The sequence below is a fragment of the Planococcus citri genome, chromosome 3 (assembly GCF_950023065.1).
Source record: "Planococcus citri chromosome 3, ihPlaCitr1.1, whole genome shotgun sequence".
NCBI lineage: Eukaryota > Metazoa > Arthropoda > Insecta > Hemiptera > Pseudococcidae > Planococcus > Planococcus citri.
Window position 1 is genome coordinate 77191188 of NC_088679.1, and position 144179 is coordinate 77335366.

The following is a 144179-nucleotide window of genomic DNA, read 5'->3' on the forward strand; positions in this document are numbered from 1 at the left end:
TTTCCTATTTCATTTCAACTAAATACCCCTATTCAATATTTCATTTCATTCCAGATCAGAATTTGTACTTCATTCCACATACTTTTTCAATTTATGTAACATGATAATGTGTTTTGTACTTTACAGTAAACGCACCCTCAGTTTTCAGTGAATTTGCAACGCAAATATTTGGCTGAAAATACAAAACTTTTCGTTTAGACTCGGTACCTTCTTTTGGTGAACAGACTATAGAAAAAATGTAATTTGAAGTATTCCTTTTGCCCGGGGTGTTCTTCTTGCCCGGGCTTCCCCTAGGCAGGAAACACTTTTCAATTTTTCATCAGTGTCAATATCCCAAAATTTCCTGGAAAGTATTGGGCCACATACATAGAATGGATTGACAAAGAGGTGGAGGGTTCACATCAAAATCAACACTTCGACAGCATAAATTCAATCTCGTGTAAACCGATGACTATTCGATGTTACTCATTGTTCAAAAAACTCCCAGGTAAGGTACTTTAAATATAATTTTAAAATTCATCATTTTTAGTGTTGGGCAAATTCGCGAATATTCTTTTTTTGCTTGCGCATGCGCAAGAATATGCGCATATTCCGCAGATTCTTTTCAAAAAATTAGAACATTTTGCTTAGTTTAGAGATAATTGGAAACTTTCCATGAAAAGGTTTCAAATTATCAAGGAAAATTGGAAATTTATAAAGAAAAGTAGTGGTAAAACTTGTAAATTGTGGAAAATTGTAGAAAAATCTTTAAATTTTTTGAAAAAAGTCATCATTTTTATTTTTTTGAGAGAACATTCTCCAAGCATTTGAGCATATTCGCGAATATTCGCGAATATTCTCAGATTATGCGCATTGAGAATATTCTCAGGCCAACACTAATCATTTTCCCCTCAAGCTCATCTGTTTACCATCTCTGACATATCAAGTTGACCGAGTTGACATGTATGAGGCAATTTCTATAAAATATTTAGGGGAAAAAAACAAAAAACACTCACCGACGATCGTTGAATTTGTCTTAAAATTTACCTTGTACTAAGTTGTAATTCTATCAAATGAGCAGGTAATTGGCAAATTATTAGATTTCACAGCTTTCTAATTACTTGTAAGAGGTTCTTCAAAATGTTGAATTCATACGTTCAGATCTCAGAGTCGAAATAATTCTTTATTGCTATACGATGCGAACCTATAAAACGAAATATTTTATTTAGGTACCTACTTTATGTGTATTTACCGAATATTAAAAATGCATTATATTCAACACGCATATTATTATGTACAAAAATGTAAGTATAGTTTACCTTGATTGGTATCTTGAGATTTTCAATAGCGTGATATGTGTTGGAATTTTCCCGGAGTAATTCTCAGTTTGAGGATGTGAGTCGTCAGTAGGTGGGAAACAGCTCCTAAAAAATAACACGTTATTACTATGTATGTTAAAATATTTTCGATTTTAATTATCAACTTTCCATTTTATTCTAAATACGTAATAAAAATCTCTTGAGAAGTGCAAAGCATTTTTATAAATTAATTAAGGGAATTTTTCTTGCTGCCAAAAGACGAGAAGTCCAGAAAAAAAAACTACAACGAATGGAAACCAATTCTCAACTCCATACTTTCCCATTCTCTTTTTTTCCTCCAAGTCAAGTCCAGCGCAACATTTTATTGAGCCCAAAATTTGGTAAGATGGAGCCGGAGGTCTTTCAGTCAGATATGTACTAATTTCATGTAATTGATCTACTTCATACATCCTAATCTACTTAATTATATTAGCCTAATGAGCCATCGAGGCTGTGGTGCTCAGGAACACAACCCCCAAGCAGCAATGACAACAAATCATACCCAGAGTTCAACATGTCACCGCAAGCAAACGCAACAAAGCATTGGAGCAACGAGAGCCCACTCTGCCGTCCAACCATCAGGAAAATTTTAACCATCATCAGGAAAATTTTAACCCATCACAGGAAAATTTTAACCCTCAGGAAAATCTTTTCCCAACCGCGACAGGGAGCCAGGAGACCCGAAAGACCCTCGCCACCACAAATTTCCACCACGCCCACCAACAATGGCACATCTACCTCCAAGTAATCTCGGCTGAAATCACCACCAGGAAGCGTGTAACCGGCATCGCAGACTTTACTTCCATTTTTATCACACTGACCTTTGACCTGTGTTGACTTGACTGAGCTGACCAAGACTGGGCTGACTTTACGGGTGGGTGGACAAGTAAGTCGGCAACTGAGCGTATATACAGAGAACCACCAGTCGATGGAGACTGAGCAACCGGACTGACTAACACCAGAAACTTTGGATTTGTGAGACTCAAGACTCATGAAGGGACTCTCAGAGGAGCTCATTGCAGAAATGAAAATAAAAAACTAGCCAGACAAAAAACCACTATAAAGTCCTGATGAACATGTGTTCAAAAGTGATTTTTTTAACTTGAGTAGTTCGTGTTACTCTCAGAAAAAGTTTTAAAATGAGCTCCTCATTGTGAAACTCGAACTCGTGAGACTCGGACTCAATTTTAATAAATCTCTTCATCTCTGGTGCAGCGAGACAAGGACGACAGACCCTCCGCTGCACAGACATGTCCGTGCAGCAGATCCGACCAGAAAATTCTCAACACTGCAGCCCCGAATGCAGAGAGTCGAGAGAACACCCTAGGAAAGCTTACAGACCCGGTCAGACTCAGCCAGATATACAGGTTGTCTTTTTGACATTACCTATGCCAGATTTTATTAAACTTGAAAGAAAATCTATCAAAAGATACTAACTTTTGAAAACAGGAAAAAATTTTCTCGACTTCCTGACATAATGTCAGATTCTAAAACAACTTGGAAAGAAGATCAATCAAAAACAGTGTGAGGTTGACTTTTGAAAACTTGGGAAAGAACCTGTTGACTTATTGGAAATGTGAAGAACCAATTCAGGCCATCTTCCAAAAATCGCATCAATTTTTCGCAGGCTCACTTCATCAAAAAACTTCAAACTTCTACATATTTTGAATGGAGATTGGAAAATTCAGTTCCCCTATTGAAATTTTAAAATACTGCCGGTGTAATGAAATGATCTTGAAAAGTATGGCCTCATAAAACTGATCTGCCATTTAGAAGATAGTGTGGCAAGGGGGCATCAAAATCGATTCGTACCTATTTAACTTATGGTATATTAGCTTATAATATAAGGCACTTTTTCATCAATTTCCAAAATGTACTCTGTAAAATCTAGGTAAGTACATATATTACATCCAGTTCTAGAAAATTTTGTTTCATTTTTAAATGGTGCCTTGATTTGAAAAATAATAAATTCAATTCTTGGATAGAATTTTTCAAAAAGTTTGAATCAGTAAAAAAATACTTTCAAAAAGTCAGAACATTTGGCAAATGGTAAAGGGTGTTAATTTTGCTTACAAATTACGAAAAGAAAGCACATACCTTCGCAAGTCCAAGTAGGCATATATAAAAATTGAAAAAAAATCACTTACCAATGAATGTTGAATTTTTTTCAAAATAATTCTCGTAATTTTACCAATTAAAAGCAGGTACTTCCAATAACTTTCTAATCACTCGTACTTCCAAATGTATGAAATTTGTATGTTCAAGTAGACAGTATCCGATTTCGAAATAGTTCTTCATTGTAAAGTTGGGACTCCGTACAATACAAACCTATAAAAGGGACAAAGGGAACATTTCATTAAGGTAGGTAGCAGGTGCTTTATTTATTAAATAAGTACTTGAAAATACAAATACAATATATCATATGTATTCACACATTTATTCGAATAGGTGGTATGGGTAGGTATCAACAATTGTTTACCTTGACTAGTAATATCTTGAGATTTTCAATAGTGTACGAATATGATAGGTAAGTGTTTGAAATTTCCAGCAGTCCAATAATAATCAGGAATTCAGCGAGAGAACGTCAGTGGTTGGGAAACTGCACATAAAATATGATATATTACTTTAAAATATGTATTTTACAATTTAATCATCAGTTTTCTGTGTTATTCTAAATAATAATATGCTCTTAAAAAGTGATGAGCATTTTATTGAAATAAATTACGTAATTCAAGGTAATTTTTCTTGCTGCTAAAAGATGAGAATGTCAAGAAAAAAAATATAACGAATGGAAACCAATTCTCAACTCTATTCTTTCCCGGAGGAGAATTTTTTAAAAGGCAGTAGATGAAAACACCTAGACACTTTGTATGGAAACAGCCGAGGGCCCGCCTTACTTATATGTACCAAGCTGTGCCCAATCCTGTGAAGAGGCAATTTGGCGAGCCACCTTCCAAAAATGCCACCAAATGTTTGCAGACTCACTTCATCAAAAAACTTCAAACTTCTACAAATTTTGAATGAGAATTGAAAAATTCAATTCCTCTTGTGGAATTTTAAGATGCTTGAAATTTTTTTGAAAACTATTGCCTCATAAAACTGATTTGCCATTTAGAACGAATATACAGGAACTGGAAGCTCAACTAAACTTTTTCATCTATAGATAATTGAATATAATTATATGTACATACCTCAAAACGTTACGTTTGGTGCAAATCGCAGGTTTCTAGCTTTTCAGACGTTCCCAAAATAGATCAAAATTACTTACAAAAAATTGAAAAATTTGATTTTTTTTGAGTACCAGCGCAAAATTTTATTGAGCCCAAAATTTGGTATGATGGAGGTCTTTCAGATACTAATTTGATGTAATTAATCTACTTGATACATCCTAATCTACTTAATTATATGTATTAGCCAAACGAGCGATCAAGGCTGCGGTGCACAGAAACACAACCCCCAAGCAGCAATGACAACAAATCATACCCAGAGTTCAACATGTCACCGCAAGCAAACGCAACAAAGCATTGCAGCAACGAGAGCCCACTCTGCCGTCCAACCATCAAGAAAATTTTAACCATCATCAGGAAAATTTTAACCCATCACAGGAAAATTTCAACCCTCAGGAAAATCTTTTCCCAACTGCGACAGGGAGCCTGGAGACCCGAAAGACCCTCGCCACCACAAATTTCCACCACGCTCACCAACAATGGCACATCTACCTCCAAGTAATCTCGGCTGAAATTACCACCAGGAAGCGTGTAACCGGCACCACAGACTTTACTTCCATTTTTAGCACACTGACCTGTGTTGTCTTGACTGAGCAGACCGAGACTGGGCTGACTTTAAACGGGTGGGTGGACAAGTAAGTCGGCAACTGAGCGTATATACAGAGAATCACCAGTCGGATGAGACTGAGCAACCGGACTGACTACACCAGAAACTTTGGACCTTGTGAGACTCGGACTCGCGTAAAACGTCGTTTTCTCCAAATTCAAAACTCTGGAGCTTTGGAGACTCATGAAGGATGAGCTCGTCATTGCGCGACTCGAACTCGAGAGACTCGGACTCAATTTTAATAAATCTCTTCATCTCTGGTGCAGCGAGACAAGGACGACAGACCCTCCGCTGCACAGACATGTCCGTGCAGCAGGCCCGACCAGAAAATTCTCAACACTGCAGCCCCGAATGCAGAGAGTCGAGAGAACACCCTAGGAAAGCTTACAGACCCGGGCAAACTCAGTCAGACATACAGGTTGTCTTTTTGACATTATGCCAGATTTTGTAAAAACTCGAAAGAAAATCTATCAAAAGATACTAACTTTTGAAAACAGGAAAAAATTTTCTCGACTTCCTGACATAATGTCAGATTCTAAAACAACTTGGAAAGAAGATCAATCAAAAACAGTGTGAAGTTGATATTTGAAAACGCGGGAAAGAACCTGTTGACTTATTGAAAATGTGAACAAGCAATTCAAGTCATTTTCCAAAAATCGCACCAATTTTTCGCAGGCTCACTTCATCAAAAAACTTCAAACTTCTACAAATTTTGAATGAAAATTGCTAAATTCAATTCCCCTCTTGGAATTTTGAAATACTGTCGGGGGTACTGAAATTGTCTTGAAAATTATGGCCTCATAAAACTGATCTGCCATTTAGAAGATAGTGTGGGTGGGGGGAGGGCATCAAAATCAATTCGTACCTATTTAACTTATGGTATATTAGTTTAAAATATAACGCATCTTTTTCGTCAATGCCAATGTGCTCTGTAAAACGTAGGTATATATATCTACAGTTCTAGAAAATTTTGCTTCATTTTTAAAAGGTGCCTTGATTTGAAAAAAAATAAATTCGATTCTTGAATGAAATTTTTAAAAAAAACTTTGAATCAGTAAATTTTTTTTTTTCCAAAAAGTCGCAACATTTTGCAATGGGTAAAGGGTGTTAATTTTGCTTACAAATTACGAAAAGAAAGCACATACCTTTGTAAATCCGAGTACAACAATTGAAAAAAAATCACTCACCAATGAACGTTGCATTTTTCTTAAAATAATTCTCATAATTTTACCAATTATAAGCAGGTACTTCCAATACTTCTAAATGTGTGGAATTTGTATGTTTAAGTAGACAGTATCCAATTTCGAAATAAATTCTTCATCATAAAATTGGAACTCGGTGCAATACAAACCTATAAAAGGGACACCGAGAACATTTCATTAAGGTAGGTAGCAGGTGCTTTATTTATTAAATACCTTGAATTGAAAATACAAAATGTATTAGCTTATGGCGTGAGGATGTATAATGTATCGGTGGGGTAAGATCGAAATTTTTCCAACTTTTTTCGTCAAATTTTCTCAACTTGGTGTAAATCTTTTGAGAAAAAGATCACACCACATATTTTTGTCGTGAACTTTTCGGGGAAACGAACCATTGTGCTTTGGATTCTGAGAATTTGTGTTCAGCGATCTTGAAAACATAATAGATTTTCGATCTATCATACGATTTTCAGCGACTTTTCAAAATTTTATCCCAAAAAGTTCATATTCGGGTTGAGCTGGCGACCTTAAAAACATACCATTCGATCTATCACTCGACTTATTTTTCACGATTTTTCATAATTTTGGCCCCTTTTTGGGACACAAAGAGACATTGAGGGGTTGGATCCAAAAAATAAGCTCATTTTCGTACTCAGCGACCTCAAAAAACGTACCATTCAATATATCACTCGACTTTATCGTGATTTTTCGAAATTTTGGCCCCTTTTTTGGGCGCTGCGGGACATAGAGGGGTTGGAAATAGAAAATAAGCTCATATTCGTACTCAGCGACCTCAAAAACGTACCATTCAATATATCACTCGACTTTTTCGTGATTTTTCGAAATTTGGGCCAAGTTTTTGGGGCACAGTGGGACATTGAGGGGCTGGACCCAGAAAATAAGTTCATATTCGTACTCAGCAACCCCGAAAACATACCATTCGATATATCACTCGACTTTTTCGTTATTTTTCGAAATTTTGGCCCCCTTTTTGAAGCACAGAGGGGCTTTGAGAGGCTGGACCCAGAAAATATGGTTCATATTCGCATTCAGCGACTTCGAAAACATACCATCCGATATATCACTCGACTTTTTCGTGATTTTTCGAAATTTTGGGCCCTTTTTGGAGCGCTGCGAGACATTGAGGGGTTGGAAATAGAAAATAAGCTCATTTTCGTACTTAGCGACCTCAAAAACGTACCATTCAATATATCACTCGACTTTTTCGTGATTTTTCGAAATTTGGGCCCCGTTTTTGGGGCACAGTGGGACATTGAGGGGCTGGACCCAGAAAATAAGTTCATATTCGTACACAGCAACCCCGAAAACATACCGTTCGATATATCACTCGACTTTTTCGCTATTTTTCGAAATTTTGCCCCCTTTTTGGGACGCTGCGGGACATTGAGGGGTTGGAAATAGAAAATAAGCTCATATTCGTACTCAGTGACCTCAAAAATGTACCATTCGATATATCACTCGACTTTTCACGATTTTTCAAAATTTTGGCCCTCCTTTTTGGGGCACAGTGGGACATTGAGGGGCTGGACCCAGAAAATAAGTTTATATTCGTACTCAGCGACCTCAAAAACGTACCATTCGATATATCACTCGACTTTTCACGATTTTTAAAAATTTTGATCCCCTTTTTTGGGACACAGAGGGGCTTTGAGGGGCGGGCTGGACCTAGAAAATAAGATTCGTATTCAGAGACCTCAAAAACATACTAAGTATTCGATATATCGCACGTTCAGATTCGTTTTTCAAATACATGATTCAGTTGTGTGTTACTTGAAAAATCAAGCACCCCCCCACGAACCCCTGAGGATGGTTGAAGACGAATCAATAGTGGTTCGATTAGTAGTTGGGTGAGTAGTTTGTAAAAAAAATTTGAGCGAAAACGAATAATATTAAGTAGTAACTTTGATTAGTTTATTGGACTGACCTTTTTTGAAACACCTACTCTTTCCACCCCTTTTTTTAGACACCCCCTTTGAGGGATGGGTATTGAGCGTAGTATCAATTTGTCGAAAATTTGACGGGGAACATTTTTTGTCATGGTAGTTTTTCTCGTAAATATATTATATGCGGAGTAAATCGCAAAAAAAAGTTCTCCACAGTCATCTAGAATTTCTAAAAGCAAAAATTCAATGTAAAATAGTTTTTAAAACTGTTACTTATGATTAGATGCGTTTTAAAATATTTTAAACCAAATTATTAAAAAGTTTAAGCAGAATAATGAATAATTAAAACATAAATTTTGAAGTTGAATTCAAAAATTTTTAATTCTCAAAAAAATCACTGCAAGCAGTCACTTGAATTTCAACCCTCCCCCAACTCCCAAACAAAAGAAACAAAATTTCAATTTCAATAATAATTTTTAATGAAAAAAATTTCAACCAATAGGCTGATCTTAAAACAAAAAAAAAATGAAAATAAACTACTAAAAAGTCGACCTCGAAGTTTCAAAAAATTTCAATTTTTTATTTTTTATTTAAATATTTAATTTTATGTTTATACTTAATTACAAGATTATTACACCCGTAAAATGCAGGTTTTTAGATTTAGTTTGTGAGGTTGATGTTTTTTATTAGGGAGATGAATTTTTGTATTTCGGAGTGTTCGTCAGGGATAATAGGGCGGTTTTCTCTTATCTTTAGTGAGAGTCTGTTTTGTTTTAGTTGAGGACAGTTGAATAGTATAATGTGGATTTCGAAAATATTGACACTTTGGTATCACTAAAACTGTTTCATAATTTCATTTTAAAAATTAAAAAAAAAAGTAAGTGAATAACTGTTGAGAAAAACGTATTTTTATTCATTATTTTATTCCAACACGATGATTATTATTATTTTGTTTAAAAAATAAATTAAAATCATTTAAAAACGGTTAAAATTGCATCAGTCGCATATTTTTTTTAACCAATTAGTTGCGTATTTTAAAAATATATTTTCAATTGTATTTGAAAAAAAATAATACAAAATAATTTTCAAAATTCTGAATGGGCTATCAAAAAATTTTACAATGAAATTCTGATGGATCAAAAATATTAGCAAAAAAATAAACAATAAGTATAGGTAACAAGTACCAAGGTACCTGATTAAGTTTTGGATACATTTTTTTAAAATGCCAGTGAACCAATTTTTTTTTTTTGGTGTTTTCAATTTCTAGATCAAATATTACATTCTTCGTAAGGAAGTTTGAGAGTTTGCTAGGAGCTAGGTTATGTTTCTTCATCGAGCCTCGAGGTAATGAATTTTTCTGTTGCGGGGCGGTTGTCAGAAATGAAGGGACAGCTTTCGTCTATTATAATTTAAATGAATTTTTTTATAACAAGAAACACGAGTAATTTTTTTTTGACTCGAATGTGGGCAACCAGATTATTACACTCGCGGAGAAAGATTTATATTTAAAAATTTTTATGCAAAAAATTTATACGCAAGAAAAACAGAAGCAGTTGAAAAATAAAACTATGTTGCCCATGCCATTGATTTCAAAACAATTGAAAAATATAATTACGAACTCGCGTGTATAGGGGAGGAAATTTATTACCAAAAATGGTTTCAAACCAAAAACGAAATTATGAACCAAGGATGATGCCAGGACACTCAAATGCAGTTCAGAATTAAAAATTAAGTTCGATCAAACTCAAAAATGAAGTTCAGGACCAAAAATGGAGTTTTTCTTATTCAGAAATGGAACATTAAATACCAAAAAAAGTTGAAAAATGAACAAATTTTGAAAATAAAAACGACGTTTGGAACTAAAAATGAAACTTAATCCCAAAAATAATATTTAAAAACAAATATAACAACGTGGTTTAGAGCCAAAAATGAAATTAATATTCAAAAATATAAAGTTCGAAACGAAATAGAAGTTTGAACTCAAAATTGAAGTTGAAACCCAAAAACATAATTATTTTGAACCAAAAAACGACGTTCGAGAATAAAAATCGAGTTTGAAATCAAAAATGAAGTTTTAAAATTCCAAAATCAAAAATTAACATTCTTAAATTCATCAAAGAAATCAATCTTTTCAACCAAAAATAAATATCTAGACTAACCCTTCGAAACTGGGCGTAAAAATCCTGGCAATTATACACCCTCAGTATAAAAAAATGTTTTTAAAAAAAAATTCGTTTTTTTTTCATAAAAATTGGAAATTTTGTTGCTTTTTAGTTAAAGATTTAGGTTAAGTAATTGTTAAACTTCTCAATCTCAATCACTCTAGTTTCATAATTAGGTACCAATTTACCAGGCACGATGATCTCAAATTTCACTTCCACAAAACCCTCCTCCCTCATCATCAAGCTAAAGAAAAATAATTCGGTGGTAGTTCAATAGGTACTTAGATATTATTCAAGAAAAATAATTCTTCGTTAAAAATCACGTGAAATAAGTTGCCTACCAATTTGCCGTAAATATATGTACAAATTGTTCAAAAAAAGATGTGAAATAAATTGCATATTCAGTTTGCCGTAAATGGATACCGGACTATGATGGTGTGAAAGGAGGGGTGTAACGTATCCCAAAGGAAACTAACAATTATCGCGAAACTTCGCCGTCGAATATACATATGTATCTATACTTAATGTATTACTGGTGAAAATATCAATGTGAAAAATAAACCACACGAAATAATGTGAAAAGGTCAAGTAACATAAAATCCAATAAAATATGTAAGCAAACGAGACACGAGACGTCAAATTATAGTTAACATGAAACAGAAGCCAGAATCGTCAGATGCCAAACGATTCGCGAGAAAATTACACTAACGAAACAGAAAATTACGTACGTAGATAGTTACCTACGCCAATTTTCAATTACTTGAGAAACGACTCGAGATTTAGGAAAAAAAACACGAGAGAAAATGAATAAAATTTACTCAAGTAGGAGTAACATGAACGTAGCCTACGGTATCGTCATCGAACGCACCGGAATTCAAATCGACTCGCGAAGAAATCACATTTATACCTGCTTAAACCCGAGCAAGAAAATCACACACAGAACATACGTAAACGCGAATTACGTAAATTTTGAATAAAAAATAACACGAAATAACGAACAAAACTTTGAAATTTGGTAATAGCTCAATGAACGAGAGGACACGAAGAAAGTTCACTCGAGTAGAAATAACGTACAATTTCACCGTCAGACACACCGGAACACCGAACGAATCGTTAAAAAAAAGCACATAAACGATCAGATGAATTATGCAGATATAGATTCTGGTACTGGAACGCGAATATTAATAATTTTACGTAAATAAAGAATCAAGAAACGATACGAGATCACAAAACACAGCTAATTGTAGAATTTGATCGAAAATGAGAAAAGGAAACTCGAAGAAAATTTACTCGAGTAGGAACGTCGTGTGTGATTTCGTCGTTGAAACACACTATACCTACGTTAGAAATACAGAATAAAAAACGAACAACACGAACGAAATTCAAACACTGAAATACCATAGACGGATATTCAAAACACATTTGAGTAATAATTGATCAAGTACTCACCGATTAACCGAAGAAAATCTGGAAATAATTATGAAACAGCTTTCAACCGGTAGACCACAGGGTGCCGGAAAAAACACGTAGAGACGGATCGAATACCACAAGATCACCGTAAGAACGCCATCAAAAACAACCGGAAACTAGAAAACGCGAAAATTATACGTAGGTTACCCCGATTTAAAACAAATCATCACAAATCACTTTCCTAGCATACCTAGAAGATCCGATGAAATTTACGAGAAAAAATTCGCGAGCGATTAACCGTCGCAGTCGCAGTTACGAATACGCACTTTCTTCAATCAAAAACACCGGCAAAGAGAAAAAAATCGAACCTCATATACTTTAGTTCACTTCGAGGCACCGAACTGCACAAAATTACTCAAAAATATCAATAAAATTACGCGAATAATTCGAATTAATAACGAAAAACTCGGAGACGTACTTGCAAGGTTCAGACTTGAAAAGCTAACTGTCAAAATGATCGTCAACGGCTCGGTCATAGGATCAAAAAAACATAGTTCCGCAAAAAACAACACGTTCGCGAAGAAATTACCGAATAATCGAACGTAATAATATTTAAAATCGAATTAATGAAACATTTTAGTAAATATAAATGCTAAATATCGTATTAATTAATAAAATTTAAGTACATATTGAGCGCAACGTAAGAAAGCTTTTCAGCGACTGAAACAATGGCGGAGTAATACAAAACGGCAAACGCGTTACTGCGTTGAGCCGCGGGTGCGCGCGACGTGGAGAGTTTGATAAAGTAAACAGAAAATCAAAGCGTACGGAAACTTTGGTTTTTCCCGTTTTTCATCGTTTTTCAGTTAGAAATGGAAAATTGATCGCAATAAATGAATTTAGAATTATTCGTAGAAGTGGGAAATGTATTGTCAGCTTTTGAGTCATGAAAATAATAGTTTTTGAGGCGGTTTGAGGAATACAATTCTTGTATTTTCGTTATCAGTACGTACTGCAGAAGTGCAGATTCCGTAGAATAAACTTGAAATAGACCTATAGAATGAATGTGTAAGCATTAAATTATTGCTGTCGTTCGTAATCCAACGTTTTAATATTCAGTATGAACAAATTAAAATTCACATCATCGAGTAGATAAGTACCTAACAAAATGGAAATGTTGATTTTCACGAAAAGATACCTACGACATTCCTGTAGGTACTTTCAAATTCGAATAGTAATAGGTACATATCTACTCTACAGATGCAATCATCAATGATCATCGTCTTGAATTGAATCGGAAAATTATCTTTATAGATGAATACAAATCGTTATCTCTGCGCAGATGAGGGAGTTTCGGATGCACGAGAATAAATAGTTAACGATCAAGACGAAGAGAAAATCTGCTCATGTTTCACATTTCGAAATCTGAATTCGTTTTTTGAAACAATCATGGTGATAACTACTTTGAGAAAAGCAGAAGAAATTAGGAACATGTCACAAATTTTGATTTTCCAATTCTTTTAGAGAACGTAGTCTTATTGGAAGAAAATGCTTTCATTGCTTTCCTGCCTTTCGGCTTTCATATTTAATTCAAAACAGATACTTTAAATAATGTATAGTAAAAGATGATGAAAGCTTGAGCTCAACTAATCTAATCCAACATTCGAATTCTAATTTCCGAATGCTTCGTCGAACTCGAAATATATCACTTGATTTTGATTCTTTGTAAACTTTCGTAAGTCCTAGTATTGGAGCTTTTAGACTTTCACACAAAGATTGAATAATGACGCCATAATTTTACGAAGGGATGGGCCATGGGAGTTCGTAAGGCACGGAGAGCGAATGGGTTCACATTTCTACTTCTACTTTCCAGTCATTTCAGTCTTTAACGAGCTATTAAGCTCGAAAAACCAAGATTTATTAAATATTTATACGTTCAAGCCTTCGAGGTTCAATTCAATTAACGAATATCTACAAATGTCATCGTAAACAAAAGGTAAAAATATGTCATTTTGAAGAACTTGAAAGTTTTAAATTTTAGCAAACAAACTAAGAAAACTTACCGAAGATCAACACTTATTCAAGCGACGTAGGCCTATTAGAATCGAGTAAACAGTGCAATAAACATGTCAACAGCATCGTTGAAAATTTTTATATTTTTTCAAAATTTCATAGAAAGATTACAAATAAGGTTCTGGAAATTCAAAGGTCACTTCGCGTCCAGTAAGTTTTCTGTAAACCGATGCAAACGTTTCCACCTAAAACAGACAAATACTCAATTACTATTCTGTAAACTAATACAAATGATAACTCATTAGTCATTTCCACATTACACGATAAACGTGTCATTGTGTCTCACAATTTCGAGCCTACAATGAAGTTAACACTGAAGCTTTATCGCGAGAACTTCACTATACGCCTCGTTAGACACCTTGGACGTTATTAATAATCGAACAGGCAACACAGAGGCGAGTCTAGTTAATTTAATATAAATCGAGAGTGATGTACACTTCATATGGACCATCAGAGAGACGTACTCAAACATGGAACGATAAAGTGATTGATTTAGCACCAGGATAGACCCTCAACAGCAAAGAATTTAGCAGTCGAGTGCGTTTAAGTGCCTCAGTATTATGGAATATGAACTGGGTATCACTCAGTCATAAGAAAATTCGAAACAGGTACAGTTGCATAATTCGTAAAAACCACCGAACAGAAGCACACGATGAGACGATAGAACTGTCCATCAGAGACTAATATAGGCTCTCAACCATTACAAATTAAACATTCAAGTTCCAAGTATCAATAAATTAATGCAATATGTTCGAATGATTGTTTTACAAACGCCAACTCAAATAACGTCCATTTAACACAATCAATTACTATAGCACTCGTTCGGCCGTTGGTACAGTAAGAAACAACTACATCAACGAATTTGTGAGTGCTGGGCTTACATTTGATAACTCGAGGCTAAATATTACCTTATGTTCAATATTGGTTTGTTGTGTTTTATCCAAATGAACTTTGATAATTTGTTTTCCATCTAATTTAACACGGATACGTTTTCCAACGATTTCAGCAGGGTAAACTAAATCTTCTAAAATAGCGTCGTAAACAGATGTAAGAGTACGGCTGTAAACAGACAACATGAATAATTACCATCGGAAACAACATCGAAAAAAATGGAGGTAATAACACGAATACCTTCTGGGTCTCTTTTGCTTGTTCTTCATTCTAGTTTTTCTGGTAGGTTTCGGTAAGATTTTCCTGTCACCGATAAACACGACGTGTTTTCCGCTGAATTTCTTCTCGAGTTCTCGAACTAATCTAGTTTGAATTTTCTGAAACTGGCCTCTTTGTGGCATCGGTACATAGATAATAATCGACTGAAAACAAACACCGGTGAATTAACACCAACAAAATAAACAAGAGCGGAGTAAACTAAAGATGCGTACTTTTTTGCCAAACAGATCGACTTCTTTAGCTTTCGTAATATGTAATTCCCTAAGCTGAGCTTTCAAATCGCTGTTAACTTCCAGTTCCAAAAGAGCTTGGGCGATGGAAGTTTCGAACTGGTCAGGATTTCCATCCTTCTTGATTATCTTCGGATGAACCATCCTGTAAATAGTTACAAACACATTAGCACCGATGATGACGATAAAAACACCAAATTTATCACGATAAATGAACACATTTGTGTTGAATACGAGAAGCCATGATTGACACGCGTTTCATATTTTGAAGATCAAATTGGATTAGATATCTGTTACTTACCTTAGTTCATCAATCGGAATATGATTACTGTTCCACTAATAACTCGTTTTTAATGAAAAATATACTGGAAATATGCATAAGTAATTAATTATAACGAAAATTTCGAGTTGCCAGAGGTGATAATGGTGCTGAATTTCCACGAGGGTACTATCAACGTCACGAGTTGACCGGCTACCTTAGCTATTTCTTCAAGACAGGAAACATATGTACCAAGAATTTGATTTTTCAATTCGGCATTTTTTGAACTGAAATTTGAAAAAAATTGAAAACCAAGATCATACGTAATAGAAAGAGATATTCTGAACAAAAATTTGTCATCATTTTCTGCTCATTTGCAAAGGTATAGGCACTATTTGAAAAATAATCCGAAAAGTGTACGAGATAAAAGTACACTCTTTTCCTCATTTTTCTTTTCAAGCAAGTTGAACTCCTCAAATTTTGAAAATATCAAAAGATAATTTAGATAATAAACCATTTTTTAGGAAATTTAATTTCTTACAAAAAAGAACTTTAGAACAATTCCTTTATCTTCAAAATTGAAGACAATATTTGAATTTTTGAAGAAAAAAACTGAAAAGAGAGTGCAAGGTGATAGACTTTCCACAACACAAACTCAAAAAAAAATTTGATAAAAAAAAGAAAAACACACATGATAACACATCGATGCGGTGGAAAATTGGAAATTGAGAAATTTTTCTGTTTTACAAGTTTACAACTAAAAGTTTTCAGTTAAAAATTAGTAATTATCTGCTTGTATTTAGTTTTATCAAGATAGACACATTCTACATTCTTCTACTTAAATCTAGGTAAGCTCTGCTTCACGTCAAAGTTGTAAATTGAATCGAGTACTCTGCACTCGGATCGTCAATATCCAACTCTGCTCTACATTATTTTCAAACTGATTAAATTCTCAAATTATACCCTTTGAATTCACTTCAAGCCACTGACGATATCGAAATTCACCACTTCATCACTCGTCCATCTGTACTCCGTGCTTGGTCGTTCAATTTTTCTCAATCAAATCTGTATTTCTGTATATTTTTCAGATTCCAATCATGCCACTGTCATGTCGATTTTATTCCGATCGCTATCCCGAAATAGATGATGTTGTCATGGTCAATGTACGAAGCATCGAAGAAATGGGTGCCTACGTCCATCTACTGGAGTATAACAACATAGAAGGCATGATATTACTTTCTGAATTGTCTCGAAGACGTATACGTTCGATAAATAAGTTGATTCGTATTGGCAAAACCGAACCAGTAGTTGTTATCAGAGTTGATAAAGAAAAAGGTACCATCATTTCGCTTTGAAATACTTCAAACGATCCTTTTTCATAATGCAAGCTCTGTTACAGGTTACATAGATTTAAGTAAACGACGTGTATCTCCGGAAGATGTTGAAAAATGCACCGATCGTTTTTCAAGAGCTAAAGCAGTTAATTCTATTCTCAGGCATGTGGCCGAATTATTGAAATTCGAAAACGATGCTCAACTTGAAAAACTCTACCAGCAGACTGCCTGGTTACATGAAGATAAAACTAAAAAGAAGTCTTCCGCTTATGATTTTTTTAAGCAAGCTGTTCAGTAAGTAATATGATTCTGAGTTTACGAGTGTCAATTTTTGATACAAAATATATTAAAGAAGGATGTTTTCAGTGATCCGAGCATTTTAGACGAATGTGGATTAACCGAAGAAATGAAAGAATTACTCATTAGTAACATCAGGCAGAAATTAACCTCGCAAGCTGTAAAAATTAGAGCTGATATCGAAGTCGCGTGTTACGGTTATGAAGGTATCGATGCTGTCAAAGCTGCTTTGAAATGCGGGTTGTTGTGTTCTACCGACGATATACCTATCAAAATTAATCTTATTGCTCCTCCAATTTACGGTGACTATTTTCAAAACTTTCTTTAACATGTTAATGGAGTAAGAAAAGCATGTAATTTGATTTTTCTTTATAATTTCAGTTATGACCACGGCTACGCCGGAAAAAGCTGAGGGTTTGAAAGCTTTGCAGACCGCTTGCGATGAAATTCAAAAAGCCATTCAACAGTACAACGGAGTTTTTCAGATTAAAATGGCGGTATGTTCTATATCGTAGCTCTTGGTAATACGTAAGTCGAAGTTCGTTAGATCTACTCAAGTTCTGTATATTTTATTTTAGCCGAAAGTCGTTACCGCTACCGATGAGGCTGATCTTGCTAGACAAATGGAGAAAGCCGAAGCTGAAAATGCCGAAGTTGCTGGTGACGATGATGAAGAAGATGAAGAAGAAGAGGATGATGATGATGACGATCAAGATGAAGATGATGAAAATATGGAAAATGGAAATGCATCGGATGAAAATTGAGATTATTATTAACACAATTTATTATAATTTATTTGTGATAAAAGTTTTTATTGGATCTGATCGTTTCTTTTACTATTTACTATGGATGTTATTAGTGTATGAGAGAAATGTAAAATTTTCGAACTATTCGCAATCGCAACTGCAAGGATTTTCATTTTCAAAGTTCAATCAAACTAGTTCGGTGTTTAGTTCGGTGTTCGCCGTTCGGTAACCGTTTGGTTTTGTAAGTTGTATTTTTGTTTTGTCGATATTTCAGTTCAGATAAAAAATTTGGAATTACATCTAGAATCTGGTATAACATTTTGAAAAAATAGTAAATGCAAATGCTGCCAAAAAATTTCAGTCATTTGCAAAATTTTCGAATTCAAAATTTCAAATTTCAAAATTCGAAAAAAATTAAAAATTGAATTGATGACGTCATCGCATAGGAAAAAAATAATCTTCTTCTTTCACAACAATCCTCTACTGAACCCAAACAAAACTTGGAGTGTTGTTAAAATAGAACGATTCTTCTAAATTTCGTCAGATTTTTTTTCCGTCGGTAACTTTTTGTTTTTGTGTTTTGTTTGATAAAAGAAGTACTTTCAAAATTCCTCTCGATATAATCGTTAATTTCGTTATAATTTCCGTGAATTTGTGATGGCATACTAGTTCCACATTTGTGCTCTGCTTTCATTGTATGTAATCGTTCAATTCAACTTGACGTTCCAGTGTAGTAATAATGTTCTCACAAGGAAACTTGGGTTCTACATCATTCACTAGTGGAACCACCACTACAACAGTGAATCCGATGAAAGATTTCGAAGTATCATCTCCACCGGAAGATTCCATATCTGCTTTAGCCTTCAGTCCTGAAACTATTCCATCTAATTTACTCGTAGCTGGCAGTTGGGATAATTGTGTAAGTATCCAAGATCCAAAAACATCGCATGTTGATCAACGTATATTTCATTATATTGTGTAATATTCTATAGGTCCGATGCTGGGAAGTAGAACAAACTGGTAAAACGATTCCCAAGTCGATGCAGAATGTTCAAGCTCCTGTATTGGATGTAGCTTGGTTTGACGTAAGTTTTGATATTCTCATCTACCTACAATATTGATAAACTGTAGTCTCTAACAAACTGAAATATTACAGGATGGAACTAAAGTTTTCATAGCATCCTGTGATAAAGCTGCGAGATGCTGGGATTTAGCTAGTAATCAAGTTATACAAGTAGCCGGTCATGATGCCCCTATTAAAACTTGTCATTGGATTAAAGCTCAGAATTATGCTTGTTTAATGACTGGTTCTTGGGATAAAACGTTGAAAGTGAGTGTCGTAATTCCGAATGTTTGTTATCGAATCTCAATTTTAAATGCTTACATTATATTCTGTGATTTAGTTTTGGGATTTAAGATCGCCAACTCCTATGATGACCATTCCACTTCCCGAAAGATGTTACTGTGCTGATGTGGTAAGTTGATAAATCTAACCCGAATCTATGAAGTGTTACGGTCATAGATCTAATACACGTGTATTTTTTTTTCAGGATTATCCCATGGCAGTTGTCGGTACTGCTAATCGTGGATTGATAATTTATCAGTTGGATAACCAACCTAGAGAATTTAAACGAGTCGATTCACCGCTGAAATATCAACACCGTTGCATAGCTATATTTAGAGATAAAAAGAAACAGCCAACAGGTGAGAGATGATGAAATCTTCAAGTTCAAAAGGTGTTCGAAGCTTCAACTTTTGTTTTTTCTAGGATTTGCTTTGGGAAGTGTCGAAGGTAGAGTTGCTATACAGTACGTAAATCCTCAAAATCCCAAAGATAATTTCACTTTCAAGTGTCATCGTTCTAATGCACCTCCCACTGGATATCAAGATATTTACGCTGTATGTGATCATGTGATAAATTTCATTAACATTCGAGTCGAACGTAAAACTTGTAATTTTCTATTTCGATTCCGTTTGCAGGTCAACGATATTGCTTTTCATCCGGTTCATGGTACTTTGGCTACTGTTGGTTCCGATGGCACCTTTAGTTTCTGGGATAAAGACGCTCGTACCAAACTTAAACCCTCTGAACCTATGGAACAATCTATTACCAGAAGTTGCTTCAATCATAACGGACAAATTTTCGCTTATGCTGTCAGTTACGATTGGTCTAAGGTTCGTTTTACTACGTATTTTTCCATCGTTTTTGATGAAATATCCATCGACAACGAACTCGTGTTTATTAAATTCGTTTGTTCAACTTACAGGGCCACGAATATAATACTATAAAGAAGAATCACATATTTTTAAGGTCATGTTTCGACGAACTGAAGCCTAGAACGCAATCATGATTGGATTTTTCGTGGTTTAAGTAAGATTTTCCCTAAAAAAAATCGATCTACAATATGGCTACCTGAAAATGGAACCAACATCCGTGTTTTTTTCTAATTATTAATTCGATTTAATTAAATTTTTGTATTTGAACGGTAACGTAATGCGATATTTCTGATCATTCTGCTTTAATAAATGTAAGAGATGAGAAGAGTTATGAATTATGATTTTATTATTTATCAAGTAATAAAAACAATGAAATTGAACAACCATTTCCAAATATTTATTTGTACTATTTCCAATTACATAAATATACCATAGCTTTAGATAGTATAATGCAGTCATATACGATAATAGATATTTGAAAGATATTTTTATCTCGTATAATTTCTTTAAACGGAGTTCAGACACTTCATTGAATTAGAATTGATATTAGCTTTCAAAATTTTGACAATTATCTTCGCGATGTTAACAACTAAAATCAGCTACGTCATTCGTCACAACGAAATTCCATTTCCACCCGAACGTATTCGATTTGATCTCGAACTTGGGTGAGAAATATACACATTCCACTTAGCATCGGCCAAATATTTATAAATGAAAAGAGTTGAAAATCAATATATTCTTGACGGTGACGTTCACGTCTCGTTTTTTCTGCATTTGATTAAATGGCTAGCTATGGCGACCGCTCCTCCTGGAATCACTCGAACGATATTATCACCAACCAAAGGTCCCATAGCGTATAATCCTTTGGGTGAATTAACTACTTCGTGAGTCGAAGGCTTCACAGCAATAGGATTCTTATTACTGTCGATAGGTTGACTTTTGTAACACTGCGAAAAAAGTAAACAAAGTAGCGATAAAAAACGCTGGTAATTAGTGTACTAAACGAAAGAAGTTGGAAGTAAACATACCCCTAAGGTTCTTCCATTATCGAATTCAGGAGGTAAAAAATTCAATTCCGGTCGATACCCTACCATTACAGCCATTAAAGAGACTTTATACCACGATGATAGTCCATCTGGAGCCATGATCCGGACACGTTTTCCTTTTATGGAACGACAAATGTTTAATACTATGTGTTGAGCTAATGCTGTATAACTTTCCGGCCGGTTTTCGTTTTTCATCATTTTATAAACCAGATGGTATTCGGGATACATATGTTTAGGGAATTTATTCTCGTTCAAAGATGTATGACTATTGAATACGTGGATTACAGGGATACCTCGTCGAACAGCGGCTAAAACAGCGTCAGCGGCGCTTAATCCCGAACCGATGACGAGAACTGGGACTAAATGAGCTGTAAACAAATACCAGATGAGTAAATTCATCGCGAGATGAAACTTGTACTGTATCTATCGAAATATCAAGAACGTACCTTTGCATTGATTACTCTCGGTTAAATTAGCCATAGCTGATTCGAAAGGTTTCAAGTCGTGGAATACCCAATCTGGATTACTTAGTTCGCCGGGAACGTTTAGAGTATTATGAATATCACTGGTACCGGTTGCTAGCACCACATATCGACAAATATACTTGAAGCAAGTGTTCTTAACACCGTCGTAACCTTCGACTTCCCAATTCATGTTCTCCAAGTTGATATTATCGCGTAACATATTTTTGTACTGGAAGAAAAGAAAAAATGAAATAGATAGGTATACTTGGACTTTCATGGTGTTGGAATCTTCAAAAATAATCAGATTCTTTGAATTGTACAGTTATAGTACTTACACAACTCTTGCTTTTGATCCTTTTCAACGATGTGATGAAAGAAAAATTCCTAAAATTCTTCGACAGTCTCATGTGTTCAACGTAGTCGTTGTAATACTGAGCGACGTGCTTGATTTTCACTCGTTTAGGCATTCGGTAATTATTACAATTGCATTTGATATCATTCTGTTGCATTGATTCCCATTCATAGAATGGTAATTTTGGTAACTCCATCCACGAGCTAATACTAATTGTAGTCGTTTCTCCATCTAGAGCCTGAGTATAAGAAATAAATACCAATAATAATTAAACAGTAGAAAGATGATTTGCGAATGCCTAATATGTAGTAAGATGAAAGACTGGTTATATAGTCATTCAGAAAACGATACTCACTTGCCAAGATCCACCTGGTTTCCCTTTACCAATAATCACATGATCGATACAAGACGAATTATGTTTCCATTCAATCAGGCATCTGTCATTGTTTGTTAGATCTTGATCGTCAAAAGGATGATTCAGATTATCGACCAGGACAGACACAGGATTACGTGAACGTCCTTCTAATCCCTTTGAAACGTTACAAAAACACAATTAATTGGTGAATTTGAAAGGGTGTACTTGAGTAATAATGCTGAGCAATGATTTCTTACCTGAGATAGCATATCTAAGTCTTGTTCCAATAGAGATTTATCTTGTGGCATATACTGTAATCTGGCTGTGAGCATTTCATCAGGATGCTTTCCTCCATTATAATACGGCCAATTACCGGATAATATGTACGATAATATGATTCCAGAGGGACCGTTACCTAATTATGACAATGAAACAATACAAAGAAGAAATTAGAATTATGTAATAAAATGGAAAATATAAGAATAATCCTGTTTCAAAAAAAAATCTCAATCGTCAATCTTATCAGGGTTTGTGTACATTTTCAAATTCCCGCCGCTTTGGAAAAATAAACAGAAAAAATCCACCCCCACCCAAATGCTCCGAGTTCGTTGGACTTTTTTTTGTGATTTTTTGCCAGTGTTTGTGGAATCGTTGAGGTGATCGGAAGGTCACGTCGCGTTGGTGTCTTTCTTTTACGTCTGATCGTGAAAAATTTGGATTATTTAATTAATTTTATGGAACGATTATACAAAGGAAAGTAATCCAATTGATTTCCGGTTACGATGTTTAGTGAAGTGTTAGTGTCTTTACTCCATGTTTGTTATTTCGGAGTGCTCGAACTGCTCGAAGACACCCCCGGCAACCGATTGCCGGTGGAATTGTCAAAACGTGCTTTCAAGTTTCGTCTTTTGTTTTATTATGCTTCGAAATTCAAATTTCGGGAACCTTTGTGCGGATTTGTTTTTTATTGTTTAATTAGTGTAAAGATTGGAGATTGGAGAATAATCGTTGAAGTTGAAATTTATTCGAAGTTGGTGTTATTGAAATGAGCGTAAGGTTGCATTTCGGAAGCGGAATTCAGGAATATCAGGTACGTTGAACTTCGTTGCTTTGATTTTATTCTGGGGAATGGGAATATATTTCATATCATATCAGTTTTGATACTTATTCAAGTTAATTGATTGAAGAAATGCATAATGCATAACTCATCGTCCATCGAAGCATCTTCACTCTGATGACTAATTCAATTCAATTGAAATAGATTGTGTCGTAGTTCGGCGACCAGTGTTAGCAAGATAAGATTGTTATTGTTGATGATTCATTGATTTGAGATGCACCAAAATGCAAAATTTGACATGAAATGGACGATAATGAAATGAATGAATCAGAACTCGTATTTGCGAAGAATCTATTCTATTTTTTCACGTCGAACAAATTCGATGAAGTACTTATGATTGGAATTCGGCTGGTGTTGGTTTTTCGATTTTGATGAAATGTGTGAGGTTAATATTCTTCTTCAAGATGGAAGATCATTCAAATCAAACAGTTGGATGTTGATAATGCATTTGAAGAGTATTCACTCTTAATAAAAAAATTTAAGTTAAATGCTTTTGTGGGTTTTGTGATCTTGGTGAGCTTTTTAGTGATCGTGGTTCATTTCAAATTTCAACTGAACAGTGAGCTCCGGTCATGTTATAACATAACCAGGTTGAAAACTTGAAACTATTTGAAGCATACGTTTCCAAAACGCACTAAGTCCATTTTCAAAGATTCTGAGGTTGCAAGGCCATCTAGCATAAAGTTGGGGCCCGAAATTGCTGATTTTTTGATATAGGTATTGTGCCCAAGGGTCTTGGCTACGCCGTATCAAAAAATCAGCCAATTTGGGCCATTTCTACGTTTCCAAATTGTACTACGTACCATGAATATCTTATCAATTTTTTTTTGGACTGAGTGCGTTTTGGAAACAGGAAACGTATGCTTCTCATTTGAATTTGAATTGGTGGTGAACTGGTGATGATGGTGGTTTTCTCGACCTTTGAAAATACTTGAGTAATAAGTGGTTCCAGGTTCTGGTTCCCAAAAGGTTTTCAAATGTAGTTTTTTTGGTTTCAAAAGATATCTTTCAGTTTATGGTTCCAAAGAACAAACTGTTTTAGTATACATAGTTCTGGTGTAAGGAACGTTCTCTAGTTCTGGTTATTCTATCTATTTCGCTTTTGGTGTTCTGCTGGCGATTCTACCAATCAAAAAAAAAAAAAACTGTCCTCATGGTCGAATTTTACTGCCCAAATTTATTTTATCGATTTTTCCTGACGAATTTTTGAAAATTCATAATTGACCAATTTCAGCGATTTATGAGTCTTTTTCTTTGAAAAATACCTACTTACATAACGGTTAAAATGATAATAATTGATCTAGAAACTTAGAAAGTAGTACGAGTATAAGCTCCCTCGATTCAAATTTCACCATTTTCAGTCATTTTGGAGCCTCCAGTGCGCCTTTGGATTTTTCCAGATTCCAGAATTCAAAAATTTTTCTAAGAAATGAAATAAATTTGGGTACCTAGCTTAAAATCGAGTTGTGCCTTATTCTCGAGACTTATTCAACGCGTTAATTCGCATTTGGCTCAATTTCCATGCGAACACCTCGTGGGTTTTTTGACGAGAACGTTTAAGAGGGAAAATTGAAAAAATCATCAACTTTCTGTTTATGGGAGAGCTTTTAAAATATGCAGGAATGGCTGTGTCTCCCAAAACCATCCATCTGAATCCGAATTCATGCATTTTGATACATTCTGGAGCCTCCAGTGTTATTTTGGATTTTTCCACAATGTCTCTAAAAGGGATGGAAATTAATTGAGGCGACTAAACATCGAGTTGTGGCTTTTTTTCAACCTATTTAACGAGTTTATTTGTATTTTGCTCAATTTCTAATCGGACACACCTCAAGTAGGTTTGTTCAAAAAAAATTGTGGGAAAATTTTCAAAATTTGGACGAATAACCGTCTCTTGTCCAAAACCAGCTCCCCGAATCCGAATTTTACCATTTCCATTTCGATCCATTCTGGAGCCTCCAGCGCAATTATTTATTTATTTATTTATTTTTTTTTTTTGGGTGTTTGTAATTACTTGATTATTACTTACACCCGTCGTATGAGATTTAAATCGAGTTGGTGAGGTCAAGTTTTTTAATTGGGTCTAAGAATTTTTTAATTTCGGAAGGGTCGTCTGGTATGAATAGGGATCTTTCATCTATTTGTAGGGACAATCTGTGCTGATGTAAGGAGGGACAGTGAAATAGTAAGTGTTGGACAGATATAAGTTCTGACAGGCAGAACTGACATGTGGGTTTTGGGGCCTTTTCATAGAGGTGATTGTGAGTGATTTTTGTGTGGCCAATTCTCAGTCTGGTTATAATGATTTCTTCAAGTCTGTTTAAGTGGGAGAGGTTTTTCCAAGGATGGACTAATTTTTTATGTTGAAAGAGTTTGTTTGTGGTTTGGAGAGACCAAAAGTTTTGCCATTTCTTAAGTGTGCTTTGGGTGAAGATAGATTTGAGGTCGTCAGCTGTGATAAATATAAGGGGAGAAAGGGTGGTGGCAGATTTTGCATTAATATCTACAATTTCATTTCCTAAGATTCCAACGTGGCTGGGTACATACATAAACTGTATGAAGAAGTTTGAATTTTGTAAGTCAAATAGAGTTTTATGAATATTTTGAATTAGAAGGTGATCGGAAAAAAGATTTTGGATAGCAGTTAGTGAGCTGAGGGAATCACTTTGAATTAAGAAGGACTTATTTTCTGATTCATAAGTGAGTATATCACAGAGAGACAGTGGAAAATAGCTGCGAGTTCGGCAGTGTAGATTGAAGAACAGTTATGGATTTTAAAATTTGGAATTCTATCATTTATAGAGTATGCATATTCTGTGTGAAGTGTTGGTATTTTTGATCCATCTGTAAAGCAAAGATTGAATTTTTTGTATTCTGATAAGAGTTCAAGATAGTTCTGTTTTATTACTAATGGAGAGTGGCTATTTTTTGGGTAGTTAATAAGCTGTAGGTTGACTTGAGGAAGTTTTAGAAGCCAAGGGGGGTATAATATTGGTTTTTGGATGAGAGTTTTAGGATTGATTTGAAGATCATTCAACATTGTGATGAAATTAGAAATGGGTCCTTCTATATGATCAAAATGTGATTTCCACAGATTTTAAAAATTCTTTCAGAAAATGTGGAAATTACTCGTAATTTCTGGTAATTGTTTCAAACAGGTTGCGGATAAACGACAACTCGATTTTTAGCTGCCCAAATTATGTCTACGCCTTCTGGAGAAATTTTAAAATTCTGCGGAAAAATCGAAAATCGCGCTGGAGGCTCCAGAATTACCGGATTCGATTCAAGAGAGTTGATGCAAGTTTCAGGACCCATTTTCATCGGCTGTAGGTGAGTTGATTCCCGTTTGATTTTTTTTGAAATGAAGGTGTCCGAATTGATTCCCATCTTTTCTTTTGACATGTACGAATTGATTCCCACCTTTTCTTTTCACATGTACGAGTTGATTCCCACCTTTTTTTTCACATGTACGAATTGATTCCCACATTTTATTTTCGAGTGTACGAATTAATTCCCATGTACTTTTTTATTGCGCATGAATGAATTGATTACATTTCAGGTCAGGGTTTGTGCTGAAGTAGCCATATAGGTATTTACCTATTTATCTGCTGTGCAATTGCACTTTATTACATGAACAAATATGTACCTATCGACAATGTATGAATCAATTTCAAACTACAGATAACTCTTATCTCTGAATAGCGCAGCAATGCTTTTATTTAGTTTTCTCATTCACTGCCCTTTCTTAATTTCATTGAAGAAACCATGAATCAATACAGCAAGAAGGAGATCACGTCATTGGAGTTCGTTTCTCAGTTATGTTTCAAGTTTCTGCCCACAAGCGTTTAGTTAATTAATTTCATTACATAGATTTATAACCATCCTTCTCATGATCCTTTTTTTTTTCTAAAAGCTTTATAGCAACATACTTTTTGGGAGACAACCCAGCCAACCTCCTTAGTCCTTATGGTGTCTCCTGGGTAACGCTAATAGGCTGAAAACAATTCGTACACTCGAAAATAAAATGTGGGAATCAATTCGTACATGTGAAAAGAAAAGGTGGGAATCAATTCGGACATGTCAAAAGAAAAGGTGGGAATCAATTCGGACATGTCAAAAGAAAAGGTGGGAATCAATTCGGACAGTTTTTTCATTTTGGGAATCAACTCACCAACTCCCTTTTCATCATTCAAACTGAATGTTAAAAAAAAATCAATTCAAGAAGCTAAAATTTTGCTTAATGGGGGTTTTAGACAATGCAGTTTCCAAAAATCACGATCTCAAGAGGTTGGAAAAAATAAAGCTTTTACGGTCTAACCATGATTCCTGGTGGTTGGGGGGGGGGGGACTCACAAAATCCGTGTTAGGGTTCAATCGGTTTTTTTTTTACCTAATCATAAGGTTATTTTAGCCGAAAGCATTTCAACAAAATTCGCTAAAATTTGGTGCGTTTTTTGGATTTTGGTTTGTCGTTGGATCGAAGAGCGTTAAGAACGGATGAATATTTGATTCAAAATTCGCGGATGTCAAAATTTTTAAAAAGGCTTAAAAGTGGATGCGAAAGATCAAAAAAGTCAAATTAAAAACCATTCCAACAAAAAAAGTGAATTTTTGCCTATTTTGCATTGCTTGTAATGAGAGGGAGTCGCGAAAGGTCGAGCTGCCAAAATGGGGAAAAGAATGGTCCTTTATTTCCTCATTTCACCAATCAAAAATTGGTTTATCGAAAAGAACTGACAAGTGAGACATTTTAGTGGGAAATCCCTCCATGTGATATATCTGATGTGTACTACGTAGGTAATAGGTATAATATCCAAACTCTAATGAACTCTTTAATTTAATAATATTATAGGTGTTTACAACAATAGTCAATAATAATGATCTCAACATTTGTGCTTACTTACGTACACACGGTAATTTAATCGAGAGTTTATTCAAGTGAGATGAAAATTTTCCACCAGAATGATTTAATTAAATAATTAAAAGCGTTAATAACCGAATCGAAATCTAATTCTGATAAATGGGTTTGAGAGATTGAGTAAGCTGGTCGGCATTGACAACATAGAAATACATCAACGCCGCCGCCGCCGACGGCTTGTCTCATGTATTCTCACTCACATTGGTCGTTCAGTTATTCAAAGTACGAAATTATATAGAGTATGAAAATTCAATTCGAAAAATCACTCGATGTGGAAGGGCTAATAACTAATCAGTAGATAGACATTAGACATACTATTTAATCAGGTCAGGTAAAGTAATTTTTTAATTGCCTATACTCGGTCGTAGTATGTGTTGATTTAAGATCATGAAAATGATATACCAGTTACCTACACAGTACACACATAGGTACCTACCTATTCAAAATGTTACATTTTTCGCAAAATATATAACGTCGGTCATATTATTTTTAGTTTGGATATTCGGTTCGTTAACGTCGATACGCCTACGACGTTAAAGATGGACAAAATCAACACTTTCTAGTATAGCAATTAGTACTGTATGTGTAAAGAAGTCTTTTCAAAGGCCAATAACTTTTGATTGAATGGAAATACTGAACTCATTGTAACTGTATCAGATTTCTAATGAGAAACGTTGTCCAATATCGATTACTAAAATTTCATCCTTATTGACTACAGGGTGTTTGAAATTTGTTCTCTTCGTTTTGCTGAAAATTTACAAAGGGCTTTCTAAAAAGGTACTGTGTGTAGGGAATGTAATTTTGAAAATGTTTGATGATGTCCTATTAATAAAATGGTCTCTGAAATACATAATTAAATTCAAATTTATAGAGTTCCTTTTGTTATTCGGTCTCCATGTTTTTCAGGTGTCTGTCATAGAATTTAAAACGATTTTTGTATGTTTTTTGGACTTAATGTCCAAAAATCTACTGCTGTTTCGGAATTGATATAATTTTACAACATGCAGAATAGTCGAAGCATGATAAGTTCCTTATTACCGTAGGTTCTCTTACGACTCTTTATGAGTAATGCAGCGATTATACGTGCAGAGCTGTTGTAATAATCATGATGGTTGATAGTCATTTCGGAAAAAACTACACCGTGAAAAATTCCTACGTGAGATATTTTCTAAAATGAAATGTTGCAGTTCTGTAATCTTTTTTGAGTAAAACTTTATCGGTTTAGAGTTCTTTAAATTCTGCTTTCACAATTTTTTTTTTCAATACCATATGAAAATTGTAAGCTATGTATATACAAAAGTCTACAATTTTTCTCACCTTTTTTTTCTTCATAAATATGGGGCATCAGGCACCAGAAATCATTTTCCAATAGTGATTTTTGCGTTTTCATTGAAATAAAATGAATTACTCGTATTGTAACTTGGATGATTAGGTGTAAAAACTTTTTAAAATTTGGATCTCTATCAGCCTCCCCCCTCCCCTTCTGAGACAGAAGAAAAAAGTATCTAATTTTAAATTTGAATTTTTTGAAATTATTGAGCTCAGAGTGTGACATAATGTTGTCTTCAATAGACCTGTTTGGGGAAAGGTTTTGTGCTTACAAATTTTTAAAAGCAGTATATTTCGTCATAAAGCCAACTTTGGAGTGTGATCGCTCGAGATTGCTGAAATTTGAAGAAAATCTACTTGCGGTGTTTCAAGATGTAGATAATTGAGACTGGTTTCAAAAATATTCGTCAAAAACTTCAAAAGTTCAATTTGAGCTTTTTTTGAAAGCTTAATGTTCAAAAGCTTGTCAATTTTGACGCTTTAATTTGAAAATTTGAAGAGAAAAAATCCAGAAAGCAAAAATTTTTCTGAAATTTTCAAAACCATGGGGATAAGAAGCCCCGAAATTTTGGCCAAAATGTTTAAAAAGTCAGAAATCGTGTGACTTATTGGTTTATGAGTTTTAGAAAACTCCTAATCAAATTTTCAGAGAAGTTACCCCTTTCCAGGTCCCCTCCCCCCAGGTCTTATTTCATGAATTCATGATCCTGAAATGATTCTGCGTTGACCCATTAAGCAATTTGGTATTAAAATCCAAGACCACTGTCAGGGTTCTACTCAGCAATTAAAAATTTGCTAATCGCTTATTTTCGGACAAATTCATCGTGAACTTGCCATAACTAGATCGAAAGAGCATGCAAAAATTTACAACCAGCCCAAATTTCAAGTCCTAAGATGTATTTTTCGATTTTTGATGAATTTTTAAAAATCAAATTCAGGGTAAAAATGAGAAAAAAAATCAAAATTTTACCAAATTGACCAAGAAAGCTGAAATTTGGGATATTCCCTATTTTCGACTCGCCAAATCGATTGGAAACTGTTTCAACCCGTTTTGAGCAGATCTGGAGCCTCCAGCAGATTTTTGAAACTCGAAATGCCCACAAAATTTCATCAAATGGAGTTGGAAAGCCGAATTTCATTCTGCGAACTAATTTCAATACGCTACGAAGTCAACTGCAAGTGGATTTTAAGTCGTTTTGGAGCCTCCAGCGACTGTTTGAAAATTACTGGAGCCTCCAGTAGATTTTTGAAACTTGAAATTTCCCAAAATTTCATTAAATATGTGGATGGAAAGCCGAAATTCATTCCGAAAACTAATTTCAGTACGCTGTGAAGTCGACTGTGAGTGGATTTCAAGTCGTTTTGGAGCCTCCAGCCACTTCTCGGAAATTACTGGAGGCTCCAGTAGTTTTTTCAATCCTCGAAATGTCCATGAAATTTTACCAAACAAAGTTGGAAATCCAAAATTCACTCTTATCAAATCGAGTGCAGCTGCAGCTGGTTTTAGGTGATTTTGGAGCCTTCAGCGACTTTTTGAAAATTCTGAGAGCATCTAACAGATTTTTGAAACTTGAATTGTCCACAAAATGTCATGAAATGTGAAGTCGACTGCAGGTGGATGTAAAGGCGTTGTGAAGCTTCCAGCTACTTTTTGTACTTCCATACAGTTCGTGCTAAAGTTAATTCGAACAGATTTTTTTGGAATTTTTTGAGAAACAAAAGTTTCTAAAAATTCCCTGGAAGCTCCAAAACAGACTGACAAGGGAACCTCTTGAGGTGTCCGCCTCCGATTTGAACGGGACCACGATTTTTGGAAAGAGCATGTTCTAAAACCCCAAAATCCAAATTTTCAGCTGCCCAAATTCATTTTTCGAATTTTGGCGAATTTTTGAAAATTCAAAATTTACTGTTTTTGGCGATTTATGTTTTTTTTTAAAAAAAGTACGTACTTGATCAATAAAAATGGTCAAAATAAGTCCCAAAACTAATATTAATTACCAAAATCCAAATTTCACCATTTCCAGCCATTCTGGAGGCTCCAGCGCGATTTTTAAATTTCTCCAGAATTTTGAATTTGCTCCAGAAGGGGTGAATATAAAGTTGTGCAATTAAAAATCGAGTTGTGTGTCGATCTGTTTAACGAGTTTATCCACATTTGAGTCGGTTTTGGGAGGGACATCTCAAGAGTGGTTTTTTGACCAGTTTTTTTCAAATAAAAAATCAAAAAAAAGCAAAAAGAATCCCGTTTGCGAGGAAATTTTTGAAATTTGCGCGAATCGCTGTATTTCGTCCACAACAAACCCCCCAAGGTCGAGTTCCTCCATTTCGAGCCATTCTAGAGCCTCCAGCGCTATTTTTAAATTTCTCCAGAATTTTGAATTTGCTCCAGAAGGCGTGAATATGAAATTGGGCAGCTAAAAATTGAGTTGAATCAGCTCAAATGTGGATAAACTTATTAAACAGGTTGAGTATGATGCACAACTCGATTTTTAGTTGCACAACTTTATATTCACGCCTTCTGGAGCAAATTCAAAATTCTGGAGAAATTTAAAAATCGCGCTGGAGGCTCCAGAATGGCTGGAAATGGTGAAATTTGGATTTGGGTAATTAATATTAGTTTTGGGACTTATTTTGACCAGTTTTATTGATCAAGTACGTACTTTTTAAAAAAAAGCATAAATCGCCAAAAACAGTAAATTTTGAATTTTCAAAAATTCGCCAAAATTCGAAAAATGAATTAGTGCAGCTGAAAATTTGGATTTGGGGGTTTTAGAATATGATCGTTCCAAAAATCGCGGTCCCGTTCAAATCGGAGGCGGACTCCTCAAGAGGTTCCCTGTTAAAATTTCTGTTCATTGAGAGCTCTGTATTCTTGTTAACCCTTAAACACCCAGGCTAATCCTGAGATGTTGTGTGAAAATGCTTTCAATTTCCTGAATTAGATCATCACAAGCATCACATTAACCCACAGTTTGCCCCCCAGCCCCTTAAAGCCGTCTCGTAAAAGCCGTACCGAATTATTCAATTTTCATTGAAAACCGAGAAAGCAAAAACCCCAATGAGGTCAATCATGGAACTGAATGATATAGTATCATTAGGTGTACTGAATGAGTGAAAGCATATCCCCAAAGAACACCCCACCCCTTTTTGGGGGGCAAATTTTCAAAAAAGTTGGGATAAAAAAATTGGACCCATGCTCCATTTTTGGATAAACATATTGATGGTAGACCCTTCACAAAATGAAATCATGAAAGGTGTGAAAATGGTGGACCAGAGCGATTTTTAAAAAATTTGATATGCTTGTCTCAATAAAAACCCGAAAAAACAGAGCATGGATACGCAGAGTACATAATATGGGAAATATTATCAAGTAGGCTTGAAATGTCAGAAACAAGAATTGAAAGGAACACAGATGCTTTTAACAGCACATAAGTTCAGATAATCTACAATCCACCCATCAAATCTGTTTATCACTCCGTGGATATTCTTTCTCGATATTTTTCACCACAATAGTTACATCCTACAAAGGTTAGCAGTACAATTGTTTTTCTGCAGAAATATCGAAATAGGTTTATCTACCACTTTGAAAAGCTTTACACAGTCAAATTGCAGCACTCCCCGGCATTTCATAATGTTCAAGCATTCATGAAGAAGTCACTATCCCTCCTCGATCATAGATAATGTAGTTCTACATCATGAAAATTGCATGAGCAGAAGTCATCGTTTACACTCATGAGATTGTGCCTAGCTTATGACTACAGGATTCAGGGGATTTGAGATTCAGTAAAAAGCTTTCAACTGTTGTTCAACCACAACTCTGAACTTTTGAATGTTTTGAGAAATTCCTGCTGAAGTTGATATTTTTTCTCGATATTTGTCAACAAATAGTTACATCCTGCAAAAGGTTAGTGGTACGGCTGTTTTTCTGCAAAAGGATCGAAATAGGCTTATCTACCACTTTGAAAAGCTTTACGCTGTCAAATTACAGTTGTCTCTGGCATTTCATAATGTTAAAGCATTCATGAAGAGGTCGCTATCCCTCCTCGATCATAGATAGTGAAGTTCTACATCATGAAAATTGCTTGAGCAGAATTCGTTGTTTCCAATCATGATATTTCATGATGTTGAACTACACTATCAATGATCGAGGAGGGATAGTGACTTCTTCATGAATGCTTGAATATTATGAAATGCCAGGGAGTGCTGCAATTTGACTGTGTAAAGCTTGTCAAAGTGGTAGATAAATCTATTTCGATATTTCTGCAGAAAAACAATCATACCACTAACCTTTTGCGGGATTTAACTATTTGTTGACAAATATCGAGAAAGAATATCAACTTCAGCAGGAATTTCTCAAAACATTCAAAAGTTCAGAGTTGTGGTTGAACAACAGTTGAAAGCTTTTTACTGAATCTCAAATCCCCTGAATCCTGTAGTCATAAGCTAGGCACAATTTCATGAGTGTAAACGATGACTTCTGCTCGTGCAATTTTCATGATGTAGAACTACATTATCTATGATCGAGGAGGGATAGTGACTTCTTCATGAATGCTTGAACATTATGAAATGCCGGGGAGTGCTGCAATTTGACTGTGTAAAGCTTTTCAAAGTGGTAGATAAACCTATTTCGATATTTCTGCAGAAAAACAATTGTACTGCTAACCTTTGTAGGATGTAACTATTTGGTGAAAAATATCGAGAAAGAATATCCACGGAGTGATAAACAGATTTGATGGGTGGATTGTAGATTATCTGAACTTATGTGCTGTTAAAAGCATCTGTGTTCCTTTCAATTCTTGTTTCTGACATTTCAAGCCTACACTTTTTTGAAAATTTGCCCCCCAAAAAGGGGTGGGGTGTTCTTTGGGGATATGCTTTCACTCATTCAGTACACCTAATGATACTATATCATTCAGTTCCATGATTGACCTCATTGGGGTTTTTGCTTTCTCGGTTTTCAATGAAAATTGAATAATTCGGTACGGCTTTTACGAGACGGCTTTAAGGGGCTGGGGGGCAAACTGTGGGTTAATGTGATGCTTGTGATGATCTAATTCAGGAAATTGAAAGCATTTTCACACAACATCTCAGGATTAGCCTGGGTGTTTAAGGGTTAATGATTGGTTAATGTACGTTCAATTTAAAAATGTTTTCAGAATGAATCATTAACGTTTCTCAGTAGGTAGGTTCTTTCCTCAAAATTGCAAACGAGTTTTCCTTATAAAAATGATGTTTGCGAAAAAAAATGACTGCTCTATATAGCTAAAAAAATGAACTAAGTACAATGTACCTATACTTAATTGTATAATTCGTAGAAATTGATTAGTAATAATTACCTATAACGACAACTTCCTTGTAAATGACATCTTCCGTATTTACCGTGAGCACGTTATTACAACAGTCTCGCATACTAGACGCACGATTCAAATGGAAGCTTCAACTCGACTGGAATGAGGCGCGAGGCAACGATACCTGCGAAAAAAATACAAGTACATATAAGTGAAAAATGACAACTGCAACTCGCATTGAAGAATAAGTACCTTCGTACATTTTCAATGGTCTAATTTTTTTCTGCCTAATACAAATATAATATAAACAATATAATAATTTATATTCTATTGAAATCTTCAAGGTTTCGTGTTATAGATATAAAATGACCTTATTTGAAAACTAGACGTACGTACAAAACGTACATAGGTATTTTTTATATGTATTACCATGCAGTAGGTATAGGTTTAGGTATAATATAGGTAACCAAAACAGGTAATTTAACGATGACGTCGTTATTGTGCTGGTAATTCTGTTTTCCATACCGGCATCACCTTGGCGTTAACCTATCCTATTTATCGGTAGTTTTTCATCGCACCCGTCATTTGTTCGATTTCGATTCGTCTGTATAATTCATTATGTATGAATTTGAATACCTAAGTGTTACCAGCAAAAATGTCTTCGCTTAAAGGTAGTTAGGTATAGTAGGGTACTATAGCAACAGGTAGGTAGGTGAGCATGGCGACCAAGTTTACACCACGCGCCCGTGAATTAGAAATCGTGTGAGCTTATGTGTGTGTGTTTTTTTTTCTATATAGATGTGTGTCGTCAAGGATGTACATACAACAGTGTGTGTGTGGAATAAAAATAATGAGCAGGATGGGGAGTCAGGGACTGTGTATTGATCCGAGTGCAATTATCGTAGCCGACGACATTTTAACACTATTGAAAATTTTACTTTTGTTATTGGTTTAGAGTGTACTGTACTATTTTTAGGCATTATTTTTTTCCTCATTCGTGTCGTGTTTTTGTTTTTGATGCCTTTGCCTTTCTTTATACGCTACTGCCACTCGCAGGTATATCCGATTCTATACGCGGTCACGTGTTGTATTTTATGACGACATTGGTATCGATGGTTCTTTTTTTCTTTTCTAGCACGTCATTGTTTTATTATTTCTATACTTAATCTAATACGTCGTTATGTACGTATATAGGTTTAGGTAGGTATAGGTGTATTTGGTTACACTCTGTGTGGGGAAATACGTGAATAAGTATTCTGGTTTCTCGTATTGAGGATTGAATTTCTATAGTGAATTTTACAATGTCGAAGAAATATCTGGAGAAAGGAGATCGTGATTTTGAAATCTGGATGTCAACCGAGAAAGTATAAATGAATGTCTGAGGCAAGTTTAATACATACCTCGAGTGTGACTTTTTTTCAAAAAAAATTCGTTTTTATTTTTGAAAAAAAAAGGTCACATACCTAAGAGGTATCAATCTTTCTTTTCCAATATTATTGGGCTCCTTAATTTAGATTCACTTTCACTTATTTTTAAAAAATTTAAATTTTTCGAAATGAACCCAATCATTGGTTAATTTTTCGAAAATTTGAGATTATCGTCGTTATTGTCGACGAATTGATCAATTTTCAAACGAATCATTCGTGAATAAATCCAGCAACAATCGACCAAATCATACTTGAAAATAGGATGAATAAATTACAAAATGTTTCATCAGATTTCAGGCATCTCCTCCGGCTAAAATATTTTTGAACCGGACGAAAAAAATCAGCAGAACGTCAAATTTGGCTCATTTTTCACTGAATAAAATTGAAATTGGATAAAATGAAGGTGGAGAGCAGAAATTTGGATTATGCTGTACTTATTTTCTGTTTTCCTCTCTTCCCTTCCCCCTCCTACCCATCATCGGTAGTTTCGACCCCATCAAGAGCCTTCAGTGCATGTTTTGAATTTCCAGGTCGGGAAAAACCATCATAAAATTGGTCATAATGAAATTCAGCCTTCAGAAACTCGGATCAACTAAAAAATTCACTATCTTTGTGATCTTTCTGGCTGATTTAAAATCCATTTGCACTCATTCGAATTCGAAATTTTTTTTCAGCGTTATTGAAATTTCGAAAATGTGATTTGTCACGAGAAAACTAACCTAGTGTCCAAAACGTAAATTTTACAGGAAGGGGGAAGGGCATTTGAAGTTTTGAGTCAATGTATCAGGCGATCTAAAATTTGTAGGTCGTGATACTTGCACCACTTTTGGCCCCCATGAGTGCCAACATAACCCGATATTTTTTTTTTCAGAATCGCATTCAAGGTTACCAAGTCCAATCATCGAAATTTCCCAAAATCAATTTTTTCGATTTTTCTGAATTTTTTGCCAAAAATGTTACAAAAACTACCCGAGTATGAATTATTAATGAAGAATAAGTTATTATTACATTAAATTGATCACGTTTCTTAACAAATTTGTTCAAGGTGAAAAGAGTTGATTTTTCCAGCTTAAAGCCTTACTTAAATTTCAAAATAAGTATGGCACAAATCCTCCAAATGTGGGCCGATTGTTGCAAAAATTTGCATTTCGACTCCCCATAAGATACCTTTCAAGAAAATAAAATTTTTTTTTTTTCAATTTTTACTGTAGTTGCTCTATTTTTTTGACCTCAGATTTAGGGTCAAGAGAATCGTTCGCGAACGTTTCAACTCCCACAGTCGGATTCAGCACCCTAAGTACTACTACTAATATCCACCATAAAAAAGATATCGATTTTTTGGACACTAAGCTGGTTTTCTCGTGACAGATCACAAATTTGTGTCAAGATTGGTTGGCAAGATTACACTAATCAGTCAGCATTTTTTAGTGCTGGATTTCATTTTGGATCATTTTATGACGATTTTCCTGACTTTGGAAAATTTAAAAATCCGTTAGAGACTCCAGAACCGATTGATAAACCACCACCAATGAATTTGTGAGATTGAAAATGAAGTATAGGTAACTCCAATTTTAGCTTTCTACCTCGAGTCTAATAAATTTTGATTTTTGTAAATCGAAAATTGATCAAATTCTAAATTTTGAAAATTGACCATGAAACAGAAAAATGAAATTTAACACTTGAAATTTGTAATAATTTTCATCAAAAAAGCAAGATTTTCCCAATTTTCCAACTTTTTGAAAATTTTTGGCAAAAGACGTCTGTTTTGGTGATTTTAGGGGAAAAAATGTAAACTTTTTGGAATTTTTCGGGTTTCCCAAAAAAGTGACAATATTTTGCTACTTTGGCAGAGCTGTGTTTGTTTTCACAACATCTCGTGGTACTCAAGTTGCAAGTTGAGAAGCAAGGAGGGATGGAGAGTGGTCGAATTGATAGATTTTTGAAAATTTCACGAAAATATAGTGAAATAGTAGTGATTTTTCAGGAAATATCCCAACTTGCTGAGAAATTTTCCAACCGGACGAAGCTGAATGGAAAAAGCATGCCAAAATTCATCACTATAGCCAAATTTCAGACCACGAAGTGCATTTTTCGATTTTTGGTGAATTTTTAAAAATCAAATTTTGGTCAAAAAAATGGAGAAAAACTTGTATTTTACCAAATTGAACTTCACAAAGCTGAAATTTTGTGTATACCTTATTTTCGATCTTCTCAATCGATTAGAACCCGATTTAAACCGTTTCGAGCAATTCTGAAGTCTCCAGCAGAATTCTGAATGTTGAAATTTCCACAGGTCAGCAATTTTTTGAATAACCCAGTTTTCGAGAAAATGCATCAAACTCTGCCCTGTTCAATATTTTAGGACATATTAGTAAACCCGAATTTTTTGACCATTTTTTTTTCAACTATGAAATCTTTTGAGAAATTATACAGTCAAATTGGACAGATTTTGAGAGGGTTTTTCAAAAACTTGAATTTCGAAAATATAGCTGCTGCAGGCTCCAAAATAACTTGAAGAAAAAACAACTCCGATCAACTCAGGGTGTTGAAATTATGGTTAGAATAAATTTTTTCTTTTCAACTTCGTGGGGAAAAATTTTGTGGGATTTCAATTTTTAAAAATCTGCTGAAGACCTCAGAACTGCTCAAAACTGTTGGAAACCGTTTCGAATTAATTTGGTCAGAGAAGGAGGGTCGAATGTAGGGTACAAATCAATTTCCGATTCTTTTAGAATTTTTTGGATAAAATTCAACTTTTGAAAAATTTACCGAAAATTTTAAAAAATGCACTTTAGAACCTGAAATTTTGCCTTTATGCCTTTTGATATATTTTTACATGCTCTTTGTCTGGTTCAAAAATTTTTCTGCGAGTTGACTCGCCTCAATTGTGAGAAAAAGAGTGGTAATTTCGATTAACAATTGTCTTTAAAAATCATTTTTTATTTCTTTGCAGAATTTGAAATGGAAAAACACACTATTTCTTTCAATCAACCTCTACACCCGCCCCCCCCCCCACCTAAAAAAAGAAGAAAAATTGAACACAAATCTAAAATGTATTTTAAAATTAAAATACGAGTGTTTGAGAATTTTTTTCATTTTGAAACATCAAACAATTTTTTTTTTTTTGGGTGTTTATAATTACAAGATTATTACACCCGTAAGGGAGGGGGGGGGGGTTAGATTTGGTTTGTGAGGTTGATGTTTTTTATTAGGGAGATGAATTTTTGAATTTCTGAGGGTTCGTCAGGGATAGTAGGTGGGTTTTCTTTTATCTGTAGTGTAAGTCTGTTTTGTTTTAGTTGGGAACAGTTGAAAAGTATGTGTTGGATGGATGTGGGTTCGTTTTTGCAAAATTGGCATGAGGGTTTTGGTTCTTTTTGGTATATGTGGTTATGAGTAATTTTTGTGTGGTCTATTCTTAGTCTAGTAATCAGGATTTCTTCTTTTCTGTTCAGGTGGCCTAGATTTTTCCAGGGGAGAGTGTTTTTTTTTTATGTTGGAAGAGTTTGTTTGAAGTTTGTTGTGACCAAAAGTTCTGCCAGTTAGTAAATGTGTTGTGAGTGATTAGAGATTTAATTTCATCAGGAGTGAGAGTGGTAAGAGGGGAGGGGGCAGCGGCTGTTTTTGCTAATCTATCAACAGTTTCGTTTCCAGTGATACCTATGTGGCTGGGAACATACGTGAAGCTAATTGAGTAATCATAATATTGGAGGTTAAAAAGGGACTTATGTATGTCTTGGACTATGGGATGGTCAGAAAAAATGTTTTGAATGGATAGCAGTGAACTTAGTGAGTCGCTTTGGATTAAGAATTTTTTATTTTCTGATTGAATGGAAATTATATGTACTTATTAGCCAATGTTTTATGGCAGTGAGTTCAGCAGTAAAAATTGAGGCACAGTTGTGAATTTTGAAACTGAGAACTTCGTCATTAATTGAGTAAGCATAACCAGTATGAATGTTAGACATTTTTGAACCATCTGTGAAGCATAAGTTATATTCAGTATAGTTTGATAACAGTTCTAAGTAATGACTCTTGATTAATAATGGGGAGTGATCATGTTTTGGGTAGTTTCTTAAGTAAAATTCCATCTGTATAGGGTTTAGTTGAGAGACCAAGGGGGATAAGATACTGGTTTATGTATTAGGTTTTTTAGGTCAATTTGTAGGTTGTTCATATTTTTGATAAATTCTGGGATTGGGCCTGAAGTATGGAGGAAATGCTGAGAGCTGTAGACATTGAGTGACCTTTGAAGAGGGTGAGATGGATTATTTGCAACAGTTGTTAAGAATTTGTTTGTCATGAGAATTTTCCTAAAATCAGGAGGAAGCTCTGCAGCTTTCACAATAAATGCTATCAATTGGAGACGAATAGAGAGCACCTTTATTTTTGACCCTTTGATCTTTCTCCAGTGGAATTAATAATTGAAGAATACACATTTGTTCAAAATTTACCCTAATTTTTCTTTATTTTAATCTATCGCGTCAATTTCACCAGCAATTGTGATTCTAATCATCAATTTCAGAAATTTTTATTGTTGTGAATTTCTTCAACCTTTTGTTCTTTACAATACCATTCTATATTTATCGATGGTACGTAAAAAAAAAATTCTCATTCAATTTATTACTATAGCCTATATATTACAATGACACGAATTTTTTTACGCAGGTGTTAGCTGAATCAATCAGCATTAACGTCGTTATATACCTACGTTGATTTATTATTTACCTACATATTACAAATACTTGGTCTTGTTATGTAGGTATCGGAACGTCATCGTCATACCCTACATAAAAATCTACTATTAACCAATCAGCTTCGCGATTCGTATTGTTTAAAAAAATACTCGTACGAAGGAAAAAAAAAATGCATTTTACAAATCGATGACGATATGCTCGAACAAAGCATTGATAACGAGTAACTACGAGTAGTAATTACTCCGTTTAGCGCGACTACCGAACGGAAATTCTAATTACATATTGTTGTTGTTAATTTAGCCGAGATTTATTTTCTTTTATTTTGCCGAAAACTCGATAAAGAGGTATTTCCACTTATCTGCACGTTTGCCAATTTGGATAATAATTCTCGGATTACTCGAGATTTTTTTTCAATTCCCCTCCCCCTTTTAAATCATCGTCGTGTTATCAATATTAAGCGTTACAAAAATTATGTAATCTTTTGCTCCTGCTCGTCACCGCAGCGGCGTCGTAGTCGTAAATTTAAACCATCACGCAAACACATGTCTACTTGATAACCTGCCAAATGCCAATTCAGTCTGCGAATTTGTCTCTGTTCGAGTCGAGATACACATAGTCTCGTTACTGGATACCCATCTTCTCCACAGACACAATCGCCAGATAATATCTGCTGGTAGAACTTTCGCCTTCGAATACTCACCGCGATTGTTATGGTGGTGAAATGCATGGGAAGGTACTGGAAAAAGAAAAACGTTTCGGGGCCAAATATCCTATCTGAAAGGGTGCCAAACGATGTTCGTAACAATTGGCTTAGAGAACTTTGCGCGAATCCGTTTGTGGCAATGACTTTTACACGTCTCGGATCAAATTTACGAGTATTTAATTTCGAAAGTACAATATGAAAAATTTTTCATTTTCCGTATGTTCGCGAGACGTCTCGTGTTGTGTTATCCTGGCTAAATACATTTTTTGATATCAATATCATTATTATCATTACGAAGGGTCACGTTTCTGCAATTTTATCTCATCGGTTCGTCAATCGCCGGGGGATCGTGAACTTTACCGAAGACGCGGACATTTATCAGATAAAAATGATAAAATTCTCCAATTTATCGACATTTTTTCCCAAGTTATCAATGTTGGGTTAAATATCCATGGTATAGGTGGTGCATTAACGAGCGTCTAGATAGTAATTAAAAAATTTTCAGTCTCGAAATAGCCAATTTCCTTTTTCTTTTTCAATGTTGCAATCTCAGGGCAGTCAACTTTGTACTGTGTCTGTCTCGAAATAACTCAAGTCGAACATGTGGAATTGATAAAGTCACGTTTTCGGTTTTCGAAACCGAAAATTTCTATTTTGATCCGAAAAAGAACTAGAAGAACGAGTCAGTCGTGTGACGACATCGCCCATCGTAGTAATGTGACACTTATTCCATCGTCGTCAACTACCTACCTAGACCTACCTGTACCATTATTTTATAACCTAATTACCGAAAAACAAAAGTATCCAACATCAGTATAGGTAATGGTGTGTAATGGATTCTTGTTTCGAGGAAACTTGTTTTATAGTCGCTGCCGGGGTTCTCGCTATCGACTGTGAATCGCTGGCGAGTGCCAGAATTCCATAATTTAAAAACCCAATACATTGACCAAACTATACACAGAGAGGGAGAAGCCGAGGAATTTTTTTTTTCGTATTCGAATTCGAGGTAAAAAAAAAACACACACGAAAATGGCGATTTCGGGCGAAGATAACGTTGTTGGCAAAATTATTGAAATTTTTAAGGGTGACGGAGGAGAGTTCTACGAAAGAGAAGGGGATTGAAAATTTACACGAAAATTATTCGAGCGTTGGTTCATTATGTTATGTGCTTGACCTTGCGAGAACCTCTTCCCATTAATGACGATTTCAATTTTAATTTAACCGCTGGCCACCGATACCCTTCTGTCGTCTCTGTATCGTTTTTCTATGTACATTTAAAATGCTCGATGCTCGATACTCATCGCGTCAGTAGATACATATTTGAATCATATCACGTAGGTGTTGGCAGTATTGAGGTATTTTTCGTACATACAATTGAGCAGGGTGAAGAAGTACCCATATTATTTATCGTGGTAAATTATCCCGAATGTATTATCGCCCAAGTATCGTCGTATTAATTCATCGTTGATGATGACGCATCTTGTAAAACTGAAATTAATTAAAATTGAGAGTTACGTTGGGGGGGGGGTGATGCACTCGATAAATGATCCATTAAAATTACAGCTCGAGTAGTGAAACGATAATGAAACTATTCGATACTGCACGATTCACTCCCACTGTGCATTTTCGAGTCGATGATTTTTAAAGCTCCCACAGAGGAGCCTCTTTTGCGAAAAATCGAAGAAAAAAAATAACAATTTTTTACTAATTGCACCGCTCGAGGTGTCGGACGAAGAGCTGTATAGCTGTGTTGCAATTATGATAAAAAATTTCCTTGTTCGAGATGAATTTTAATAACCTTGAAGATCTGATGCGTGTCTAATTTGGCCATGGTACGTATACGTAATTGTGAAAAATTTGGTGTAATTTTTTTTTCTCAAAACGAAGTGGAAAAAACCAGATGATGAGGGGAGGTAGTTTTTCTGTACGAAAAATACGAGGTGTGGCTCCCCTCGTGTGTGTTTTAAATTCGAGAATCGAATTAATCTTGAAATATGTAAGTCCTAAATGTGGGAATGTTTTTCGAATCGAATTTAATTACGGACTTGATAATTTATCTTTTTTTTTCGAGGCTCTTATTTTATCAGTTTTGTTTTTTTTGAAATTAAATTTTATGTTTTTGTTATTGAACTCGGTAAGAGTCAAGTATCCTCGTTTCGTTGGACTAATTTCAATTTCGTGTACGAATCGAGATGAAAAACAAACTTTATTTTTCGAACGAAATAAAACTGTTCTTTGGGTGAAGACCTTAAATAAGTACTCGTACTTTGAATTCTCTTTTTAGAAACTCAGTTCGTCTTATTTTCAAAATTGAGTGAGGAGACTGACGAAATTTATTTTGAAGTTGATGAGGAGGTGGGGAAGGCGGGGTAGCTTGGACCTCAAAATTGAAAAAATAGATTTTGAAGTTGGTGAGGAGGTGGGGGAGGGGGCTAGCTTGCTTCTCAAAATTGAAGAAATTATCGATTTTGAAGTTGGTGCGGCGGTGAGGTGGGAGAGGGGGTAGCTCGCTCCTCAAAATTGAAAAAAATTGACTTTGAAGTTGGCGAGGCAGTGGGGGGGGCTAGCTTTCTCCTTAAAATTGAAGAAATTGATTTTGAATTTGGAAAAATTGACTCGCGATCGAAAATTGTTTCAAGTTGTGATTTTTTGAGCGAAATTTGTAGAAATTGTGTATTCCAGCTGGAACAGTTGAGTGGAAAAAAATCGATTTATTGGCTCGAAAAATGAAAAATTGTATTTTGAATTCAGAAATATTAGGTTTATTTTTTGGTTGCTGTAATTTTTTGCTTCCCTTTGATTCATCTCTGCGTTATTTGTATCATCATAATCATGATAATGAAGTTGACAATTCTGCCAACCACTGTGTTTGTGATCAGAGGATATGAGTTACGTATTATCTAACGTTATCAATTATGATATTCCAAATTTTCTACGGTGAGATAGTGAATTAATGCGGTTCAGATTGGTACGTTTTGATGGCGAGTCGTGAAAATTTTGAATTTTTGCAGTTTAAAGGTCTGAATTTTGAAAGAAAACTTTTTGAAGATGATGTTAATTCTGATATGAGATAAGAATTTTTTGTACCTACATAATTGTTGAATTTGAAAATTATTTCAATTCTTTTTCTTTCACGTAAGATTTTCTTCGAATTTATCCACGAATTTTTAATGATTTTTTGCAGCAAACGTCGATTTTTCTTGACCAATTAAGAATTCTTACGAAAAAAATTGGCATGGAAACAAATTTTTGTAGCGTAAAATTTTTTGCTGATAAAGTTCGACTACTTGTTTTCCAAGAAGTTCAGTTTCAGATGTATTTAGTACGATGAACGATAGTAGTTGATCTTTTGCACTTTGGGCGAATATTTATCGAAAACTGCATGTTCAAGTTTCCCAGAACTTACGCTGATAAAAAATTTAAATCTTTCAATTTTCCTCGTTGGTTATTTTTTTCCCATGGTTTGAAAACGGCGAAAAATCAAATAAAAATGTAACGTAAGTACTTATACTAAAAAATTTATTCGTGCAGAAATTGTTTATGGTATAATTTTTTCATTATTTCTTCATTAAAATGATCGTCGAAGAATCCTGCCAGAATTGCCTTCTGAAGTTCAAATACCCCATTTTCGTATCAAGCTGGCGAAGATCGGCATTTTTTAGACAGTTTGATCGAATCGAGTGTGAAAATTGCTCCTAGTAATTCCCTTTTTCAGGAAAAACTTCCTATGAGCCCTCGAGCCCTTGAATAATGTTGATCCTACAGTACAGAGCACACGAAGCTTTTTTTCCTATTAATTTATTTTTGTTTCCAATCTAAATATGTACCTCAACTTGAATTTTCAAAAAATTGGAGGCCAAGAGATTTCTTGAAATTGAGAATTACAAATATTTAGAGAAATCTTCGCCCAAACATTGAACTTTTGAAAAAAAAACTGTCACTTTTTTCCTTTCCAACTTTTTGTGGCTTTATACAGGGGGTCCTACCTGAATTGGAGAACTGTGAAAGATTTTTTTCCTTGAAAATAAGCTTATTTTAAAGAATATTGAAGCGTAAATCGAGAATTTCTGAAAAAATGTCGATCAATTCTTCTTTTATTTGCATTTTGGGAGAAGAGGGGGGCGTTTATTCCGCTGCTAAAATTGACAATTTCTTATTAAAAATATTGCCATTGTATTTCTATAAATTTTTTGAATTTTGGTAACTCTTGGTACCATTTTTAGAAACATAGGAGAAAATCAAAAAATAAGGGAAAATTTCTCTATGAAATCCAACATCTTAGGATTTTTTTAAAACTTGAGTTGAAATGTATACAAATTGAACAGTGAATCGATTGTTGTTGATGAAAAATTTAATCTTTTTCCAATTTTTTCAGTAGAAAAAAAATCAATTTTTATGAAAAACTAAAAAAAAAAATCGTTAAACAGAAAATTTCTCATGTGCATGGTGTTGGTGTGTTTCGGAGGAGGAGGATGAGGAGGGGGGGGGGAAGAGAGAAAATTTTGTTTTTAAATTTTTCTACTAATTTTTTTTTTTAAATATTTGATTGCTGATTCAGCTTCTTGTAATGAGCATTTTGATAATTTTACATCAACATTTCTTTTTTGATATGTATAAGGTAGATATGAATGGTGTAAAAAAAATGAATTATAATTTTTGGAGAAATTATTGAAATTAAAGTAGCAAAAAAATGAATTTAACGAGTTGAAATTTTATTTTAACTGGCTTCATTGTACAAATTATCAGTCTGCTTAGCTTCGATATAAAATTTTCTCGTTTTCTGAATCGAAAAAATGGTAAAAGCAAAAATAGGCTAATTTAAGTAGGTAGGTACCTATTTTCAATTCGGCACGAGTTCTTGAAAACATTTTTACGAAAATTCAGGTCACTTTTTTCACTTATTGGGCCCGTACATTTAAATTTCAAAAGGAAAAAAAATTAAACGTGCCAACACAGATTAGTATTCGGAGTATTTCACGTATTTTTTTTTCTCTCATCTAGCCCGTCTGAAATATCTTCTAATGAATGGAACACCGCATTTACTTGAAGACTGGTTAGTTTATTAGCGAGTTTCGAAGCGTTTGAAAAATTTGAAATGTAATTTTTTAAATTAGATATAGCAACCAAATCACATTTTCTGTTCGTGGGTAGGGTAAGTAAAAGTCGACATCATACCTACTCGTTTTAATAATTTCGATAATTCCTTTTCTAATCTTACGAGAGCGAGATAAGTTTCAATTGCTGTTTTAAAACACAGCCATAAAACACCGAATATATTGAAAAAATACAGTACCAAAAAATTCATTCGAAACGTTCGCGAGTTTTATTTTTTTCACAAAATCAAGGACACATCACTATGCTAGGTTAACGAAATTTCATCGCGAATTATCACTCGAAAAAAAATATATCGATTGAAATGCGTATAACTTAACACTTTGAAAAAAAAATTGCTGAAATTTTTCGAAAAAAATACCAAGCTATCGATAAAAAAATAAACACTGACGAATAATTACCTGAGTATTTTGAAAAGGAGAAAAAGTCGTATTGGAAACGAGCTCGCGTCAAGTCGAAGCTTTTTTTTATCACTGAATCACACAATGTTACCGGTACAACGACAACGTGCTAAGTGATAACGTTCGAAAGTTTACTTTATGTGCAGACCGTCGTCGAGTCGATTACAAATATCGTGAAATGAAATTCACGAATCAGCGATGAAAATAATACTACGAGTGCTTCCCGCTAGTGTTGCCAACCCAACCGCCAACATAGTAAACGTTGTACCCCTCTTATGCTCGATCTCGACTGCGACTGCGGCCTGCGGCTGGCTCTGGCTCTGGCTTTGGGATTCTCAAGTACATTTACATTAAGGGTATTCTTTACACTTGTTATCAGTAGGTTATATTCGGGAAAAATGCTCAACTTATTCGTCTAATTACTCCGCGAATTTTTAACCGATTTCAATGGGGTTTGTTTTAATGTGACGTTAATGCTTTTATCTAGCGGCGTACGTAGCGATTTTTCGAAATTATCAATTATTTTTCTCAAAAAAAAGCTTTGAAAAGCAGTAACTTGCGAGCAGCCAAGCAGGCAACTGAAGGGTTATATCAAAAATGTGGCGACGTACGCGGCTAGATCTCATTTTTTTGAACCATACTGTAAAAAAAATTTTTTCAAAAAGTTGAAAGGCCCTAGGCAGATAAGTATGGTCGAGCGGCCCCCGGGACCTTCAGAGATGAAACTCATGTGGTGTATAGGTACCCCCAAGATAAGTATTTTCCCCAAGTTTTGGACCTCAACTCTGAGTGGTTCTTGAGTAATTCCTCAAAAATCGAAAATCGTTTTTAATTTTTTTCTCAGGATTGACTCGGCCGATTTTTTTCAAACTTGAACCAAAGTGTACGTATACATAAGGGCTTTCCCCAAAAAAATCAACAGCCCCCTCCCCCCACTTTTCCCCCTTCAAAATTTAGATTCAATTTTTTGAGGTCCCCCTTACCCCCCAAGGCCTTTTGGCACACTTTTCGAAAAATATTTTTTAGATGCAGTATTGATCCTAGAACAACATATAATTTACCCAAAATTGTACCTCGGGTGCGCCATAGTCAAATTCGACCAAAACCAACACCCCCTCACCAGTAATAAGGTTAATGTGGTACCTACGCCACTGCTATTGAAGTAATTTCTGGAGTATTGTTTATAATGTTGTAATTTTTAAATGAGAATGATGTTTTTGAGAGTCGTTATTCACAAATTCCCATTTAGGGGCAGCGAAGCACCCCCTCCCCCAAATTTGGGCGAAACTTTCAGAAAGAAACCTGGGGCATGTGACATATCGAATTATATGTTTTTGATAACGCTGAACACGAATATGACGTCAGATTTCTGATTGGACCCCACCCGTGGCCCCCAACACCTCCCCAAATGAGATGAAAATTCAAAAAAAAAGGTTTGTTCGTGCGACACATGAAATAGTATGTTTTTGGCGACGCTGAAACCGAATATGACGTCAGATTTTTGATTGGACCCCATCCATGGCCCCCAAAAAAATTTTGGACAATTACCCATGGGAGGAGGTTCTGGGAGCAATGGATGACGTCAATTTGAAAAACTAAGGCTATATTCGTGTTCAGCGATATCGAAAACGTACTACCTATTTCATGTGTCACCAGAATGAAACCATGTTTTTAGGATACTCCCCTTGGGAAGGTGCTGGGAGCCGTGGACGGAGTGCAATCAAAAATCTGACGTCATATTCGGTTTCAGCGTCGCCAAAAACATACTATTTCATGTGTCGCACGAACAAACCTTTTTTTTTGAATTTTCATCTCATTTGGGGAGGTGTTGGGGGCCACGGGTGGGGTCCAATCAGAAATCTGACGTCATATTCGTGTTCAGCGTTATCAAAAACATATAATTCGATATGTCACATGCCCCAGGTTTCTTTCTGAAAGTTTCGCCCAAATTTGGGGGAGGGGGTGCTTCGCTGCCCCTAAATGGGAATTTGTGAATAACGACTCTCAAAAACATCATTCTCATTTAAAAATTACAACATTATAAACAATACTCCAGAAATTACTTCAATAGCAGTGGCGTAGGTACCACATTAACCTTATTACTGGTGAGGGGGTGTTGGTTTTGGTCGAATTTGACTATGGCGCACCCGAGGTACAATTTTGGGTAAATTATATGTTGTTCTAGGATCAATACTGCATCTAAAAAATATTTTTCGAAAAGTGTGCCAAAAGGCCTTGGGGGGTAAGGGGGACCTCAAAAAATTGAATCTAAATTTTGAAGGGGGAAAAGTGGGGGGAGGGGGCTGTTGATTTTTTTGGGGAAAGCCCTTATGTATACGTACACTTTGGTTCAAGTTTGAAAAAAATCGGCCGAGTCAATCCTGAGAAAAAAATTAAAAACGATTTTCGATTTTTGAGGAATTACTCAAGAACCACTCAGAGTTGAGGTCCAAAACTTGGGGAAAATACTTATCTTGGGGGTACCTATACACCACATGAGTTTCATCTCTGAAGGTCCCGGGGGCCGCTCGACCATACTTATCTGCCTAGGGCCTTTACGGAGTAATTAGACGAAAAAGTTCAGTACTCTGATGGATGGAAGCGGGTGGCGGGACATGTGACATTCCAAGTAACAGTTCAGCCAAAAAAATATAGAGGGAGTGCTTGGGTGTTGAACGTTATGAAGAAGGGTAGTTTCGTTCTTCACAGATTTGGGGTATTTAAAATATTATTAAACCGGTTTTAGTTCTTCCGACTTCGCTTCTTCTGAGGTTATTATTACTGGGTGTTGATGTCGATTTGATTTTCTAGTTCAATAGGCAAGACAAGACGGCCGCCTAGGAGTGGAAAATTTGGTGGGGGAGGGGGTAAAATTTGAATAAAACCAAAAATGGATGGATAATTTTCTTTTTCAAAAATACAAAATGAACAAAAAACGTAGCTTAATATTTACTCAACAGTCAACATCGAGAAAAAATGGATTTTTTTCCTATTATCAAAATTTCGTTTCAATTCTTGAATTATGAAATTTCAGAAGCTTGTTCAAATTTTTTAAAATAACAAAGTTTGAAAAATAGACTTTTCTAATCGTCAAAAATAATGTTTTTACTTCTTGAATTATCAATTTATAAAAGATTTAGCCTTTAGCTCTCACTTTACGTGTAGGCTTGTTTGGTTTTTTTTTTTTTTAATAATAAGTACATTAGTAAGTACATACTCGAGTTTCGCCCAGGAAATTTTTTTGATACATATGCGTGTGTTATAGTGTGTCTGTGTACCTAGTACCACTTAGTAAAATTCCATTTTATTTCGATCAATTACATAGTTGAAATTACGTATTTGAGTACTAGTTTCTAATGTTTAGTAAGTATTTAACTTAAATGAAAAATTGCCAAAAACTTATATGTAATCATTTTTCGAGTTTATGAAATTGGCAATAATGACCAAAAAATTGACACAACTGAATTCTAAAATATTCCCCCAGTTTCAGAAATTATATCTTTCCACTTTCCAGAGTGCCTATTGAAACCAAAAAAGCAAATTTCTCGCTTTTTTCTTGCCTTTTTCGTGCTGTTTTCTCGCTTTCAAACATATTCGTTGAAGCAAGGAAGCAATTTTAATTCTCAGATGGAAAAATCAAAATCTTAAACTTTATAATAAAACCAGTCATTTTAATGAAAATGAACACTCAGAGTACCTAACGAGTAAAAAATTACCTAATATGTAAAATAAAATAAATTTGATTCAAAGATGAAAATCAAAATCATGTTATTTGGGCAGGGGGATGCATCATGTCATTTTGCTAACCAAAAATTGTGATTTTTCCTACAAAAATCACAATTTTAAGCATGCTGGACATCAGCGCGTTTACAGATGAAATCATAGAGGGAGTTTATATTTTTATGGTGGGAGGGGGAGAGCAAAACCAGATTTTTAGACATGAAAAATCAAAATTTTAGGTAATTTCTCGAAAACCCTTCATAATGATTATTTTATTGAAATTATGGTAAAATTAATACTCAAGCGAAACGAGAGCGAACATTTTTCGAAAAATTGTTCCAAAAAACGAAAAAACGATCATTTTGTATGTTTTATTTTACATTTTCACCGGAGCACAATAGTATCAAAAATTTTGAAAAGTTGGTGGTTCTGTTCAGAAAAAATGAAAAATTCACACTTTTCAAATGGTTCGTGTATTGGGAGTATTTCTAGAATTCTTTAATTCAATTATTGAATTCTTAAGATTTTTGAAGGCAGCATGTTGAATAGCCATGAGCGAAGCAAGGGCAAAAGTTTTGAAAAATTTGTAATTCAAAAAGTACATCAATTTTAATAAAAGGATTCAATTTTTTTCATTTCAAATTTTTCAAAATTGGTGGGATAACTTTGAAGCATACGTTTCCAAAACGCACCAAGTCCAAAAAAATATTGATAAGAAATTCATGGTATGTACTTACAATTAGTACAATTTGGAAACATACGTAGAAATCAGCCATTTTGGGCCGAAACTTCAAGCTAGATAGCCTTGCAACCTCAGAATCTTTGAAAATGGACTTAGTGCATTTTGGAAACGTATGCTTCAATTGTTTAGAGATTTTTTATGTGAATTTTTTGGAAATTTTCTTGCTTTTTAACCACCTATATCAATTTCTCGCCTTTTTCTAATTTACCCAAAACTCCAAAAATAAGCGATTTTAGAATTTTTAACCACTCAGTAGAACTCCAAAAGAGGTCTTGGATTTTTAGGGCAATGACGACCTTGATCCTTGATCGACACGACACAGAATCTCAAGTATACTATCTTTCAGAACTGGTGCAGTTATTTTCGAAAAGAGGTGGGGGTAGTGGTAGAAGTAAAAAATCACAATGCATATTTTGAAAAATTCCCTCTTTGAGGAAAATTGGCACGTCTAAAAAGAACATTCAATTGCAATAGAACACAAAGCTGGTTAGCTGGTCATATAAAAAGTACTTATAGGAAAACAATTTGTTCGTAAAATTTTGTTTCATTGATTAATATAAATAGGTAGGTAGAGGTACTATGAACCTTCTACCCACAAATGCATTTGAAATGGTGATGAGTTATGCAGGGATTATTTTAAGGATTTTTTGGAGCTACACAACCAGGATAATTTTCAGTATCAATATTTCCCCTTTGTTATCCCAACTCTCCCTTCTTCAGCTTCCCCAACACTCCAACAGCCAGACAAATTTTGTCGAAAACTATACAACTAATTCTATTCTATTTTTCTGATTTCAACATTTTTCAAATTCAATCAAGGTTTTTTGAAATTGAAACTCTGCAGAAAAAAAAACCAAATTGGCCTGAGCGATGCGAGGGCAAAAGACTGAATTCAGTTTTTCTGATCTCAACTTAGGAAAAAAATCACTTCAATAAATTTATCATTTTTTTTTCTTAGAATGTCTCAAACAATACTTACAACCTGCATGCAAAAAATTGACCACTTTCTACATGGTGGGAAATCATATTCTATAATTTTGCTTGTTCGAGTTGATATTAGCATGGAAGGTGAGTACCATTGAGACACTTCCACATGAAAAATTTCAGATCCACACCCCCTCCCCTTTTTGAGGAACCCCCATTTTCTGAAATTTCAATAGCACTTTTCTCAGCCCGATTCAAACCGATTTTGAAAATTTTTCAGTATGTTGTGGACATCCTTAGGAGGTACCCTCACAAAAATTTCCAGCCACCTCCTCTCATATTTACCCCTCAAAATGGCGTAAAAATGTGTCGTAGGGGGGTTGGGGTAAAATGGGAATTTTGGGGGAAATAACTAAGTATCAATGAATAGGATGTCGTTTTCTTATGATTCGATACCGCTGAGCACGAATATGACGTCAGATTTTTTGCTATACTCATCTAGCTCTCTCCAGAGCGCCTATAGCCCCTTCAAATTTGACTATTGTTGAAAATCATAAAATAAGTTTAAAACGCCATTTTGGACAAGCCCCTTATCTTCTAAAAAAAAAAATATTGAGCCATGTTTCACTTTTCAGATAATTTCGGAAAAATATAAAATGCTCAATTTTGACTTGTGAAATGAACGATCTTTTACCTAAGTGTTTTTTGATTTCAAAAATGGAGCTACTTTTTCCATTATGTAAAACTTTTCCGCGAATCAATTTTTGGTTGAAAATTTTTCGTATTTTTTTATCTTTTTTGACAGTAAAAATATTTTTTTTCTGGATCAACCAAGCATCCTACGAAAAAAATAATAGATGAAAGTAGAACATTTAAACTTTAAGCACAAATCTAGAGTAAGAACTAAGGTTCCTATCAAAAAAAAAAATAAACGTGCTATACTGGAATAATTTTTTTGTAGGGTGTTTAGTTCGACTAGAACGTCCATTTTCACCCTTAAAAACGACGAACAATGGAAAAAAATTGTTTTTGCGGAAAATGTTTATGAAGTGGAATTTTTTTATCATTTTTCTTGAGATCAGTGTGAAAAACCCCATCAGAATCACCCTCAAAAATTCAATATTTCACTTTCACTGTTCACATGAGTATGTCCTCTCTTCTTTTGATACTTCAGCTTAGGTAATAAAATAAGACTTGCGAGAAAAAAAAACAGACTGAGAGAAATATAGGTAGGTAATAGGGCTAGGAATAAAAATACACAGCAGGGTGAAGGTAGGGGTAGGGTGTACAGTAATGTAAAAGTCACTCTCGAATGTATCACACCAACCCTAGTATACTGTAGTACAACAACCAGCTTAGACAGTTTAAAAAACTACGCAAGTGCGGGGTGAAGGGTGTGGGTATTGTTAAGAAAAGGTTGTGTAGTATGCGCTTTTGTCTGATCGTGAATGAATAGAAAGAAGAAATGCACCTCTGCAGTTCGTGAATTATGGTCGTTCGCGAGGTAAATCACCAAATGTAAACATATATGTTAAGGAAAAACTGGTATGCAACCAGAAACCACACTTAGTGATAAAGGTGTAAAGAATACCCTTAAGCTATAAGTACCAGAGTCCTGCACGGTATAGTTAATAGTTATAACTAGTTGGTTGGCAACGCTAACTCCGGTTAACTATAGAGGTGACTCATCGCAGGCAATAGTCAACCTGTCTAACGATGCGTTGTTATAGTTGACGCGCAGATAACTAACTTAATCATCAGATGGTTATTCAGATAACTATTCAACTAGTTGGAATAACTATTCCAACTAGTTGAATTATCCCTACCTATAGCATATTTATCCGAAATCTTATCGGAAATAGGTATGCTCGTCACCCCTTGCCTATGTACTCCTAACACAACGAGAAATAGTTGGATCAACTAGCTAGTTAACCATACCGTACAAAGTAACCGGAGTTGGGAGTAGTTGGTAACTATTTGATGCGCGCGCTGTCAATAGTTATCTAGTTGACAACTCATAGTTTAGATTATTCGAATACTCCCACAGATAACTAGTTGAATCAACTATACCGTGCAGGACTCTGATAAGTACATTACCCAGTCGTTAAAATGTATGTCTGTGGCATGGCATGTTGTACTACTCGTAATACATACATGTGCATTAGCTCTGTGTTCGGTTTGACGTTCACGTATCGTGAATTGAATATCATTGAGTATTAAGCCCATAGTCAAGATACACAACACACCTATTCCCAGAATCATCCTTATCATCTGTTTACATTCGAGCTTTTTGAGTAGCCGTGTCGTCGGTCGGCTCGGCTATCGAACTATTGTGCAATATTGGTGCAATAATATTGTTCGAAATAATGAGCTTATATCATCTTTTTATACACGAGTGACTGCAAACAATAATGTGATATTGTTGTCTATTTAATAAAATGAATGGTCTAGAAGATTCTTCGATAATAATAATTGATGGTTCGATGTCGTATTCGTTGATGGAAATTTCTTTCGCGAAGATTTTACGTAAAATAGGGTTAGATAGATAGAGAACTAGTTTGATCTTGATTGATCTTCTGTTTTGTCAAGTTGAAGCACCTTGATAAAAGTGGAATCTATCGAGCGGTATCTGGATCAATCCTGATCCTGAATGTGTTTCATCTCATTTTACAAGATAAATGGGGAGAAACTTTGAAAATTGTGTAGTCGAAAGAAAAATTTGAAGTATAATGGGTATTTGAGGGGGGGGATGTGATTAAAATAAATGTTTCACTTCAATTTTCGATGGTATGCGAGCATCAGAGTTTACTTATTCACTTATTGTAATTCTGGTCCTGGACCTGGCTGAATCAGGGACGCACAAAGCCATTTTCCCCGTTCAAAATTCAAGGAGGTTTTCCACCCCCTCCCCCCCCAAAAAAAAAAGAAAAATGGTTTGATGCGTTTCAAAACTTGACTCTCTATTTTATTCCACTGCTACCGAAAAACTTTTCGATGAAAATGGGGTTTGTCTGAAGCCAACGCGTCAACTTATGTAGAAACTACGAGTAGTTTTGAAAAATTGGAGAATAATTTGAATTCGTAAGTGTTGAATTTCTTATAGAGATCCCCTATATTTATGAAATTTTTCCAAAATCCAAAACATCAGAATATGCAAAAATTTGTCGGGGACTCAAGCAGGTGTCTTTTCGCTCTTCTGAAAAAATCATGGAATTGTCAGAAAAATTTATAACTTTTCATTTCAAAATCGGGGAATTTTATGTAGGTACATACATATAAATTATCGGTAATTTTGTGTGTAAAACTTCAAAATTTACTCCACTATTTGTGAAAAAATTCCTTGCTTGGCTGGAAAATGTTTGTTATCATTCTAAAGGAATATTAAGTAAAACTACTCCACCTCCCCCCGATTATGGTTGATACCTATTTGGAAGGTCGGGAAAATTAGAAAAAGTGGCCTGAAAACCCGAGAAAAGTCAGCGAGAATCATTTCTTCAAAAGAGTGGGAAAAAGCGAAAGATTTTGGCCAAATTCTTCGAAGCTTGAATTGTGCTAAGACATGGAAAGATATGAGGTTTGATTTTGAAACATGGGGAAGTAGTTTGGAATGCAGTTGGTGCCAATTTTCTGGTGATTATTCGTACCCTAAATTTCAAAAAACAAAAAACATTAATAATTATGTTGAGATACGTTTTGTAAGTTGTTGGCTATTTTTTTTGATTTTTTTTTTTTGAAATGTGCAATAATGACCAAAAAAATGACACCAGACCACTGTTTTCCAAAATATTTTCCCAGTTTCGAAAACCATATCTTTCGATGTTTTTGCTTGATTCATGAAAAATTAAAATGCTGTATCAATTAAGACGAATAATTTGCAAAATCATACACTTTTTTATTCTTTTACAACTGGCTACAGTGCATTTTCACTTTCAGCATTTTGCTAAAATTGTCAAAGTCTACCTTTCTGCCAAAAATTGCGAAAAATTTTACTTTTTTTCGCAAAAAGCACTCATTTCTCTCCCAAGAATTACCCAAGTTCCAAAGTCCCTCGTTAAAAAGCACAATTTTTTTGTTGATTGCCAAAAATTCCTGATTTCTGCTAAAATTGCCATTCTTTTTTTTTTTTTTTTTTTTTTTTTGGGTGTTTATAATTGCACGATTATTACACCCGTGGCTAGAAGGGTTTAGATTTGGTTTATTAGGTTGGTGCTTTTAAGTAGGGTTATAAATTTTTGGATTTCAGAAGGGTTATCTGGAATGGTCATTGAATTTGGGTCTATTTGGAGAGATAGTCTTGTTTGCTGTAATTTAGGACAGGTGAATAGTAAATGTTGGATGGATATAGGTTCATTTTCACAGAATTGACAGGGGGGTTTCGGAATTTTTTGATAGAGATGATTGTGTGTGATTTTAGAGTGACCTATTCTTAGACGTCGTCGTCGTCGTCGTAGTCGCGCTCCTTTACAGGAGATAGCGTATACTTCCATCTATATCAGCCGGTTTCTAGCGTATCTGATAGTTTCTTTCAGGGTCTTACAGGGAGAGTTGGCCGGTGAGTTTGTTGTTAACATCTCCGATCGTTTCCTCCCTCTTGTAGTTCTTCCTTGAATTTTCCCCTGTACCGCTAGCATGAAAATACCGTTTTCTCGTATTTTATGAGCTAGATACTTTAGCTTTCTGTTCTTTATATCGTCTACTACGACTTTCCGCTCCTCTCCTATTCTTGCTAATACTTCCTGGTTGGTGATGAAGTCCTTCCATGAGATCCGTAGTAGCCTTCGATAGCACCACATCTCAAAAGCAGATATTTTCTTCTCGCATTCTGCACTCATGGTCCATGTTTCACAGGAATACTTCAGAACGGTCCATACGTAGCATCGCATAATTCTCTTTCTCAGAGCTAGACTCATCGTTCGATTTCCCAGCACATTGGCTAGGTTGTTAAAAGCGCTTTTTGCCATTCCAATCCGTGATTTAATTTCTTTATGATCTCTACCATCATTATTTATCAGTGCTCCAAGGTATCTGAACTGATTTACATTTTCAATTTCTTGAGTTCCAATGTTGATTTTGACCTCCTTGAAGTCTCCTTTTGTAAATCTCATCACCTTGGTCTTGCCTGCATTTATCTTCATTCCATATTTTAATCCAGCACTGTTGATTTGGTTGATCATTTTCTGCATCTGCGCTTCTGTTTCAGCAAGGATCACTTTGTCGTCTGCATAGCTTATTTCATTTATTCTCTTGCCGTTGATCTTGAATCCCATTTGTTACATCGATTTTTAATCTCCTGGCTTCCTTGATTACATTGGCAAGTTGTCCAATTTTATACAAGGTTCGTACGTTCCAGGTTGCGACGTTGATGTTGTTCCGCCTTGTTTTAACTCCGCGTATTCTTAGCACCCTATCCGGCTGCCTTGGCGGATGAGGATCAGCCTGACGGAGACTTAGGGCCATTGCTGAATTGATGTCCATATAATTCTAGGGAGATATAATGGTGTTGGTTTCCCGTTGCCTTCCACCATGGTTTTCTGTTGGGGTTTGCTCCCTTAGCTGAATGTGCCAGTTTTTAGGCGCTGGTATTCGCCTTCTCACTCTGAAGCCCTTGAGCTTCCCTGGGGCTGGAACAAGTGAGTTGTTGGTGTTCTGCAGCTGTTATGCATTCTTGTTTGTAATCCGGTATTTATGTGGAGGTTTGGCCTTCAGCTTGCCACTCCTCCCCGTCGTTCCACCAACTGGAGAATTCTGCTTTGGCCATGTTTATCGATTCCGAGTCCATCGAACAGCAACATGTTACCACCCCGCACGACGTGGACGCGCAGAATACCCCTGGTGTTGTCTTCGCCTTCTCATCTGTCCTCGGGGACTGGCTCCTCTTGATGATCCGAGCTACTACCTAGAGACTACCTCTAGCGACAACAACCTGTGCCCTCGCGAGGCATTCTTAGACGGGTTATAATTATTTCTTCTCTTCTGTTTAGGTGGTCAAGGTTTTTCCAGGGGTGGATTGTTTTTTTGTGTTGAAAGAGTTTGTTTGATGTCTGTGATGACCAGAAATTTTGCCATTTAGAGTGAGTATTTTGTTTGAAGAAGGATTTTATATCGTCAGGGGTGAAAATGGTGAAGGGAGGGGGGATAGTGGCTGATTTTGCATAATTGTCAACAATTTCATTTCCTTCAATGCCGACATGACTAGGAGTATACATAAGGTGGATGGTGTGGTTTGAATTTTGGAGATCTAGCAGAATTTTGTGAATATTTTGAACAATAGGGTGATCTGAAAAAATGTTTCTTGCTAAAATAATGTCCAAAATTTTCGAGTTTTCGCGAAAACTTCCAAAAATTGTCATCAAGGTTTGCTTATCGCCAAAAATGTTTAGCTTTTTAGCTGCTGTTACCTGGGCTTAAAATTGACAAAAATCACCAAAAAAGAGTTACTTTTCAAAAAAAGTTACAAAATTAAATTTTTTTTTTGGTCAAGGATTTCCAAAAATTACCAATTTTTACTAAAATTGTCAAATTTTTACTTTTTTGCCAATAATTCGAGAAATTGTTGAAGCCTCGCTTTTTGCAAAAAATTTTAAAGCCTTCTATTTTTTTCAAAAATTGCCCGAAAGTTTCGTTTTTTGCCAGAAATTGACAGAAAACCATTTATTTTTGATAAAATTGTCAGTCCTGTTTTATTTTTTTTAAATTGGTTTTTTGGCAGAAATTGCAAAAATCTTTACTTTTTTTAAACCAAATAAATGGTCTAAAAGACTCGCTTTTTCACTAAAAATTTTTAAAATAGGTAGTTCAACTTTTAAAAAATAAAAACCACAACACTTTTGTAATACATATTATGTCTTTTTTGCGTTTTTTTTTCTACATTAAAATGTTTTGCTCGCGTTTTGTCACTTTCTTAGTTACTTTTTCAAACTTTTTTGGTTATCAAAGTTACTTACTTTTTTTTTGCAAAAAATTGAGTATAAGCACTGAATTTTCAGATTTTTAAAAACTTAGTTAATTTTAAAGATATGAAAATTTTCAAAAATCTTGCGCGAACTCACATTTTTATGATGTTTACAGTGTTTTATAATGAGCGAAGGCTCAAAATGTATGGTCAACAACTCAACATTCAATATGCAAAATTAGAATCAGGGTGTCCGCAAGCCTGGAAAACCTGGAAAAGTCAGGGAATTTGGTCGGTCTGGAAAAGTCAGGGAATTTCGTAATTTTCACGCAAAATCCCTGGAATTTTGAAAAAACGATCAATTGCAAATTTCAGATAAGGACCTGTTATGAAAGGAAAACGTAATTTTTTACTTCTCGAATCACAAATTTTTAAAAGCTTGTTTTTTTTTCTTTTTAAACGGCCAGATGAGCATTTCTAGATAATAAAAATCAAAGTTTTAAAGCCAAAAAATAAACTCACGAAAAAAAAAACATCGTTTTTATGCATTTCGAAATACAAATTTACAAGAGCTTTCGCCCTCACTTGGGCCTGTTCTGTTTTCTTTTTCAAAATCAAGTTCCTTTAAAACAGCATTATTCAAATTCTAAAATTTTAAAAGTCAAAAAAAACCTACTCGTTTTCACATAAAAAAACCTCGTTTTTATGCCTTTCGAAATGCAAATTTTCAGAAGCTTTCGCCCTCGCTTCGCTCGACCTTGTTCTCTTTTTTTTCAAAAGTAGTTAACTTCCTTCAAAAAAACATCATTCCAATATTAAAATTTGAAAAATCAAAAAATAAACTCTTCTCATTTAAAAAAACCTCGTTTTTAGGCATCTAGAAATGAAAATTTTCAAAAGTTCTCGCTTCGCTCGGGCCAATTTGTTTCTCAATTTTAAGATGACCAAATTTCACATTTTGATGCCTCCTATAAACCATAAAAGAAAAGAAACATTTTCAAAAGTCATTATGAATATCATTGTAATCAATTGGCCAAACTTGATGCATGTTTTATTCATTTATTTATTGATTTTTAATTTAAAAAGTTAATAATCAAAGTTGAGCTTTTTTTATATCCGAAGAAGTATCAAGTTCGAAGAGAAGCTTATAAAAAAAAATACACCCCCCAAAAAAATTTTTTTTTCTTTAACCAAAGTATGGGGTAAGCATAGAAAATTGAAAAAAATAGTCTGGAAAAATGGAAAAATTCGTCCGGAAAACCTGGAAAAGTCAGGGAAAATCATTTCCAGAAATGAGTGGACACCCGGAATATGTAAATTAGGTAATAATGTTAGGTACGATGCCTATTTGAAATATTTTTGACGATTCTTGTTTTTATTTTCAGATTTCGTTGTTTCACTGCAGACATTGCTGTCATCCATTTGAGTTCACTTCATTCCGGTGAGTGCTATATGAAGTTCAATTAGATAGTTTTAAATGTAGGTACATACATATGTATATGGGGAAGCTGACAAGGCTATCCTAATCCTTGTCCACTTATTTTGCATACCAAGAATCACGTAGGTAATTCCAATGATGGTTTTCATCGGTACATTTTATGTACTATTGTTAGTCAAATTAAACGCTCACCTTCTTACGTTTTTTTATAATTTGTAATTCAATTTTTTTCAAGGCATAATTTTTGTACACTAATTTTTCAAAGATAACAAATTTTGGCAAAAATTTGGAAAATTTCAAGTAAAAAAATATTATTTGTAGCTAATGTGCTAAAAAGTAAATTTTTCCAATCTCTAAATTTGGTCGGAGAAAGGAAAAGGAAATGATCCGGCCCGAAGGAAGCGAGGTCGAAAACTTGAAAAAATTTATAATTCAAGAAGTAAAAACCCATGGTTTTTGGTAATTCTTTGATTTTCCATGCTTGCAAAATGTCTCTCAACCTTCCCAACTTTTCACCTAAATTTTTCTCACCTTCCCCACACCCCCTCATTCGGCCCATCTCTGGATATAATTTTTCGATTGTTGTATCAAATTTTTCTCGTGGTACATATAAAAGTTTCTACCTTCCTCCGTGTTAATTTTTTGCTTTCAATTTTCGTGCACGAATATTAATGAAAATATTTGTAAAACTGAAATTTTTTGGTTACTTACCTTTTTTAAAAAAAAATTTTGTTTGGATGCCTGCATTTGCACCGATTACCTACATTATCTCAAATTAGTAGGACGATGTATTTCTACTCCGAAATACTGTATGTAGTCGCGGACTACACAATTATAAACGATAAAAATATGAAAAAACAACACTAATTGGTCAATCACGTAACTATCATGTTTTATCAGTATTTACGCATAATGAAAAGTAATTCGATAACATTACAATCTTGTGAAAAGATGTGCTCGTATCATCGTATGTATACCTACAATGTGATCGAATCAATTGCAATTTCATTATTTTTTGCAAACCGCTGTACTGTTCTCCTAAAGATTTTCGTGTATCATTCTTAAAGGTGTTGTTGAATATATCAATTTTTTTAATAACCTTTTTTTTATGAATTTGTAAAAAGTTTTTGTTTACGTTTCGTTGAAATATTCCCATATCGTAATCGTACATAGTTCGAAGATGCCCTATCGAGTTGAATTTATTGCGACTGTTATAACATTTTTGTTAATTATCGAACGAGTCCATTGCGAAGACAATATCGAAGGCGATGTCGATGCCTATGACGGATTCTTTTGCGAGAAGGTCATCACCAACATCGACCATTGTGAAAAAGACTATTGCCCGACCAAAGGTGTTAAAATGCGGAAGAAATGTAACGCGAGCTACGTGAATGACAGAAGCATTAAGCAAAAATGTGAAGCATGGCCCATTGATAAAATCACATTGCAGAATCAGTTTCTAACATTACCAGTTATAAATGCCGAAAAAGGTATCGCTTATTGGAATATGTACTGTGCCTTGTGCAATTTCGACGACGAATTCGAATTTGAGGATTCATTATTGCATTTCGTCACGATAGAAAGCTGCGGACTAGCTGAGTTTCTCAATTTTAATTTATATTTGGAAAAATCGCACATCAGTAAACGTGCGAATTCATATTGTTACGGCAACGCTTCGAAAATCATTCAAACCGACTTATTGAAATCCAATTATTTCTGTGATAAAACATTCAGTTCAACCGAGTCGAATAATTTAATCTACGACAACTGCGATATCAATTCATCAGTGATCTGCCCGGAATTACCATTCAGGAATGATCTACGTTGTACGTATGGAAGGCTGGAAGCGAATACAGCAAAACTTGCCAAGAGGATTACTTTCTATTTGAAGGAATAAATTTCGCTTATGGTGAAAATGGTAAAATTTATGTACCCCACTATAGACGTACATTTCTTCGGAGCGAATATTCCAATGTGACTGAAGGGCTACTCTACCTTTGTACACGAGAAACAAATCGATTTCATCCTTTGGAAATTGTAGCAATTTTTTTGCACTGTGTTTCAATATTATTTTATGTGCTATTCGTAACACTTAATTCGAACAAACAGTGTTTGAAAAATTTACCCAACAGAACGCTGTATTCGTTTTGTGTTACTCAACTGGTGTATTCGTTTCTTCGTTTGAATCATCAGCTTCCAACATTCAGTGGATTATGTATCGCTACTGATTTCATGTATATATCTATCGCATTATCGAGTATTTTATGGAACTTGGTGGTTTTTTTCGAATATAGTTGCGTTATTTATTTTCTAATCCGGAAAGTTGAACTGTCTACCGATCTTCATTTGATAAAGTACTCGATTTATTGCCTGCTGTGTTGGATTTTACCCGCAATTCCTACTATTTTTGCGTTGTTTTTTATAGCAATAGGCGGTGCAGGTGAAAAATCATCATCTTGCCCCGAAGTTGAAGGGTTAACGCTTACTTTTTGCGGATTTGATGAGAAATCATATCCAAATGCTGATCTGTTATTTGCAACTCAATACATTCTGGTGTCGCTGGGTGGAAAAATTCTCGCAATGGGATGTTTAGGCATTATTTTAGCAATAATTTATTTATCATGGCAGAATACTTTTAGATCTAACGGACGGAACTATTCGGTTATGTTCAAGAAAACTTCATTAATATGCGTAATAATATCTGTTCATTTTGTGATCAATTTAGTCGGTGAAATGTCAGAACCCGATATTGGGGGTTTGCTTTTTTATGTGTTCGAGGTATTTGACGGTTGTATGGGTGTTTTGATTTTTTGCACGTTCTATTATAAGAAAAATACGTTGAAAAATATTCTAGCGATGACGCGTATTTCCAGAAAAACTCCATCGACAGAGAATATCGAAATCAACGAATACGAGGGGGATGATGTTTCCATGTTTTCGAGGGAATAAAATAAAGTCAGCGGAACCGGAACTTGGGTGCGTTAAGTGATGTTTATCAAAAATTATTGGCGTGGGAATATTTTTTCCGTGGGGGAGGGAGGGAGGGAGGACTTGTCTAAAATTTTTGTGATGCTGATCCATGTAAAGTTGACTTTTGAAAATTTAAAATTGATCATTTACTAAGTATTTAGGTTCTACTTAGTGCAGATCGTGATGAAAAAAGTCGTAGGATGTTGACCAAATTCGATGAAAGTCTTGAGAAAAAATTTTTAGTTTCGCAGGTGCCCCCATGCCCCTGAAGAGGAGATGGGCATTGCGCACTCAGAGGGGATATTTTTGAAAAAATTGTGGTTTTTTCGCTCTCGCCACTACCTCGCCTGTTTTAGGAAAAATAGCCCGACTCCAAAAGATTATAATAAGTATTTCAGAAATTGTGTGTCGACCTAGAGGATATGCGATCAAAATCCAAGACTACTTCTAGGGTCTTCTTACTGAACAGTTAAAAATTTGCAAACCGCTTATTTTTGAGTAAATTCGTGTTTTGGAAATTTTTTCTTCTAGAATATTTCACATTAAATTAAGCTAAAACATCGAAAGATGTCATTTCTGGAACTGGAGAAATATTTTGGAATGCGGAAATAAATACCAAAAACTTGATATTACTGCATTACAAAATAGGTATTTCCCAAGATTTCCCAAGTTTCAGAAATGATATGTAGTACCTATCTTTCGAATTTCGATGCTTGGCTTCAATAATATGAAATAAGTATTTCATACTTAATTCAGAGTCACTATAAAGTTACCTACTATTTTTTCATTATTTTTTTTTTTTACAAAGTTTTAAAAGTTTGTTTAATTTTTTTAGACATCTTAATGAATAAAAAATGTTAATACGAGTAATATTTATCAATAAATGATAAATTGGCAAAATTATGCTTTGTTTTATTCTTTCCCAACTACATATTTAGATACACTACTTTCTTAGTGTTCCGCTTTTTTGTTCGGAAATTGCCAAGAAGTCTCGATTTTTCCATTTAGATTCTGAAAAAGTATAATTTTTTGCATTATTTAGCATTTTTGTCAGCATTAAAATCTTGCTTTTGGCTTATAAATTAACAAAAATTCTGAATTTTTAGCAAAATTTTTGAAAAATTTTACTTTTTTTTCAAAAAATTACCCAAAAGTTTTGTTTTATGTAGTTTTTACTATGAACAAGATTTGAAATGCAAGAAGTCTCTTTTTTGATGATTTTTTTTGCCAATTACAGCTAAAAAGTTCTGCTTTGTGCTGAAATAGTCAGCTCTGCATTCTTACAAAAATTTCCAGAAATGGTTAAAAAAAGTGTACTTTTTTGTCAATAATTGCCAAAAAGTCCTGCTTTGTGCAAAAAATTTAAAAAAATTCTTCCATTTTCAAAAGTTGACAAACAATTTTTTTGCCAAAAAATCTGTCACGTTTTTTTTACAATTTTTTTGCCAAAAAATCTGTCACGTTTTTTTTACAATTTTTTTGCCAAAAAATCTGTCACGTTTTTTTTGCTATGATTGCAAAGTTATTCGGCTCGCTTTTCAACAAAATTCCTAAAAAAAATTTCTTTTCAAAAATGTCAAAAAGCGTATTTTTTCAAAAATTGTCCAAAAGTACGTTTTTTGCCAAAAATTGCTAAAAATCGACCCTTTGGTTTGCTAAAATTATTGTCAAAAGTCTCGATTTTTGTGAAAATTTTGTACCTGTTTCTTTTTTATTTAATCAAGAAAAGTTTTTTTTACTGAAAAGTTGTTGAATAGCCTCACTTTTTGGAATTGAACGGCTGTTTTTTGGGCCATTTTTCCTGCTTTGAAATGGTTTTGCTCACGATTTGTCTTTTTTTTGAGAATTTTCTATTTCTACTCCAAAGTTACCTACTTTTTCAGGTTGTCTAACGGTCATGAAAGTCATGAAAACGTCATGAATTTTCCTCGAAACATCAATTGAAATTTTTTCAAACGCCAGTAAGTAAGTAAAATGAAAAAAAAATCAAAAATTTGTTCGAAAAATCAAAAAAATCAAAACATTGTAATACCGATTTGCCTACAAATTTGAAAAAATGGTCTTCGCAGTTTCAATTTTTTGGGTGGGGGAGGGGGAAGGGAGGGGGTATTTTCATGCGGTAAAAATGTGAAAGATAGGTCATGAAAAATTTATGAAGAAGTCATGGTTTTTTGTCTAAAAAGAGTTTTTTTAGACACATTATTTTTTATTTATTTTTTTTAAATGAAAATTGTGTACGGGCCATGACATTATCTGGCTTTAAATAAGCTCTGAAAAAAATCCCTAAAAAATAATTTTTTTCAAAAATTTCAACAAGCGCGTCCTTTTTTTCAAAAATTATCCAGAAGTCTCGTGTTTTGTCAAAAATTGCTAAAAGTCCCTTAGGTTTGCTAAAATTGTCAAAAGTCTCGTTTTTTATTGCATAAATTTTATATTTTTGTTTTAAATTGGGAAAAATTTCTTTTTTTTCAATCAAAAAAAGTCATTTTTTACTGAAAAGTTGCTGAATAGCCCCACATTTTAGAATTGAATGACTGTTTTTTGAGCCATTTTTCCTGCATTGAAATAGTTTTGCTCACGTTTTGTCACTTTTTTGAGATTATTTAATTTTTAATGTAAAGTTACCTACCTTTTCAGGATGTCTAATGGTCATGAAAACGTCATGAATTTTGCTGGAAACACAATTGAAAATTTTTAAAAGCCCAGAAGTAAAATGAAAAAAAATCAAAAATTTCCTCGAAGTTTCAAGTGTTTTTTTTTTTTTTTTGGTGGAGGAAGGGTATTTTCATGCGGTAAAAATGTGAAAAAGTTATGAAAAAGTCATGTTTTTTTTTTTGTTAGACACCCTATTTTTTTTATTTTTTATTTTTTTTTTAATGAAAATTGAGTGCGTAGGTACGAGCCTTGACATTTTTCTCTCTGACTTTTAATGAGCTCTGGAAAAAATGATGTGACACTTTAGGGCTTGAAAAATTTCTGACACTTTCAGACATTGAACTTGCACTAAACTTCCCTAAACTTTTAGTCGAAAAAAATAAGATTGGTCTTTTTTCTGTATTTCAGAATCTCGTCGGAAAGAATGTGGGCAATATTTTTTTGGTTTCCCGGTTTCTTGACAACGGACCAGATATTATCTAGATGATATCAATGACAGGATTTTTTTTAATTGCAATGTGAAGAGCCAGCTAGGGTATCTAACAGGTAGTGAAAGTAGCGGAAAATAGTGAAAAAGAAGTGAATAGTCAAAAAGGTACATAGTAATAAAAAAAATGAAAAAATTCAAACATGATACAAAAACCTTCAAATCATCGAAAAAAAGTTTATTTTGGATGAAATTAGTAACAGTGTTGGAATATGTGACGTCAGCTTTTCCAATTTCAATTTTTTTTAAAATTTTCCTATGAAAAATGTGGCGTTGTTAATTTTTTTTTTGGCTGCCTACAAATCAGAAGATAATGCTGCTGTGCTATTGCCAATTTAATAAAAATGTGATAATGAATTTTTTTAAAACACTATTTATTTCCTCATATTTTTCAGTTTTATGGGAAATTATGTGATTAGATTACGAAGGTGTGGGTGGTTGGCCCAGATTGTTATTCTCATTTCAATTCGCGCTAAATTACAATGGCACTTTATCTTCAATTGCCGATCTGAGTGTTCTTCTTAATGTTACTTTTTTCGTGTATCGTTTTACAAGAGGTTATTTCTGAAAAGTTATCGTTAATGTTTCGTTAGAATACGTGTAATCGGCATAATCTAGGCACCTTCTTTTAGCTTGAAGATGGCCCATCGAGTGATAATCGCTTTAATTTCGAGTTTGATTACATTTTCGTTGATTTTCGAACCGGTTCCGGTGCATGGTGAATCCGAAAATGCGAACAAAACCGAAACGAAATTCGTTTGCGAGCAGGTCGTCACCAATATTGATAATTGCAACAAAAACAAATGCACGACCAAAGGTGTTAATATGTTGAAGAAATGCGACTCTAGCTACATGAAAAACGAAGCCATCAAACGAAAATGTGAAGAATGGCCCTCGGATGAGAATAAATTGCAGAATCAGTTCCTAACATTACCAGTGATAAGTACCGCAAAAAATACCGTATATTGGAATATGTACTGCGCCTTGTGTAATTACGTGGACGGATTCGAATTCGGAGTCCCGTTGATGCTTTACGCTACCATTGAACAATGCGGATTAAGTTTTTTTGGTAATTTCAAATTCTTGTTAACGGAATCAATTCGGAACGAGTATTCAAACGCACTTTGTGTCGGTGATACATCTAGGCTCATTAAAGAGGATAAATTGAAACCGGAAAATTACTGCACTGGGAAATCACTCGACAGCGTGTTAAGTGATTCTACATCATACGCTGCGGACAAATACTGCGATATTGATCCGATAAGGTACTGTCCGGAATTACCATTTAGAGAAGATCTATATTGCGCGTATGGAAGCGAGCTTGGTCATTTTTGCATATACGATGCATTTCTCTTCGAAGGAGTCAACTTCGCGTATGGCGAAAATGGAAATGTTCACGTGTCTTCGTCGCCATTGTACCATCCTTCAAATAAATTCCTTCCGAACGAATATGTAAATCTGACTGATAGGAAAGGGGTAATCTACGTTTGTGGAGGTGAAGTGCCTAGTGATTTGACCTTTTTGAATATTGCCCTATTTATATCGTACTCTGTTTCGGTGGTATTCTATATTTTATGCATAATACTCAATTCTAATAAGCGAAGTCTGCAAAACCTACCCAACAGAACTGTGTATTCGTTGTGTATAACATTACTGATGTATTCATTCATTGTAATGCATATTCAATTTCCAACAATTGATGGATCTTGTATCGCTGCCGAGTTCGGCTATGTGTTTCTTTCGATGTCTAGTCTGTTGTGGACATTAGCAGTTCTTTACGAACACAGTCGAGTTATTTATTATTCAATTAGGAAATTGGAAATGCCGGCTGAAGAATCATCGATGAAAAAATATTTGATTTATTGTTCGGTGTGTTGGATTTTACCATTAATTCCGACTATGTTCGTATCGATTCTTATTTCATTGACTCGTGATAAATCCTCATCTTGTCCTAAACTTGGGAAGTACTCGATTTTTTATTGCGGATTAGATAAAGGATCACACGAATATGTGAGTGTGTTGTTTGACATTGATAATACGATGCAGTTGATTTGTTCGATTATTTTTACAGTCTGGTGTTTTGGTGTTGTATTGACTATGGTTTACCTGCGCTGGCAGAATTCTGACACATTTAACGAAAGAAACTACCCGATTGTCTTTGAGAAAAATGCATTAACGTGTGTTGTGGTTTCTTTTCACTATGTGTTCTATCTTTTGCCAACAATTTATGATGCAGAAGAATTTTTTCTGTTTGTGTTTGAAATATGTGACGCACTTTTGGGTATTTTGATTTTTTTCGTATGTTATTACGAGAAGCAAATGCTGAGTAATTTTCGAGTGTGGTATAATTTAAGGAAAAGCTCGCCCGAAAAGGATGGAATTTGTGAACAAGAGGAGGATGATGTCTCTCGGTCTTCGAGAATTTGAAATTGAGATAATTGAGGCCACTAGAATCAAAAGTCTACTTCTCCATTTTCGAACATTTTGAGAAAAACGCAAAAAACCACCCTGGCATTCATCGTTACATAAAATACCGAGGTAATGCGTCGTATATTTTTGTACCAACATGACAATAGTGACCCACATGTTTGTTTTACCCTACGCGTTGCCGTAAGAGTTCCTGAGCCGGTTCAAGTTTGGAGAAGTAAAGTTTTGACTCCAACCATACACTTTGTACATCTTTGTAGCGTACTTCATCAAAAAATTTTCTAGTAATATGGTGCTAAAAGTTGAAGAAAGCTTGGAAAGTTTGAGAAATTAAAATAATATTGCATTTTTAGACCATTCATTTGGAAATTGAAATGATTTTCCTTTTTTTTCAAAGTAAAAAAAATTAATTTTTATTAATAAAAATGAAAGATGTTTTATGGGGGAAGGGTCCTCACTTGATGAATTTATTCAATTTCAAGCCTAATTTCAAGGCGTAACACTAGTCCTTCATTCGATTTCCGCCAGGTTCGTTTCAAAACTTGACTTCTCCATTAATAAAGTACACTTTTGATTCTAACCCCCAACTTTACACGCTGTTTTACCATACTTCCTTGCACAAAATTCAAATTTTGACATTTTCATCGGATGCGGCACATGTTGTAGCATACCAAACCCTCTGTTCGTTTTTTTTTTGGTCGGAAATTGCCAAAAAAAAGTCTCGATTTTTCAATGTAAATTCTGAAAAAGTATCATTTTTTGCAATGGTTAACATAAAATCCTGCTTTTTGCTAACATTAAAATCTTGCTTTTGGCTCAAAAATTAACACAAATTCTAAATTTTTAGCAACATTTTTGACAAATTTTACTTTTTTTCGAAAAATTACCCAAAAGTTTTGTTCTTTTTAATTTTTACTGGAATAAGAAACGCAAAAAGTCTCTTTTTTTGACGAAAATTTCGAAAGAATATTTTTTTTTTGCCAATTACAGCTAAAAAGTCCTGCTTTGTGCTGAAATTGTCAGCTCTGTTTTCTGACAAAAATTCCCAAAAGTGGCCAAAAAAGTATACTTTTTTGTCAATAATTGCCAAAAGGTCCTGCTTTTAGCTGATATTGTCAAGTCCTGCTTCGTGCAAAAATTTTTTAAAAATTCTCGCATTTTCAAAAATTGACACACACAATTTTTTGCCAAAAAACCTGTCACGTTTTTTTGCTATACATAATTGCAAAGTTATTCGGCTTGCTTTTTAACAAAATTCCTGAAAAAAATTTTTTTCAAAAATTTCAAAAAGGGTTTTGTTTTTTAAATTTCAAAAAGCGTATTTAAAAAAAAAAATTGTCCAAAAGTTTTGTTTTTTGCAAACAATTGCTAAAATGCCCTTTGGTTTGCTAAAATTGTCAAAAGTCTGGACCGCTTTTTGTGAAATTTTTGTATTTTTCTTTTTTTTTCATCAAAGTTAGAGCAGGCAAATAGCGGTTTTAAAAAGGAAATTAGCACATCATCGTCTTAATACGCAAAGTGGCTAACTCCAAGTTTTGACCAAAATGAGTTATGAGCGCTATCTGATTTTTCTTCACTCAATTCATAAGTTGAAACCTTGAAAACACGCTTGTGCAGGCCCATTCGTCTATTATCTGTGGTTAAAGTTGAGAAAATTATTTAACTCCGCCAAAGGATAACGCCCTGTGCATTTAGCTACGCAAAACTGTTTCATTTTTACATTACATGAAAATGAGTTATGAACACCATCTGAAAGGTGAACAGTTCGTAAATAACTTCCGACATTGAAAATTACCTCATGTGAATTCATTGGTGTAGTATCCGCGTTTGAATTCGAGAAAACTATCTAACTCCACTCAAAGTGGCTTAACCCTTAAAGACCCAGGCTAATCCTGAGATGTTGTGTGAAAATGCTTTCAATTTCCTGAATTAGATCATCACAAGCATCACTTTAACCCACAGTTTGCCCCCCCCAGCCCCTTAAAGCCGTCTCGTAAAAGCCGTACCAATTTATTTAATTTTCCTTGAAAACCGAGAAAGCGAAAACCCCAATGAGGTCAATCATGAAACTGAATGATATAGTATCATTAGGTGTACTGAATGAGTGAAAGCATATCCCCAAAGAACACCCCACCCCTTTTTGGGGGGCAAATTTTCAAAAAAGTTGGGATAAAAAAATTGGACCCATGCTCCATTTTTGGATAAACATATTGATGGTAGACCCTTCACAAAATGAAATCATGAAAGGTGTGAAAATGGTGGACCAGAGCGATTTTTTGAAAATTTGATTCGCTTGTCTCGATAAAAACCCGAAAAAACAGAGCATGAATACGCAAAGTACATAATATGGGAAATATTATCAAGTAGGCTTGAAATGACAGAAACAAGAATTGAAAGGAACACAGATGCTTTTAACAGCACATAAGTTCAGATAATCTACAATCCACCCATCAAATCTGTTTATCACTCCGTGGATATTCTTTCTCGATATTTGTCACCAAATAGTTACATCCTACAAAGGTTAGCAGTACGATTGTTTTTCTGCAGAAATATCGAAATAGGTTTATCAACCACTTTGAAAAGCTTTACACAGTCAAATTGCAACACTCCCTGGCATTTCATAATGTTCAAGCATTCATGAAGAAGTCACTATCCCTTCTCGATCATAGATAATGTAGTTCTACATCATGAAAATTGCACGAGCAGAAGTCGAGGTTTACAATCATGAGATTGTGTCCAGCGTATGACTACAGGATTCAGGGGATTTGAGATTCAGTAAAAAGCTTTCAACTGTTGTTCAACCACAACTCTGAACTTTTGAATGTTTTGAGAAATTCCTGCTGAAGTTGATATTCTTTCTCGATATTTGTCAACAAATAGTTACATCCCGCAAAAGGTTAGTGGTACAATTGTTTTTCTGCAGAAGTATCGAAATAGGCTTATCTACCACTTTGAAAAGCTTTACACTGTCAAATTGCAGCTGTCTCTGGCATTTCATAATGTTGAAGCATTCATGAAGAAGTCACTATCCCTCCTCGATCATTGATAGTGTAGTTCAACATCATGAAATATTATGATTGGAAACAACAAATTCTGCTCAAGCAATTTTCAAGATGTACAACTTCACTATCAATGATCGGGGTTTTCAAAGTGGTTGATAAACCTATTTCGATATTTCTGCAGAAAAACAATCGTACTGCTAACCTTTGTAGGATGTAACTATTTGGTGACAAATATCGAGAAAGAATATCCACGGAGTGATAAACAGATTTGATGGGTGGATTGTAGATTATCTGAACTTATGTGCTGTTAAAAGCATCTGTGTTCCTTTCAATTCTTGTTTCTGTCATTTCAAGCCTACTTGATAATATTTCCCATATTATGTACTTTGCGTATTCATGCTCTGTTTTTTCGGGTTTTTATCGAGACAAGCGAATCAAATTTTCAAAAAATCGCTCTGGTCCACCATTTTCACACCTTTCATGATTTCATTTTGTGAAGGGTCTACCATCAATATGTTTATCCAAAAATGGAGCATGGGTCCAATTTTTTTATCCCAACTTTTTTGAAAATTTGCCCCCCAAAAAGGGGTGGGGTGTTCTTTGGGGATATGCTTTCACTCATTCAGTACACCTAATGATACTATATCATTCAGTTTCATGATTGACCTCATTGGGGTTTTCGCTTTCTCGGTTTTCAAGGAAAATTAAATAAATTGGTACGGCTTTTACGAGACGGCTTTAAGGGGCTGGGGGGCAAACTGTGGGTTAAAGTGATGCTTGTGATGATCTAATTCAGGAAATTGAAAGCATTTTCACACAACATCTCAGGATTAGCCTGGGTCTTTAAGGGTTAAAAGGTGTCAAGTGAAAAAGAATTTTAGCAGCATGTTTTTTTTACTTTAATAAATACCCTTAACTATGTAACTCCCATCAATAGTTGTTGATAACGCGGTTTTTCACATTTCCTGAACAATTTACAAAAATGGAGTTGGCCACTTTGCCTATTAAGACGACGACATACATTTTTTCTTCGGGAATGTGTTCAGATGAGCCTCTTGAACTACCAAAAAAAAAAACCCGACCCTCCTAACCCTGGAGCTAATTTTTTTAGGGGGCTAAAACTGGTTCCGATTCACGTTTTTTGCGATTTACTCCGAAAATATTAGGTTTACGAGAAAAACTACCAGGACTAAAAATGTTCCCCTTCAAATTCTCGACAATTTGATACAAAGGGATCAAATTTCGAAAAATCGTGAACCGTCGAATGGTACGAGTATATTGAATGATATGTTTTCGAGGTCGCATCATTCGACTTTCCACAATTTTTCAAAATTTTAACCCCCTTCTTGGGGCACAGAGGGGCTTTGAGTCTATAGCATTTTTTGCGCTGAATCGTCCGAATATGTAGGTCTGTCGACTCTAAATTGCTGCCAAAGCCCCGCCAGACGGGTTCAAAATTCGGCAAATTTCATGTTTTTGGGCTAAATCCTTACAAAAATTTATAAAATTGGGTTAAAAATTATTCTCAAGCAGTTTAATGAAATGCTCTAGAGCTGAGATGATTTTTAGGCAAATTTGTCAAATTTACTCTACCTTTGAAAGTTTGAACCCGTATGGCGGGGCTTTGGCAGCACTTTAGGGTTAGTTGGAAAAAATTAGATTGATCTTTTTTTGTGTTTCAGAATCTCGTCGAAAAGATTATGGGCAAAATTTTTTTGGTTTCCTGGTTTCTTGGCAACACCAGATACTCATTATCCCCTGTCAGAAGTTGAGTCAACCCGGTGCCTTGGAATAATGATTGATTCCAAATTGATCCGGAAAGAACAGAGTTTATACTTACAAACCAAACTATTTGATTCGCTTCCTGGCACAACATTTTGGCACTCAACACATGGTAAAAATTCATTATGCTCTCTATCAATCTGTGCTCCAGTATGGCTTGTTCATCTGTGGGGGGGGGGGGCAGCGGACTGTCACTTAGAACCTATCCATATTCTACAAAAATGAGCAGTTAGGAGCACTGAAGGTAAAAAAAGGGGGGAAAGTACAAAAAACAATTTTCAATAGGTAACTAGAAATTCTGCCTATTCATAAACTCCATCAAGTCCAGGCAATTGATTATTTACAAAGGAATAGGTCCAAATTTAGAGTTTATGTGAATGAGAGGGGGAGGAAAATTGATCACACCGATGCTCCCCTACCTAGGTACTGACAAGACAGATTTGGTGCTCAGGCTCCGTGCTGCTTGCCACAGCTGTTTAATGCAGTGATGAGTAGAGGTTTGGGCTCCCTGCTGGCACTAGTCGGGTGGTTACTGGAGAGCAAAAACACCTTACAGACTACTGGGTAGTATTACGTCACATGTCTGCCTTCTGTTTGCTTATAGTATGTGAGGTCCTGTTATTCCGCTGTAGATGCAATCATTTTTTTAATTCTATGATGATAAATGAATTTGTCATTGAACTTTCCTGTGTGTTCATTATTTTTAGCTTTTAGTTTTGTTTTAGGTATACTCTTTCATTTGCTTAATTACGTATTTATTTCTTTGTTTTGTTTTGTTTTGTTTTGTTTGTTTCTCTTTCTTTTTCTTTTTTTTCTCTCCTCCTTCAATCCGTTAAATTTTTTTCACATGATCAATGTTACCATGGAGGCCCCCTCGCTCACGTAATTGCGCATAGGGGGGATATTTTGTAATTTTGAAATATTTTTAGAAATAAATAAATATTGATTGATTGATAATATCGTCAATGACTGGATTTTTTAAAATTGCAATATGAAGAGCCAGGGTGTCTAACAGGTAGTGAAAGTAGTGGAAAATAGTGAAAAAGTAGTGAATAGTCAAAAAGGGATATGTACATAGTGAAAAAATGTAAAATAAATTTGAACACGGAACAAGAACCTTCAAATCATCAAAAAAAAGTGTATTTTTGGTGAAATGGGCAACTGTGTTGGAATATGTGACATCAGCTTTTCCTATTTCAATTTTTTTTAAAATTTTCCTCTGAAAAGAAATGTGGCTTCGTTTATTTTTTTTTGTGTGCCTACAAATCAGAAGATAATGCTGCCGTGTGCTATTGCCAATTTAATAAAAATGTGATAACGAATTTTTTTAAAACACCATTCAATTCCTCATATTTGGCAGTTTTATGGGAAATGATTTGATTAGATTACGAAGGTGTGGGTGGTTGGCCCAGATTGTTATTCTCATTTCAATTCGCGGTAAATTACAATGGCACTTTATCTTCAATTACCGATCTCAGTGTTCTTCTTAATGTTACTTTTTTCGTGTGTCGTTTTACATGCGTTTATTTCTGAAAAGTTATCGTTAATGTTTCGTTAGAATACGTGTAATCTACATACTCTAGGCACCTTCTTTAGCTTGAAGATGTCCCCTCGAATGACATTCGCTTTAATTACGAGTTTGATTACATTTTCGTTAATTTTCGAACCGGTCCCGGTGCATGGCGAATCCGAAAATGCGAACAAAACCGAAACGAAATTCGTTTGCGAGCAGGTCGTCACCAATATCGATAAGTGCGATAAAACAAAATGCGAGACCAAAGGTGTTAATATGTTGAAGAAATGCGACCCTAGCTACGTGAGAAACGAAGCCATCAAACGAAAATGTGAAGAATCGCACACGAATGAAAATAAATCGCAGAATCTGTTCCTAACAATACCAGTGATAAGTACTGCAAAAAATACCGTATATTGGAATATGTACTGCGCCTTGTGTAATGACGTGGACGAATTCGAATTCGGCGATCCGTTGATGCTTCACGTTACCATTGAAGAATGCGGATTCAGTATTTTTGGTAATTTCAAATTCGCTTTAACCGAATCAATTCTGAACAAATATTTAAACGTACTTTGTGCCGGTAAAACATCTAGGCTCATTGAAGAGGATATATTGAAATCAGATAATTACTGTTCTGGAAAATCACTCGACAGCGAACCACCATTATACTCGTACGTTGCGAGCGAATACTGCGATATTCATCCGCTAATGCGCCGCTGTCCGGAATTACCATTTAGAGAAGATCTATATTGCACGTATGGAAGCGAGCTTGGTCATTTTTGCACATACGATGCATTTCTCTTCGAAGGAGTCAATTTCGCGTATGGAGAAAATGGAAATGTTTACGTGTCTTCGTCGCCAACGTACCATCCTTCAAATAAATTCCTTCCAAACGAATATGTAAATCTGACTGATAGGAAAGGGGTAATCTACGTTTGTGGAGGCGAAGTGCCTAGTGTGTTGCCCTTTTCGAAAATCGCCCTATTTTTATCGTATTCAGTTTCGGTGGTATTCTATATTTTATGCATAATACTCAAATCGAATAAGCAAAGTCTGCGAAATCTACCCAACAGAACTGTGTATTCGTTGTGTATAACATTACTGATGTATTCATTCGTTCAATTGCATATTCAGTTTCCAACAATTGATGGATCTTGTATCGTTGCCGAGTTCGCGTATGCGTTTCTTTCGATGTCTAGTCTGTTATGGACGTTGGTGATTTTTTACGAACACAGTCGAGTTATTTATTATTCAATTCGGAAATTGGAAATGCCTACTGAAGAATTATTGACGAAAAAATATTTGATTTATTGTTCGGTGTGTTGGATTTTACCCTTAATCCCGACTGTGTTCACCTCGATTCTTATTTCATTGACTCATGATCCTGATAAATCCTCATCTTGTCCTAAACTTGGGAAGTACTCGGTTTTTTATTGCGGATTAGATAAAGATTCGCACGAATATGCGAGTACGTTGTTTACAATCGACGATACGCTGCAGTTAATTTGTACGATTATTTTTACGGTCGGGTTCTTTGGTGTTGTATTGACTATGGTTTACCTGCGCTGGCAGAATTCTGACACATCTAACGAAAGGAAGTACCCGATTGTCTTTGAGAAAAATGCATTAACTTGTATTGTGGTTACTTTTCACTATGTGTTCTATCTTTTGTCACAATTTTCTAATAGTTTTGAAGATTTTTTTCTGGTTTTGTTTGACATATGTGACGGACTTTTGGGTATTTTGATTTTTTTCGTGTGTTATTACGAAAAGGAAATGCTGAGTAATTTTCGAGTGTGGTATAATTTAAGGAAAGGGTCGCTCGAAAAGGAGGGAATTTATGAACAGGAGGATGATGATGTCTCTCAGTCATCGAGAAATTGAAATTATACGAGTAGGATATCGTGTGTATAAAAATTTCAAAACCTTCACCAATAAATTTGAGTGCGTTGAATGAAGGTATCAGGAGGACTGAGCGAGAAATTGTCTTCCGAAGTGAAAGAAAATGTGATTTTAAATAAGTAAGATGTACAAAAATGATTTTTTGTTTTTGGCTTTTTGTGTCTTTTATCAATTTTTTCGAAAATGTTTGCTTTCATCTCACTCGAGCTGTAATTTTATTTTATGTGCACTTTCATAAAAATTTGGTTTCCCTATTATTTTTCGAAGTGGCCACGAAATATATTTTTGTGAATTTTATTAGTTTTATGATAAGTAGACCTATACCATACGTAGTCTTAGACTATTATTTTACCTTCTCAATTATAAATAAACTAAGAATGTTGTATTCTTGTATTTTATAATACTTACGTAAATATATTCAGTTTGAGTATGACTTGTGAATTTTTAAAATTCAGGTTTTTCGCAAAAATTGTAAAAGATTCTGATTTTTGGGCCAAATTGTCAGAAATTCTGCTTTCTTGTCTGAAAACTCTGTTTTTTGTCAAAATTGAAGACGTCATAACAAAAAGGAGTATGTATGACACATATGTCCTTTTTGAGACGAATCCATATTGTTATTCTTCAGACCTTCCTCTATCATATGAGACCACCCCCACTTCACAAAGTCGAAAAACCAGTGAGCTATTGCCATTTTAAAACTGCAAAGTCGATTAAAAATTTACTTTTTCAGAGATAATGGGTTACTCATGGTCGATTTTGTGTTGTCAGCCATTATTTACCTGGTTTAAATCCAAAAATTTGCTCAAAAACATTTTTAAATCAATAAAAAAAAACTGACCAAAAAAACTTGTCTTATTTTTTGCTATTTTTTCTACTTAACATAACGATATTTTTTCAGAGATAATGGGTTACTCATGGTAGATTTTGTGTTGTCAGCCGTTATTTACCATGGTTCAAATCTAAAGATTTGCTCAAAAACATTTTTAAATCAAAAAAAAAATTGGCCAATTTTTCGCTTCAAAAAGGACATAAATAATTCGAAATGTTTGAGCGCTTACCGCTAACACACAGTTTCCTCCAGACTGATGACTCATAGCATTTCGTATAGTTAGATAGTGGAAAAATAATATAAAATCGTCACCATGTTCAAATATGCACATTTCTAAACTTCACAAGCACTCAAACTTTCAAACAGTTTTTTCTCAAAACACAACTTTCACACATATGTCCTTTTTGCTATGACGTTTTCAATTGCGAAAAAGTCTCACCGTTTTAGTACGGGTACCAAAGTGAAAATTATCAAAAGAGTGGCATCGGAAAGATATAAAATTTTTGCGATATTCCTTCGAAAGGGGACCATTTCCCGACCCCGAAACCACCATTACATTTTTGAGATCGAATTGCAAAACCGATCCAGGGGTTCCCAAAGTTGTGAAAATTGAGCACCTCCGTTGTCATCTGTTTTGGCCAATTAATCCTAACCAAAAGGGGGTAGAAGGGTGCTTGTGGTCTCAAATAACTCGTATTGGATCACTCTTGAAATATCTACCCATAACCGTTCTCATTTAGTGATACCCAACATTTCAGTGGTTCCCAAAGTTGAATTTTTGTATTCCAAGTTTTTGAAGTCACGCATTCAAACGAATATTGTCAGTAAATGAATTTTGCAATCAAAAAATGTTTCAGATAAAAAATTTGCAAAATTTAATTACGATTTCAAAAATGTGTCATTTTTTTCCTTAGCATTGATAGGGGCCGAGGTGAGGGGGTTGGAACGTCAAAAAACGTGATCTAACAAAGTTGCATCCAAACCTGAATTTGAATTTCTCACGAGGTTTTACCGTTGAACTGTTCTCTTCAGTTGCACTTAAGATTGTTCTCGATACACGCAACCACAATCCACTCCCCCACGCCTCACCCCCCTCGCTAGAGCTTCAATAACTAAGTATACTAAAAGTGCATTCCCTGAAATAGCTTCACTTATGAGGTTTATGCTGCTAAAGTGTTGACTCCAAATGAACTTAAGATACCTCTCGATGCATTTGGCCATGATATCCTCCCCTCCTTCTGTTTTTGCTCCATTATCAATAAAAGTACATTTTTGAACTGGAAAGTTGTAATATTTTTACAACAAAATTATTCTATGAAATTAAATTAAAAGAGAAAAACGATAATTATAGGATAGGATTAGGGGTTGAAAACTTGAATAAAATATGCATCTACCTATACTTGTATAGTGACAAGACAATGAGGCATTTTTTGTATTTCCTTCTTTAGGGGACGCTACTCTCTAAATTTGAAACAGTGAAATTTCACTGCTTAGCAGTCACGACATTTTGGCTTCTTAAAAGCAGTAGTTTTTCACTGTTTTGCAGTAAAAAACTACTGCTTTTAAGAAGCCAAAATGTCGTGACTGCTAAGCAGTGAAATTTCACTGTTTCAAATTTAGAGAGTAAATCGTAAATTGAAGTTGCAATTCCCCAATTTTCATAACCCCGCCTGGTGGCTGGCACTGTTTTGAGAAAAAAATCAAGTACCCAAAAAATATTTTTGGAAGTACATACATATAAGCTTTTTGAAATGAAAAATTTTGGTCACCTTTTTTTTTGCTCTTCCGGTAATAATATTCCATAATTCGAAATTCTCAATGTGGCAAACTTTATAGATTTTGTATTTGGGTAATTTTGACCTAAAAAAAATTCAGAATTTTTTGAAAAAGTTACTAGAATTTTTTTTTTAATCTTTCATTTTTTTAGTTTTGTATGGTAATTTTTTGATATTTTCGAACTTTCCTTTTGGGGAAACTGCCACATTGCGTCCCTCCACCGCACTCCCTCACAAAATAAGCTCCAATAGAACTGATGAGAATTTATTCCACTCAATTCACCTCAAAAATAAAAGATGGATGAGATGTCTTCAAAAATAGAATTTTTAATCAATTTCAATTTTTTTTTCAAACTTTATTCTGCAACTCCAAAATTGAAAATTGAAATTCACATTTACAGAAAACAATCACACTGGACATCAATTTTCACAACTTTGGGAACCCCTGGATCGGTTTTGAAATTCGATCTCAAAAATGTGGTGGTGGTTTCGGGGTCAGAAAGTGCTCCCCTATCGAAGAAATATCGCGAAAATGTCATATCTTTTAAATCACTAGTAGCCATTGGTATATGTTTTCTATCAATTTCTGGCGTGAAATGCAATCTTGGGGTCAAAAGTGGACTTCGAGTGATTATGGAGGCTTAAGTGGGGGTGTGGGGGGTTAATTGTGGATACGTGCATCGGAAAATATGTAAATTTCATTAATTAGATTCAACACTTAGCAACATAAACCTCATAAGTGAAGCTATTTCAGGGAATGCACTTTTAGTATACTTAGTTATTGAAGCTCTAGCGAGGGGGGTGAGGCGTGGGGGAGTGGATTGTGGTTGCGTGTATCGAGAACAATCTTAAGTGCAACTGAAGAGAACAGTTCAACGGTAAAACCTCGTGAGAAATTCAAATTCAGGTTTGGATGCAACTTTGTTAGATCACGTTTTTTGACGTTCCAACCCCCTCACCTCGGCCCCTATCAATGCTAAGGAAAAAAATGACACATTTTTGAAATCGTAATTAAATTTTGCAAATTTTTTATCTGAAACATTTTTTGATTGCAAAATTCATTTACTGACAATATTCGTTTGAATGCGTGACTTCAAAAACTTGGAATACAAAAATTCAACTTTGGGAACCACTGAAATGTTGGGTATCACTAAATGAGAACGGTTATGGGTAGATATTTCAAGAGTGATCCAATACGAGTTATTTGAGACCACAAGCATCCTTCTACCCCCTTTTGGTTAGGATTAATTGGCCAAAACAGATGACAACGGAGGTGCTCAATTTTCACAACTTTGGGAACCCCTGGATCGGTTTTGCAATTCGATCTCAAAAATGTAATGGTGGTTTCGGGGTCGGGAAATGGTCCCCTTTCGAAGGAATATCGCAAAAATTTTATATCTTTCCGATGCCACTCTTTTGCGATTTTGAAACGATAGACCTACATGGTACCCGTACTATTTGTCGAAATTCCTGAAAAATTCTGATGTTTTGGTAAAAATTAGCTAAATAATCCTGATTTTTTTTTTTTATAAAATCGCAATTTATCCCAATGTCCCTGAAATAAACTATCAGCGATTTTTTGCTAGAATTGCCCAAACATCCTGTTTTTAATCAAAATTGCTGAAAAATCGTAATGTTCTGTCAAAATGATAAGGACATCCTGATTTTTTTTGTGAAATTGCAGAAAAATTGTGATTTGTCACAGAAATTTTCAATAAAGTCCAATCGTTGCAAAATTTTCAAAAAGATTGGCTTGTTTGCTAAAAATTTAATTTTTTTCTAGAATCCCAAAAAAGTTTTTTTTTGCCAAAATTGTCAAATAGTCAACATGGTGCAATATGCCTTCACCACTTAGGTGGTTATTTTAATAATGTATCCTTACATCATTCTATTTATATCCCATAATGTAAAGATGCATGGTAATGTGGGAAATTATATAGGGTGTGAATGTGATAGAGGATGTACTTGAAGGTCGCTGTGGTATGCTCCAAAGACCAGAAGTACTTACAATCACATGATTCCAGCTATTTGTGGTGGCAGGAGTCTTGTCAATGCAAGAGGTTAGGTGGTAATTCTATTTATCGATATGTGACAGGGATTCATCTCAAGTCACATTGGTTTTTGTAGTGGCCCAATACTCACTTGGTGCTAATGTGTTTTATTTACTTATTAAGTTGGAATTATCAAGAAAAAGGATGATCCAATGTTTGGTTATCATGGTACCTTTTATGGGCAATTTGGGATACGCCATGGTATCCAAGAATTGGTGCATGTGTTTATAAGTCCTCTTCAAAGTAAAGCAGCTACCAACAGCCACTATTATTGGGGTTGGCTAAGGAAAAGAGGTGGTGAGACGGTCAGCAGTATTTGGTAAGTAGTTGCTTACATGGTGGTGTCTCCATTTAATTAATTATAGCCTAATCATAGTTAATTGATGATGTCATTTTATTGTGATTATTGGACAATGATCCACTATGATGATTGATTGTAATTACCTATTTTGCCCATTGAAAATATACTTAATGAAATATGTTTTGATAAGATTTCAATGTCAGTTAATTGCCATGATCTTCAGAGATTTGTACCTTTTTTGGTACTGTACCTATCTTATTTAAGAATATGTATACGCTGAATGCTGTTGAAACTTTTTACATAAACCTGTACAGTACATAGTAACTGTTGTAAGTTCTTTTATTATGTATTCTGGTGCGTTAAACTGGTTTGATTAATCAAAAGAAAAGCCTATCCGAGCTAGCTAGGTATAAGATAAATCTCCCCGCTAAAGGGATATTTATTGTCCAGTATTATCCATCTCTTGTCTTCCTAGTTCCTACATAATCATGCCAGAATTAACGATAACAAAGTTCTGTTTTTTTTGCAAAAAATCCACAAATCCTGCTTCTTGTCAAAATTTTTCAAAAATTATTTTTCTTTTTGCCAAAATTACCAAAAAATATTGTGTTTTTTTTAAAATCTTGATGTTTTATCAAATTGTTTATTTTTCCAAAATTCCAACTCCATATTTTTTTTTTTTGCCAAAATTATCAAGAAGTCTTGAAGTCCTGCTCATTTTGCAAAAATTTCCACCAATCCTGCTGTCAGTTAAAATTGCCAAAAATATTGCTTTTGTCAAAATTATCAAAAAACCTTGATTTTTTGTTTTTTTGCCAAAATTGCCGAAATAATTTGCCAAAACAACTGGGATTTCCGCAAAGTTACCTATTCAAGAAAAGGTCGTACAAAAATGCAAACTTAGTCGTACAAAAGTCATATAAAAGTCATACTTTTCGCTAATTAGTTCTGGTAGACACTCTATTTTGCCAATTAAGTACAGCTAAAAAGTCCTGTACCTATTTTGTTGAAATTGTCAGCTTTGTTTTCTGACAAAAATTTCCAGAAATTGCAAAAAAAGTATAATTTTTTGTCAATAATTGCCAAAAAGTCCTGCCTTTAGCTGATATTGTCAAGTCCTGCTTTTTGCAAAAAAATTTTAAAATATCTTGCATTTTCAAACATTTCAATAAGCGCGTCCTTTTTGTTTCATAAATTATCCATAGTCTCATTTTTTGTCAGAAATTGCTAAACGTCCCTTAGGTTTACTAAAATTGTCAAAAGGCTCGCTTTTTGTGTAAAACTTATATTTTTGTGTTAAATTGCCAAAAAAAAATTTTTTGATTAAAAAAATTGTTTTTTTACTGAAAAGTTGCTGAATAGCCTGATTGAACGACTGTTCTTTGGCACATTTTTCCTGGCATTGAAATAGTTTTGCTCGCGTTTTGTCACTTTTTTGAGATTTTTTTATTTTTAATCCAAAGTTACCTACTTTTTCAGGGTGTCTTAAGGTCATGAAAACGTCATGAATTTTGCTGGAAACACAATTGAAATTTGTTTTAAAAGCCTATAAGCAAAATGTAGAAACAAATCAAAACTTTTCACAGAGTTTCAAGTTTTGCTTTTTTCGGGGGGGGGGGGGGGGGGGGTATGTGAAAAATAGGTCATGAAAAAGTTATGAAAACCATGGTTTGTTTTGTTACACACCCTTTTTTTTTATGAAAATTGAGTACCTAGGTACGAGCATAGTCAATTACAACTATGAACTTGAAAAAAAACACCATTCAATTCTTCATATTTTTCAGTTTTATGGGAAATAATGTGATTAGATTACGAAGGTGTGGGAGTCTGGCTCAGATAATAATATCCTCATAAAAAAAATCGGTAAATTTCAATGGCACTTTGCCACTAGACTACAATTTGCGGATCTCAGTGTCCTCTTAAAGTTGCGTTTGTCGTGTGTTGTTTTGCGTGCGTTTTTTTTCTGAAAAGTTATCGTTAATGTTTCGTTAGAATACGTGTAATCGACATTCTCTCGGCACCTTCTTTAGCTTGAAGATGGCCTATCGAATGACATTCGCTTTAATTTTGAGTTTGATTACATTTTCGTTGATTTTCGAACCGGTTTCGGTGCATGGTGAATTCGAAAATGCGAACAAAACCGAAACGAAATTCGTTTGCGAGCAGGTCGTCACCGATCTCGATAATTGCGATGAAAACAAATGTCACACGAAAGGTGTTAGAATGTTGAAGAAATGCGACGCCAGCTACGTGAAAAACGAAGATATTAAACAAAAATGCGAAGAATGGCCCACGGATGAAAATCAAATGCTGAATAATTTCCTAACGTTACCAGCGATAAGTACCGCAAAAAATATCGTATATTGGAACATGTACTGTGCCTTGTGTAATCACGTGGACGAATTCGAATTCGGTGATCCGTTGATGCTTTACGCTGCCATTGGACATTGCGCATTATACTCCTTTGCTAATTTCAAATTTGCTCTAACCGAACCAATTCTGAACGAGTATTCAAACGCAATTTGTGTGGGTGATACATTGAGACACATTCGAGAGGACTTATTGAAATCGGATAATTACTGCTCTGGAAACTCTCTCGACAGCGTGTTACACAATTCTACGTTCAACGTTACGAGTAAATACTGCGTGAACCGCTTTGATCCAGCATTCGCATACTGCCCGCAATTACCATTCAGAGCAGATTTATTGTGCACGTATGGAAGCGAGCTTGGTCATTTTTGCAAATACGATGCATTTCTCTTTGAAGGACTTAACTTCGCGTATGGTGAAAATGGAAATGTTTACGTTTACGTGTCTGCATCACCATCGTACCATCGTATAAACAAATTCCTTCCAGGCGAATATTTGAATGTGACTGATTGGGAAGGGGTACTAATCTACGTTTGTGGAGGCGAAGTGCCTAGTGTGTTGCCCTTTTCGAAAATCGCCCTATTTTTATCATATTCAGTTTCGGTGGTATTCTATATTTTATGCATTGTTCTCAATTCGAATAAGCGAAGTCTGCAAAACCTACCCAACAAAACGTTGTATTCGTTGTGTATAACATTACTGATGTATTCATTCATTCAATTGCATATTCAGTTTCCAACAATTGATGGATCTTGTATCGCTGCCGAGTTCGCGTATGCGTTTCTTTCGATGTCTAGTCTGTTGTGGACATTGGTGGTTTTTTACGAACATAGTCGCGTTATTTATTATTCAATTCGGAAATTGGAAATGCCGGCTGAAGAATCATCGATGAAAAAATATTTGATTTATTGTTCGGTGTGTTGGATTTTACCCTTAATTCCGACTGTGCTCTTCTGGATTCATATTTCAATACCTTCGCGGAATTCCTCATCTTGTCCTAAATTCGACAACTATTCTGTTTTTTATTGCGGAGTAGATAAAGATTCAAGGGAATCTCCGGGTGTGTTGTTTGAAATTGATAATACGCTGCAGTTGATTTGTACGATTATTTTTACAGTCTGGTGTCTTGGTGTTGTATTGACTATAGTTTACCTACGCTCGCAGAATTCTGACACATTTAACGAAAGAAACCACCCGATTGTCTTTGAGAAAAATGCATTAACGTGTATTGTGGTTTCTTTTCACTATGTGTTCTATCTTTTGGCAACACTTATTTCTAATGCTGAAGTATTTTTTCTGTTTGCGTTTGAATTATGTGACGGACTTTTGGGTATTTTGATTTTTTTCGTATGTTATTACAAGAAGGAAATGCTGAGTAAGTTGATTTCGTGTGTGGTATAATTTAAAGAAAAACTCGCTCGAAAAGGATGGAATTGATGAAGAGGAGGAGGACGATGTCTCTCAGTTTTCGAGAAATTGAAATTACGAGTAGGATAATTATTGTGTGTATAAAAATGTCAAAACTTTCACTAAAAAATTTAAGTGCGCTGAATGAAGTTATCAGGTGGACTGAGCGAGAAGCTGTCTTCTGAAGTGAATGAAAATGTGATTTTTAATAAGTAAGATGTACAAAAATTATTTTTTGTTTCTTGTTTTTTGTATCTTTTTATCAATTTTTTAAGTAGCCACAGAATATATTTTTGTGAATTTATCAGTTTTATGATAAGTAGACCTTTACCATACCTATAGTCTTAGCATATTACATTACCCTCTCAATTATAAATAACTAAGAATGTTGTATTCTTGTACTTATAATACGTAAATATAGTTGTAGTCAGTTTGAGTATGACTTATGTTTTTTTCTGTAGGTATTCTGATTTTTTGATGAAATTTTCAAAAAATTCCGTGTTTTGTCAAAATGGCCTAGAAACAGTGATTTTGCAATGGAATTTCCACAGATCCTGGCTTTTTGCAGAAATTATAAAAAGATTCTGATTTTTGGCCAAAATTGTCAAAAATCCTGCTTTTTTACCTACGAACTCTGTTTTTTTGTAAAAATTGCCAAAAAGTCTCGCTGTTTGTCGAAATTACTGAAAAATTTGTAGAGGTAGAATTTTACTACAATTATATTGATGGTTAAATATAAAGGTCTAGTCTAGATTGAACATACCCAGTACCCTCAGGGAGGTATCCATGGGGTCAATCTAGAAAATAATCCTATCTACACTTGGTCATTCCCCAGCAGGTGTCAATTGGGGAGCTGCCCCTAAATATTATCATACAAGTGTGCTCTAAGGCTCAATCAATAGAATAAGGCTATACCCTTACCCTATATGTTTCTTCCCTCGAGGGACATTGCACAAGTAATATTATCATCGGATATTTATAAGTATATGAGGCATCAAACACTTACGTAAATAAGAAAGTCAAATTAACTTCAAACACATTGTATTGTCACGAAACTTGGTTTACAATGGATTTATTGTGGGTTTTTGTGCAATTACTTTGTGTGGTATCTTGACAGTTAATTTACAATGTTTTTACTTTAAACAAGGAAGAGACATGAGTACCTAAGTACACCTCGAGAAAGAATTGTGTTTGTCTTCCAGAAGTAACCCTTTCCTGACTTCAGTGCAAATAATAGATAGTATACCAAGTCAGCTAGTATACACACTATCCCATCATCTTATGAGACTCGGAATAAAGAGTACCACATACCCAAGTGGCCCCTGAGCTCCATATACCTGGCTAGTTTTATGTCACCGAATTAATAGAATTAATAAATTGAATCAATCAGATGAAATAATATTGATGGACAATCCAGGCCCAGTCCTGCCAGTTCAACCAAGGTAGTCCAAGGGAGAACTAGGCAGGACAGCAGTAATATGAAGACTGATTTATGAGGGTGAAAAACTAGCACAGCTCAGGGTAGAAAAATATAAAATCGGGTGGGAGAATGGTGCGCGCGTTCTTCTGCTATCATTGGTTAATAATTACGTCATGATAAGGGCTAATCCACCCCTAAAGATAAGGAATCGCGGCGCGGATATTCGCATCAGGTTGTGTAATTATGTAATATTTTTCTCCCAGGAAGGAGGTATGAATATATTTCTCCCTCTACAAATTCTGATGTCTTGCTGAAGTAATTAAAAAAATCCTGTTTTTTTTTCCATAAAATCGCAAAATAATTTTGATTTTTTTCCCAAAAGTTAACTATCAATGAATCCGGGTTTTTTTGCCAAAGTTGTCAAAAAGGTTAATGTTTGTCAAAATCGTGACATTTTTCCAAAATTAATGAGAAATCCTAATTTTTAATAAAATGGCCAAAAAATACTGATTTGTTGCAAAAATTTTCTATATAAATTCAAAATTCAACTTTTTTGCTGAAATTTCCACAAATTCTTCTTCTTGTCAAAATTTTTCAAAAACATTTTTCTTTTTGCCAAAATTCCCAAAAAATGTCGTTTTGATTTTTTTTTAATATGTATTATTATTCAGCCACACAGTGTAGAGCCTTTTGGCTAGAGACGTTTGAGACAATTGGAATTATATTTTGTTATACAGTTCGATTTCTTTCAGGAAAGTAAAGAGTCTTCTATGGTTTTGAGTGTTACTGTCAGATAGTAGAGATTCGAGAGTGGGGTTTGGGATCAGACGATTTCTTTGAGATTAGAATTTTGGGCATTTGGTTATTATATGGTCAATTGAGATAGGGATATTAGAGATTTCGCATAACGGTTGGGGTAATTTATTTAGCATATTATGGTCATGAGAAAGTAAGGAGTAGCCTGTTCTAAGTCTGAACAAAATGACTTCATCCTTTCGAGATTTTTCGTTTATTTTTCTAAAATTCCAACTTCTTATTTTTTTTTGCCAAAATTATCAAGAAGTCTTGCTCATTTTGCAAAAATTTCCACCAATCCTGCTGTCTGTCAAAATTGCCAAAAGGATTGCTTTTTGTCAAAATTACCTATCGAAAAATCTTATTTTTTCGTTTTTTGCCAAAATTGCCCAAATAAATTGCCAAAAAACCTCGCATACTTTTTGAATTTTTTTTGGGCCTAAAAATGTTTTTTTGTTTGCAACAGTTATTCAATAAAAGGTCAGTCATACAAAAATGCAAACTTGGTAGTACAAAAGTCGTCTAAAAGTCATACTTTTTGCAAAATTGGTTCTGGTAGACAGTTAGACACTCTGTTTTGCTAATTACAGCTAAAAAGTCCTGTTTTGTGCTGTAATTGTCAGCTCTGTTTTCTGACAAAAATTCCCAGAAATTGCAAAAGAAAAAGTATTCCTGCTTTTAGCTGATATTGTTAAGTCCTGCTTTCTGCAAAAAATTTTAAAAAATTCTCACATTTTCAAAAATTGACAAATACTTTTTTTTGCCAAAAAATCACGTTTTTTGCTATAAGTAATTTAAATTGCAAAGCTATTTGGCTCGCTTTTTAATAAAATGCCTAAAAAATAACTTTTTTTCAAAAATTTCAATATAACTAAGCGTCCTTTTTTTAAAAAAATTATCTGTCTCCCTCTTTGCATAAAATTTATATATATATAATATATTTTTTAAATTGCAAAAAATGTCTTTTTTTTTTAATCAAAAAAAGTCGTTTCTTTTACTGAATAGTAGCTGAATAGCCCCACTTTTTAGAATGAAATGACTGTTTTTTGGGTCATTTTTTCTGCTTTGAAATGGTTTTGCTCAAGATTTGTCTTTTTTTTGCGATTTTTTTATTTTTATTCTAAATTTACATACTTTTTTTAGGGTGTCTAACGGTCATGAAAACGTCATGAATTCTGCTGGAAACACAATTGAAAATTTTTTAAAAGCCCATAAGTAAGTAAAATGAGAAAAAAACAAAAATTTGTTTGGAAAATCAAAAAAAAAGAAAAAAGAAATACATAGACCTAATTTATCTACAAATTAAAAAAAATTTCCTCGATGTTTTCAAGTTTTTTTTGTTGGGGGGGGGGGGGGGGGAGGAGGGGTACGGTATTTTCATGCGGTAAAAATGTAAAAATAGGTCATGAAAAAGTCTTGGTTTTTTTTTGTTAGACACCCGAAGTTTTTAAATGAAAATTGAGTACCTACTTACGAGACTTGACATTTTTCTATCTGACTTTTAATGAGCTCTGGAAAAAATGATGTGACACTTTTTCAGACATTGAACTTGGAGTAAACTTCCCTAAACTTTTAGTCGAAAAAAATTAGATGGTCTTTGTTTGTGTTTCAGAATCTCGTCGAAAATAGAGTGTGGACAAAATTTTTTTTGGTTTCTTGGTTTCTTGGCAACAGACTAGATATTACTTAGATTATATCAATGACAGGATTTTTTAAATTGCAATGTGAAGAACCAAGGTATCTAAAAGGTAGTGAATTTAGTCAAAAAGGTAAATATGTACGACGTACGTAGCTACATGTATGTACATACATAGTGAAAAAATGAAAAAATTCAAACACGGAGCAGAAACCTTTAAATCATCGGGGAAAAAAGTTTATTTTTGATGATATTATTGGCAACAATGTTGGAATATGTGACGTCAGCTTAGCCGGTAAATTTTCTTCCAAATTCAATTTTTTGGAAAATTTTCCTATGAAAAATGTGGCTTTGTTAATTTTTTTTTTTTGGGTGTCTAGCTGTCTACAAATCAGAAGATATGCTGCTGTGCTATAGTCAATTTATTAAAAATGTAGTAATGAACTTGAAAAAAAAAAACACCAATCAATTCCTCATATTTTTCAGTTTTATGGGAAATACGTGATTATATTACGAAGGTGTGGGCGTTTGGCTCAGGTTATTCTCATTTCAATTCGGTAAACAACAATGGCACTTTGCCACTACACTTCAATTGCTGATCTCAGTGTTCCTCTTGAAGTTGCTTTTGTCGTGTGTCGTTTTACGTGCGTTTTTTTCCGAAAAGTTATCGTTAATGTTTCGTTAGGATACGCGTAATCGATATACTCTAGGCACCTTCATTAGCTTGAAGATGGCCCATCGAGTGATATTCGCTTTAATTTCGATTTTGATTACATTTTCGTTGATTTTCGAACCGGTTTCGGTGCATGGTGAATTCGAAAATGCGAACAAAACCGAAACGAAATTCGTTTGCGAGCAGGTCGTCACCGATCTCGATAATTGCGATGAAAACAAATGTCATACGAAAGGTGTTAGAATGTTGAAGAAATGCGACGCTAGCTACGTGAAAAACGAAGATATTAAACAAAAATGCGAAGAATGGCCCACGGATGAAAATCAAATGCTGAATAATTTCCTAACGTTACCAGCGATAAGTACCGCGAATAATACTGTATATTGGAACATGTACTGCGCCTTGTGTAATCACGTGGACGAATTCGAATTCGGCGATCCGTTGATGCTTTACGCTGCCATTGGACATTGCGCATTATACTCCTTTGCTAATTTCAAATTTGCTCTAACCGAACCAATTCTGAACGAGTATTCAAACGCAATTTGTGTGGGTGATACATTGAGACACATTCGAGAGGACTTATTGAAATCGGATAATTACTGCTCTGGAAACTCTCTTGACAGCGTGTTACACAATTCTACGTTCAACGTAACGAGTAAATACTGCGAGAACCGCTTTGATCCAGCATTCGCATACTGTCCGAAATTACCATTCAGATCAGATTTATTGTGCACGTATGGAAGCGAGCTTGGTCATTTTTGCAAATACGATGCGTTTCTCTTCGAAGGACTTAACTTCGCGTATGGTGAAAATGGGAATATTTACGTTTACGTGTCTGCATCACCATCGCACCATCATATTAAAAATAAATTTCTTCCAGACGAATATTCGAATGTGACTGATTGGGAAGGGGCACTAATCTACGTTTGTGGAGGCGAAGTGCCTAGTGTGTTGCCCTTTTCGAAAATCGCCCTATTTTTATCGTATTCAGTTTCGGTGGTATTCTATATTTTATGCATAATACTCAATTCGAATAAGCGAAGTCTACAAAACGTAGCCAACAAAACGTTGTATTCGTTGTGTATAACATTACTGATGTATTCATTCGTTCAATTGCATGTTCAGTTTCCAACAATAATTGATGGATATTGTATCGTTGGCGAGTTGGCGTATGCGTTTCTTTCGATGTCTAGCCTGTTGTGGACATTGGCGGTTTTATACGAACATAGTCGCGTTATTTATTATTCAATTCGAAAATTGGAAATGCCGGCTGAAGAATCATCGATGAAAAAATGTTTGATTTGTTCGGTGTGTTGGATTTTACCCTTAATTCTGACTGTGCTCTTCTGGATTACTATTTCAATGCATGAAAGGGAGTCCTCGTCTTGTCCTAAACTGGACAACTATTCAGTTTTTTATTGCGGAGTAGATAAAGGTTCAAGTGAATCTCCGGGTGGGTTGTTTGAAATTGATAATAAGCTGCAGTTTTTTTGTACGATTATTTTTACAGTCTGGTGTTTTGGTGTTGTATTGATTATGGTTTACCTGCGCTGGCAGAATTCTGACACATCTAGCGACAGAAACCACCCGATTGTTTTTGAGAAAAATGCATTAACGTGTGTTGTGGTTTCTTTTCACTATGTGTTCTATCTTTTGGCAATAATTTTAAATGATGAAGTATTTTTTCTGTTTGCGTTTGAAATATGTGAAGGAATTTTGGGTATTTTGATTTTTTTCCTAGGTATGTTATTATAAGAAGGAAATGCTGAGTAATTTAATTTCGTGTGTTGTATAATTCAAGGAAAAACTCGCTCGAAAAGGATGAAATTAATGAACAGGAGGAGGATGATGTGTCTCAGTCTTCGAGAAATTGAAATTACGAGTAGAATAATTATGTGTACATATAAAAATTTCAAAACTTTCACCAATTAGAGTGCGCTGAATGAAGTTACCAGGAGGACTGAGCGAGAAATTGTCTTTCGAAGTGAATGAAAATATGATTTTCCTATCTAGGGGTGAAAAGTACTACTTTTCCAACCTCGCGAGAATCGCTCGGATGTAAAAATAAGTACTTTCCACCCTCGTTCAGGAAAAATTACTTCACTAAACTCGGAGAAAAAGTGATTTTGAACTCGTGTGAGTTGTCCCCTCACTTCGTTCGGGTCACAAACCTCACCCTCGTCAAAAATCACTTTTTCGGCCCTCGTTGTGTAATATACTATTTTAATAAGTAAGGTGTACATTATCAATTTAAAAAAAAATGTTTGCTTTTACCTCGCTCGAGCTGTAATTTTATCTGCATTTTCATAAAAATTTTGCCTTTTCGTCGTCGTGGTTCCTTGTCCTTTACAGGACATTGGAAATCGCATTTTTGTGGTACCCTTACAGGGTGAGGCGAATGCCTATTGCCACTGCGATTATTCTGGGGAATCGACGTTGTTTCGAGCTTCCACTAGTAGTTTCCCGTTGCTTTCTAGTGACATCTACACAAGCACCTTGGAGCTAGCCGGGTAGTTTAGAGACCCTGAGCTCCTCAGTGTTGCCCTCTATAGACGCTCGAACCAGTTTCAGCTTTTTGATTCTGCTAACAGATGGCGTTACATAGCTAAAAATTTGTTTCACTATTACTTTTCAAAGTAGCCACGAAATATTTTTTGGTTATGATAAGTATACCTAGTCTTATTATTTTACCCTCTCAATTATAAATAAACTAAGAATGCTGTATTCTTGTATTTATAATACGTAAATATAGTCAGTTTGAGCACGACTTGTCAATTTAATTTTCAAAAAATTCCGTGTTTTGTCAAAATGGCCAAGAAAAAGTGATTTTTCGATGAAATTTTCAAAGATCCTGGCCCTGGCTTTTCGCAGAAATTGTAATAAGATTCTGATTTTTGGCCAAAATTGTCGAAAATTCATTCTGCAGCGCAACTGGTTGAAAAATGTTCACTTTTGAATTTTCAAATCGAGTACTTATAACAATCACAATCTCCCAAAAAAAGTCAAATGAAAATTTCAAAAGCTTTGATTGGGATGGTGCATCACACCCAGCATTTTCCTATAAACAAAGGCTCCATTTCCGAATATACAACGAAGTATAGGAAAATCAAACCTATTCTGCAGCACACATGGTTGTTAAATTTTCACTTTCGAATTTTCAAATCACGGTTGATAAATTTTCACTTTTGAATTTTCAAATCAAGTATAAGAATCACAATCTCCCAAAAAAAGTGAAATGAAAATTTCAAACGCTTTAATTGTCATTGGGCTTCACACTGTGGATTTCCCCATAAATAAAGGCACTGAGTCCCAACATGCAAGGGAGCATAGGAAAATCAAACTGATTCAGCAGCACAACTGGTTGAAAAATTTTCACTTTTGGGTTTTCAAATCAAGTATAAGAATCTTAATTTCCCAAAAAAAGTGAAATGAAAATTTGAAACGCTTTACGTGTCATTGGGCTTCACATCCTTGATTTCTGCATACACAAAGGCGCTAATTCCCAACGTGCAAGCAAGCATAGGAAAATCGAACTGATTCTGCAGTACATCTGGTTGAAAAATTGAATCACAATTTCCCAATAAAAGTGAAATGAAAATTTGAAACGCTTTAATTGTCATTGGGCTTTACACTTTGGGTCAGGCCATAAACAAAGGCACTGATTCCCAACATGCAAGCAAGTATAGGAAAATCAAACTGATTCTGCAGCACACGTGGTTGGAAAATTTTCACTTCTGAATTTTCAAATCGAGTATAAGAATAACAATTTCCCAGAAAAAGTGAAATGAAAATTTCAAACGCTTTCATTGGCGTTCGGCTTGACACCTTGGGCCAGCTCATAAGCAAAGGCGCAGATTCCAAACATTCCACCAAGTCTAGGAAAATCAAACCAATTCTGCAGCATACCTGGTTGATAAATGTTCACTTTTCAAAATTTTGCATTAAATAAAAGCATCAACCCCCCCTCCCAAAAAAAAAACGAATGAAACATTTCAAATGCTCTCATTGCCGTTCAGCTTCACACCTTGGGTCAGCCCAACTTCAAACCTGTAGTTGATGAAAACACAAATCCATTGCATCAAACCCAAGTTTTCTGAATAACATACTAATTTGCACCACACCATGAATAAAGGTCGTGGAACTGTAAAATCCCTATCATCTCTTTCTTTCTAAGCTCATTCTCATATTCCTATACCTGATATAAAGCTCTGATGGATCTTTTTTTTTGTAGTGAGGGAGAATCGCATGTAGCATCAGTGCTACAAAAGCAAAAACGCTTCAGTCATTATTTACCCCCACCATAAAGCTTCTTCATGATGCATAATTGCACCAATATATTTTTATGTTGTATTTAGGTCCAGTTTCCTAAATGATTTTATCACTTGGTTGAAAATCCTCTCTTAGTGGCATAGATTTTTCTTTTCATAATTTTTTAAACAAAAGCATTTTTGCCAACAAGATTATTTTCTCGCTAAATTTGTGAACTGCCGGATGACCTTTTTTCAATTTTGTTTTTTTATTTTTTCCCTCATTAATTTTTTTTTTTTTGATCAAGTGCTTTTGTTCAATGTTTTTGACACATGTTTTTGATTTATTTTTTCAAAAAAAATTCTGCATGTATTTGAATTTTTTTATAGGAAATGTCACATTAGTGCTTTTTTGAAACTTTCATTTTCCTATAAAACTTTTCATTGAAAGCTCAACTTTTTTGTGATTTGGCCAATTGGGCAAGGTGCCCTATCACACTCATTAAAGCAATTCAATTTGCTAACCTGGCAACCTAGAGAACCTCCAAAGGGTTAACACCTCATTTTGGTAGGTTGATGATGTAGGAATGTGAGTTAATACTTCATCTACCAGGTACCACTGAAAACCCAACTTTGATAAAAATGGACAAAGCGAGTTTTGGAATATCACTCTTCATTTATAAAATCGCAAAACAATTCTGATTTTTCCCCGAAATTAACTATCAGTGAATCCTGTTTTTTGGCCAAAATTGCCAAAAAGGTCAATGTTTGTCAAAATTGCCACAAAATCGTAACGTTTTGTCAAAATTAATGAGAAATCCTAATTTTTAATAAAATGCCCAAAAAATACTGATTTGTTGCAAAAATTGGCTATAAATTTCAATGCTTGCAACATTTTTCAAAAGACTTGCTTATTTTCCTAGTCTAATTTTTTTGTCAGAATCCAAAACTTTTTATTTCTTTTGACAAAATTAAAAGTTCTGCTTTGTTGCTAAAATGTTCACAAATCTTGCTTCTTGTCAAAATTTCTCAGAAAAAATTCAACTTTTTGCCAAAATTACCAAAAGTTCTTGTTTTCTTTTCTGCTAAAATTGCTCATAATTGTCAAAAACTCTTGATGTTTTGTCAAAATTTGTCAAAATTATCAAAAAATACTGGTTTTTTAATAAAAATTCTCAAAAATCCTGATTTGTTGCTAAAATTTTTAATCAATTTCAATTTTTTCAAAATTTTCAAAGAAATCTACTTTTTTTTTTGTCAAAATTGTGAAGAAGCTTTGCTTCTTTTGCAAAAATTTCCACCAATCCTGCTTTCTGTCAAAATTACCAAAAAATTAGCTTCTGTCAAAATTATTGAAAAAACTCATTTTTTGCCATTTCTAAAAAAAACTTCGTATTTTGCCCAAATTATCAAAAAATCCTATTTTTTTTCTTCAAAAATTGCCGAAAAATTCTGAATTTTTTTAAATTGAAATTTTCAAGACAATCCGTTTTTTTGCTAAAGTTTCCCGAAAAATTGTTTCCAAAATTTTTGAAATTTTTCATTTTTCGCCAGAATCGTTGAGAGGTTGTGCTTTTTTTTCCTCAAAATTACTCCAAATCCTGCTTTTTTGACAGAAGACCTGCATTTTGTCAAGTTGTTGAAAAACTTTTTTCTTTCCATGAAATTAATTCATAGTCCCGTTTTTTTTCCGAAACTGTCCAAGTTTCCAAAAAAATCCCTATTTTGCCAAAAATAAATCTTAATTTTTTCCCTAAATTGTCCAAAAAAATCTGTCTCTTTTGCTAGAATTTTCAAATTGAAAAAATCGTTTTTTGTCAAAATATTTGAAAGTTGTAGTCCTAAGTTTTTATTAAAATTTGTCTGAAAAATTTATGGGTTTTTTCCACAAATGCCACGAGCCTGCTTTTCAATTTTGTAACATTTTGCGTTTCGTCGAGATTGCCCAAAAATAAATCTTAATTGTCTTTGGAAATTGCCAAATTTTTGGCTTAAGTTGTCTCAAAAGAAATTATTATTGCTCAAAATTCTGTTTCTTTTCAAGATTTCCAGTCAAAACATCATGAGTCTCTTTTTTCACTTTTTCAATCAAACTTCTAATACGAGTAACTTTAGTTTTTTTTTTTTTTTTTTTTTTTTTTTGTAATTTCTAGATTTCTTTGAAAACTGAATACTTTGTCTGGAGTGAATTGTGATATCTTCCCTTTCCCCACCAAAAAAACTAAAAGTTCTACTTTTTTTGCCAGAACTGCTAAGAATTTTTACGCTTTTCCATTTTTGGAATTGGAAATTTTTCATTCATTATCTTCGACTTTCAAAATTTGGATTTTTTAAAAATATTCTTCAGATTTCTTTGAAAATGGAAAAATTCTAATCCAAAAAATGTCTGCCTGATTGGCCCTGTCTGAAAATATTTCCTCAAAATCGTCTATAAGTTCTGATTTTTAGTCGGAGTTGTCCAGTGTCCACAGACCTATTCCTTTTTTTTTTTTTAATCTTTCAATCAAACTCTGATAATTTAACACTCACTCTCCCCCTTCTTTCAGAATTTTGATTTTTTTCATACTTTCTAGTTTTATTTGAAAATGAAAAAATTATTACTTGAATGAAGGTATCACTCTACTCCCTTCGCCCATATTGAAACATTTGAAATACAGTATTTCGCTGTTGTGATTTTTGATAAGTCAGCGTACTAGATAAGTGTACATAGCCAAGAACTTCAGACAGATTTAGATAGGTTTGTTGAATGGAGCATTGAAAACAAACTTCCCCTGAATATTTCTAAATGTTCTACAATTACTTTTACTCGAAAAAAAAATGTTATAGGTTGCACATAATACTGCCAATGGGGAAGAACTTTCTCGCTTAACAACAGTTAGGGACCTGGGTGTGATTCTAGATGTGGGGCTTACCTTCAAGTGTCATGTCAATACTGTGTTAGTCAAGGCAAGACGAATGGCGTATTTTGTGGTCAGAAATTCTGCTCATTTCAGGAGGATAAACACGTTTAAGATTTTATATTTCTCATACATACATAAGATCAATCCTTGAGTTTGGAATACTAGTCTGGTTTCCTCATACCAAAAAATTCATAAAAGAACTTGAAAAAATTCAAACCAGGTTTCTAAAATACCTATATTTGAAGACCTTCGAATATTATCCTCATGACCTAACTAAAAAGGAACTGTTAGAAGGATTTGAAATCAACTCATTAGAAAAAAGGAGAGAAATAATAGCACTGTTGTTCCTATATGCTCCATGGTAATATAAATGAAAGTAACCTTTTGGGAAAAATTAATTTCTGGGCCCCCAAAATACATTCTAGACAAAAAAAAACATTCTCCTTAAGCAATTACCATACATCTAGGATGAAGGTGTCTCCTATATGAATAACATCATGGGCATCTCAGATGCTTTTCTCTGTAAATGTGCAGATGCTGACATTTTTAGTATGGGTAGGTCAGCCTTCATGCGTTTGGTGAGGGGGGCACGGGAGTAGGCCAGTAGGGGCATGGGCGCATTGGGTGTTACTTGTGGGTCACGTTGTTATTACATTGTTATTATTATTGTTATTATTATATGTACTTTATTTTCTGTTTTTTATTTTGTTTTATTTTTTTGGTTGGTTTCATTGTTCTTCTTTTTTTGTTCTATGTTTTTTTTTCTCTCTCTCTTTATTTTTTTTTTCTTGTCTTTATGAACCACCACTTATTAATGGTCTTACTTATCTTTTGTTGTTAGTATCGTATTTTTCTTTTGTTTCTGATAATTTCTCACTTTACCTCACCTTATATTTTGTGTTTTTTTTTGTATTTTTTGTTTCTTTTTCTTTTCAGTTTATAAAGTGATATTTAGTTTTTATTGTCCCATAGTTATAATCGGTCTCTCCTGTAATTGGCTTCTGGCTGTTGGAGAGACCTAAATTGTTTAAATAAATAAATAAATAAATAAATCTGCGTACAGCGTACATACATACCTACTCAAGGACAAAAATGATTTCCCTATTGCAATGTATAACAAATTTTTAAAATTATCATATTTTTTCCGTTAAAAATTAGCCTACGGAAAATAATTCGATAAGATTACAATATTGTGGGTAGATCTTTGGATGCATCCATAGAATTACATTCGGTGAATTACAAACAGATATTACGCTATCTTTGTATGTGAATCGCACAGTTCTGCTGAAGTCGAATATCCATGTCAATCGAGATATTTTGATACCCTACATAACCTAATTACAATATTTATTTATGAAAAAGTTCAGTTAACGTTTTGTTGATGTATTAAATATAATGTGTTATCGGAATACCATAAGCAACTTTCGTGGCTTGAAAATGTCAAATCGAATTGCCCTAACACTAATTATCACCGCGGTTACGTTTTCATCTACTGTGATCGAACGTGTGCATTGTGCAAACAAAACCGAAGACGATGGCGGGTTCGTTTGTCAGAAAGTTTTCAACAATATCGACCATTGTGAAAAAGGCAATTGCTGGACTGAAAATATTAAAATACTGAAAAAGTGTGCTCCGAGCTACCAAGGTGACCAAAGCATCAAACGGAAATGTGAAGAATGGCCCACAGAAGAAAATCAATTGCAGAATCAGTTTCTAACATGGACAGTTACGAATGCAGCCAAACATATCGCATATTGGAACATGTATTGCGCCTTGTGCAATTTTGACGATGAATTTAGATTCGCTGATCCGATATTGCTTGTCAACAGAATTGAAAAATGCGGATTGAGTATGTTTCTTAATTTCAATTTTGCTTTCGACGATCAGCAAATAATCACGTATACAAACGCACTTTGCTATGGCAATACATCCGAAGTGATTCAAGAGGGCAACTTATTAAAATCTGATTATGGCTCTTGCGATGAAACATCGAGTCGAAGTGAAGTTCATGATCCTGCCAACCCTATCTTGAGCTCGTTCTGTGATAGCGATGCATCAAAACGCTGTCCGAATTTGCCATTCAGAAATGATCTAATTTGTTCATACTCAACAGATTTTGGTAAAGTATGCGAATACGATTGGTTCCTTTTTGAAGGACTAAATTTCGTGTATGGACAAAATGGTGATATTCATGTGCCCTCGCATTACAAATATAAATTTTCTCGTGACGAGTATTCGAATTTGACAGGTATGAAAGGGGTAATCTACGTTTGTGGAGGTGAATTAGATCGCGTGTACGTTCCTTTGAAAATTTTAATAATTTTATTGTACACTGTTTCGATAGTATTCTATATTCTATGCATAATACTGAATTCCAATAAGCGAAGCTTACAAAACCTACCAAACAGAACTTTGTATTCGTTTTGTATTGCGCAGCTCATGTATTCTTCTTTTCGTATAAATAACGAATTTGTCATAATCGATGTATCATGTATAGCTGTTGATTTTACTTATGCATTTACTGCCTTATCGAGTATTTTGTGGAATTTAGTGGTTTTCTACGAGTACAGCCGGGTTATTTATTTCTCAGTTCGAAATCTAGAACTGTCTGGCGGGGTTGAAATGAAAAAATATTTGATTTATTGTTCGGTGTGTTGGATACTACCAGCTATTCCAACCATATTAGCGTTATTTTTCATCGCATTGATTGGTGAAGAGTCGCCATCTTGTCCGGAAAAAATTGAGGAATACAGGCTTTCTTATTGCGGGTATGATCAAAGATCACACGACTATATGGGCTCAGTGTACGAATTTAGTGAAACATTGCAATCGATTAGTAATGTAATCTTTACATTAGGGTTTTTTGGAGTATTAGCCGTAGTTTATCTACCGAGGTGGGGCTGGGGCTGGAGCACAATTATAACAAAGGAAATTGGTAACTCAGCCATCTTCAAGAAAGCTGCACTGGTATGTTTGATAGTGTCGTTCCCTTTCGTGTTCTACTTATTGGAAGAGATTTCGGGGCATTTTGCTAGAGGGTTGTTTCTAGATTTATTTGAAATATGTGACGGTCTTTTGGGTGTTCTTATTTTTTTTGCGTGTTACTACGAGGAAAATATGCTGAACAAGGTGCGAGTGATGTTTGGTTTGAGGGAAAGTCTTTCGTCTGAGAACGTCGGAATTTGTGAACAGGAGGAGGATGATGTTTCGCAGGTTTCCAGAGAATAGGATGAAGAAATCTGAATCGAATTTAAAGTTGTGAGATTGCATCGAAGGGTAATACTTAATTCTTTTCTGTCTCTCCCTCCTCAATCTTCATTATTATCTTGATGAGGGCTAAGATTTCAAGAATTTCAAAGCTTTCAATAATTCCTATTTTGAAAGAGTTAATTATTCAGCCACAAGCTTTACTTCTATACTTATTGTTAATTAGATTGGTTTAACCAGTGTAGCGTTTTATGAATTTTTATTCTAATTTGTGTATTTATATGGTTTAGATGATGAATTTTGATCCTATTGTTTCATTAAACGAATTATTTTACCGATATATTTTGTGCATTTATTCTTTTATGGTCTGATTTTCCTTCAGAGTATAAAACCTCACATTTAGAACTTTTGCTTTGTTTAATGCATTGATAAATTTCAAAAATCCTCAAGTCAAAAAGTTCCATAACAACAAAAATAAAAAGGAGAGGTTTCAATTTTTCGTTTTTTCCTCCTTTGAAAAAACCTCGTGTCACACCCCCTCCTTCCAATTAAATTGGTTTAGGAGGCTGAAATTTGGAGTATCAAAGTGTCTAACCAAGTTCACAGCTCCTCTGATCCCTACAAGTCCAGTTTTTTTTTTCGTTTTCAAATCAAGTTTTGAATTTTCAAGCTCATTTCACCCCTTTGTTTTGTTCTTCTCACATGATGTTCAATTTTTCCATTTCTTGACATAATTATTTTTAATTTTGTCATCATGCCTGAAAAAAATTTTCCCAGAAATTTAATTCTCGAGTTGGGAAAAGAATTGCTACCTCGCCCACCGTATTAGAGTTTAAAATTTGAAAATGTAGTGATTTAAGACTGAACGGTGGTCGAAGGAAGTCCTGAAAAATACAATCGATTTGAGCAAAAACCTGCTGTTTTAGGGTTCTCACATTTGCTAAGTATAGAAAAATCGATATTCGGGCTTCTCAAACTTCTCAGGGCAGATTATGTTTGAGAAGTTTTTATGGTGATAGAGAGTAGCTCAATTTTCAAAAGGTTTCCTTATTGAAAAAAAAAAAAAACCGAGAAGCGCGCATTTTTATGGGGGGAGGGGTGGATGGAGCCACAAAATTTTGAATAATAAAATGTAAACATTGTAAAAGCACACCCCCGCAAGATTTTTTCAAATTGTTAAATTTCAGCCCCGAAATGTTGCAAGATTTTGAAAACTGAACTTTCAAAAAATGCTCAACTATGAACTTTAGACATTTTTGGAGAATATTTTCTAAACCCACTCTCAGTCACAATTTAAACGCTGGGAACATATTTTTTCCAAATTTGAAAAGTATTTTGCCAGAATTCCTGTGAGGGCTGGCTGATTTTTTACTGGTAAATTTTGAATTTTCAACCCCTTCCCACCTCTTATTATCAGCTACAAAAAAGGTGGCTTTTCGAGCTTTTGTTTTGGCAGGTTTCAATTTGTTTCTCTTCATTTTTATCGTGCAGGGTGTCTACAAGTCTGGAAAACCTGGAAAAGTTAGGGAATTTGGTTGGTCTGAAAATGTCAGGGAATTTCGTAATTTTCACGCAAAATCCCTGGAATTTAAAAAAAATGATCAATTGCAAATTTTGGATAAGACTTGTGATGAAAGAAAAACATTGTTTTTCACTTCTCGAAACTCAAATTTTCAAAAGCTTTTGCCCTCCTTTTGCTCGGGCATGTTTTCTTTTCTTATTTGAAGGCATAATGAAAATTAAAGCCAAAAAATGAACTCCTCACCCAAAAAAATCGTTTTTTTATGCATCTCGAAATATGTACAAATTTACAAGAGCTTTCGCCCTCGCTTGGGCCTGTTCTGTTTTCTTTTTCAAAATCAACTTCCTTCATAAAAAAACATCTTTCAAATTCTAAAATTTTAAAAGCCAAAAAAACTACCCATCCTCACATTAAAAAAAAAACTCGTTTTATGTCCCTCGAAATGCAAATTTCCAAAAGTTTTAAAATAAACAAATTTCACATTTTGAAGCCTCCAAAAATCCAAAAAAGAAAAGAAAAATTTTCGTAAAGGGTCATTCCACGTCAATTGGACCAAGAAGTGGTATGGGGGTTCGGCGATTTTTTTTGAAATTTGTCCTGTGCAAAGACCTTCCGAAGAGATGACCAATGGCGCAAATCGCAGCCCTTTAGCCCATTTTTGAAAGCAGCCAGGGGGTGTCAAAGTTTTCAGTGAACCAGAAATATCATCCATTTCAGCAATGGATTACTTGATAACTGCGATATCTACCAAAATGGAACATTTTCCCATAGTTAGGGGTTTTGAAAGGCTTTTTGGTGATGTCGTGAAAATCAGTGTTGCCACTTTTTTTCGTACAAAAAATTAGCACAAAAAGTTTCGAAACGTAGTTTTTATATCGTTCCGACTCTCAAAAATTCTGAAAAAAATATATTATGGACAACTTTTCATGCTGAACAACATATTAAAAAATTGAGATGGTAACATGTTGCAAAGTCGATTTTAAAAAATTCGGGGGTTTGCGAAAAAATGAGATTTTTTGATTTAAAACATGAAAAGAAGTTTTGATTGGTGAAGTTGGCTCACTTGATCCCTATTTTCACGTATCTGTTGAAAAAGTTGAAAAAACGCTTTCATCTGATGAAATGAACTCATCACAAAAAAATAATAATTCGAAAAGATTCAAAAAATGAACGAATTTACATTTTTTTGTTGTGAGTGTAATTTTTAACAACTTTTTCATGAAATACGTCAGAAAGAGCTCAAAATAAGACAACTGAATAAATTTGAATTTTTTTTTGATGTTTGAAATCGAAAATTGAATTTTTTCGAATTTTGATTTTTTTGTGAGGAGTTCATTTCATCGAGTGAAAGGGTTTTTTCAACTTTTTCAACAGATACGTACAAATAGGGGTCAAATGGGTCAACTTCACCTATCAAAACTTGTTTTCATGTTTTAAATCAAAAAATCGCATTTTTTCACAAACTTAAAATTTTTTAAAATTGACTTTGCAATATGTTACTATCCCAATTTTTTAATATGTTGTTCAACATGAAAAGATGTCCATAATATATTTTTTTCAGAATTTTTGAGAGTCGGAACGATATGAAAACTACGTTTCGAAACTTTTTGAGCTAATTTTTTGTACGAAAAAAAGTGGCAACACTGATTTTCACGACATCACCAAAAAGCCTCTCAAAACCCCTAACTATGGGAAAAGGTTCCATTTTGGTAGGTATCGCGGTTATCGAGTATCCCACTGCTGAAATGAATGATATTTTAGGTTCACTGAAAATTTTGACACCTCCTGGCTACCTTTAAAAATGGGCTAGAGGGCTGCGATTTGCGCCATTGGTCATCCCTTCGGAAGGTCTTTCCACAGGAAAAATTTCAAAAAAATCGCCGAACCCCCTACCACTTCTTGGTCCAATTGACATGGAATGATCCTGAATCATATGAATATTGTGTCAATTGGCCAAAATTGATGTTTTTCTACCACATCGATCCACAAATTTTCATTCGACTCCACCCCTTCTCAATGACTTAAAAATAGCTTCTTTTTTAGAAATGGCGCCCAACATGTATCAATCCCGGGCACGGATCTGCTCTGCCATTTTTTTTGTCATTTTCATACTGGAATAAATAAAGCGTATAATTTCTCTTCTGTCAGTAAAAATTATTCTCCATTTTTGGTTTTTCATTCGGTATTTTTGTACCCAATTCACCCCCCTCCCCAAATTGGAGCGCGACGCCATCGCTTGCAAGTTTTATTTTCTTTTATTATCAAAGTTTAGCTGTTTTTTATATCCGAAGAAGTATCCAGTTCGAAGAGAAACTTATGAAAAAAATTACACCCCCCCAAACTTCCTTTTTAATTAAAATATGGGGTAAGCATAGAAAATTGGAAAAAAATGGTTTGGAAAATTGGCCTGAAAAACCTAGAAAACTCAGGGAAAATGACTTGCCGAAAATTGTAGACACCCTATCGTGACATATTCCGTTTCCCGACAAAATCGCTTTTGTATGATGAGAAAATTGGAAAAAAAATGCCATACATTTCGAACAAATGATGTTGTATGGGTAATGGCCCAGTTTTTTTAACCCTCTCTGGGTTTTCACCGCTTCCCCCTCCCCCGCCCCTTCACAAGAATTTCGTGAAAAATAAGCCACCGAAGTCATAAATCAATTTGAAAACCATATCAATATGTTTTGTGTTTCTGATGGAACACGACGATGCTCTTGAAAAGCTTTATTTTCTATTCAATGTTCATGGTTCAGGAGACTTTGAAAAATGTGATACGAATTTTAGTCGATTCCCCTAAAAAAATTTTAAATAGTGTATTTTAGTTTTAAAGATTTGACGGACCAATTTCAATCAAAATGAGTTTGTGAGAGCACATCACTGAACTCTACCTACACACTCGTATTCGAACTCAGTTTTCTAAAAAAGTATAAAACCCTTTTTGATTTTCGTTTTCTAATTTTTTCACATCCCTCCCCCCCTTATTTTCAGAATTTCAGGTCGCTGTCGACTGTTTGAAGGTTTCTCCAGCTTCATTAGATCAAAAGAAATTCTAAGAAATGTCCTCAGGGAGGTTAAAAATTGGGCCCTCATAAGTCTTCTACATAGAAGAATGAGTGTGAAACGGAAACTGTATGATTTATATTCACGAATCTTAATTTATGGTGTTTTTTTCTTTTTCGTTTATAATTATGGAAAATATAATTTTGGTAATAATGCGACAATTACGACAATTGCGACATTGTGGGTGGACGTGGATGTCATACTCGCTGCAGTATACCGTATTATACAATGTAGGTAGTTTAATTTGATAATTTACGAAAGTAGATGTCACTTGAAAGTTATTTGAAAAGAATCTTTTTCTTCTCTCGATGTTCATTTTTCGTGGTCGTCTTAAATTTGTTTTTCAGATATGCGAGTATTCTATTACGTATAAATTTACTCGAATGAAAAATTTTCCGTGGACGTTTCGTTAAAATACATACGATTAAATTACGCGTTTTCTACTTGCTTCAGGTAGCTGGACATCTATCGTAGCCTAAAGATGTCTTATCGAATCGCATTTTCTCTAATTATAACCGCGATTACATTTTCATCAATTGTCGAGTACGCACGTAGTGATGACAATTCGAATTTCATTTGCGAAAAGGTAATCACAAACATCAGCAAATGCGAGCGAAGCAGCTGCCCAACCGAAGGTGTTAGAATGCTGAAGAAATGTGACTCGCAGTACAGAAATAACCAGAGAATTAAACGTAAATGCGAAGAATGGTCGACGGTTGAAAATCAATTACGAAATCACTTCCTGACATTACCAGTGGTAAATACCAAAAAAGGTATCGCTTATTGGAATATGTACTGCGCCTTGTGCAATTACGACGACGAATTCGAATTCGAAGATCCGGTCCTGCTTCCTGCTACAATAGACCGATGCGGACTCAGTACGTTTCTTAATTTCAACTTCGCTTTGAATAAATCGATCATTAGCAAGTATACGAACGCTCTTTGCTACGGCGATACATCCAGAATCATTCGCAAGGATTTGGTTAAATCAGATTATCACTGTCGCGAAATGCTTCATAATAGCGAATCACACGATCCTGCACATCACACCACCGGAAAATACTGCAATATCGAACCATCGATCCACTGCCCGAAATTACCGTTCAGAAACGATCTATTTTGTACTTACGGAAGCGAATTTGGTAAATTTTGTCAATACGACGCGTTTCTTTTCAAAGGAATTAACTTCGCGTATGGTGAAAATGGCGATATTTATGTGCCGTTGTATCGTTATCGTAAATTCACTCGAGACGAATACTCTAACGTGACCGGTATCGAAGGGGTAATTTACGTTTGTGGGGATGACCGACATTATACGTATTACCCTTTGAAAATAGCGCTAATTTTATCGTATTTTATCTCGATAGTATTCTATATTCTGTGCATAATAATCAATTCGAATAAACAAAGTCTGCGAAATCTACCCAACAGAACTTTGTATTCGTTTTGTATCTCAGCTCTGATGTATTCGTTGTTTCGTTTAAACAGCGAGTTGACAATCATCGAAGAATCGTGCATCACTTCCGATCTCATATTTAAATTCACCTCGACGTCCGCTCTGTTGTGGAATTTGGTGGTTTTGTTCGAACACAGTCGAATTCTCTATGCTGTAATTCGAAGTCTAGACGTGTCTGTCGAAATGGAGATGAAAAAATATCTAACGTATTGTCTAGTGGGTTGGGTTTTACCCGCCGTTCCTACCATATTTCCTTTATTTTTCATTTTAATGGCGGATGAAAAACCATCGTCTTGTCCTAAAATCGAAGATTACTCGCTTCTGTATTGCGGATATGATAAAAAATCGCACAAATACGTAAGCGTTTTGTTTAAAATTTTCGACTGGGTGCAATCTGTATGTGGGAAAATGATGACTTTGTGGTTCTTTGGTCTAGTTGTGGCGATTGTTTATTTAATATACAAAAGGAATAGTATTAGATCTGACGAGAAGAATTTCTCAATTGTGGTTCGGAAAAGTGCACTGATAAGCTTGATAATTTCTTTTCCATTTGGGATTCATTTGTTTGCAAGAGTATTCGAGTCTGCTGAAGTAATCTACGATGTGGTGGGAATATTTAATGGTCTGGAGGGTGTTCTTATATTTTTTTGCTATTATTATGAAACAAATATATTGAGCAAGATATTAGCGGCTTGTGGATTGAAGAAAAATTCCTCGCCGGAAAATATTGAAATTTATGATCAGGAGTGAAATAAAGTTCTCTGGTTTTTGAGAAAATATATTAAGATAGCGTAGGTAGTTTAAATTCGAGATTCACTTATTTGGAGTTCATTATAAAAGTCTGTTTTTCCGAAACACAACTATTAGATCAGCAGTTTTGATGAAAATTGGAAGGGTTATAGAGGGAAATTTGGAAGGGAAGGAAAGAGAGGGGAGGGGAGCGGAGCGTGATTGTATCGAATTTTTCTAAAATTCAAGAAAGTAGCCCAAAAATAACAAAAATTTCTGTACTGGATTTAAATAAAGTAGGTACTAACCTTTTTAGAAGTAGTTATATACTTACTCAACCTGTTTGTATAGATAAACTTAGTATTTTTGAACTTTCACTAAAATTTCAAACATAATTATACCTATATTTATTGCTTGTTTAGTCAACCAGCTTGTACATAATTATTGGTTATGTAAATACTCATATTTCATGTATTTTTTTACCAAAAGAACCCTGTTTCCAATACATTTTGTGCTTTAATTTTTTTTTGGGGTTTTTTGTTTATTATTGCATGATTGATGTTTTTATAGTACGGATGAGTTAGTATGGTGAATGAGCTATAGTGGCATGAAGAAAAACTACCAACTTGAGTAATGAGTTTGTTGACCAAGCGAGGGCAACCAATATATTTTTTGAATGTTCTTTATAGGGTTCAGATTACAAAAAAGATGAAATTATTTTCCGTTTCAAAACACTTCTTTTTGAGAAGCCAAAGTTCATTCCGAATATTTTCGATTATTTTGCCCAAAAATGAATATTTTAGCACTTTCGAGTAATATTTGAACATTTACACCCAAAATTACCGCAAATTTTACCATTTTTCGAATATTTTCGAATGTTTTGGGAATTTTTGCGTTTCGCGCATGGCAACATTCATTTTCATACCTAAATTATGATTTTTCAGGATAAAAATACTACCTACGCTTATTCCATCATCGGCCTTATTTTATGAATATAAATAGTGAACAGGGTATCTAACAAAATCTTCATAATGTAAAACCAGAACTCTAGCAGGATATTTTTCACAAAGTTTGCAAAATTTTCAAGGGTGACGGGGAGGGAGGGAATCAAAATTTGTCATTTCAATTTTTCGTTTTTCAATTATAATGTTTTCGGGCATTTCAATAATTTTTTGACAAAGGGCAAACAACTTTTCCAATTTCAATTCTCTGTTCAACAAATTTTTCAACTTTTTCGGAATGAGGAAACATTATTTTTTACTACTTGAAACACAAATTTACGAAAGCTTTTGCCCTCGCTTCGCTCGGGCTTGTCTTATCCTTTCCTTTTTCAAGATCAAAATGGAAAGGAGGAGTCCCGAAAAGGCCATTTTTTGGGCCCCACGCAGTTATCGGCTCAAACACTCTTAAAATGTTGTAATAAATGTCCCAAATACGAATCCGTGGTTAGTTAACCCAAAATGATCATTTTTTGGGCTCCAGGGGTTCCCAAAGTTGTGAATAAAAAAATAATTTTAGGAACCACTGAGTATTATTTTCAAAAAAATTTTCAGCGTAAAATATCTGTTTGAACCCGATAAACGTAATGCGAGGTGATTTTTTTTATTCTCGGCCCTCGAGGGCAGAAATTCGGGGGGGGGGGGGTTGATTTTTGGAAAATTTTGGAACCACAAATTTGAACCTACCCCTTTGAGCCCCGCTAAAAAGCTGCTTATAGTTTATTAGTATTCTGAAAGACCTCCATCCTACCAAATTTTTAGCTCAATAAAATTTTGCGCTGGTACTCAAAAATCCAATTTCCCAATTTTTCGTAATTTCGATGTTTTGGGAACCCCTGAAAAATTAGAAACCGGCAATTTGCGCCAAACGTAACGTTTTGAAGTATATATTCAATAATCTAGATGAAAAAGTTGAATAAAGCTCCCTGTATATTCGTAATTTTGAACCTTTTTTTTAGAGCCACCCACTTTAGGCACCCCTGAAAAAAGCGTTGAAGCATATTTTTTCAAATGAATTGAAGAATTTACATTTGAAACACACCAGCAAGTGCTCGATAATTTTTCATATGATTTTTACTGTAACTTTCAAAACTAGGCTATTTTGGGTCAAATTCTAAGATTTTACTCTTCGAAAAAACGTTGAAATCACGTTTCAACATAATAAAATCTCAGAATTTGACCCAAAAAAGCTCAATTACGAAAGTTACAGGATAAATGAAATGAAAAATTATCGAACACTTGCTAGGGCGTTTCAAATGTAAATTCTTCAAATTATTTGAAGAAATATGTGTAAATGCCTTTTTTAGGGGTGCCTAAAATGGAGGGCTCCAAAAAAAGGGTTCAAAATTACGAATATACAGGGAGCTTAATTGAACTTTTTCATCTAGATAATTGAATATATACCTCAAAACGTTACGTTTGGCGAAAATCGCAGGTTTTCATTTTTTCAGGGGTTCCCAAAATATCGAAATTACGAAAAATTGGAAAATTGGATTTTTGAGTACCAGCGTAAAATTTTATTGAGCTCAAAATTTGGTAGGATGGAGGTCTTTCAGATACTAATGAACTGTAAAAAGATTTTTAGCGCGGTTCAAAGGGGTAGGTTCAAAATTGTGATTCCAAAATTGTCCAAAAATCAAAACGCACCAATTTCTGCCCTCGAGGGTCATGAATAAAAAAATCACCTCGCATTACGTTTATCGGATTCAAACAGATATTTTACGCTGAAATTTTTTTTGAAAATAATACTCAGTGGTTCCTAAAAAAAAATTTTATTTACAACTTTGGGGACCCCTGGAGTCCAAAAAATTGTCATTTTGGGTTAACTAACCACGGATTCGTACTTGGGACATTTATTACAACATTTTAAGAGTGGTCGAGTCGATAACTGTGCGGGGCCCAAAAAGTGGCCTTATCGGGACTCCTCCTTTCAACATTTTTATTAATTTAATGTTTTCCTTTTTCCAAATTTCGAAAAAAAATGAATAAAAATGTGAAAAAATTGTATTATTGGGAAATTTTTAATTAGTTTTAATCAAAATCAGTGGCGTTGCTACGAGTAGGAGGAAACCAAATTTTCAATCGGCAATTCGGCAAAATTTCGAATAAGGGCCTATGACGAAGGAAAAAAGAGAATTTAAAAGCGAACTGAAAAATTTTAATCAGTGGTGTCACGCTCCACATTTTCTGGGAGCGAGGTAAACCGAGTACAAAAAATTAGGTACTCCAAATTGAAATTTAAAAATTTTGAAAATTTTTACTTCGAGATCATCGAAATGCATAAAAACGAGTTTTTTTTCAATGCGAGGAGTTCATTTTTTGGTTTGTAAAATTTTAGAATTGGATTGATGTGTCATTTTTACATAGAAAGTTAATATTGAAAAAGAATAGAGAACAGGCTCCAGCGAAGCAAGGGCGATAGTTTTTGGATTTCGAGAGGCATAAAAACTATGTTATTTTTTTCTGAGGACGAGGAGTTTACTTTTTGGCTATCAAAATTTCAGAATTTGAATACTTAATGTTTTTTTTGAGGAAGTTGATTTTGAAAAAAAAAACAAAACAGGCCCAAGCGAGGGCGAAAGCTCTTGAAAATTTTTTATAAAAAGTTTATTTTTTGGCTTTAAAACTTGGTTTTTTTAGAAAGGAGGAGTATCGATAAGGCCATTTTTTGGGCCCGGACAGTTATCAACTCGACCGCTCTTAAAATGTTGTAATGAATGTCCCAAATACAATTTAGCAAGTGCTCAATAATGTTTCATTTGATTTTTCCCGTAAATTTCAGAATTGAGCTATATTTTGGGTCAAATTTTGAGATTTAACTCTTCGAAAAAACGTTGAAATCACGATTTCAACGAAGTAAAATCTTGGAATTTGACCCAAAAAAAAAATCGATTTTGAAAGTTACCGGAAATATCGAATGAAAAATTATCGAGCACTCGCTAATGTGTTTCAAATGTAAGTTTTTCAATTTGTTTGAAAAAATATGCATAAACGCCTTTTTTTTTAGGGATGACTTAAGTTAGGGGCTCTAAAGAAAGGGTTCAAAATTACAAATATGCAGGGAGCTTCATTAAACTTTTTCATTTCGATAATTGAATACATACCTCAAAACGTTACGCTTGGCGCAAATCGCAGGTTTCTAGTTTTCCAGGGGTTCCCAAAATATCGAAATTACGAAAAATTGTAAAATTGGATTTTTGAGTACTTACCAGCGCAAAATGTTATTGTGTTCAAAATTTGGTAGGATGGAAGTCTTTCGTATACTAATAAACTGTAAAAAGCTTTTTAGCGGGGTTTAAAGAGGTAGATTCAAAATGATGGTTCCAAGATTTTAAAAAAATCAAACAACCACCCCCCCCCCTCCACCAATTTCTGCCCACGAGGGTCGAAAATAGAAAAATCAACTCGCATAAAGTTTATGAGGTTCAAACAGATAATTATATTACGTTGAAAAAGTTTTCGAAATAATACTCAGTGATTCCTAAAATTCTTTCTTATTCACAACTTTGGGAACCCCTGGAGCCCAAAAAATGGTCATTTTGAGTCAACTAACCACGGATTCGTATATGGGACATTTATTACAACATTTTAAGAGTGGTCGAGTCGATAACACTGTTCGGACCCAAAAAATGGTCCTATTGATACTCCTCCTTTCTCTGAGAAAAAAAACTAACGATATGGACATTTTAGTGAAAAGCAGGACTTGAGTAGGGCAAGCAGGATTGTTGGACACTCTGTAGAACCTATTTCAATTTTCAGAGAAGAATATCGTACTTTTTGAGTATAGATTTTGTCGGGATGACCAATGAGTGAAATTATACCATTAAATTCGAATAATTTCAAATATTTTTAGGACACCCGAATATTTTGGGAATTATTTTACTCCAAATATCCAAGTAAAAAAAATCAATGTTTTACCTCGAATATGGGCACATCTAGGGTTGCTCTATGTCTATTCATACTCATAACAGAGTGTGAGGTCTGCGATCTACACATCAGAGAATATTAACAAACTTCGATTTTGGTGAATCAAACAGACTACAACACACAACGTTTTCTTATTTACTGAGCTGTATGGAAAATGATTTATTAAGATGGCGACGGCGTGGGTAGATTTAAAATGTCTTAGTCGTTTTTAAGTAGTTTTATTATTCGGTGATTTATAAACAGATGTTACTTTATCGTTATTTGCGATTCTCCCTGTTCTCTCAAAGTATATTTTTCGTGTCATTTGCAATGTTTTATTGGAACTAGTGGTCCATATATTCTGATACATGCGCGTATTTATGAAACAGTTTCGGTTCACGTTTCGTTGAAGTATCAATTAATCGATTATCGACGTACTTCAGGTGCCCATCTTAGCTTAAAGATGTCCTATCGAGTGCCAATAGCCCAAATTTTGACTGTAATTATTGCATTTTTATTGATTATCGAACCTGTGCATGGTGCTAACATCACCGAATGCGATCCCGAAGCGAAATTCATCTGCGAAAAGGTTATCACAAACATCACCAACTGCAGTGAGAAAAGAAGCTGCCAAACGATTAGCATTAAAATGATAAAGAAATGTGACACGCGCTACAAAGACGACGAAACGATTAGACGAAAGTGTGAAGATTGGCCTACGGATGAAAATCAATTGCAAAATCTGTTCTTAACGTTACCAGTAATAAATTCGAAAAAAGGTATTTCGTATTGGAATATGTACTGTGCCTTGTGTAATTACGACGATGAGTTTAAATTTGAAGATCCGGTGTTGCTGCCCACCATTGTAAAACGATGCGGACTGAGCGCGTTTGTCAATTTCAACTTTGGTTTCAACGAATCCATCGTAGACAATTATAAAAACGTACTTTGCTACGGAAATACGTCCAGAATCATTCGCGAGGATTTATTAAAATCTGATTATCATTGTAACAAGACACCGACTTATACCGAGCTGCACGATCCTTCATATCGCACATTTGGGAAATATTGCAATAATCAGTCGTCGATTTACTGCCCAAAATTACCGTTCAGAAATGATCTACTTTGTACATACAGAAGTGAAATTGGTAAATATTGCGAATACGATTATTTTCTTTTCGAAGGCGTTAACTTCGCGTATGGCGAAAATGGCGATATTTACGTGCCATCGTACACGTTTTATAAAACTAAATTCCTTCAAGCCGAATATACTAATTTGACCGGTGCTAAAGGAGTAATTTACGTTTGTGGACGAGAATGGAATCTTCCGTACCTACGTATGAAAATGGTCGAGGATTTATGCTACTGTACTTCTGTAGTATTCTTTGTACTGTGCATAGTACTCAATTGGAATAAGCAACGTCTGCAGAATCTACCAGACAGAACTGTGTTTTCGTTTTGTATCGCACAAATGATGTATTCGTTGCTTCATTTGGATGCGAAGTTTCCAACGATCGAAGGAACATGTATCGTCTTCCATTTTATATTCATGTATTTTGCGTTATCTGGTACTTTGTGGAATGTGGTAGTTTTTTTCGAGCATAGTCGCCTAATGTATTTCTTATTTCGAAATCTAGAACTACCCAACGAAGTTGGTAGTAAAAAATATTTAGCCTATTGTTTCGCGTGTTGGGTTCTTCCCGCACTTCCTACTATATTTCCATTGTTCTTTATCTCAATGGTCGGTGAGAAATCATCTTGTCCACAAATCAAAGATTTCTCGCTCACGTATTGCGGATTCGATAAAAAATCGCACAAATATGCGGGTCTAGTGTTTGAAATAGTTGGAGCGAATTACGGAATTTGTCACAAAATTTTAGGATTTGGTTCTATCGGCGTAATTTCAGCAATTGGTTACTTATCCTGGCAGTACTATACTGTCGAGTACAGCGAAAGAAACTACTCGGGTATTTTTAAGAAAACTTCGTTGATGTGCGTAATAACGTCTTTCCATTTCGTGTTTAATTTGTTGGAGCAAAGTCCAGTGTCGTTTGGAGACGGATTTTTTGACAATTTATTTTTATTAGGTGACAGTCTGCTGGGTGTTTCTATTTTTTTCGTGTGTTACTACGATAAAGATATCGTGAACAAGTTGTTAGTTATGTGTAATTTGAGGAAATCCTTTTTGTCTGAGAATATAGAAATTATCGAACAAGAGTGGAATGATGTTTCCCATTCCCAGTTTTCTAAGGAATAATATATATTGTATCTAGCTTAGCCTTAGTCCGGGTTTACACCCATTTTGTGGTTGTTTGGGGGTGGGGGGGGTGTGCATCTGAAAATGGCGGCGTTTCAGAAAGCACGAAACTTTCTAAAAAAAATTGGCGTCAGAAATTGTTTAATTTAAATTAAAACATAAATGTTTCGGTTTTCATTTTTTAATTTCCAGTTTTCAGTTTTTAGTTCTAGTTTTTTCTCTTTACTTTCAAATTGAAATGCTGTGTGGAGGAGGGTATGTCTGAGATTCCAATCCATAGAAAAAAGGGAATCGCAATTTCGCGACAAACCAACCTTAAGAAAATGTCTTTGAATTCAAAATGACGAATGATTGTAATAATTTTATTTTTTCTTTCATTCAATAAACGTTTGTGAAGTTGATTTCGGGAAGGGAGGAAAGAGAAGGTGTTGATCAATTCTATTCTTACTTTCGTGAGACTTTTCAAATTCTTATATATTTATCTCATAAAAGACCCTCGTAGGTACATACCAAAACTCAGTTTCCCAAGAGTTTTTTTCCCTTTAACCAAATTTTTAAAATCTGCAGATTCAAAAAAAAAAAAAAAGATTGAAAATTTTTCAAAATAACTCCCCCATGTTCTAGAGGAAACTTCACTCGGTCGGTCATTTAAACGACGTTAGCTGTCTTAAATAGCTCAATTTGGAAATTTTGGATTCCTTCGATAATGCTCATTGCAAATAAAAGGTCAAATCAAGCAGAGCTTTTTGAAAATTCTAAAAATCTGGTCTTTATTGACAGAAAATGCCAACAGTTCTCTAATCTGCGGGAAAAAAATGAAACTTTGGAATTTTTTGCAAAACGTCTTCCGTTTTTTTTTTTTTTAGTAATTTTTGGTAAAAAAGCGAGACTTTTACAATTTTAGCAAAAGGAAAAGCTTTTTAGCAATTTTTGGGTAACAAAACAGAGTGTTGAACAATTTTTTGAAATATTTGGAGAAAAAGTAAAAACTTTTAGCAATTAAGGAACAAATTTGAAATGGAATTTCATCATCAAAAACTTCAAAGCACGAGTACCTTCTTTTTCAATTTTTCAAAGCCTCGTAAAAAAAGTAAAAATTCATCACATCTTAAAAAAAAAAAAAATAATACAGAACTGGGAACCTATTTCCCTCAACTTGAGAGTTCATAGTTCTATGAAAAGTGAATAAAATGGAATGTTTTTGTGTCATTTTCAGCAGCATTCCATTTAGTATTCCGCTTGGGTCATTCCACGTCAATCCGATTAAGAAGTGGAAATTTTCAACTGGGAATCATTTGTATAGGTGTCCCAGATCCTTTTTCTAGTGTTGGTCTCAATTCGATCCGCCCCCACAGCCCTCTACCCCTTTTTAAAGGCTGCTAGGGGGTGTCGAAGTTATCAGTGAACTTGAAAATATGTAATATTTTTCAGCAGTGGATCACTCGATAACCTCGATACCTACCAAAATGGAACTTTTTCCAATAGTTGGAGGTTTTGAAAAGCTTTTTGGTGATATCATGAAAATCAGTATTAATCCTTTTTTTAGTACGAAAAATCAGCTTGAAAAGTTTCAAAACGTAGTTTTCATATCGTTCCGACCCTCAAAAATTCTGAAAAAAATATGTGTATTATGGACAACTTTTCATACTGAATAACATATTAAAAAATTAAGATGGCATTATTTCGTAAAGTCGATTTAAAAAAATTAAAAGTTTGCGAAAAAATTCGATTTTTTGATTTAAAACACGAAAAAAAGTTTTGATTGGTGAAGTTGATCCATTTGACCCATATGTTAACGTATCCGTTGAAATGGTTGAAAACCCACTTTTACTCGATGAAATAAACTCATCACAAAAAAATCAAAATTCGAAAAAATTCAATTTTCAATTCCATACATCAAAAAAAGTTTAAATGTGTTTAGTTGTCTTATTTTGACTTTTTTTTAAACGTATTTCATGAAAAAGTCGATAAAAATTACACTCATAGCAATCAAATTAAAATTCGTTTATTTTTAAAATCTTTTTTCGAATTTTGATTTTTTTGTGATGAATTTATTTCATCGAGTGAAAGGGGGTTTTCAACTTTTTCAACGCGATACGTAAAAATAGGGGTCAAATGGATCAACTTCGCTAATCAAAACTTTTTTTCATGTTTAAAATCAAAAAAATCGATTTTTTTTCGCAAATTTTAAATTTTCTTAAATCGACTTTACGAAATAATGCCATCCCAATTTTTTAATATGTTGTTCAGCATGAAATGTTGTCCATAATATATTTTTTTCAGAATTTTTGAGGATCAGGACAGTACGAAAACTAAGTTTTGAAACTTTTTGAGCCAATTTTACGTACAAAAAAAAGTGGCAACGCTGATTTTCATGATATCACCAAAAAGCTTTTCAAAACCCCCAACTATTGGAAAAAGATCCATTTTGGTAGGTATCGCGGTTATCGAGTAATCCATTGCTGAAATGGATGATATTTCAAGTTCACTGAAAACTTTGACACCCCCTAGCAGCCTTTAAAAATGGCTAGATGGCTACGATTTGCGCCATTGATCATCCCTTCGGCAAGTCTTTCCACAGGAAAAATTTCAATAAAATCGTCGACCCCCCCCCCCCTTACCACTTCTTGGTCGAATTGATGTGGAATTACCCGCTTCATAGGTGGCACTTAGTTACGTATTTATTGCAATGCCCATTATTGTTTAAAGATTTTTCCCCCTCCCATTCCCTCAGAATTTTGGCTTCTATAATTGAAATTAGAAACATTTTTCGAGTTGAAATCAATGAAATCTTCACATTCTTACGAGTTACGAGTACCCACCGTTTCCAATCCTAGGATTAGGTTCATTTTCAATTTTTCTTTCCTCCTGTAGGTGTGATAAAAAAAACTGGAAATTAAACTTCCTAAATTTCGAAAATAAATTTAATAATGTGCTAGATGATCAATTTACAATTTCACTGTTCAAATTTTACATTATAGGTGGATAAGTCATTTTCACTGGACGAGCTGTATTTGCCAGCTAGGCTTGAGAGATCGAGGAAGGTTCATTTTTTGTAAAGTTTGACAGAGCTCAAAAATAAATTATCCATTCCTTTTTTTTTCAACTTTGGGAACTTCTGTGTGAAAGAGTCAATATTATTGTTAGGGGAACCGAAGGCGGATTTTTCTTGAAAAGGGAATTATTTAGAAAACTTTTCACCAGAAATTGGAAATTTCCAACGAATTTCCACAAATCAATTTATTCGTTCATATTTTTTTCATATTTTTACCCTCTACCACTCCCCATTCATTTCATCTTTCATCACTTCTTCGAATTTTATTACATTAAATTGGTATTGAACGAGCTGAAAAAGGTGGGAAAAAAACATAACAGTGTGGTATTACTCGTAAATACATATTTCAGACGGATCTGTCTTTTTGACCCTCGCTATTTTATTGTATCTTAATTAGGATGGTATACTCCTGACTGCTACACACGAATTTTTCTTATTTACCGACTCTGATGAGCTTTATGGAAAACGATTTATTAAGACGGCGACGGCGTGGGTTGATTTAGATATGTTACTCGTTTTTAAGTAGTTTTATTATTCGGTGGTTTACAAACAGATGTTACTTTATCGTTATTTGCGACTCTCAATGTGCATTTTTTTCGTGTCATTTTCAATGTGTTATTGGAACTAGTGAGCTGTATTCTGATACATACGCGTATTTATGAAAAAGTTTCGGTTTACGTTTCGTTGAAATATTATCTAAATTATGGATTATCGACGTACTTCAGGTACCCATCTTAGCTTAAAGATGTCCAATCGAGTGCTATTAGCGCAAATTCGGGCTGTAATTATTGCATTTTTACTGACCATCGAACCCGTGTATGGTGCAAATATCACCGAATGCGATCCCGATGCGAAATTCATTTGCGAAAAGGTCGTTACAAACATCACCAACTGCAGTGAGAATAAAAGCTGCCAAAAGATTGGCATTAAAATGATCAAGAAATGTGACACGCGCTACAAAGACGACGACAGGATTAAACGAAAATGTGAAGAATGGCCTACGGATGAAAATCAATTGCAAAATCTGTTCTTAACGTTACCAGTTATAAATTCGAAAAAAGGTATCTCCTATTGGAATATGTACTGTGCCTTGTGTAATTACGACGATGAGTTTAAATTCGAAGATCCGGTGTTGCTGCCCACCACTGTAAAACGATGCGGACTAACTGCGTTCGCCAATTTCAACTTTGCTTTCAACGAATCCATCGTGGACCAGTATAAAACAGTACTTTGCTACGGCAATACGTCCAGGATCATTCGCGAGGATTTATTAAAATCCGATTATCATTGTAACAAGACGCCGAGTTATACGGAGATGCACGATCCTTCATATAGCACCTTTAGAAAATATTGCAATAATCATTCGTCGATCAACTGCCCAAAATTACCGTTCAGAAATGATCTAATTTGTTCGTACAGAAGCGGTATGGATAAATATTGCGAATACGATTGGTTTCTTTTCGAAGGTGTCAACTTCGCGTATGGTGAAAATGGCGATATTTATGTGCCACATTACACGTTTTATAAAACTAAATTTCCTCGAACCGAATATACTAATTTGACCAAAGGAATAATTTACCTTTGTGGACACGAATGGGATCGCGTGTACGTGCCTTTGAAAAGGTTCGAGGTTTTATGCTACTGTACTTCTGTAGCATTCTATGTACTGTGCATTGTGCTCAATTGGAATAAGCAACGTTTGCAGAATCTACCAGACAGAACTGTGTTTTCGTTTTGTATCGCGCAAATGATGTATTCGTTGTTTCTTTTGGATGCGCAGTTTCCAATGATCGATGGAACGTGTATCGCTGCCCATTTCATTTTAAATTACGCTGCGTGTACGAGTATTCTGTGGAACGTGGCAGTTTTTTTCGAGCATAGTCGCGTGCTTTATTTTCTAATCCGAAATCAAGAACTACCCGACGAAGTTGGAAGTAAAAAATATTTAGTCTATTGCTTCGTGTGTTGGGTGATTCCCGCACTTCCAACTATATTTCCGTTGTTTTTCATTTCAATGTTTGGCGAGAAATCATCTTGTCCACAAATCAAAGATTACTCGCTCGTGTATTGCGGATTCGATCGAACATCGCACAATTACGCGGGTGTAATCTTCAAATTGGTTCCGGTAAATTTCAGATTTTGGGCAAAGATTATAGCATTTGGTTCTATCGGGCTTATTTTAGCGATTGTTTACTTATCCAGGCATTACTATACGATCGGCTACAACGAAAGAAACTACACGGGTATTTTTAAGAAAACTTCGGTGGTATGCGCGATAACGTGTTTCCATTTCCTGTTTTTCTGGTTGGGGGAAACTTCATCGTCTTTTGCAGACGGATTATTTGAAGAGATATTCGAAATTTTTGACAGTTCTATGGGTGTTTCAATTTTTTTCGTCTGTTACTACGATAAAGATATTGTTGATAAGGTGTTGGTGATGTGTAATTTGAGGAAACCCGTCTTGTCTGAGAATATAGAAGTTATCGAACGAGAGTGGGATGATGTTTCACAGGTTTCTAAGGAATAAAATTAGAGTATCTACTATCTAGCTTAGACGAAATCTGGGTTTACACCCATTTTGTGGTGGGTGGGGGGGGCGAATGCATCTGAAAATGAGTAAAATTCCAGAAACAGTCTTCCATGTACTAGAATATTTTAAAACGTTGGGGACTATTTGAAGATAATTTTTTTTTGTGAGAAGGGGGGAGATCAACTATGGGTAGATTTGAGGACATTGACGTGGTATACTAAATTTAATTTTGGGAGTAAGAAAAAGCACGTAGTTTGCTTTCTAGATTTTAGTAGACGCACCATCGTAGCAAATACATGGTGGAATGTGAGGTCCGGCATCTTCAGATCACTCAGAGAATATTTACAAATTTTGATTTTGGTGAATCTAGGTAGATGCAAATTTTTGCTTTATCGTTTTGAATCCAAATTAAGACTTGAAAAATTATTGTTTCGAACACTTTGAATCTGCTAATTTCAATAATTTTCCTTCTCGTCCACATTTTATAGCACAAGTAATGTGGAAAAAAATTTATGATCAGGAGTGAAATAAAGTTCTCTGGTTTTTGAGAAAATATATTAAGATAGCGTAGGTAGTTTAAATTCGAGATTCACTTATTTGGAGTTCATTATAAAAGTCTGTTTTTCCGAAACACAACTATTAGATCAGCAGTTTTGATGAAAATTGGAAGGGTTATAGAGGGAAATTTGGAAGGGAAGGAAAGAGAGGGGAGGGGAGCGGAGCGTGATTGTATCGAATTTTTCTAAAATTCAAGAAAGTAGCCCAAAAATAACAAAAATTTCTGTACTGGATTTAAATAAAGTAGGTACTAACCTTTTTAGAAGTAGTTATATACTTACTCAACCTGTTTGTATAGATAAACTTAGTATTTTTGAACTTTCACTAAAATTTCAAACATAATTATACCTATATTTATTGCTTGTTTAGTCAACCAGCTTGTACATAATTATTGGTTATGTAAATACTCATATTTCATGTATTTTTTTACCAAAAGAACCCTGTTTCCAATACATTTTGTGCTTTAATTTTTTTTTGGGGTTTTTTGTTTATTATTGCATGATTGATGTTTTTATAGTACGGATGAGTTAGTATGGTGAATGAGCTATAGTGGCATGAAGAAAAACTACCAACTTGAGTAATGAGTTTGTTGACCAAGCGAGGGCAACCAATATATTTTTTGAATGTTCTTTATAGGGTTCAGATTACAAAAAAGATGAAATTATTTTCCGTTTCAAAACACTTCTTTTTGAGAAGCCAAAGTTCATTCCGAATATTTTCGATTATTTTGCCCAAAAATGAATATTTTAGCACTTTCGAGTAATATTTGAACATTTACACCCAAAATTACCGCAAATTTTACCATTTTTCGAATATTTTCGAATGTTTTGGGAATTTTTGCGTTTCGCGCATGGCAACATTCATTTTCATACCTAAATTATGATTTTTCAGGATAAAAATACTACCTACGCTTATTCCATCATCGGCCTTATTTTATGAATATAAATAGTGAACAGGGTATCTAACAAAATCTTCATAATGTAAAACCAGAACTCTAGCAGGATATTTTTCACAAAGTTTGCAAAATTTTCAAGGGTGACGGGGAGGGAGGGAATCAAAATTTGTCATTTCAATTTTTCGTTTTTCAATTATAATGTTTTCGGGCATTTCAATAATTTTTTGACAAAGGGCAAACAACTTTTCCAATTTCAATTCTCTGTTCAACAAATTTTTCAACTTTTTCGGAATGAGGAAACATTATTTTTTACTACTTGAAACACAAATTTACGAAAGCTTTTGCCCTCGCTTCGCTCGGGCTTGTCTTATCCTTTCCTTTTTCAAGATCAAAATGGAAAGGAGGAGTCCCGAAAAGGCCATTTTTTGGGCCCCACGCAGTTATCGGCTCAAACACTCTTAAAATGTTGTAATAAATGTCCCAAATACGAATCCGTGGTTAGTTAACCCAAAATGATCATTTTTTGGGCTCCAGGGGTTCCCAAAGTTGTGAATAAAAAAATAATTTTAGGAACCACTGAGTATTATTTTCAAAAAAATTTTCAGCGTAAAATATCTGTTTGAACCCGATAAACGTAATGCGAGGTGATTTTTTTTATTCTCGGCCCTCGAGGGCAGAAATTCGGGGGGGGGGGGGTTGATTTTTGGAAAATTTTGGAACCACAAATTTGAACCTACCCCTTTGAGCCCCGCTAAAAAGCTGCTTATAGTTTATTAGTATTCTGAAAGACCTCCATCCTACCAAATTTTTAGCTCAATAAAATTTTGCGCTGGTACTCAAAAATCCAATTTCCCAATTTTTCGTAATTTCGATGTTTTGGGAACCCCTGAAAAATTAGAAACCGGCAATTTGCGCCAAACGTAACGTTTTGAAGTATATATTCAATAATCTAGATGAAAAAGTTGAATAAAGCTCCCTGTATATTCGTAATTTTGAACCTTTTTTTTAGAGCCACCCACTTTAGGCACCCCTGAAAAAAGCGTTGAAGCATATTTTTTCAAATGAATTGAAGAATTTACATTTGAAACACACCAGCAAGTGCTCGATAATTTTTCATATGATTTTTACTGTAACTTTCAAAACTAGGCTATTTTGGGTCAAATTCTAAGATTTTACTCTTCGAAAAAACGTTGAAATCACGTTTCAACATAATAAAATCTCAGAATTTGACCCAAAAAAGCTCAATTACGAAAGTTACAGGATAAATGAAATGAAAAATTATCGAACACTTGCTAGGGCGTTTCAAATGTAAATTCTTCAAATTATTTGAAGAAATATGTGTAAATGCCTTTTTTAGGGGTGCCTAAAATGGAGGGCTCCAAAAAAAGGGTTCAAAATTACGAATATACAGGGAGCTTAATTGAACTTTTTCATCTAGATAATTGAATATATACCTCAAAACGTTACGTTTGGCGAAAATCGCAGGTTTTCATTTTTTCAGGGGTTCCCAAAATATCGAAATTACGAAAAATTGGAAAATTGGATTTTTGAGTACCAGCGTAAAATTTTATTGAGCTCAAAATTTGGTAGGATGGAGGTCTTTCAGATACTAATGAACTGTAAAAAGATTTTTAGCGCGGTTCAAAGGGGTAGGTTCAAAATTGTGATTCCAAAATTGTCCAAAAATCAAAACGCACCAATTTCTGCCCTCGAGGGTCATGAATAAAAAAATCACCTCGCATTACGTTTATCGGATTCAAACAGATATTTTACGCTGAAATTTTTTTTGAAAATAATACTCAGTGGTTCCTAAAAAAAAATTTTATTTACAACTTTGGGGACCCCTGGAGTCCAAAAAATTGTCATTTTGGGTTAACTAACCACGGATTCGTACTTGGGACATTTATTACAACATTTTAAGAGTGGTCGAGTCGATAACTGTGCGGGGCCCAAAAAGTGGCCTTATCGGGACTCCTCCTTTCAACATTTTTATTAATTTAATGTTTTCCTTTTTCCAAATTTCGAAAAAAAATGAATAAAAATGTGAAAAAATTGTATTATTGGGAAATTTTTAATTAGTTTTAATCAAAATCAGTGGCGTTGCTACGAGTAGGAGGAAACCAAATTTTCAATCGGCAATTCGGCAAAATTTCGAATAAGGGCCTATGACGAAGGAAAAAAGAGAATTTAAAAGCGAACTGAAAAATTTTAATCAGTGGTGTCACGCTCCACATTTTCTGGGAGCGAGGTAAACCGAGTACAAAAAATTAGGTACTCCAAATTGAAATTTAAAAATTTTGAAAATTTTTACTTCGAGATCATCGAAATGCATAAAAACGAGTTTTTTTTCAATGCGAGGAGTTCATTTTTTGGTTTGTAAAATTTTAGAATTGGATTGATGTGTCATTTTTACATAGAAAGTTAATATTGAAAAAGAATAGAGAACAGGCTCCAGCGAAGCAAGGGCGATAGTTTTTGGATTTCGAGAGGCATAAAAACTATGTTATTTTTTTCTGAGGACGAGGAGTTTACTTTTTGGCTATCAAAATTTCAGAATTTGAATACTTAATGTTTTTTTTGAGGAAGTTGATTTTGAAAAAAAAAACAAAACAGGCCCAAGCGAGGGCGAAAGCTCTTGAAAATTTTTTATAAAAAGTTTATTTTTTGGCTTTAAAACTTGGTTTTTTTAGAAAGGAGGAGTATCGATAAGGCCATTTTTTGGGCCCGGACAGTTATCAACTCGACCGCTCTTAAAATGTTGTAATGAATGTCCCAAATACAATTTAGCAAGTGCTCAATAATGTTTCATTTGATTTTTCCCGTAAATTTCAGAATTGAGCTATATTTTGGGTCAAATTTTGAGATTTAACTCTTCGAAAAAACGTTGAAATCACGATTTCAACGAAGTAAAATCTTGGAATTTGACCCAAAAAAAAAATCGATTTTGAAAGTTACCGGAAATATCGAATGAAAAATTATCGAGCACTCGCTAATGTGTTTCAAATGTAAGTTTTTCAATTTGTTTGAAAAAATATGCATAAACGCCTTTTTTTTTAGGGATGACTTAAGTTAGGGGCTCTAAAGAAAGGGTTCAAAATTACAAATATGCAGGGAGCTTCATTAAACTTTTTCATTTCGATAATTGAATACATACCTCAAAACGTTACGCTTGGCGCAAATCGCAGGTTTCTAGTTTTCCAGGGGTTCCCAAAATATCGAAATTACGAAAAATTGTAAAATTGGATTTTTGAGTACTTACCAGCGCAAAATGTTATTGTGTTCAAAATTTGGTAGGATGGAAGTCTTTCGTATACTAATAAACTGTAAAAAGCTTTTTAGCGGGGTTTAAAGAGGTAGATTCAAAATGATGGTTCCAAGATTTTAAAAAAATCAAACAACCACCCCCCCCCCCTCCACCAATTTCTGCCCACGAGGGTCGAAAATAGAAAAATCAACTCGCATAAAGTTTATGAGGTTCAAACAGATAATTATATTACGTTGAAAAAGTTTTCGAAATAATACTCAGTGATTCCTAAAATTCTTTCTTATTCACAACTTTGGGAACCCCTGGAGCCCAAAAAATGGTCATTTTGAGTCAACTAACCACGGATTCGTATATGGGACATTTATTACAACATTTTAAGAGTGGTCGAGTCGATAACACTGTTCGGACCCAAAAAATGGTCCTATTGATACTCCTCCTTTCTCTGAGAAAAAAAACTAACGATATGGACATTTTAGTGAAAAGCAGGACTTGAGTAGGGCAAGCAGGATTGTTGGACACTCTGTAGAACCTATTTCAATTTTCAGAGAAGAATATCGTACTTTTTGAGTATAGATTTTGTCGGGATGACCAATGAGTGAAATTATACCATTAAATTCGAATAATTTCAAATATTTTTAGGACACCCGAATATTTTGGGAATTATTTTACTCCAAATATCCAAGTAAAAAAAATCAATGTTTTACCTCGAATATGGGCACATCTAGGGTTGCTCTATGTCTATTCATACTCATAACAGAGTGTGAGGTCTGCGATCTACACATCAGAGAATATTAACAAACTTCGATTTTGGTGAATCAAACAGACTACAACACACAACGTTTTCTTATTTACTGAGCTGTATGGAAAATGATTTATTAAGATGGCGACGGCGTGGGTAGATTTAAAATGTCTTAGTCGTTTTTAAGTAGTTTTATTATTCGGTGATTTATAAACAGATGTTACTTTATCGTTATTTGCGATTCTCCCTGTTCTCTCAAAGTATATTTTTCGTGTCATTTGCAATGTTTTATTGGAACTAGTGGTCCATATATTCTGATACATGCGCGTATTTATGAAACAGTTTCGGTTCACGTTTCGTTGAAGTATCAATTAATCGATTATCGACGTACTTCAGGTGCCCATCTTAGCTTAAAGATGTCCTATCGAGTGCCAATAGCCCAAATTTTGACTGTAATTATTGCATTTTTATTGATTATCGAACCTGTGCATGGTGCTAACATCACCGAATGCGATCCCGAAGCGAAATTCATCTGCGAAAAGGTTATCACAAACATCACCAACTGCAGTGAGAAAAGAAGCTGCCAAACGATTAGCATTAAAATGATAAAGAAATGTGACACGCGCTACAAAGACGACGAAACGATTAGACGAAAGTGTGAAGATTGGCCTACGGATGAAAATCAATTGCAAAATCTGTTCTTAACGTTACCAGTAATAAATTCGAAAAAAGGTATTTCGTATTGGAATATGTACTGTGCCTTGTGTAATTACGACGATGAGTTTAAATTTGAAGATCCGGTGTTGCTGCCCACCATTGTAAAACGATGCGGACTGAGCGCGTTTGTCAATTTCAACTTTGGTTTCAACGAATCCATCGTAGACAATTATAAAAACGTACTTTGCTACGGAAATACGTCCAGAATCATTCGCGAGGATTTATTAAAATCTGATTATCATTGTAACAAGACACCGACTTATACCGAGCTGCACGATCCTTCATATCGCACATTTGGGAAATATTGCAATAATCAGTCGTCGATTTACTGCCCAAAATTACCGTTCAGAAATGATCTACTTTGTACATACAGAAGTGAAATTGGTAAATATTGCGAATACGATTATTTTCTTTTCGAAGGCGTTAACTTCGCGTATGGCGAAAATGGCGATATTTACGTGCCATCGTACACGTTTTATAAAACTAAATTCCTTCAAGCCGAATATACTAATTTGACCGGTGCTAAAGGAGTAATTTACGTTTGTGGACGAGAATGGAATCTTCCGTACCTACGTATGAAAATGGTCGAGGATTTATGCTACTGTACTTCTGTAGTATTCTTTGTACTGTGCATAGTACTCAATTGGAATAAGCAACGTCTGCAGAATCTACCAGACAGAACTGTGTTTTCGTTTTGTATCGCACAAATGATGTATTCGTTGCTTCATTTGGATGCGAAGTTTCCAACGATCGAAGGAACATGTATCGTCTTCCATTTTATATTCATGTATTTTGCGTTATCTGGTACTTTGTGGAATGTGGTAGTTTTTTTCGAGCATAGTCGCCTAATGTATTTCTTATTTCGAAATCTAGAACTACCCAACGAAGTTGGTAGTAAAAAATATTTAGCCTATTGTTTCGCGTGTTGGGTTCTTCCCGCACTTCCTACTATATTTCCATTGTTCTTTATCTCAATGGTCGGTGAGAAATCATCTTGTCCACAAATCAAAGATTTCTCGCTCACGTATTGCGGATTCGATAAAAAATCGCACAAATATGCGGGTCTAGTGTTTGAAATAGTTGGAGCGAATTACGGAATTTGTCACAAAATTTTAGGATTTGGTTCTATCGGCGTAATTTCAGCAATTGGTTACTTATCCTGGCAGTACTATACTGTCGAGTACAGCGAAAGAAACTACTCGGGTATTTTTAAGAAAACTTCGTTGATGTGCGTAATAACGTCTTTCCATTTCGTGTTTAATTTGTTGGAGCAAAGTCCAGTGTCGTTTGGAGACGGATTTTTTGACAATTTATTTTTATTAGGTGACAGTCTGCTGGGTGTTTCTATTTTTTTCGTGTGTTACTACGATAAAGATATCGTGAACAAGTTGTTAGTTATGTGTAATTTGAGGAAATCCTTTTTGTCTGAGAATATAGAAATTATCGAACAAGAGTGGAATGATGTTTCCCATTCCCAGTTTTCTAAGGAATAATACGAGTATATATTGTATGTATCTAGCTTAGCCTTAGTCTGGGTTTACTACACCCATTTTGTGGTTGTTGGGGGGTTGGGGGTGCATCTGTAAGTGGCAGCGTTTCGTATACTTTTCACGGAAAAGGCGAGAATTCGACCTAGGTCAGCACAAAAGCGAAAAAGTTGTACGAAAATTAAATTTCTTCAGAAAGCACGAAGGTTTCTAAAAAAAAATTGGCGTCAGAAATTTTTAAATTTGAATTAAAACAGAAAAGTTTCAGTTTTCATTGTTTAATTTCCAGTTTCCAGTTTTTAGTTCTAGTTTTTTCTTTTTACTTTCAAATTGAAATGCTGTGTGGGGGAGGGTGTGTCTGAGATTCCAATCCACAGAAAAAAAGGAATCAAAATTTCGCGACAAACCAACCTTAAGAAATGTCTTTGAATTCAAAATATTTTCTTTTTTCTTACTTTCAATCAAAGTTTGTGAAGTTGATTTCGAGAGGGGATGAGGAGAGAGAATGTGTTGATCAATTCTATTCTTACTTTCGAGAGATTCTTCAAATTCTTACATACATATTTATGTCATAAAAGACCCTCGTAGGTATACCAAAATTCAGTTTCCCGAGGGTTTTATTTACCTTTAACCAAATTTTAAAATGTACAGATTCAAAAAAAAAAAAGTTGAAAATTTTTCAAAATAACTCCCCCATTTTTTAGAGGAAACTTCACTCGGTCGGTCCTTTAAACGACGTTAGCTGTCTTAAACAGCTCAATTTGGAAATTTTGGATTCCTTCAATAATGCTCATTGCAAATAAAAGGTCAAATCAAGCAGAGATTTTTGAAAATTGTAAAAATCTGGTTTTTATTGCCAGAAAATGCCAAGAGTTCTCTATTAATCTGCGGAAGAAATGAAACTTTTTGGAATTTTCTGCAAAACGTCTTCCATTTTTTCTTTTTTTCAGTAATTTATGGTAAAAAAGTTAGACTTTTTGACAATTATTTTTCGAGTTACATAAGGAATAACGCAAGATTTTTTTTCGGATATTGCTGACAAAAAAAGCGAGACTTTTACAATTTTAGCAAAAGAAAAAGCTTTTTAGCAATTTTTGGGAAACAAAACAGAGGTTTGAACAATTTTTTGAAAAAAAGTGAAATTTTTTGAAATCGTTGCGGAAAAAGTAAATTTTTTTAGCAATTTAGGTACAAATTTGAAATAAAATTTCATCATCAGAAACTTCTAAGCACAAGTACCTTCTCTTTAAAATTTCCAAAACCTCGTAAAAAAAAGTAAAAATCTATCTCATCTGAAAAAAAAATTATACAGAACTTGGAACATATTTTCCTCAACTTGAGAGTTCATAGTTCGATGAAAAGTGAATAAAATGGACTGTTTTTGTGTCATTTTCAGCAACATTCCATTCCATTTAGTATTGCGCTTGGGTGATTCCACGTCAATCCGACCAAGAAGTGGTTGAGGGGGGGGGGGTCGGCGTTTTTTTGAAATTTTCCCTGCGGAAAGACCTTCCGAAGGGATGACGAGTGGCGCAAATCGCAGCCTTCTAGCCCCTTTTTAAAGGCTGCTAAGGAGTGTCAAAGTTATCAGTGAACTTCAAATAATTATTATCCATTTTCAGCAGTGGATTACTCGATAACCGCGATACCTACCAAAATGGAACTTTTTCCAATAGTTGGGGGGGGGGGGTTTGAAACGCTTTTTGGTGATATTAAAGGTGATATCATGAAAATCAGTGTTGTCCCTCTTTTTCGTACGAAAAATTAGCTCGAAAAGTTTCAAAACGTAGTTTTCATATCGTTCCAACTCTCAAAAATTCTTAGGATGGCATTTTGTCGAAAGTCGATTTAAAAATTGAAAGTTTGCGAAAAATGCGATTTTTTGATTTAGAACCCGAAAAAAGGTTTTGATTGGTGAAGTTGACCCATTTGACCCCTATTTTTACGTATCCGTTGAAAAAGTTGAAAAACCTCTTTTACTCAATAAAATAAACTCATCATAAAAAAAAATCAAAATTCGAAAAAATTCAATTTTCAATTTCATACATCAAAAAATTTTAAATGTAGCGAGTTGTCTTATTTTGACCTCTTTTTGACGTATTTCATAAAAAAATTGATAAAAATTACACTCATAGCAAAAAAATTGAAATTCGTTTATTTTTTTACTCTTTTCGAATTTTGATTTTTTTGTGATGAGTTCATTTCATCGAGTGAAAGGGGGTTTTCAACTTCTTCAACGGATACGTAAAAATAGGGGTCAAATGGGTCAATTTCACCAATCAAAACTTTTTTCATGTTTTAAACCAAAAATCGCATTTTCTCGCAAACTTTCAATTTTTTTAAATCCATTGTACGAAATAATGCCATCCCAATTTTTTAATATGTTGTTCAGCATGAAATGTTGTCCATAATATATTTTTTTCAGAATTTTTGAGGATCAGGACAGTACAAAAACTAAGTTTTGAAACTGTTTGAGCCAATTTTTCGTACGAAAAAAAGTGGCAACGCTGATTTTCATGATATCACCAAAAAGCTTTTCAAAACCTCGAACTATTGGAAAAAGAATGATCCATTTTGGTAGGTATCGCGATTATCGAGTAATCCATTGCTGAAATGGATGATATATCAAGTTCACTGAAAACTTTGACACCCCCTCGTCGTCGTAGTCGCTCTCCTTTACAGGAGATAGCGTATACTTCCATCTATATCAGCCAGTTTCTAGCGTATCTGATAGTTTCTTTCAGGGTCTTACAGGGAGAGTTGGCCGGTGAGTTTGTTGTTAACATCTCCGATCGTTTCCTCCCTCTTGTAGTTCTTCCTTGAATTTTCCCCTGTACCGCTAGCATGAAAATACCATTTTCTCATATTTTATGAGCTAGATACTTTAGCTTTCTATTCTTTATATCTTCTACTACAACTTTCCGCTCCTCTCCTATTCTTGCTAATACTTCCTGGTTGGTAATGAAGTCCTTCCATGAGATCCGTAGTAGCCTTCAATAGCACCACATCTCAAAAGCAGATATTTTCTTCTCACATTCTGCACTCATGGTCCATGTTTCACAGGAATACTTCAGAATGGTCCATACGTAGCATCGCATAATTCTCTTCCTCAGAGCTAGACTCATCGTTCGATTTCCCAGCACATTGGCTAGGTTGTTGAAGGCGCTTTTTGCCATTCCAATCCGTGATTTAATTTCTTTATGATCTCTACCATCATTATTTATCAGCGCTCCAAGGTATCTGAATTGATTTACATTTTCAATTTCTTGAGTGCCAATGTTGATTTTGACCTCCTTGAAGTCTCCTTTGGTAAATCTCATCACCTTGGTCTTGCCTGCATTTATTTTCATTCCATATTTTAATCCAGCACTGTTGATTTGGTCGATCATTTTCTGCATCTGCGTCTCTGTTTCAGCAAGGATCACTTTGTCGTCTGTGTATAACTTATTTCATTTATTCTCTTGCCGTTGATCTTGAATCCCATTTGTTTGATTCGCGCTTCTCTCATTATTTCTTCTGCGTACACGTTGAACAGCCTAGGTGAGAGGGGGCATCCTTGTCTCACACCTCTCTTTATACCACATCCATTCTCCGAGTACTCAGATCCAAACTTGATGTTTGCGCTCTGTTCCCAGTACAAGTTCTTGATTATCTGCAGGTCTTTGTCATCGATATTGTATTTCTTCAGGATCTCCAGCATCCTCTCATGGTTCACGATCAAATACTTTTTCATAATCGATGAAGCAAGCAATAATTTCCCTGTTTGCATTCAGTGCTCTTTGGATGATCACTATCAGCAGGGTGATTGCGTCTCTCGTCCCTTTTTTTGCTACAAAGCCATATTGTGTTTCGCTTAGATTTTCATCTATCTTCTTTTCAATTCTGGCATTTATGATGGATAGTAGTAGCTTTAGAGCATGGCTCATTAATGCGATGGTTTTATATTCAGAGCATTTTTGCAAGTTGTTTTCCTTTGGTATTGGTACAAAATGTACTGCTTTGAAGTCCTTATAGGCAGTGTACCTTCATCGTATATCTCATTTATAATCTTCAGCAGCTCCTTTTCATACTCAGGTGTTAGATGTTTAATCAAGTCTACTGGTATGAGATCTTCCCCCACTGCTTTGTGGTTTCTGGCTCTCTTCACCGCATTTCTCAGCTCCCACATTTCAATTTGTGGTGCCTCCTCTGTGGATGAAACTTCCATTTGAGCCGGACGTGTGTCATCTCCATACAGTTCTTGTATGTAGCTGATCCAGACCTCTTCTGTTTCTTGATTGTTAACACAATACTTTCCGTCTTTTCTTCGCATGTATGCTATTCCACTTCTCCTTTTCTTATGGGCAGCCATCATCTGCTTCACTTTGGTATGCATTTCTCTAGAGTTGTGTCTTTTCTCCAGTTCTTCTACTTCTCGACACTTCTCCTCATACTATTCATTTTTGGTCATTCTGCACATTCCCATGATCTTGTGATTTAGTTTAGTTCTGTGAATTCACTACTTGGTCTGTTTGCATTCCTTCGTTCTTCCATCAGATCCAGTATCTCTTGAGTTATCCATGGTTTGTGTTTTCTTTTATCTTTGAGTGGAATAGACTTTTCTGCAGCTGTTTTAACCTTTCGCTTCCATTCTTGTCACTTTTCTTCAATACCTTGTTCTTCTTCCAACTTGTTTTCCTTTTGTTTTTCCAGCTTTAAAAATGGCTAGACGGCTACGATTTGCGCCATTGATCATCCCTTCGGCAAGTCTTTCCACAGGAAAAATTTCAAAAAAATCGTAGACCCCCCCTTACCACTTCTTGGTCGAATTGATGTGGAATTACCCGCTTCATAGGTGGCACTTAGTTACGTATTTACTGCAATGCCCATTATTGTTTAAAGATTTTCCCCCTCCCATGCCCTCAGAATTTTGGCTCCTATAATTGAAATTAGAAAATTTTTTCAAGTTGAAATCAATGAAATCTTCACATTCTTACGAGGTACGAGTACCCACCGTTTCCAATCCTAGGATTAGGTTCATTTTCAATTGTTCTTTCTCCCTATTGATGTGATAAAAAATTGGAACTTGAGCTGCCTAAATTTCGAAAATAAATTTAATAATGTGCTAGATGATCAATTTACATTTTCACTGTTCAAATTTTACATTATACTGGGTAAGTCATTTCAACTGGACGAGCGGATTTTTCTTAAAAAAGGGAATTTAGAAAACTTTTCACCAGAAATTGGGAATTTCCAACGAATTTCCACAGACCCATTTATTCGTTCATATTTTTACCCTCTACCACTCCCCATTCATTTCATCTTTCATCACTTCTTCGACTTTTATTACATTAAATTGGTATTGAACGAGCTGAAAAAGGTGAAAAAAAAACATAACAGTCTGGTATTACTCGTAAATATTTCAGACGGATCTGTTTTTTTGACCCTCGCTATTTTATTGTATCTTAATTAGGATGGTATACTTCTGACTGCTACACACGAATTTTTCTTATTTACCGACTCTGATGAGCTTTATGGAAAACGATTTATTAAGACGGCGACGGCGTGGGTTGATTTAGATATGTTACTCGTTTTTAAGTAGTTTTATTATTCGGTGGTTTACAAACAGATGTTACTTTATCGTTATTTGCGACTCTCGATGTGCATTTTTTTCGTGTCATTTTCAATGTGTTATTGGAACTAGTGAGCTGTATTCTGATACATGCGCGTATTTACGAAAAAGTTTCGGTTTACGTTTCGTTGAAACATTAAAATTATGGATTATCGACGTAACTCAGGTACCCATCTTAGCTTAAATCTGGCTGTGATTATCGCATTTTTATTGATTATCGAACCCGTGTATGGTGCAAATATCACCGAATGCGATCCCGATGCGAAATTCATTTGCGAAAAGGTCGTCACAAACATCACCAACTGCAGTGAGAATAAAAGCTGCCAAAAGACTGGCATTAAAATGATGAAGAAATGCGACACGCGCTACAAAGACGACGACAGGATTAAACGAAAATGTGAAGAATGGCCTACGGATGAAAATCAATTGCAAAATCTGTTCTTAACGTTACCAGTTATAAATTCGAAAAAAGGTATCTCCTATTGGAATATGTACTGTGCCTTGTGTAATTACGACGATGAGTTTAAATTCGAAGATCCGGTGTTGCTGCCCACTACTGTAAAACGATGCGGACTAAGTGCGTTCGCCAATTTCAACTTTGCTTTCAACGAAACCATCGTGGACCAGTATAAAACAGTACTTTGCTACGGGAATACGTCCAGGATCATTCGCGAGGATTTATTAAAATCCGATTATCATTGTAACAAGACGCCGAGTTATACGGAGATGCACGATCCTTCATATAGCACCTTTAGAAAATATTGCAATAATCATTCGTCGATCAACTGCCCAAAATTACCGTTCAGAAATGATCTAATTTGTTCGTACAGAAGCGGTATGGATAAATATTGCGAATACGATTGGTTTCTTTTCGAAGGTGTCAACTTCGCGTATGGTGAAAATGGCGATATTTATGTGCCACATTACACGTTTTATAAAACTAAATTTCCTCGAACCGAATATACTAATTTGACCAAAGGAATAATTTACCTTTGTGGACACGAATGGGATCGCGTGTACGTGCCTTTGAAAAGGTTCGAGGTTTTATGCTACTGTACTTCTGTAGCATTCTATGTACTGTGCATTGTGCTCAATTGGAATAAGCAACGTTTGCAGAATCTACCAGACAGAACTGTGTTTTCGTTTTGTATCGCGCAAATGATGTATTCGTTGTTTCTTTTGGATGCGCAGTTTCCAATGATCGATGGAACGTGTATCGCTGCCCATTTCATTTTAAATTACGCTGCGTGTACGAGTATTCTGTGGAACGTGGCAGTTTTTTTCGAGCATAGTCGCGTGCTTTATTTTCTAATCCGAAATCAAGAACTACCCGACGAAGTTGGAAGTAAAAAATATTTAGTCTATTGCTTCGTGTGTTGGGTGATTCCCGCACTTCCAACTATATTTCCGTTGTTTTTCATTTCAATGTTTGGCGAGAAATCATCTTGTCCACAAATCAAAGATTACTCGCTCGTGTATTGCGGATTCGATCGAACATCGCACAATTACGCGGGTGTAATCTTCAAATTGGTTCCGGTAAATTTCAGATTTTGGGCAAAGATTATAGCATTTGGTTCTATCGGGCTTATTTTAGCGATTGTTTACTTATCCAGGCATTACTATACGATCGGCTACAACGAAAGAAACTACACGGGTATTTTTAAGAAAACTTCGGTGGTATGCGCGATAACGTGTTTCCATTTCCTGTTTTTCTGGTTGGGGGAAACTTCATCGTCTTTTGCAGACGGATTATTTGAAGAGATATTCGAAATTTTTGACAGTTCTATGGGTGTTTCAATTTTTTTCGTCTGTTACTACGATAAAGATATTGTTGATAAGGTGTTGGTGATGTGTAATTTGAGGAAACCCGTCTTGTCTGAGAATATAGAAGTTATCGAACGAGAGTGGGATGATGTTTCACAGGTTTCTAAGGAATAAAATTAGAGTACCTAGCTTAGACGAAATCTGGGTTCAGACCCATTTTGTGGTGGGAGGGAGGGGGCCGAATGCATCTGAAAATGAGAAAAATTCCAGAAACAGTCTTCCATGTACTAGAATATTTTAAAACGGTGGGGACTATTTGAAGATTATTTTTTTTTGTGGGAAGGGGGGGGGAGATTAACTATGGGTAGATTTGAGTAATTTTGGGAGTAAGAAAAAGCACGAAGTTTGCTTTCTAGGTTTTAGTAGACGCACCATCGTGGCAAATACATGGCGGAATGTGAGGTCCGGCATCTTCAGATCACTCAGAGAATATTTACAAATTTTGATTTTGGTGAATCTAGGTAGATGAATATGAAAAATTTGTAGAGTGCAAAATTTTCTATCAAGAAAGCCTCATCAGTGTTTTTTTTTTTTTTTGTAAAGAGCTTTGTTTTCGAAATATTTATCGAAAGTTGAACTTTTGAACTTTGTGCGCAAATGTTTCGGGGTCGAAGCTCTCTCTTTAAAAAAAAGGTGACACAGGAATAAAATGTTGTACTCTGAACCGAAAGCGAAAAGTTTCAGTTTTTAGTTTAAGTTTTTTTCACTTCCAAATTCAAATGTGTGTTTGGGAGGAGTGTCTTGAGGTTCCCCAGCACATGTTATACTTAAACGTCTTTGAATACAAATTCAAATAATTTTCTGTTTTCTTCCTTTCAATCAATGTTTGTCAAGTCGATTTCAGAAGGGAGGAGAGAGAAGGTGTCGATTACGGTGATTTCCACTTGCGCTTTTCCTTCAATTTATTTTGACCAGTTGCGCTTTTCCAAGCCTGCTTCTTTAAATACCACTTGCGCTTCTTAAAAACCAATTTCAGGGGTTCTCAAAGTTTGGAAATTTTGATAGTACGAGTATGTTTGTGCAAAGTCGTTCTTTTATGGCGTTGATATTGGATTACTGTGCGGAAGAGGAACATTCTCGTGATGTTACGAATGCCAAAACAACGAATCGAGGCTTTTTTTTTGAAAAATAATGAAAAAAATCTGTAGGTAATGTATTGCATGAATTCATGTTTTATTCCTTTTTTTTTTTGTTTTCTTGAGCAAGGAGCAAGAATATGCCATAAAATACAAAGTATAACATTCTATAGCTGCAGTTACCAATGCTTTTTAAAAGCAAACTTGAAGTAGTTAGATACTGTTCCAAATGCCATGGGGTGACCATCATAGAATCTAACTACCTCATTTTTTGCTATAAACAAAGCTTAATACATATGTGTGTGTAGGAATGGTGCAGATGCAAGGCGATGGTCCCGGCGCGCCCGCAGCCCCCCCGCGACCGGCGCCCCACGAAATTCCCCCGAGCGAAGCGAGGGGAAATTTCGGGGGGCGCCGGTCGCGGGGGGGCTGCGGGCGCGCGCCGCGCAAGCGCGGCGCATCTCTTCTACCCGTTCAGTCACATTGTCTCAAATTCCTGAATTTTTTTTGGTCATGAATACTTGAACAGAGTTCATATAGGTCTGTCTAGATGTAAGGAGATAGCACCGGTCCACCGGCGCGCCCCCAGCCTTCCCGTGCCCGGCGCCCCCCGTATTTCCCCCTCGCTTCGCTCGGGGGAATTACGGGGGGCGCCGGGCACGGGAAGGCTGGGGGCGTGCGCCGCGCAAGCGCGGCGCTCCTCTTCAAGGTCGCTTTTCTCAAATTTTAGCCTCATTATTCGAAATTTCTGATATTTTTGGTTATGAACAGAGTTCATATGTGTCAGTCCTCTCCGTGTGGATGTAAGGAGATGGTCTCAGCGCCTCCGCAGCCTCCCCGTGACCAATACCCCTCGAAATTCTCACGAGCAAACGTGAACTTGACATCAATTCATAGTTTTACTCAGTATTTCTTCAAAAAAAAAATGAATAAAAGTATCTGAAATACAGCGTAATTAGATTCATTTTTCCAGTACATATATTGAATATTCACGTATGAATCAAGGTAGTTAGATAAATTATGATAGATACCCATGGTGCATAGAACTGTATGTAACTACCTCAATTTTTTCTTTGATTGATCACAGGTAACAGCTATTCCTATTATATTCGTCTCTGTTCCTCATTTTCTACTAGTTTACATCAAAAAACACGTAAGAAATGCAATAAATTGCTTCAAACCTAGTGTTGACACTCTGCTCGAATATTCCCCAAAATTATAATAGGTATGTAAACAAAAAGCCTCGACTCGTTGTTTTGGCATTCGTAACATCACGAGAATGTTCCTCGTCATTAAGGAGAATAACCGTACACATCCTCCCGCGATTTAAAGCAAAAAAAGTAAGGTAGTTAGATATTGTGACGCGTACCAAGGTTAGCATCACAGTATCTAACTACCTGAGTATTTTCCTCAAAATTGAGGGAACCGCAAAAATTCTGTTCCCTTACCACATTTCTGGCAATTTTACATTTTCAAAAAAAAAAATTGCAAAAATTACGGGTAGTTAGATTCTGTTATATTACCCCATTACCGTGTAGGTATGTAGGTAGACAGTACCTACGAGAGTATAATAAAAAAAAATGCTCCCCTTGGTGAGATCAGACGGATTAGGTATGTTAGGTATGTAATAAAAATAATTCGTTCGTTCGTTCATCAGTTTGTATCTTTCAATTCTTTCAATTTTGGGAACACATTCGGAATTTTAAACAACCGAAAAGCGCAAGTGGGTAAAAATTATTGCTTCTACTGAAAAGCGCAACTGACCAAAAAAAAATCGAAAAAATAGGGGAAAAAGCGCAACTGGTATAGAGCCGTTGATTAATAATCTGCTTATTTTCGGGAGACTCTTCAAGTTCATACCTTATTTAGTTCATCAAAGACCCTCGTAGGTTACTAAAATTCAATCCACTTTCTCACAATGACAAAAAAAAAACGGGTTTTCAGAAAAAAAAATCGTATTTCAACGAGTTTTGAATGAAAAATTTTGATTCCACCTACGTGCATTTTTTCAAAATTTTTTGGCCCTTCACTCCAGGAAGAAGATATTGACTAAAGAAAATTTGAAACCGCTATATGTATATCTTCAAACCTAACTCCGGTAAACGAAATTTTGTTTCCTTCTAAAAATACGTTTAGACAAGTTCTACATATTTTTGGTAATTTTTTCGAATTTTTCCTTCAGGTGGGTCATTTAAACACTCTCAAAAATGTTTTTTTGGTCGTGACATCGTCAAAAAAAGCGCTACTTCCGGATATGTAGTTCTGAAATTTAAAAACAGCAAAAAAAATAACTTCTTGAAAACCTCATTTGAGCCCATGGGCACCCACTCCCTGCCTGATTTTGGGGCAAAAGAAGATTGGCAATATGGGTATTGGGTATCGTTATCAAATGAATTACACCCTCTGAACACGAATATAAAGTTGGATTTACAGTTGGACACCCCTAAGGACCACGTTTGATGTCTGAAGAACTTGGAAAACTCAAAACAGAGTTGTAAAATACCTAGGTATATTTGAAGACTTTTGATGTATTATCCTTATGACTTATTATTATAGAAAGAACTTCTAGAAGGATTTGAAGTGGATTTGTTAGAAAAAAAAGTGAAACAATTGCACTAATGTTCCTATATGATCTCATCCACTGTAATATAGAGGATAATGACCTTTTGAGAATAATAATTTCTGAGTCCCAAAAATCCATTCTAGACAAAAAAATAATATGTATTCTCCTTAAGCAATTACCATACATCTACATAGGAATCTTGGATGAAAGTGTCACCAATGAATAATATTAGGAGTATCTCTGATCCTTTCCTCTGTAGGTAGTGTAGGTGCACAGATTCTGACATTTTGATTTTCAGTATGGGTAGTTTGGTCTTCAGGCATGTGGCGAGGACGGCGTGGAAATAGGAGCATGGGTGCAGTGGGAGTTGTTTGTGAGCCATCATTGTGTTGTGTTTTTTTTTGTTCAATTTTTACTTTCTCTTCTTGATAGATCATCATTTGTTTTTTTTTTCTTTACCTCATTGTTTTTTGTATTATTGATATTTTTTTCTTGCATTTTTTAGAATAAATTTTAGTTTTTATCCCTCCTTACTTAGTTTATAAGCAGTATAAGCAGTCTTCTGTAATTGGCTCTTAGCTGTTGAAGAGACCTAAATTGTATATAATGAAAAATAAAAAAAATTATGAAATTTCATTTAAAATTGTCCATATTTGACCTTTTGTTTACAATGAGAATTTTGAGTCATTGTATGTCAAAACCGCTGAGATTTTTGCGCATGAGGTAGTAGACGACTATAAAATCATTTTTCATGTGGAATGTGGATAGATCTTGATGAGAGAGAGATCAAAATACTCAATTGGCCCAAATTTGAAGTAATCTTATAAAATCACATTCCACACATCTGATTATTGAAAGCAAATTCTTGATGAGTCCCGTCTCATTTTTAGTGGGGCATAAATAGGAAAAAGTTGAGATAAAATATAATCACAAATGGTAAGGCACTATAGCTTCACTCAGGTGAAATCGCTCGGCCATCTTTGGTGCAAAATAACAATAGAATTTTAATGAAACGTCACAGTGACGTCACTTGCCGAACAGCTGTACTGTGCTGTGATTATGGCTGACGTCATCATTTTGCACCAAAGATGGCCGAGCGATTTCACCTGAGTGAAGCTATAGTGCCTTACAAATGGTATACGCAGGGGGCTACAGATCGACTTTTTCATTTTTTGATCAACTGGTTTCGTAAAAGTGGCTAAAACATGAGACATGAGTACATCAAGTACCGCATATGAGAATACACTTCACTTGAAGTAAAAAGTACGAAAATTATAAAATGAGTATACAATCATGCCGCAGCTTTTTCAGGACTTTTCACTTTCAGTTGTACAAATATCCAAAGCTCATCAGAATAAATTTCACACATCATTCGTAATTTGGGTGAAGTGAAATTTTTGTACAATGATGCAGATTACTCGACTGGAATCACGATGAGTTACAAAAAATAATGACTATATATCGCACCTCGGGAGTAATAAGGTCACATCTCAAAAAAAATCGATTTTGATGTTTTTGCATTTTTGGGGTTTGCATGACCCCCTGCAACCAAAAATAACACTGAGTCGGGTATGCTGCTTAGATCATGTAAAAAATGCAAAGGGCCTAACTCAAAATTTCTACAACATTGCAAGTTGTTTGGAGTTATAAGGTCACATCTCAAAAAACTCCTCTTTCTTTGAGTAAAATTCGCACATACAAAGTGTCAGAAAACAGTTTTGATAGTTTTGAACGTTTTTAAGATGTAAAATAATTACAAGGAGTGTATTTTTGGTAGGTTTGTTCCAAAACAAAAACGTTTTAAAATAGAACATTTTTCAGAAAAATTAATTTGCATATATATTGAAATTTTAGTTTTTTGAGAAAAACTCAAAAACTAAGCACTCTAGAAAAAAACTAACGACATTATGTCGATTGGAAATTTAATTCTCTACAACTGTGAGGACATGAAATTTTTTTTTGGACGCTTCCTTTCGCCTCCACATCAACTTCAATGAAAGGTTCTAAGTCAAAATGTTTTCCAAACATTGAAATATTTCCTCTTTAAGAGTTTATTTTTCAAAATATTCTTATGCTAAATGAAGGTAGGATACCCAATCTTCAAAATGACATGCTATTCATTCCTCACAATTGATTATAAGTTGATGAAAATAATGAATCAAGTTTTAAAAAAAAAGAAAATCACTCTCCTGTAAAATTTCACTTTTTTGAGATGTGACCTTATTACTCTCGAGGTGCGATATATATACAAGAATGCCTGAGCTTTTTCAGAACTTTCAGCTGTCAGCTTCTCATACCTCTAAAGTGCAAATGAATTTCACACATCATTCGTAAAGTGAATGATGTGTGAAATTTATACAGATGTGCTTTAGAGGTGAGAGTAGCTGGCAGCTTAAAGTTCTGAAAAAGCTCAAGCATTTTTGTATTTATAGTTTATAATTATCGTAACTAATCATTATTCATTTATGTTGTGCCCAATCTTGTAGTGGAGGAAGCTACATCATCATACAGAAATTTTACTACCCAAATTAATTACGAATGATATGTAAAATTTGTACAGATGTGCTTTAGAGGTATGAGTAGCTGACAGCTCAAAGTTCTGAAGAAACTCGGGCATTCTTGTATATACAGTTATTATTTTTTGTAACTAATCATGATTCCCTTATGATTGCCACAATATCTTTGTCAAGTAAATGGCATCATTATACCAACATTACACGCTATCCAAATTGATTACGAATGAAGTGTGAAATTTATTCACTTGCACTTTAGAGGTATGAGAAGCTGACAGCTGAAAGTTCTGAAAAGGCTCAGGCATTCTAGTGTATACATATAGTCATTATTTTTTGTAACTCATCATGATTCCAGTTGAGTAACCTGCATCATCGTACAAAAATTTCACTTCACCCAAATTACGAATGATGTGTGAAATTTATTCTGATGAGCTTTGGATATTTGTACAACTGAAAGTGAAAAGTCCTGAAAAAGCTGCGGCATGATTGTATACTCATTTTATAATTTTCGTACTTTTTACTTCAAGTGAAGTGTATTCTCATATGCGGTACTTGATGTACTCATGTCTCATGTTTTAGCCACTTTTACGAAACCAGTTGATCAAAAAATGAAATAGTCGCTCTGTACCCCCCTGTGTATACCCTTTGTGATTATATTTTATGAAAGCATATTAACATTATTAACAAATTCTTAAAATTAAAAATGGTGCATATTGGGGCGTATTTTACCTCAACTTTTTCCTATTTATGCCAGGCTTGTTAACCGGGTTTTAACCTTTAACCGTAACCGCAAATTAACCGGTAAATTAACCGAAAAAAAAATTAACCGTAACCAAAAAACCTTTTTTTTTGAAATATCACTAACCATAACCGTAACCGTAACCGTTTTCTGAGATCAAAATAAACCGTAACCATAACCTTAACCGAAAAATGTTTAGAAAAAAACCGGTTACAAAATTTTAATATTCATTTCTTTTTATCTGAGTTGTTTTTAATGTGATTTGTAGTGATTTAAAATTTTAATCAAAAAAACGATCAAAACATTAAAAATATTACCAGTTTTCCAATTGTTTAAACTTCAAAATTTCAAACTCCGAAAGAATTTTTGGAAATTTTCAAATTTTCAACTGTAATTTTAACCATTAACCGAAATTTTAAGCTCAACTGGAAAAATTACCACCAAAAACTGTAACCTTAACCTTAACCATTAACCGAAAAAAATGGTCATCAATAACCGTAACCTGAACCTTAACCGTAACTTTAAAAAATGAATAACCTTAACCGTAACCTTTAACCGAAATTTTGAATTTCTTGTTTAATTTTTAACTGTAACCTTAACCGGAAATTTTTTTTTTCGGTTAACAAGCCTGATTTATGCCCCACTAAAAATGAGACGGGACTCATCAAGAATTTGCTTTCAATACCTAATCAGATGTGTGTAATGCGATTATATGTATAAGATTACCTCAAATTTGGGCCAATTGAGTATTTTGCTGTTTCGTAATTTACAAAAAAAAAAAAAAAAAAAAATGAAAAAATTGACCACTCAATTACGAAATAGTTTTGAGGTGCTGGGGGGCATACAACACATTGAAGTGATATTCATGTAAGTCTTATTCAATAAATTGAAAGCATTTTTTAAAATCAATTCCAGTTTGGTCTAGGCCTTTAAGGGTTAATGGGCACCCTGTATGTACGTAATAATATTTCAGACAGATCTGTGTTTGCAAAAACAAGAATAAGAAAATTTGAGCGTTGCTGTATTATTGTATTTTAATCAGGATAGTATTTACTTCTGACTGCTACACCAAAAATTGTTTTGATGAGCAATTTTCCTGTACTTTTTTTTTTTACTGTGCTATATGGAAAATGATTTATCAAGACGGCGACAGCGTGGGTTGATTAAGATACGTTACTCGTTTTTTAAGTAGTTTTATTATTCGGTGGTTTACAAACAGATGGTACT

The 144179-nt window shown here is 34.7% G+C and overlaps 4 protein-coding genes across 4 annotated transcripts; 2 read left to right on the top strand and 2 right to left on the bottom strand.

Annotated features, from left to right (window-relative positions):
• Nucleotides 1–13983: 13983 nt before the first annotated feature.
• Nucleotides 13984–15780, bottom strand: LOC135839397 (small ribosomal subunit protein eS7-like). The gene is made up of 5 exons (XM_065355403.1): nt 15621–15780; nt 15302–15464; nt 15051–15232; nt 14828–14978; nt 13984–14104 (listed from the first exon to the last, which is right to left on the bottom strand). The coding sequence occupies exons 2-5, from the start codon at nt 15461–15463 to the stop codon at nt 14027–14029; spliced, it is 573 nt and encodes a 190-aa protein (XP_065211475.1). The 5' UTR covers nt 15464; nt 15621–15780; the 3' UTR covers nt 13984–14026.
• A 489-nt stretch (nt 15781–16269) lies between these two features.
• LOC135839396 (eukaryotic translation initiation factor 2 subunit 1-like) lies at nt 16270–18028 on the top strand. The gene is made up of 6 exons (XM_065355402.1): nt 16270–16426; nt 16667–16913; nt 16978–17206; nt 17279–17511; nt 17591–17706; nt 17788–18028. The coding sequence occupies exons 2-6, from the start codon at nt 16676–16678 to the stop codon at nt 17971–17973; spliced, it is 1002 nt and encodes a 333-aa protein (XP_065211474.1). The 5' UTR covers nt 16270–16426; nt 16667–16675; the 3' UTR covers nt 17974–18028.
• A 470-nt stretch (nt 18029–18498) lies between these two features.
• Rae1 (ribonucleic acid export 1) lies at nt 18499–20555 on the top strand. The gene is made up of 8 exons (XM_065355448.1): nt 18499–18874; nt 18948–19040; nt 19112–19285; nt 19359–19430; nt 19506–19659; nt 19724–19854; nt 19936–20130; nt 20223–20555. The coding sequence occupies exons 1-8, from the start codon at nt 18695–18697 to the stop codon at nt 20304–20306; spliced, it is 1083 nt and encodes a 360-aa protein (XP_065211520.1). The 5' UTR covers nt 18499–18694; the 3' UTR covers nt 20307–20555.
• LOC135839429 (oxidative stress-induced growth inhibitor 2-like) lies at nt 20548–47633 on the bottom strand. Its single transcript, XM_065355447.1, has 8 exons — nt 47382–47633; nt 35090–35225; nt 22647–22804; nt 22390–22563; nt 22018–22272; nt 21665–21911; nt 21201–21586; nt 20548–21119 (listed from the first exon to the last, which is right to left on the bottom strand). The coding sequence occupies exons 2-8, from the start codon at nt 35160–35162 to the stop codon at nt 20925–20927; spliced, it is 1488 nt and encodes a 495-aa protein (XP_065211519.1). The 5' UTR covers nt 35163–35225; nt 47382–47633; the 3' UTR covers nt 20548–20924.
• Between the last annotated feature and the right edge of the window lie 96546 nt (nt 47634–144179).

Excerpts from the sequence above, each read along its gene's own strand:
- LOC135839397 (XM_065355403.1), bottom strand. The coding sequence starts at position 15,463 with ATGGTTCATCCGAAGATAATCAAGAAGGATGGAAATCCTGACCAGTTC. Across the intron at positions 15,233-15,301 it reads TCGATCTGTTTGGCAAAAAA|TCGATTATTATCTATGTACC; the intron begins GTACGCATCTTT and ends GTTTGTTTTCAG. Across the intron at positions 14,105-14,827 it reads AAACCAATATTGAACATAAG|GTGGAAACGTTTGCATCGGT; the intron begins GTAATATTTAGC and ends TGTCTGTTTTAG.
- LOC135839429 (XM_065355447.1), bottom strand. The coding sequence starts at position 35,162 with ATGCGAGACTGTTGTAATAACGTGCTCACGGTAAATACGGAAGATGTC. Across the intron at positions 21,587-21,664 it reads CGAGAGTAATCAATGCAAAG|CTCATTTAGTCCCAGTTCTC; the intron begins GTACGTTCTTGA and ends ATTTGTTTACAG. Across the intron at positions 21,120-21,200 it reads ATAATGGAAGAACCTTAGGG|TGTTACAAAAGTCAACCTAT; the intron begins GTATGTTTACTT and ends CTTTTTTCGCAG.
- LOC135839396 (XM_065355402.1), top strand. The coding sequence starts at position 16,676 with ATGCCACTGTCATGTCGATTTTATTCCGATCGCTATCCCGAAATAGAT. Across the intron at positions 17,207-17,278 it reads TTTTTTAAGCAAGCTGTTCA|TGATCCGAGCATTTTAGACG; the intron begins GTAAGTAATATG and ends GGATGTTTTCAG. Across the intron at positions 17,707-17,787 it reads TTTTTCAGATTAAAATGGCG|CCGAAAGTCGTTACCGCTAC; the intron begins GTATGTTCTATA and ends ATTTTATTTTAG.
- Rae1 (XM_065355448.1), top strand. The coding sequence starts at position 18,695 with ATGTTCTCACAAGGAAACTTGGGTTCTACATCATTCACTAGTGGAACC. Across the intron at positions 19,660-19,723 it reads TAAAAAGAAACAGCCAACAG|GATTTGCTTTGGGAAGTGTC; the intron begins GTGAGAGATGAT and ends TGTTTTTTCTAG. Across the intron at positions 20,131-20,222 it reads TCAGTTACGATTGGTCTAAG|GGCCACGAATATAATACTAT; the intron begins GTTCGTTTTACT and ends TTCAACTTACAG.